At 41.4% G+C, this 121,896-nt stretch overlaps 2 protein-coding genes across 10 annotated transcripts; one reads left to right on the top strand and one right to left on the bottom strand.

The window, feature by feature from the left end:
* The first annotated feature begins 19,462 nt into the window (after positions 1–19,462).
* Sirt1 (sirtuin 1) lies at positions 19,463–42,017 on the top strand. The gene is made up of 9 exons (XM_052744831.1): positions 19,463–19,920; positions 21,489–21,605; positions 23,034–23,275; positions 27,319–27,471; positions 34,128–34,275; positions 34,788–34,867; positions 36,130–36,316; positions 37,749–38,303; positions 40,040–42,017. Exons 1-9 carry the CDS (start codon positions 19,494–19,496, stop codon positions 40,366–40,368), a joined length of 2,238 nt encoding a protein of 745 aa, XP_052600791.1. The 5' UTR covers positions 19,463–19,493; the 3' UTR covers positions 40,369–42,017.
* A 929-nt stretch (positions 42,018–42,946) lies between these two features.
* Herc4 (HECT and RLD domain containing E3 ubiquitin protein ligase 4) lies at positions 42,947–120,883 on the bottom strand. Of its 9 annotated transcripts, XM_052744824.1 has the most exons (26): positions 120,490–120,883; positions 118,608–118,638; positions 117,882–118,185; positions 101,829–101,988; positions 96,009–96,085; positions 92,767–92,988; positions 91,378–91,469; positions 86,913–87,043; positions 81,276–81,436; positions 79,772–79,848; positions 79,473–79,597; positions 77,981–78,040; positions 77,440–77,551; positions 76,755–76,944; positions 75,228–75,400; positions 63,859–63,978; positions 58,468–58,491; positions 56,429–56,527; positions 54,772–54,939; positions 54,014–54,157; positions 51,574–51,740; positions 51,295–51,361; positions 46,670–46,752; positions 45,777–45,960; positions 44,962–45,064; positions 42,947–44,054 (listed from the first exon to the last, which is right to left on the bottom strand). In XM_052744824.1, the coding sequence occupies exons 3-26, from the start codon at positions 118,105–118,107 to the stop codon at positions 43,846–43,848; spliced, it is 3,174 nt and encodes a 1,057-aa protein (XP_052600784.1). In that variant the 5' UTR covers positions 118,108–118,185; positions 118,608–118,638; positions 120,490–120,883; the 3' UTR covers positions 42,947–43,845. The 9 variants fall into 9 exon arrangements, 7 of the variants coding, with proteins under 7 accessions (XP_052600784.1, XP_052600785.1, XP_052600787.1 ...); XM_052744825.1 differs by lacking the exon at positions 58,468–58,491; XM_052744827.1 differs by lacking the exons at positions 118,608–118,638; positions 120,490–120,883 and adding an exon at positions 113,995–114,124 and having other exon boundaries at positions 117,882–117,995.
* Positions 120,884–121,896: the final 1,013 nt, after the last annotated feature.

The raw sequence follows: 121,896 nt of genomic DNA on the forward strand, positions 1-121,896 counted from the left end.
TACATCAGCTCCTCTATATAGCTTTTTGGGGGATCTCCTCAGTGACTTCTACATTGGATGCTCCTAAATACATTCCCATCATCATCCACTGAATCAACTTTTAAGTAGGTTTATCACCAACTCTTTCTCTCTCTCTCTCTCTCTTTTTTTTTTTACAACTTTTTAAAATAGTTTATTTTTATGTGCATTGGTGTTTTGCCTGCATGTTTGTCTGTGCGAGGGTGGCAGCTGTTAGAGTTACAGACAGTTGTGAGCTGTTTGGTTGATGGGAATTGAGTCCAGGACCTCTGGAAGAGCAGTCAGGGTTTTTGTTGTTGTTGTTTTTGGGGTTTTGTTGTTGTTGTTGTTGGGTTTTGTGTGTGTGTGTGTGTGTGTGTGTGTGTGTGTGGTTTTTCGAGAGAGGGTTTCTCTGTGTAGTTTTGGTGCCTGTCCAGAATCTCACGCTGTAGACCAGGCTGGCCTTGAACTCATAGATACCTGCCTGACTCTGCCTCCCAAGTGCTAGAATTAAAGGTATACACCACCACAAGCCTGGCCAGTCAGTTCTCTTAACCACTGAGCCATCTCTCCAGCCCTAGTGTTCTTCTCTTAACTTCTAGGTTATCTTGCTAGCCCTGAATGTAAAGTTACTAAGAGCAGGGTGTGATGGCACATGCCAGTAATTGGGAGGCAGAGTGAGGCAGATCTCTGAGGCCAACCTAGTCTACCCAGGGCTACATAGTGGGAACCTGTCTTAAGGTTTCTAGTGTTGTGAAGAGACACCATGACCACGGCAACTCTTATAAAGAAAAACATGTAATTGGGGTGCCTCGCTTACAGTTCAGAGGCTGCGTCCATTATCATCATGGTGGGACATGGCAACGTGCAGGCAGACATGGCGCTGAAGAAGGAGCTGAGAGTCCTACATCTTGCAGGCAACAGGAAGTGGTCTGCACATCACACTGAGGGAAGCTTGAGCATCTATCAGACTTCAAAGCCCGCCTCCATGGTCATGTAACACAATTCCTCCAACAAGGGCATGCTACTCCAATAAAGCCACATCTGCTATCGTGCCGCTCCCTTAGGGAGACATTTTCTTTCAAACTACCACAGACCCTATCTCAAAAAAATAAAATAAAAAAGAAAGGAAAGAAAAGCTTATAAGAGCCAGGCAGTGGTGGCACACACCTTTAATCCCAGCACTTGGGAGGCAGAGGTAGGCAGATCTCTGAGTTTGAGGCCAGCCTGATCTACAGAGTGAGTTCCAGGACAGCCAGAGCTACACAGAGAAACCCTGTCTTTAGAAAGAAAGAAAGAAAGAAAGAAAGAAAGAAAGAAAGAAAGAAAGAAAGAAAGAAAGAAAGAAAGAAAGAAAGAAAGAAAGAAAGAAAGGAGGAAAGAAAGAAAGAAGGAAAGAAAGAAAGGAAGAAAGAAAGGAAGAGAGAAAGAAAGAAAAAGAAAAGCTTATATAAGAACCACAGGTTTCACTGGGCAGTGGTGGCCCATGCCTTTAATCCCAGGAATCAGGAGGCAGAGGCAGATAGATCTCTGAGTTGGAGGCCAGCTTGGTCTATAGAATGAGCTCAGGACAGCCAGGGATGCACGGAAAAACCCTGTCTCAAAACCTGCCCCTCCCACCCCAAATGAAAAAGAACCACGGGTTTCCTAGCCGGCTGGGCGGGCTGTTCAGTTACAGGCAGGTCTATTGTGTCATCCCGCTTCCCCCAGGATCAGGGTGTTTGGCCCTCCCTGCTGAGGAGCTGGGGTTAGATTGCAGGTTGCTTCCTGCTCTTCTACATCTCTATGCCATTCAGCTTTCCTGTCACCACCTTCATGAGTCCCGGATAACTCTTCCTCCCTTTCTCTGCTCAAAATAGAGTTTCTCTGCTGCCTCCCTGGCTCCCTACTCACAGAAGACTGGAAATTTCCACTCTGCCATCTTGCCCTAGAAGTCACCTGTGCAGAGGCCAGAGGACAACGGCGTGGAATCAGTCATCACCTTCCACCTTTGCATGGGCTCTGGCTAGTGAACTCAGGTCATCTGGCTTTTGTGGAGGTGACTTGACCCTCTGAGAAATCTTGCCAGTCCCGAAGCCTATTATTTTTAATGGATCCATATTAGATTCCCAGCACCTGACACGCACATACCTAAATAGACATACATGCAAATACCAAATATATATATACATATGTATATATCAACTGAAGGAGCCGAGGATGTAGCTCTGTGATTAGAGCATCTACTGAGCATGCAGAAGACCCTGGCTTTGATCCTTAGACTGAAGACCATGAACACCTATAATCCTAGCACTTGGGAGGTATAGGCAGGAAGACAGTAGTAGTTAGGGTCATCCTTGGCTATAAAGTAAGTTAGAGGCCAGCATTCAGGGAAACAGAGGCAGGCAGATCTCTGTGAGTTCCAGGCCAGCATAGTCTACGGAGTGAGTTCCAGGATAGCCAGGCCTACATAGAGAGAGGCCCTGTCTTGCAAAGGGAGGGGGATGCCGGGCGGTGGTGGCGCACGCCTTTAATCCCAGCACTCGGGAGGCAGAGCCAAGTGGATCTCTGTGAGTTTGAGGCCAGCCTGGACTACAAAGTGAGTTCCAAGAAAGGCACAAAGCTACACAGAGAAACCCTGTCTCGAAAAAACCAAAAAGAAAAAAAAGAAAAGGGAGGCGGGGAGCTGAGGAGATGGCTCAGCTGGTAAGGTACTTTTCATACAAACGTGAGAACAGAAATTTGATGCCCGGAATCCAGGTAAAAAGTTGGGCATGCCAGGCACGGTGGCACATGCATTTAAGCCCAGCCAGGGTTACACAGGGAGACCATGCTAAAAAACAAACAAGTGAACACGGTGGCATGTACACGGAATCCCAGGGCTGGGGAGGCCGAGAGAGGCAGACCCACAGGGCTCCCAAGCTAATCACTGGCATATTGACAAGCCCCAGGTCAGTGAGGAATCTTGTCTCAAGAAATACCTGAGGTTAGCTTCTGCCCTCTGCACACACTGGAGCACACATGGCTCACACACATGTGCCCCTGTATGCACAAACATGTACACACACAAAGTACACATTTTCAAACTTTTTTTTTTTAACTTATGCGTCTGGATGTTTTGCCTGAATGTAAGTACATGTGCCACGTGTGCCCATTGACCTCAAAAGCCGGGAAAGGACATCAGACCCCCTGGAACTGGAGTTACAGGTGGTTGTGAGCCACCATATAGGTGCTGGGAACTGAACCTGGGTCCTCAGCAAGGGCAACAAGTGCTCTAACCACTGACCCATTTCTCCAGCCCTCAATGAATAAAAAAATATTAAAGAACTGGGCTAGGGCTGAAGTTCAGTGACAAAGAATGCTTGGTCATTAGGAAGTGTCCCCTACTTGAGAGGGATTGGGGGTGTGGCCTTGTTGGAGGAAGACTGTCACTCCGGGTGGACTTCGAGGTCTCAGAATCCCAAGCCAGACCCAGAGCATCTCCCTGCTGCCTGAAGATCAAGATGCAGAACTTTTAGCCCCTTCTCTGCATGCACGCCACCATGCTTCTTACCATGATAGTAATGGACTAAACCTCTGAACTGTAAGCTAGCCCCAGCTAAAAGTTTTCCTTTATAGGAGTTGCCATGGTCCACGTGAGATTTCAAAGCCCACCCCCACAGTGACACACTTCCTCCAACAAGACCACGCCCACTCTAACTAGGCCACACCTCCTCACAGTGCCACTCCCTTTGGGGGTCATTTTCTTTCAAACCACCACAGCTAGATTTACTTACGTTAATCCCACCAGTCCAGGACAAGACCACTACCACAGTTTAAAGCCAAATTTGAAGCAAGCTTTCATTAAATACTGACTAGGTGGATGGGCTCTGGCCACGCCCATGCCCAGGTTCCTGGGAAACGGCACCATTTGCATCCGCTAAGGTCCTTCCTATCAGGTCCAATCACGGGCAAGCATACATCCCAACGTATTTGCTGCCTGTGAACCTCCTGCCCACGTGTGATCAAGCCCATCAGATGAGTCAAACAGACTTGTTTAGGGGTGTGAAAACATGTGGCTTGTTGTCTCCCATAAACAATAGCCTCCAGCATTTCAGGAACTGTCTGTCCTTGCGCAAGGGGCTTGAAGATCAGAGGCATTTTTGTTTCATGGATTGTTGCTGTTCTGGCTCTACCAACCCGGGTACCCTGGGGGCAGGGGATGAGAAGACCCAGAGTCAACGACACAGACTCTGGGGGTCGCCAGCAAGCTTGTTTATTAAACAAAGGATTGAGGCATTTATGTGTGGGCTGTTTGGCAGACTTAGCTTCAATGGCTATTGTGGTGTTTCTTGATTTGGCCCTGGGTCTTACATCGGCATTTGTCACCTTGGGGGTCCAGTTTCAGATTCCTTTGAGTCAAGGTGCTACTGCAAATGTCACAGCTTTTTTTTTTTTTTTTTTTACTTGAGGCTTAGCCCATTCATCGGGCGTATGAGCCTTATCTGCCTCAATGGATCTCTAAGACACAGTAAATAAACTTAACATGTAACTTTAAAAAAAAAAAGAGTTGCCATGGTCATGGTGTCTCTTCACAGCAATAGAACACTGAGACAATAATAATAATAGTCTAATGTCCAAGTTTTCAATTTGTGAAACCATTACCCCACCTGTGAAGTCCTGAACCTTAAGAACACATTTGTTTTTGAGACAAGGTCCCCCATAGTCCAGCTGGCCTCCAACTTACTAGAGGTGGAAGATGAACTTTGGTCCTTCTGCCTGTGCTTCCTAAGTGCTGGGATTATAGGTGTTCTCAAGAACCTCCAGTTTCTCTGGGTAGCCCTGGCTGTCCTGGAACTCACTCTGTAGCCCAGGCTGGCCTCGAACTCACAAACATCCACCTACCTCTGCCTCCTGAGTGCTGGGATTAAAGGTGTATGCCAGAGGCAGGTGGATCTCTGTGAGTTTGAGGCCAGCCTGGGCTACAGAGTGAGTTCCAGGAAAGGCACAAAGCTATACAGAGAAACCCTGTCTCAAAAAACCAAGAAGAAGAAGAAGAAGAAGAAGAAGAAGAAGAAGAAGAAGAAGAAGAAGAAGAAGAAGAAGAAGAAGGTGTATGCCACCAGTAGGCAATAACAGGAAATAGAGAGAATGACTGTAGTCAGACTTTCCTTTGGGCCACCAGCTTATAAAGAACAACACGGAGACTTCTTATTAATTATGAAAGCTTTGCTTACAGCTTATGCTTGTTTCTAACTAGTTCTTATAACTTAACCCATTTCTATTCATTTACATGCTGCCAAGTAGCTCATGGCTTTTAACTCTCCTCCTTCATTTTATCTTCCCTCTTTGTCCAACTGACGACTCTACCTTTCTTCCCAGAGTTCTCCATCCAGAAGTCCTGCCTACTTTCTGCCTAGCTATTTCAGGAGGAGAGGCTAAAATCTTTTTAGACTATGGATTAGCCTATAGAAAAATGTCTGCTGTAAATCAAACAGTGAAGGGGAAGATGAATAGGAATCTCACTTAAACAACTTAAGTAAAACATAGTTCTCTGAACAGATGAAGATAGGTCTCTTCTGTATCCCAGAATCTAATCAATATTTATAATTCAGCTATCATTTGGCTTAAAAGGGCTTATTAGGAAATGTTATCATTTATACTGTTTTCTACAGAGAAAATATTTTACTGTTTAAAATAACCCTGGACTTTTAAATTATACCGTTTTTATGTTCAAAGAAAAAAATAAAGTGCCATGCCTCTGTATACTGAGCCTACCCAAGAGAGCACTTTCTCAGGCCCTATGTGGAAATATATACGCCATGCTGGACACCATTTATAGTCAGCAGGACTTCCCTTTGGGCCACCAGCTCACAAAGAGGAATATAGAGACTTATTAATTATGAAATCTCAGCCTATAGCTTAGGCTTGTTTCTAACTAGTTCTTATAACTTAACCCATTTCTATTCATCTACGTGCTGCCACATGGTTTGTGGCTTTTACCTCTCCTCGTTCATGTCTTCTTCCCTCTGTCTCCATCTAATGATTCCACCTTTCTTCTTCCCAGAGCTCTCTCTGTCCAGAAGTCCTGCCTACACTTTCTGCCTAGCTATTGGCGATTTAGCTGTTTATTAAACCAATCATAATGGCATATCTTCACACAGTGTAAAGGAATATTCCACAAGTGACCACCACTCCAACCGAAGTGTCTGGACCAGGCAAACTTTACTGTTGACCAAGATGATGTGCTCGTGAGAGGCAACATAGACAGAGGAAGTACCTTTGGTTTTTATTCTAACTCAGGTGGTGACTGTGTCTTTCCCCCACTGGTTGGGGTCCCATCTCACAGTCTTCATTCAATCTGCTCGTCGGAAAAGAATTAGTCACAAGAAATAAGGAAGCAGGGAGGGGGAAGGGGTCATTGTCCCAAGGAGAAAAGGTAGAAGGAAAGCTGGCTTGTGGTTTGGTGCTTTATAAAGGGTGTGCTCATGTTTAATAAACGAGTTCCTGCTTGACACAGCTCCCCACTGCGTCTGATTGTCTCCGGGTACCGGGAGGCTGGGTGGTGGGACAGTGGCGCATTACCCCTCCTCAGTCAAGGTCTGCTGCGGGTGATGGGTCTAATTCTTTGGTGGGGTCAGAGGAACCCCACAAATGGTAATGGTGGTACCACCGCTTCTTTTATTCACAGGTATCTTAATGTGTTTGTTGTCTGTGAAGGGAAGTCTGGAGAAAGCTAAGAAAGATTTAATAAGAAAATTCAAAATCAACACAATAACATATAGGATCCAGATTCTCTGTGTATTTCCCATCTTACTTGGCTTTTTTCCTTTTACTCTGCCTTTAAAGACTTTATTTTATAAACTATTCATTTTTTCCCTATGACTATACCCTTTTCCTTTCCTTAAACCTATGCACCTTTTTAAACACACTGTAACCTGCTTAGAGTTTTTTCTGTCTGGACCTCTCTTATTGCGTATCTTCAGCCTTTTTGACTACACAAGCAAACCTTAGACTGTTAATCTTCACCTGCATTTTCAAAGAGCAGCTCTCAGCTGGCTCTGCCCACTTCTTGGGTCATGAAAGCCAAGCATGAAACTCAAGGCCAGTCAGAGGTGTCTCTGACCAGAAACTGCATTCAACCTTCCTAGAGCTCCTGAGTGCCAGTGCTTGCACTGTGGCAGGCGTTGCAGGTGTTTTAACTTAGTTTTTTTGTTCCTACTTAACATACTAGCTGCTTAAGGTCTCAGTGACCAGCAGAAACTGTCCGGCCGAAACTCTTGAAGGAGATGTATCCCTTTTTTTGTTGTGTGGTACAGCTTTCTCAGGCCCTACATGGAAATATACCCCATGTTGGGCATCAAAATATTGTTTGTTTTTGCTCTTTTTTGGGGGGCCTGATACCCAGCTCCCAAATAAATGACACATGGAGGCTTATTCTCATTTATAAATGCCCGGCCTTAGCTTGGTTTAGTTTTTAGCCAGTTTTTTTTTTTTTTTTTTTTTTTTTGGTTTTTCGAGACAGGGTTTCTCTGTGTAGCTTTGCGCCTTTCCTGGGACTCACTTGGTGGCCCAGGCTGGCCTCGAACTCACAGAGATCTGCCTGGCTCTGCCTCCCGAGTGCTGGGATTAAAGGCGTGCGCCACCACCGCCTAGCTCAGTTTTCTTTAATTAAACTTATCCCATATATCTTTTGCCTCTGGGTTTTTCCTGTTCTCTTACTTCTGTAAATCTTACTCTTACTCTGTGTTTTGCTGTCTACCTGGGTGGCTGGCCCCTGGAGTCCTCCTCTGTCTCTGGTTCCTCCTTCTCTTTCCCAGATTTCTCCTCCTATATATTCTTTCTGCCTGCCAGCCCCGCCTATCTTTTCTCCTGCCTTGCTATTGGCCATTCAGCTTTTTATTAAACCATCAGGTGTTTTACACAGGCACAGTAACATAGCTTCACAGAGTTAAACAAATGCAACATAAACAAAAGTAACACACCTTAAAATAATATTCTACAGCAAATTTCTTTTAAAGCATGTGTGGGTTCAATATAGCAGCGGGAACATGTTTTATTAAGTCATATGAAAAACATTTATTCCCTCACTACAAACCATCTGTATTAGTTTTCTGTTTTGCTTAGCAAATTACCTGGAACATAATGGCTCAAAAAAAAAAAAAAAAAAAAAAAGAAAAAAGAAAAAAGAAAAAAAAAAGACATGGCCTGGAGGTGGTGGCGCATGCCTTTAATCTTACCACTCAGGAGGCAGAGGTGGATCTCTGAGTTTCAGGTCAGCCTGGACTATATAGCAAGTTCTAGGACAGCCAGGGCTATAGGTAGAAACCTTGTCTCACACATCCCCATCCCAAATAGACATCAAACTGCCAAGGCTTTATCCCAGGAAAATAAGGAAGAGTGCCAGGGGAAATATTTCCAGGGTTAAATGGGACTTGGAGAAACGGAGCTTGTGAGCTGGGGTGGGGCTTGTGTGCAGGGATGGAGGGAATCTAGAGGCTAGCATTGACCTTGACAGTCATATGGCAACACAGTCATATGTTAAGTTATATGCTAAGTCATATGTTAAGTTCCTCTCACCAGAGATAAGGAGAATGACTACCTTTTTTAGCAAGTAGGAACTTTCTTCAAGTCCCTGAGAGAATGGTGGCTTTGGAATTTGTTGGGGAAACAGACACTATCCATTGCAGATGAATCTCTATGAGTTGAAGGCCAGCCTGGTCTACAGAGCAAGTTCCGGGCTGGCCTGTGCTACACAGTGAGACTATGTCTGAAAAAAAACAAAAACCAACCAACCAACCAAAATAAACTAACAAACAAATAAATAAATAAATTCCACCACGTCCTGGAACTCACTCTGTAGACCAAGTTGGCCTCGAACTCACAGAGATCTGCCTGCTTCTGCCTCCTGAGTGCTGGGATTAAAGGCAAGTGCCACCAGTATTAGTTTTCTGTTTTGCTTAGCAAATTACCAGCTGACCAATGCAATTTATAGAAGGAAGGGCTTACTGGGGGCTTTCGGCTCCACAGGGATAAAGTCCGTCACCATCACAGCAAGGATTTATGGCAGCAAACGCCAGGCATGACAGGCAAGAAAAGCTGCGAACTCACCTCTCAAGCCTCAAGCAGGAAATAGATACTTCAAGTAGCAGTCTTTTGTAACCCCAAAGCCTGCCTCCATGATGTACTTCCTCCAGCAAGACCACACCTCCTAAGCCTCCCCAAACAACATCCAACCGGGGACCGTGCATATGTAGGGTATCTCAGTTAAACCATCACACTTCCTGTGCAGTTTCTGTGTTCTGTTCTGCTCCAAAGACCCACTTTTGCCTACTAGGTCCCACAACCTCCCAAAACAGCACCGACTGCTGAGGACCAGGCGTTCAACACATACGCCATAGGGACATCTCACATTTGAGCTATAGAGTGATAGCGGAGGATATGGGTACCAGGGGCAGGAGCTTTCCCAGACATAGCTGAATTCTGATTAACTCTGTTTCATCTTGTTTCCTTTGTGAGAGAGAACCCTGGGGCCTCCTGAACGTTCAACAAGCCTGCCATGGAGCTGTACCTCAAGTCAATTCCAGTATATGTATTTAATATCTTTAGAGATTTTTTTAAAATTTATGTGTATATATGCATCTTCGTGAATTTATATGCATCATTGTGTGCAAGTGCCGCTAGAGGCCAGAGGGCACTGGATTCCCTGGAGCTGGACTTATGGGCATTAGTGAGCCACCTGACTTAGGTGCTGGGAACAGAAATCAGACCTCTGGGGCTAAAGAGATGGCTCAGCGGTTAAGAGCACTGGCTGCTCTTCCAGAGGACCTGAGTTCAATTTCCGGTACCCACATGGTGGCTTACAACCATCTGTAGTGGGATCTGATGCCCTCTTCTGGCCTGCACACATAGCTACAGAGAGAACTTATACATTAAAAAAAGAAAGAGAGAAATCAGACCTCTGGAAGAGCAGCAAGTCACCTCTCCTGCCCCTTTATGTGGCTGTTTAAAAAATAAATAAAGAGCCGGGCAATGGTGGCACACAACTTTAATCCCAGCACTCGGGAGGCAGAGGCAGGCGGATCTCTGTGAGTTTGAGGCCAGCCTGGTCTACAAAGCGAGTTCCAGGAAAGGTGCAAAGCTACACAGAGAAACCCTGTCTCGAAAAAATAAAAAAATAAAAAGAAAAAAAAGAAAAGAAAGGAAGGAAAGAAAGAAAGAAAGAAAGAAAGAAAGAAAGAAAGAAAGAAAGAAAGAAAGAAAGATGGCAGAGACAGGGTGGCCCATGCCTTTAAGCCCAGCACTCAAAAGATGAGGCAGATGGGTCTCTGTGAGTTCCAGATCTCTTTGAGTTCTAGGCCAGCTAGGCATACGTAGTGAAACTCTGTCTCAAAAGGAAAAAGAGGAGGAGGAGGAGGAGGAGGAGGAGGAGGAGGAGGAGGAGGAGGAGAGGGAGAAAAATGAAAATTACACAGGTAAATCTACGCACGGAGGCACACACCTACAGTCTCAGCACTTAGAAGGGTGAGAGGGGAGACTGAAGAGCCAGCTTGGGTTGCTTCTGGAAACCTCAACACAAAGCAAACAACTGAATTGAATTTCACCATTGTATGCCCTGAGAGAACTGAAAATCTGGAACTCCCAAATTCTTGAGAAAAACATGCTCAAGGTACTCCGTATGATACACTCCAAGGTGCTCAACATTCCCCACACTTTCCTAACGAGGTGCCTCTAGCAGAAGAAAATAGAGTAAAATCTGTAATTAGTAGTTTGTAGGTCTAAGTAAACATCTCACAAAATTAGACCCCGAATGACTCTGGTGACACATCTTTCTGAAAGTCAGGTAGTTTCCACGCTTTTGCCTTCTGTAAACCACAGGAGAAACTAATCAATGTCTCAGCAATTAGATCATTAAATGATGTTTGTGCTGGGCACAGGCGTATACACCTGAAAGCCCAGCTCTCAGATTTGAGCCTGGACTACATAACGAATTCCATGCCAATGCAGTGAGATCTGGGGGGAGGAGAGGAAGAGAGATTATTGAAAACGGAAAATTAGGTGATTTTTTTTTTTCAGCACAAACGAGACAGAACTTGAAAGAATTTGGTATTATACTAAAACTCCTTGAATGTATGTCCATTTATATATGTATATGTGTATAAATATCTAACTGATATGGAAATCATCAAAACAATAATATTCATTTACAGATACTTAAACTATTTGGATCTCTCTCTCTCTCTCTCTTTTTTTCTTTTTTTATAGTCCTACTGGCGGGCACATGCTAGGCAAGTACTTTGCTACAGAGCTGCATCTCCAACCGTCTCCAAGAATTTTCAGACTGAAGTGTGGGATGGTGTATCCACTCAGGAAGCTGCGACAGAAGGATTTCTTGAGCCCACAAGTAGAAGACTGTCTTAAAAAATGGGGGTGGGAGCTGGGCGGTGTTGGTGCATGCCTTTAGTCCCAGCACTCGGGAGGCAGAGCCAGGCAGATCTCTGTGAGTTCGAGGCCAGCCTGGGCTACCAAGTGAGTTGCAGAAAAAGGCGCAAAGCTACACAGAGAAACCCTGTCTCAAAAAACAAAAAAAAAAAAAAATGGGGGTGGGATAGGGTGGGGGTGGGAGCTGGAAAGACGGCTCAGCAGTGAAGAGCAGTTGCTGATCTTCCAGAGGACATGCGACAGTCTATAGGTGCTCACAATGGCCTGTAACGACTGCTCCAGGTGGTGTGACACCCACTACTGGCCTCCACGGTCACCTGCACACCAACCAAACAAAAACAAACATCATTTGTCTCAGCTCGTCTGTTATAACAAAAGGCCATCAACTGGGCACTCAGACTTTGGGGACTGGACATCTGAGACTATTGGCACCTGGAAGTCCTTGGACTCCCAATGCAGACCAAGCTGGCCTCGAACTCACAGAGTGCTTAGATTAAAGGAGGGCATCATACTGGAATCCCTTCTCATAGGGACACTGATTCCGTCCCTGAAGACACCACCTTCATGACCTACCCATCTTCATAACCATTTCCCAAAGGCTTACATCTCAGTGCTATCATTTTGGGTGTTAGGTTTTCAACATACCCCAAAATCATTCTGTCCTTGATATCATTAAAGAGGTGGATCTACTAAGTTAAAGGCTAACAGGGAATGGTTTGTGAAGTTATAGTGGGGGGCGAGGGATGTATCTCAGTGACAGTGTGTTTCTTTTTCTTTTTCTCCCCCACCCTTGGTTGTTCTTGTTTGTTTGTTTGCTTGCTTGCTTTTTTGGGACAGCATTTCTCTGTGTAGTTTTGGTGCCTGTCCTGGAACTCGCTCTGTAGCCCAGACTGGCCTCGAACTCACAGAGATCAGCTTGCCTCTGCTTCCCAGGTGCTGGGACTAAAGGTGTGCGCCACCACCGCCCGGATTCCCCTTTGGTTTTTTTGAGACAGGGTTTCTTTGAATAGCTCTCACCGCCCTGGAACTAGCTCTGTAGATCAGGATTGCCTCGAAATCCCAGAGATCGGCCTGCCTCTGGAATTAAAGGTGTGCTCCACTACTGCCAGGTAGTGTGTTTTCTTAAACTTCACAATACTCTTAGTTTAATACCCAGCATTGGAAAACAACCACCACCACCACCACCACCGCAACAACAATGGGCCGTCAAGCAGTCAACACAAACACAATACACACAGCTACAATACCTTTTTCATTTTCTTTCTGTGGTGGGGCTCAAACCCAGGGCATACTAAGTCATCTTGTAGTAGGAAATGTAGTCGAGTCTTCGTACCCAGGGTAAACATTAGCATGAAATGGTAACGCCCAGGCCCAGTACCAGGGCTATGAGTTGGCCCACCCCAACATCACTCCATCTACGAACTACATGAAGGGGCTGGTCTTGCAGATCCAAATCTGTAAGATCTTCATGACTCAAGGCAACAACAGGAGTCCCAGTATTGATAGTGTAGCAGAAGCCAGAGCCCTTGAGCCAGACCAATGACTCATTGCAATGCACACTCACAGGTAAAGACGTATGAACTAAAGAGTATACTGTGTGACTCACTATGACATACTACAGCTTCCATGACAAAATTTTTTTCCTTTTAAATTTTATTATATTTTGTGGGGGAGGATGCAAGGGCAGAGGGTGGATTCGATGGGATGGGGAGATGAATGGGATCAGGGTGCATGATGTGAAACCCACAAAGAGTCAATAAAAAGTTGAGAGAGAGAGAGAGAGAGAGAGAGAGAGAGAGAGAGAGAGAGAGAGAGAGAGAGAGAGAAAGAGTTGTGTTCTGGAAGTACTTATACCTTGAAGAAGTCACTGTCGGGGCTGGAGAGATAGCTCAATGGTTAGGACCTGGGTTCAATTCCCAGGACCCCCATGGCAGCTCACAACTGTTTGTAGTTCCAGTACCAGGGGATCTGACACCCTCACACAGACATGAGGGCAAAACACCAAATGCACATAAAATAAAAATAAACAAATCATTTAAAAAATTTAAAAAAAGAGATCATTGTAGAAAACACTAACGATTTTCTGTGATTTATAGAGTTGTTTTTCTGAAGGAGTTTCCCAGCCTTTGCATGACTTGAGTCACAAGACGGTCCTGGCAAGCCCGGAACACCTTGTGTTATTGGGCACCGCAAACAGTACACCGTAAGGACTAAAATTGCAGGGGTGTGACGTTTTCCTTCATGAAACATATAGATTTGTGTCAGGGGCTTTGGTATGAAGAACTTGCTTTACCCAAAAAACAATTTTTGTGTAATAAACAATAAATACACTTCTGCATGGCTGTTTGGGGTTCAGGGCATTAGCGACCTTTCCTCCCTGTTGCCCCAGAGCCTCATCCCAGAATAACCCTCTTTCTTTGATTGGTCAGAGTGATTCAGAATACCAACACAACCGACCACTACAACCCTCAGTCATCACCTACACCCACTGCCTCTTCTGTTCTGCCTCCTGCTCCTTCTGCCTCCCCCTCCTCCTCCACCTCAAGACAGAGTCTCACGTTGCTCAGTCCGACCTTAAAATTGCTACTTAGACAAGTGTCTCACCCGGGGTTTCTATTGCTGGGATAAAACACCATGGCTGTAAACAAGTGGGTAAGGAAAGGGTTATTTCAGCTTCCAACTCTCAGGTCACACTCCATCGCCGAGGGGCTTCAGCATGGGAACTCGAGGCAGGAACCTGAAGGCAGGAACTGATGCAGAGGCCATGGCGGGGTATTGATTAATGGCTTACCCCATAGCTTGTTCAGCCTGCTTTCTTATAGTACCCAGGACCAGGGATGGATGGCACCGCCGTCCACAGTGAGCTGTGCCTTCCCACATCAATCAGCAATCAAGAAAATGCAAAATGTACCACAGACTTGTTGACCAGGCAATCTAGCGGGGACATTTTCTCTATTGAGGTTCCCTGGTCCAAAAATGACTCTAGTTTGTGTCAAGTTGACATAAACCTAGCCAGCATAACAAGGTTGATTTGCAACTTCTGATCTTCCTGCTTCCACTGCCCGAGCGCCCGGACACGCACCACCACATCTGGCTTATGCAGTGCTAGGATTGAACTCAGAGCTTTGTGATACCATGCAAGCTCTCTGCCAACTACGTCACATTCCCAGTCCCTTGATCTTGTTAGCACATGGCTAACTTCTAGAAAGCTGGATGTAAGAAATAGTGCCACTTCCATGGTTAGCTCATAAAAAACCTTCAACATGCCGGCTGGTGGTGGCACACGCCTTGAATACCAGCACTTGGGAGGCAGACACAGGAGGAGGATCTCTGTGACTTTCGAGGCCAACCTGGTCTATAGAGCGGGATCCAGGGCAGACAAGGGTACACAAAGAAACCCTGTCTTGAAAAAATAAAATAAATACAATAAAACAAACCAACTCCCCTTCAACATGTGCACAGATAGCTCACCCAGTGCTACCACATCTCCTGCCCCTGTGCTGTGTGCCTCAGCGATCTTCCTTTATGAGAAGTTAAGAGCTTTTGGGTTGGAAAAATGGGTTTGGCAATGTGAAACAGTTTAGAGTGTACTAACGCTAAGAATAACTACAACTGTGAGGCCAGTTCTGGGGGAGAGCTGCAGCTATGAATGTGAACTTGTGAGCTTGAAGGACCAGAGAATGACAACATTCGGGTAAATGTTTTCCAAGTATTGGGAGAACAAAAATATAGCTGGGAGGTTTTTTTTTTCTTCTTTTCTTTTCTGCCTTTCCTTGTTTGTTGTCATTGTTATAACTCAAAGTCACTATGTAGGAGAGGATGATGGTGACTAACTCCTGGTCTTTCCATCTCCACCTCCCGAGTGCTGGGACTATAGGCTGGACCATCACACTTGCCGTACGCAGTGATGGGGATTGAACCTGAGTCTAACTGATGCGCATTCCCAGATTCTGTTATTAAGTAGTGTGTGTGTGTGTGTGTGTGTGTGTGTGTGTGTGTGTGTGTGTGCGCGCGCGCGCGCACTGGAGTACCATGGTGTGATTGTGGAAATTGAAAGACAACTTGCAGGAGTCAGTTCTCTTCCCACTGTGTAGGTCCCAGAGATCTGGCTACCATGAGACTCTTCCCCACGGATCCATCTCACTGGCCCCATTTTTGTTATTTTGTTATATACAGGGTCTCGCTAAGTAGTCCTGGATGACCTAGGGCTATGTAAACAAGGTTGACTTCAAACTCATGGAGATCCACCTGCTTCTGCCTCCCTAGTGCTGGGATTAAAGGCATGTGCCACCATGCTGGGCTTAAAGATTATTGCTATTTATTTGTGTTTTTGAGACAGGGACTCACTATGCTGCTCTGGCTGCCTTGGAACTTGCTATGTTGTTGTAGAATATTATTTTAAGGTGTGTTATTTTTGTTTATGTTGCATTTGTTTAATTCTACGAAGCTGTGTTACTGTGCCTGTCTAAAACACCTGATGGTCTAATAAAGAACTGAACGGCCAACAGCGAAGCAGGAGAAAGGATAGGCGAGGCTGGCAGGCAGAGAGAATATATAGGAGAAATCTGGGAGGAAAAGAAGTAGCCAGAGAAGGAGGAGGACTTCAGAGGCCTGTAGCTAGAGTTTTCCTGCCTGGCCCATAGTCAGGACAAATCTCTATCACCCGCCAGTCCCACAGCCACTCAGACCCGACCAAGTAAACACAGAGACTTATATTGGTTACAAACTGTATGGCCGTGGCAGGCTTCTTGCTAACTGTTCTTACAGCTTAAATTAATCCATTTCCATTAATCTATACCTTGCCACATGGCTCGTGGCTTACCGGCATCTTCACATGCGGCTTGTCATCATGGCGGCTGGCAGTGTCTCTCTGCCTCAGCCTTCCACTTCCCAGCTCTATTCTCCTCCTTGTCCCGCCTATACTTCCTGCCTGGCCACGGGCCAATCAGTGTTTTATTTATTGACCAATCAGCAACACATTTGACATACAGACCATCCCACAGCAGAGGCCAGCTACCCAGCCACCCAGCCATCCAGCTACACAGCAAGCCACGGAAAGCTGGCAAGAAATAAGCCAAGCTAAGGCTGGGCAATCATAATTAAGACTAAGCCTCCATGTGTGATTTATTTGGGAGCTTGGTGGTGGGCCCCCCAAAAAGAGAAAAAACCCCAACGACACTACCTAAACTGGGCTGGCCTCAAATTCCCATTCTGCCTCTGCCTCCTGAGTGCTAAGGTTAAAAGCGTGCGCCACCACAACCATCTTGGGCCTAAAGATTTTTATTTTTGTGTGTGTGTGCGTGCATGAGGGCAGTGCCTGTGGAGGTCAGTGCTACCTGGAGCTGGAGTTACAGGTGTTTGTGAGCCACCTGAAATGGGTGCTGGGAACCAAACTCAGAACCTCCCAAAGAGCAGAGCATGTGCCTAACCATTGAGCTATACCACCAGCTCCCAGGCTTACTTTTTTAATTTTAAAGATTTTTATTTGCATTGTTTTGCCTGCATTCATTATTTCTGTGGGAGGGTGCCAGGTCCCCTGTCAAATGACATTCCAGATAGTTGTGAGCTGCCATGTGGATGCTGGGAATTGAACCCAGCTCCTCTGGAAGAGCAGTCAGTCCTCTTAACCACTGAGCCGTATCTTTGGCCCCTTAATTTTTTTTTTTTTTTTTTTTTTTTTTTTTTTTTTTTTTTTTTGGTTTTTCGAGACAGGGTTTCTCTGTGTAGCTTTGCGCCTTTCCTGGAACTCACTTGGTAGCCCAGGCTGGCCTCGAACTCACAGCGATCCGCCTGGCTCTGCCTCCCGAGTGCTGGGATTAAAGGCGTGCGCCACCACCGCCCGGCGGCCCCTTAATTTTTAGTTAATATTTTTTCATAGTCTTTAAGACAGGGTCTATATAGCCCTGGCTAGCCTGAATTCCATATGTAGGCCAGGCTGGCCTAGATTCTCCGGCCTCTGCCCCCAGTGATGGGACTAAAGGTGTGTGCCACATCTGGCTATTGTTTTATTTTGGAGACAGGGTGGGCTGAAATTCACTGCATAGTGAAAACACCTTAAATTCCTGCTCCTCTTGTCTCTAACTCCCGAATTTTTGGATTGGGGGATTACATACCAGTCTCTCTGTAACTGAGCCAAGTGTAATCGAGTTGTAATGACTCAAGTGGATCGAAGGGCCCAGAATTTCAGGGTAACTGGAGAGTGAAGGAACTTAGAGTTGGGAAAGAACTAATAATTAAACATTTTCTTTTATTTAAAGATGTATTTATATGCTAGGCGGTGGTGGCACATACTTTTAATCCCAGCACTTGGGAGGCAGAGGCGGGCGGATCTCTGTGAGTTCGAGGGTAGCCTGGTCTACAGAGCAAGTTCCAGGACAGCCAGGGCTACACAGAGAAACCCTGTCTCCAAAAACAAAGATGTCTTTTTATGTGTCTGGGTGTTTCTACTGCATGCATGTCTGGGTTTAGCGAAAGAGGGTGTCAGATCCGCAGGGGTGACTCTCCCTGTGCGTGGTGAGAGTCAAACCCAGGGCCTCTGCAAGAACAAGTCCTCTTAAGCCCCGAGCCCCTTCTCCAATTCTAGAACTAAGATTGTTTCGTTTTGGAGCCTGTCCTGTATCTCGATCTGTAGACCAGGCTGGCCTTGAACTCACAGATCTGCCTGCCTCTGCCTCCCAAGTGTTGGGATTAAGGGCGTATGCCACCACGCCCGGCTAGAACTAAGATTTTTAAAGTTTGTATGGGTCATCACTTTACACCTATCTAGCTGATTTCTCATAACACTGCAAAAAAAAACCACTGCCCGTTGTTTTAAAATTTCATTTTGAGACAAGGCTTTACGTTTTCCAGGCCTGTTTTGAACTTCCTATGTAGCTGAAGATGACCTCCTGTTCACCTCTCCCCAGAGCTCCATGCACGTTAGGCAAGTGTGACTTCACAACTGAGCTGCAGCCTCAGTCCTGGTCTCGCCATTTTAGAGATGCTTGGAAATTGGGTTAGAAGACTTCAGGTGAGCGCACGCCTTTAGTCCCAGCACTCGGGAGGCAGAGCCAGGCACATCTCTGTGAGTTCGAGGCCAGCCTGGTCTACAGAGTGAGTTCCAGGACAGGCTCCAAAGCTACACAGAGAAAACCTTGTCTCTCAAAACCAAACAGTAACAAAAAAGTGGGTTTAGAAAAGGCTCGATCAATATGCTGAAGTCACAAGAGCCGGGCCCAACATTTGACTCCCACACTGAGTGGCTAAGAACCAAGTGCTCCTCTCGCTTCAGTCCTCCCTCTCTCTGCCCTCCTGAGCCAAGAGCTGAATTTTACAAAAGCGAGGTCCAGGGGACTGAGGCTGAACACTTTTGGGGGCCAGCGAGCAGCTAGGCCCAGGTCCTTCCCGGCTTTGGGATGTGACATTCCATTGCACAGGACAAGGGAGGTGCGGGAGAAAGCGCCATGTCCAGAGGGGATCACAGGGGGGGGAAACTGAGGCAGAGCTGTCACAAAGCGCTTGGCAGGTGGGTGGGTGCGGGGGTGGGGTGGGGGGGGAGCTCTTCTCAGCCCGGGTCAGGTGGGGACTCCTTTCTGCCTTCTCGGGCTTTTGAACACCTCCCTCCTGAGGTCAAAGCCGGGCGGAGGCGGAGGAGGAGGAGGCGGCGGCGGCGGCGGCAGGCCAGGTGCTCGCGGGAGGCCCAGGTGGGAACTCGCGGCGCAATCGCAAACTTGAGCGGCCGCGGCGATCCCCGGGCCAGCGGGCGAGCGGGAGGCCGAGGGAGAGAGATCGAGAGATCGAGAGAGAGAGAGAGGCCGCCGAGGGGGAGGCCGGGCCGCCTTGGGTGGGGCCGGGGAGGGCCGAGGCCGCGGGCGGCGCCCGGACACGTGACCCGGCGTGTTGTGGTCCGGCCCGCGTGGGTGGCGGGAGCGGCGCGGGGGCGGGGGCGGGGCCGGGGCCGGGCGGGGCGGGGCCGGGGGCGGGGCCGGGCGGACGGCCGAGGGCCGGGTCACGTGACGGGGTTTAAATCTCCCGCAGCCGAGCCGCGGGGGCGCCAGTGCCGCGCGTCGAGCGGAGCAGAGGAGGCGAGGGCGGAGGGCCAGAGAGGCAGTTGGAAGATGGCGGACGAGGCGGCGCTCGCCCTTCAGGCCGGCGGCTCCCCTTCCGCGGCGGCGGCGGCGGCGGCGGCGGCCATGGAGGCCGCGGCGGCGCAGCCCGCCGAGGAGCCGCTCCGTAAGAGGCCGCGCCGAGACGGGCCTGGCCTCGGGCACAGCCCCGGCGAGCCGAGCTCCGCGGCGGTGGCCGCGGGGTGTGAGGCGCCGAGCGCCGCGGCCCCGGCGGCGCTGTGGCGGGAGGCGGTCGGGGCGGCGGCGGCGGCGGGCGCGGAGCGGGAGGCCCCGGCGACCGCCGCGGCCGGGGACGGAGACAATGGGTCGGGCCTGCGGCGGGAGCCGAGGGCTGCCGACGACTTCGACGACGACGACGAGGGCGAGGAGGACGACGAGGCGGCGGCGGCGGCCGCGGCAGCCGCGATCGGCTACCGAGGTGAGTCGCGCGCCGGGGCCGCGGCCGCGCAGTCGCGTCCCCTCCGCGTCCCCCGCCTGGGACCCGGTCCCGGGCTGGCCGGGGGGCCCCCCGAGGGCTCCGAGGGCTCGGCGGTGACGGCGGAGGCGGAGGCGGCGCGGCTCGGCCCTGGCTCGGCCCTGGCTCGGCCGCGCGCCGCCGAGCTCGCCGGCCCTGCAGCGGAGCCGGCCGCGCGCGGACTCGCCGCTCGCCTGGGCCGCTTTTGCGCTGCGCGCAGCCGCCGGGGCCGCTGGCGCTCGCTCGCAGTCGGCGTTGGAGAAGTTTTTTTTGTTTTTTGTTTTTTTTTCCCCCCCCTCCCTCGTATTCTTTTTGACTTACCCCAAAGCGCCCGTATTAAAGTTGTATTTGCCTCGCAGCACACTTTGGACTGACACCCCCCCCCACCCCCCCCACCCCCGTGGATCGACCTGCGATTGCGTTTGCAATCTGACACCTGTGTGGTGGTTTTTTTTTTTTTTTGGTGTTTCTTTCTTTCTTTTTTTTTTTTTTTTTTTTTGACCGATGTCTTTTTTTGAAGTTAGGAATTCTAATAGACCAAAGGCTGTTTCGTGAGGCATGGTCTGAAAAATGTAAGGAAATGACTGTTCCTGAAAACATGACTTTTCTGAGGTTGCATTTAGCGCCTAGGTATATCGGAGTGGTAATTTTACTGTGCTTTTTCTTCTGAAAGTATGTGCTTATAACATTTTTTTAGTTTCTTACATATCTAGTTCTGAAACAAACCGGCTGTGTTTGCCATATTGACACTAAAGGTGCTGTATATGTAATAATGGCATCTGAACTGCTTTTGTCCAGAATTTATCGGAGTCTGTCAGTATTTGTGGACCATTTAATGGGGCATTGGCCATGTATTTAGAAAAGAAAAAAAATGGCTTTATAGGGACTGGAATAGTAAATAGCCCTTGATTTCAGCTATTAAAGGGAGACAAACGTATTATAAAATATATTTTACTTTTTAAAATTTTTTTTGAGGCCGGGTTTCTCTGTGTAACAGCCCTAGCTATCCTGGATCTCGCACTGTAGCCCAGGCTGGCCTCAAACTCACTAAGGTCCACCTGCCTCTGCCTCCCAAGTGCTGGGATTTTAAAGGCATGTACCACCACTGCCTGGTTTGAGGTAACTTCTATTTGATGCATTTCATGAAGGTGTAGTGTTTTTTTTTGTTTTTTTGTTTTTTTTTTTTTTAGTACTAGATGTGGAACCCTGATCCTATTTGAAGGCATGCTTCCCCCTGAGTTACACAGATTTTTTTTTTTTTTTTTTTAGATAGGGTCCCACTTTAGCTCAGGCTGGTCTGGCTTTCACTATTTTATAGAGGTCAGGCTGCTCTGAACTTGTGCGCCTCCCACATGCTGGCATCACAGATGTACGTTCCTGTGCCTTTTCTGGTTTTCCTTTTTGTCTCTCACCTGAGTCTCCCCATGTGGTCCATCCACACTGGCCTCCGAGTACCAGTGCGTTCTTTCAGGTGTGTACCCCGGATCCAGATGTAGGTTGTTTGAGCCACAGCCTCTTGTTTCCTCTCACAGACAACCTCCTGTTCACTGATGAGATCATCACTAATGGCTTTCACTCCTGTGAAAGTGACGAAGAGGACAGGACTTCCCACGCAAGCTCTAGCGACTGGACTCCACGGCCCAGGATAGGTACGCCTCAGACCAATGCCCTTTTCTCTCCTCCTCTTCCAAACAAGGTGCTTTGTAGCCCAGGCTAGCTAAGTTGTTGTGCAGTCTGTTGCACCAGCCTCTGGAGCATGCCATAACCAGTGCTATCTTTCTCTTTACACCTTTCTTCCTCCTTTCTCCTTCCCGACTTTTCCTTTTTCTTGACTCCTTTGACAGGTCCATGTATCCCAAGCTGGCTTTAAACTCATGGAGTCTAGGATGTAAGGATGATGTCGAACTTCTGATCTTCCTGCCTTTGCCAGCAGCCCAGGTGCTGGGATTTTAGGTGTGCTACACCATTTCCCTTTGTCTGGTGCTGAGGATGGTCCTCATCGCTGTCCTTTTTCTTTTATACCAGCTTTTTGTCTTTTGCTCTGTATGTGCCAGTATGTTTTAAAAATCGTCTGCTTGCTTGTTGAGACAGGACCACTTGTAGCCTAGACGGGGTTGAACTCACTGTGTAGCCCCCATTGACCTTGAATTTCCGATTGTCTTGTGTGAAATGCTGGGGATTACAGTTAGTTCCAGCTGTTTTTGTACCAACTTTAAATTCTGTCACCTTTACCGTTTAGATCTAGTTCCTCAGGTATTGGTAAGATTTTTTTTTTTTTTTCTTGGCCTCCTGCATGCTGATTTCTGAGTTGTTTTCTTCGTCTTCCACCCATTTGACCCTTAAAATACAGTCAAAATACTTAGATCTGCCAGGCAGTGGTGGCACATACCCTTAATCCCAGCATTAGGGAGTCAGAGGCATGCAAATCTGAGTGAGCTCGAAGCTAGCCTGGTCTACATAGCAGTTCCAGGTCAGCCAGGGCTACAAAGAGAAATGCTGTCTTGAAAAACAAACCTTAGACCTAAGCATGACACACACACACACACACACACACACACACACCACACACACACCCCACACCCCCGCCCCCAAGCTCTTGCTCAGTCAGATCTATACCTTTAAATTGCACTTTTTCCCCCCAGGCTTTTGGAGACAGATTCTCTGTAGCCCTGGCTGTCCTGGAACTCACTCAGACCAGGCTGGCTTTCTAACTCACAGAGATCACCTGCCTTTGCCTCTACCTCCTGGCTCTAAATTGTATTTTTTTTTTTTTTTTTTTTTTGGTTTTTTGAGACAGGTTTTCTCTGTGTAGCTTTGTGCCTGTCCTGGAACTCACTTGGTAGCCCAGGCTGGCCTCGACCTCACAGAGATCCGCCTGGCTCTGCCTCCCGAGTGCTGGGATTAAAGGCGTGCGCCACCACCACCCGGCTAAATTGTATTTTCTTTACATAAAAATTTTATATGTTGCTGACTTATTTACTTGACAAAATAAATGAGGTTTTAATTAGAAGTGGAATAAATAAATGAGGTTTTAATTAGAAGTGGAATTGATCTGAGTCTCTCTTCCCTTCTTGTAGGTCCATATACTTTCGTTCAGCAGCATCTCATGATTGGCACCGATCCTCGAACGATCCTTAAAGATTTACTACCAGAAACGATCCCTCCACCTGAGCTGGATGACATGACACTGTGGCAGATTGTTATTAACATCCTTTCAGAACCGCCAAAACGGAAAAAGAGGAAAGACATTAACACAGTTGAAGATGCTGTGAAGTTACTACAAGAGTGCAAGAAGATAGTCGTGTTAACTGGAGCCGGGGTATGTAAGGTGCAGGAGGACAGTGGAGAGAGGCCGAGTGTGTGTGTGACTCCTTGGCCAGTTAACTTTTTCTGCTCTAATTGTAGCCTTCGTTCATGATATAGGTGTTTAGAAACTGCCAAAACCTGAGGTGCAACAGCAGTTGCTAAATTAGTTCAGTGTTTTGAAAAGTCTGACAGCTTTAAATGTTTGTCTGTTTGTAGCACAATTGGTAAGTGGAATTATGGCTTTTTTCTTTTTAAAGATCTTATTCGTGTGTGTATGAGGTTTTGCTTGCATGCATGTATGTGTACCATGTGTGCCTGGTGCCAGCAGAGGCCAGAATTGGGTATTGGGTTATAATTGGAGTTCTAGTCAGTTGTGGGCCCCCATGTGACTGCTAGCAACCAAATGTAGCCTCTCTTCAAGGAGCAGCAAGTAATTCAGTTTTTGATTTGATGTACAGGGTGTTTTACCTGCATGTATGTTTTTTGTTCTCTTGTGTGACGTGCCTAAGGAGTCCAGAAGGCATCAGATCCCTTGAAATTGGAGTGACAATGGTTGTGAGCCTCCAGGTCCTCTCTAAGAGCATCAAGCTATCTCTCTCCAGCTCCTGGAGTTTTAACACATTGTATCTTGGCTCCCAAAGGAGATTTAGAGAAATTGGATTCTTTTGCAAGACTTTAGTGGAGACAGATTCCGTTTTCATGGAGAAAGCAGAAACTTAATTCATGGTTAAAATAGGTAGTATTGGGAAGGTAACATTCTTCCCTTTTCTTCATTTTAACTTGGTAAGATTGTAGACTTGGCCTAAGACCAAGGCATATTCTGTGTTGTGTAGTATGTTAGGCATTATGTTAGCAGCAAGAAACACATCTGAGCAAAGTGAAAAGGTATTATATGATCATTAAGAATTCCAGTTCTGGGAGGCAGAGGGAGGTGAGCATGCCAAAGCATGTCACTGTGCACTAGCCCTCAACCCCAGAATAGAATTAGTTTTGTGTATAGGTATGATTTAGGCAAAGGTTGGGTTTTTTTGTTTTTTCTGTTTGAGACAGGGTTTCATTGTGTAACAGCCTTGACTATCCTGGATCAGCTTTGTAGACCAGGCTGGCCTCAGATTCACCTGCCTCCCCCTCCCAAGTGCTGGGGTTACAGGCCTCCACCCCCTGTTTGTGTTTTTTAAAAACAAAACACATGGTTTGTCTTGTGTTTGGGTGTGTGGCAACAAGTATGCTATGGCACCTGTGGGAGTCAGTACAGCTTGAGTTCTCTCCTTCCTCAGGCTTGGTCAGAAGCACCTCAACTGGCTGAGCCATTCTGCAGGCTCCCAGGTTTATTTTTGAGATAGGGTCTTATAGCTCTGGCTGGCCTAGAACTTTCCAGGGATCATTCCAAGTGCTGGGATTGTTAAAGCATGTACTAAAGTACTAGCATGCCTGACTGATGGTTTTGGTTTTTTTGAGATGGTCCCTGTAGCTAGAATGGTCTCAGCCTTGCAGCAATTCTTCTCTTCCAGGCGAGTGTTGGGATTAGGGTGTGGTCCAGAGACAGTTTTTTTTCACTGTAAAGCTGGAGCAAAATGACACTTGTTGATTCTCCTATTTGTACTGCCAGGGTTTATCTGAGGAAAAGTATTGTGTCTAAAACCTTATATACCTTTTATTCATTTAGAAACAGTATCTTGTTGTGTAGCTCTGGCTGAACTAGAACTTTCCTTTGTAGAACAGGCTGTCCTCAAACTTTCAGATATTTAAGATTAAAGGCAGGTGCCACTACATATGGTTATTTAAGAAAAAGTTTGTGTAGCTGGGTAGTGGTGATGCAGGCCTTTAATCCCAGCACTCAGGAGGCAAAGGCAGGCGGATCTCTGAGTTCGAGGCCAGCCTGATATCCAAAGTGAGTTCCAGAACAGCCAGGGCTGTTGCACAGAGAAACCCTGTCTTAAAAAACAAAACCATCCCAGCACTCGGGAGGCAGAGCCAGGCGGATCTCTGTGAGTTCGAGGCCAGCCTGGACTACCAAGTGAGTTCCAGGAAAGGCGCAAAGCTACACAGAGAAACCCTGTCTCGAAAAACCAAAAAAAAAAAAAAAAAAAAACAAAAACAAAACCAACAACAGCAAGAAAAAATTGTGTGTGTGTACACAGATGAGGGTGTCCGAGGACAACTGGCAAGCATTCTTTCCTTCCGTGTGGTTCCTGTATCAAACAAGTCATCCAGCTTGGTAATCTTTAGCTGCAGAGCCATCTCCCTGGCCCTTTATTGATTATTTGTGCTGCTGGGGATTTGAACATGGGCACACACACACAACTGACTGGTCCTTAGCACTGTTTTATTTCTATTGAGATAGGTTGTCACTGTGTTGCACAGGGTGGCTACCTGAACTCAAGTGATCCTGCCCGGTTAGTTTAGCTCTGACTGTAGATTTGTACCACTGTTCTGGGTTTTGTTTGTCTTTTAAAAAATGTAGCAGCTTTGCTTTGGGGCCACCAACCAGCTCCCAAATCATGACCAGGAGACTTTATTAGGTAAGAATGTTTGGCCTTTGCTTAGGCTCATCCCACTGGCTCTTACAACTTACTTTAATCTGTTTCTCTTCATCTACATTTGACTCAGGGCTTTTTACCTTTCTGTATGTCCTATAGTCATAGTTTCCTCTGTGTCTGGCTGCCTGGGTGGCTGGCCCCGCGTGTCTCCCTCTCTTCATTCCTTGTTCTCTTTCTACTAAGCCTGCATTCCTCCTCCTAGTTATTCTCTCTGCCCACCAGCCCCACCTGTCCTTCTGTCTAGCTATTGGCCATCTAGCTTATTATTATATTAGCCCAATCATGGGCCTTAGGCAGGCAAGGTAAAACAGCAACATATCTTTGCATAATTAACAAATGCAGCATAAACAAATGTTACATAGTTAAATAATATTCCATAACAAAAAATCACATCCTTAGCTGGGTATTGTGATGCATGCCTTTGATCCCAGCATTTACCTGTCAAGGCCTTCCCTGACCTCTCTCTGCGCTGGGGTGTAGAGACAGATCCCTGGAGCTCAGTGGTTAGCCAGCCTAACCACGTGGTGAGCTTCAGGCTCAGCAAGACACTATTTAAAAAAATGAGAAGAAGCTTGGTGGCCCATGCTTTAATGCTAACACTGTGGAGGCAGAGGCAGGTGTATCTCTGAGTTCAGGTCAGCCAGGGATACATAGTGAGACTCCGTTAAAAGACAAAAAAAAAAAAAAAACGAAGAACCTATAAATAAATGTTATATTCTTGGACTGGAGAGATGGTTCAGAACTGAGCTCTTGCTGGTGCTGCTAGGCAGGGGGCCCAGGTTCAGTTCCCAGCACCCATATGACACTTCACAACGGCATGATCTGATTCCTTCTGACTTCAGGACACCAGGTGCACAGATATACATGTAGGTTCCCCTACATACATAGAAAACAAAAATAGTAAAACTTAATAGCTTTTGGAAAAAACATTACTTTCTTATGGTACGTGTTAGGCAGCTGTTGTACTACTGAATAACCAGGACCCACACCCCCTTTATTGAGAACAGTTTCTCTGTTGTGATTGTCCTTAGCTAGTCTTGGAAATCTAAGCCTAAACAGCCCCTCAGTCTCAGCCTCCTAAATATCTGAGACTACAGTCATCAACCTGTGTGCCCAGCTTACAGTATAGTATTGAAGTTTCAGAACTCCAGTGTTCTTAAGGTAGTAAAAGCTAGCCATATGAGAACAGTTTCTTCAGGAATGATTAACTGGTAGAAAGTCTTATCTATTTTTGGTTTAAAGTAAAAATGGAATTGATTTACTGAAACCAATTGTATTAGCTTTAATTTGTTTAAATGCTTAAAGGTTTTTAAGATTAGCCCAACTTAGCACCACTGAAAACAATATGTGGCAGATGAATTACTCTCATTAGTTTACCTGTTTCATCTGTATTTAAAATTAGAGGGGTTGTATTGCTGTCCCCCAAACTCAGTTTGTCTTTTGAGTTCTTACCACCAAATTGTATATACTAGAGGTAGACAGTTGAATGTTGTGAATTATGTCTTGTATATTTCAGGTTTCTGTTTCCTGTGGGATACCTGACTTCAGATCACGAGATGGTATTTATGCTCGCCTTGCTGTGGATTTCCCAGATCTACCAGATCCTCAAGCCATGTTTGATATTGAGTATTTTAGAAAAGATCCAAGACCATTCTTCAAGTTTGCAAAGGTATCACAGGTTTTTGTTTGTCTTTCATGAAAAAGTGTTGTTGTCATGTATAGGTAGGTGTCTTAAGTTGGCATTCATCACCTAGTGAATTGGATGCTACGTGTGGTAGGCAGAACTTCTGTTTTAGGACTGATGGAAAATAATGTACTTTTGGTTTTTTGCCTGTGTTTGTCTTCTCTCCTGTGGAGGTTTGTAGATGACATAAAAAATGACTTCTGTGACTCAGAAAAAAAAAATTTACTGTTTCTGAGTAATAAGTATATAAGCATATCTTTTGTAGTGGACAAGTTTTAACATGTGCGTCTATCTGAAAAATGGTTTTTAATTACCAAAGATTGAAGTTACTTTTTATTTTTATTTTATGCGCATTGGTGTTTTGCCATGGGTGTCCTGTCCCCTGGAACTGGAGTTACAGACAGTTGTGAGCTGCCATATGGGTGCTGGGAATTGAACCCGGGTCCTCTGGAAGACCAATCAGTGTTCTTAACCATTCAGCCATCTCTCCAGCCCAAGGTTACATTTTTTTGTGAACAGATGACCCTTGTAGCATCTTCTAGTCTTTGTAGTTCATAGGTCAGTCAGCAGTTGCATGTGGCTATTGAATATTTGAAGTGTATTGACATAAGTGAAGGGCATACTTACTGGATTTTAAAGATTTTGCTAAAGAAAAATGATACTCTACTAATTGCATTTAGAAATATTTGTTTGGTAATATGTTTAGGAGCCAGGCATAGTGGTGTATTCCTGCAATCCCAGGATTCAAGAGGCAGACACACGACTCTTGACTTCATGATCAGCCAGGGCTACATTGTGAGACTCAGCTTCAAAAACAAAGCAGTAACAAAATTGTTTATTAGGCATTGGAAATTTTCATTTTCACGTGAACTAGAAAATTGAAAGTTGTACACCTGGCTCCATGTATCGCTGTGCAGCTCTGCTGTAGAGTATAGAGTTCATATATTGTCCCAAAGTTTTAGTCACTAGAAAATTTTTGATTTTTCTTCAATTTAAAATTTTTATTTATATGTATGTATTTTTTGAGACAGTCTGATGTAGGCCAGGCTGGTCTTGAACTTTGCACAGCCATGGACAGCTTTTGAGCCTCCTGATCTCTGGTCTCCACCTATCACCATTCCTCCTCCTTGTTAGTTCATTGTTATGGAACTTGTAATGAATTTGAAAGGCTCTTCTGTATTAAAGAGACATTTTAGAGACTGGAAAAATTAAACAGGATCTTAGAAATTTCCTTTCAGGAGGGATGGAGCGGTGAGTGGTGGTGCACATGCCAGAGTGCGCCTGTGGAGGTGACAAGACAAGGTAGTTTAGGGACCTCGCAGACACACACATGGGAGATTTACAGAACTGTGAGATGACAAAGATTTCTTGATGGATGCAGGACACTGATGTTTTATGACTTCAGTAAGTAGATACAGGCTTAGAAAGGTCAGCAGGTAACTATAAGTTACTTTCATGTCTTATACAAGCATAGCTGGTTAGTGTATCTATGTTAATATCCCCAAGATTTTTCTTTCCTGTAAATTCTATGTTGTGAGTGGGGAAACTGCATTGCCAGAAGTAGTCATTTTTCCACTATCTTACCAGGGTTGTCAAGTGCAGATACATATCTAAAATTAAGAGTTCCATAATTTTTAAAATTACATTTACTTATTTTGTGTGTCTGTGTATGGGCAAACATTATTTTGCTCTTCAGGGGTTTTATAAAGGCTGGAATTCCAGTAACCCTGGCACGAAATGCTCTCAAATAATGTGTAACAAGCCAGCTGTATATGTTCCTGATCCCAGGGTTCAGGAGGTGGAGGCAGGAGGATCTCAAGAGTTAAAAGGCCAGTCTCTGCTAAACACTTGAGTTCCAGGCCAGCCTGGGTTACAGTGGTAGAGCTTATTTGAGCATAAGGCCCTGGATTCAGGCCCCAGCAATGGACACACATGCTAAAATGTGGTTTTGTTCTTAGATTTTAATTGGGTTTATGGGGCGGGTGGGGAGCCTAAAAATTAACCTTCATAGAAAGACAGAAATGGGGGAATCAAAGAGCCCTCAGCTTATGGATGACATTCTGTGCATAGACCTTAACAGCTTTGCCAGAAAACTCATTTCATATCATTCAACAAACATGGCTGGGAAGGAAATCTGGGTGAAAAAGACCTCTAACAACAAAGACTGGAGAGATGAGCCAATGCAATGAGTGCACACTACTTGCAAAGGTCAGAGGTCAGTTTCCAGCATCTATATCTCTACAACTGCCAGCTGTCACCAGTCCCAGTCCAAGCCTGTACTGCTGGCCCTCCGGCCTCCACCTCCATGGCACCTGCACTTGCCCACACCCCCCACCCCAGACATAATATAATGAGAAGTTTTTATATAGGGGCTGGAGAGATGGTTCAGCAGTTAAGAGCACTTGTTCTTGCACAGAGGACCTGGGCTTGGTTCCTACCACCCATGTGGTGGCTCACAACCATCCATAACTCCAATTCTCCAAGGGGGTCCAATGTCCTTTTCTGACATCCTTGCGGACCAGGCAAGCATGTGGTACATGTTCATATTACCTTCAGGCAAAACACTCATACATACAAAATTTCTTTTTTTTTTTTTTTTTTTTTTTTTTGTTTTGTTTTGTTTTGTTTTTTTGTTTTTCGAGACAGGGTTTCTCTGTGTACTTTGCGCCTTTCCTGGAACTCACTTGGTAGCCCAGGCTGGCCTCGAACTCACAGAGATCCGCCTGGCTCTGCCTCTCAAGTGCTGGGATTAAAGGCATGCGCCACCACCGCCCGGCTCAAAATTTCTTTTTTAATATTAAAAAAAGGATTAGGTATGGTAGTACAGGTCTTTATCTCAATACTCTAGATAGAGTGAGATGCAGGTGGATCTCTGGGTTCCAGATCAGCTAGAGTTACATAATGAGACCCTTTCTTTGTTTTTGTTTTTGTTTTTGGAGACAGGGTTTCTCTGTGTAGCTTTGTGCCTTTCCTGGAGCTCGCTCTGTAGACCAGGCTGGCCTCTAACTCACAGAGATCTGCCTGGCTCTGCCTCCCGAGTGCTGGGATTAAAGGCGTGCGCCACCACCGCCCGGCGAGACCCTTATTGAGCCTTATACATGTATAGCACGTGAAGAATGTATAATGCTCTACACCATTACAAGGTGAAATGCAAGTGTCTGGGTTTTGCCTGTACATGCTCAAGTTCAGTAGGGATTAATTTTTTAGCTTCACTAACTGGAATACTTTGATTCGATTAGATAGATTGGCATACTATCAGAAAAATTTTCTGATGTGATATAATATATAATTCCAAGTATGGCTGACTGTGAGTTAATGAATTTATTTAAATGGACATATAAGTGCATATGCTGCTGTATATACATTATGGAATGGCTATAGCAAATTAGTAACATCCATTACTTCACATACTCATTTCTACACTTATATTCAGACATTTCAGGTGCACAGTGTTATTAATTGTAATCTATGTTGTATAATAGATCATCTAAATATCATTCTCCGTCAGATTCTGTCTGCTCACCAGCTTCTTCCCTTCTTACCCATCCCATTAACTTAAGAGTTAATTGTTAATGACTGGGAGTTGCCACGCTGTTTTCATAACACATGAATACTATAAAATTCTACTGTACTGTCCCTAAGTCAGTTCAGTAACAGCCAAGTCCACTTAAATAGACCATCTCTGACTACTTTTGCTATATGAGACCATATGGCAAAATGTATAGTCCATAAAGACTAATATTTACTTATTATGACCTTGTATAGTAAATGAAATGTGTTTTGTTAAAGTTAAATATCCTCCAAGAGGTAGCTGACAAAAAGTTTTGATCAGTAGAGTAGAAATTAACTCTACTGGAGTTTTGTGAATGAAATGAGTGTGAGGAGAGTTCTTCCTGGAATTTTTGTTCCTGTTCCTGTTTTCCCTTTATGGGCATGTATGTGATGTTTATGCAGTGTCCAGGGTATGAGTATGCATGTCATAGGTGGTGGCCAGAAGTTGACTTTGGGTGTCTTTCTCCATTACTCTCTCCATATTATGTATGAAAGCAAGTTCTCCTGTAGACTCTTCATTGGGGTCCCTGTTTCTGCTTCCTGCGTGCAGGAATTACAGCGCTGGTCCTCAAGGTTACAGTGCAAATGCTCACCCACTGACCCACCTCTCCAGCCCTTCACTTTTTTGTGTGTGGTGCTAGGGAGTGAGTACTTGGCCTCCCACATGCTGGGCAAGAGCTGCCCTGCAGTTGGTGCCAGCCTTCATTCTTCATAGAGTGGAGAATTGATTTAGGTTGTTTCTTACCAAACTAAACTGGCTTTCTCTGGTCTACAGACTCTAAAATTGGGTGAAGCTTTTAGTTTTTTAGGGGCTGCAATAATACCCTGTCTTTTAGGATCTTTGTTTATACTGCTAGAAACTTAGAGGCAGAAAGCAGCTAGCACCACTGGAGGGGAAGCCATTTACATGGAAGCTCTCCTGAGTGTTAGCTTGTTTTTCCCAGACAGGGTTTCTCTCTGTAGCCCTGGCTGCCCTGGAAGATTTGTAGACCAGGCTGGCTTCAATTTAGAGATCATCTTGTCTCTGCCTCCTGAGTGTTGGGATTAAAGGTGTGCACAGTCAGTCCCCTGCAGAGTGTTAACTTTTAAAAATACGTATTTTAAACTTAATCTCAGTAGCATGGCCCAACACTCATGATTGGTTTTTTTCCCTTGAAACTGGGTTCCTTTGTGTAATAGCTTTGGCTGTCCTGGAACTTGCTTCGTAGACCAGGTTGGTGCCTGCCTCTGCCTCCCAAATGCTGGGATTAAAGGTATGTGCCAGCATGCCTAGCTTGAATGGTTTCCTTTCCTTTTTTTTTGGTTTTTCAAGACAAGGTTTCTCTGTGTAACAGCCCTGACTGTCCTGGAACACACTCTGTAGAATAGGATGGCCTTGGATTTATAGAGTTCTGATAGCCTCTGCCTCCTGAGTGCTGGGATTAAAGGCTTGCACCTTACAACCTGCCACTGGTTTCTCAAAAGGCTTCAGGATGTTCAGACTTGAGGCTACCTGTCTTTTTAAGATTTGGAAGTTCTGATTTATAGTTCGTTAGAATTCTATAATTTCTAGCGATCCCTTAGTTTGAAAACTCTGTGTGCTGGGATTACAGGATGTGCCATTCAGTTCAGCCTTTAAGTGTTTACAGTATACATTAGAATGGAAAGCAAAAATCTTGGATTTTTGTGTAATGGACCACCACATTCATGACTTTCTATAGAACTAGTTTATTGCTGGGTATGGTGGCACTCGCCTTTAATTCCAGCACTGAGGAGGCAGAGGCAGGTGGATCTTTTGAGTTGAAGGCCAGCCTGGTCTACATACAGAGTGAGTTCCAGGAGAGCCAGGGTTATGTAGCCACAGACCCTGTCTCCTCCCCCATCCCCCCCAAAAAAAGCTTATTAGATTTTATGTAGCAGTTACTGAGTGGAAATTCTAAACTTGTGAGTTACTAAATAGGTTAAAAGTCAAGTCCTCTAATCCTACAGAAGCCTCAGCCCTGTTTACAGTTGCTGTGTGTTCTTGCCATGTGTTCATGCAGACAGAACCATCCATATGTGCACACAATTTCAGTTTTTTGCATAAAACCAAAAAGATTACTCCCTGGTGACTAATTATTATTATTATTTTTTTTATGTATGTCATGGACTATTTTTGAGGTCAGTGCATGAGAGCCCTCTCATTGTCTCAGTGGCTGAACATTGCACTGTATGGATGTACATTACTATACAACCAGTCTCCCTATTAATGGACATATGGTTGTATTTCTTTTTTGCTAACATTGTGATGGGTTAGAGAAGGCCTATATTGTAAGGAAGTAGAAAGTACAGCTACTTTAAAGAAAAAAGGAGAAACTTCCTTTGCCATAGTCACTTACTAAATGAAATTGAATAAAAACACTGTCAAAAGTTGGGAGGACCAAAATTGATACTTTTTCTCTGATCTTTTTGCCATGTGTATATCTGAATTCTTTGTTTTTAAAGAAGAAACAGCATTGAAGCATTATTTGGGGGGAAAAACACACACACAAAATCCAGCAACTCAGCATTCATGAGCAGCTCTGTTCTATCCCAGTATGCCTGTGCAGTGGAAGGAAAGCAATTGTGGTAAGGAATTAATAAAACTTCAGCTTTAAACTCCAGCAGGTTGATATTTATGAATGATGAATCAAAAAGAAAGTTTTCAATAATACATTGACAGCCTTTTTTTAGTTGTGAAGTCACCATACCTTTGATATCTGTAATCAGTGTAAAGTTCCCCCTTTTTTCCTTAAAGAAAAAAAATCTGAATTTACAACCAACAAAATTTTGATGTACCTAAGGTATGTATTTCTTCTGACTTACATTAAACATCCATTAAGATGTGTTTATGGGTCACCTTATCTTGTTCAAGGGGCCAAGTTCACAAATTGCTGAGTTTTCATATAGTAACAAGCCTTTTTCTAGGTGTGCCACCCATCTATATGCTTTAAAATGCTCATGGATTTTGTTTATTAAAGTATATACATGGGGGTTACCATTAGGACATTTTTTGACTGAACATAAGCAGCATTTCTGTTATGCTTATTTCATGAGTCAATGTAAACCTTTCTGCCTTTTGCATTATATAGGAAATATATCCCGGACAGTTCCAGCCATCTCTGTGTCACAGATTCATAGCTTTGTCAGATAAGGAAGGAAAACTGCTTCGAAACTATACTCAAAATATAGACACCTTGGAGCAGGTTGCAGGAATCCAAAGGATCATCCAGTGTCATGGTTAGTAAATGTCAACAGTAGTTTTCTGTAGTGTGCTTAGTTTAATAGAAACATCAGGCTTGGAAAGAAGCTGCTATCTAGTGTCGTGATTAAGCATTATTTGATAATCTTGAGTGCACATAACTGAAACACACAAAAAAAGCAGAAATAAGGCCTTAGATGTGGTGGTGTATGCCTAGTGATAGGAAGTTCAAGGCTATCTTTGACTATACAAGACACAACTGTGCTAAGGTTGGAACCTTCCAATTGTAGAGTTTTAGCCCTTGCAAAGTTATTTATTGCAATAGCTTTAGAGGATATGGAATATATACATGCATGCATACACACACACACACACACACACACACATACACATACATACACATGCGCGCGCACACACCACACACACACATTCTTAATATATAAACTATATATCACATAGATTATATTCCTTGTAAGACTTACTCAGGTTGAAGTCTTTATGGTGTAAACCACAAATATTTCAATAAAGTAGGTGTATTTTGTTGTTTTAGGTTCCTTTGCAACAGCATCTTGCCTGATTTGCAAATACAAAGTTGATTGTGAAGCTGTTAGAGGAGACATTTTTAATCAGGTAATTGAATTCATCTGCTCATTGTAGGAACTGTGTGAACTTGATGTTTGCTGCGTCTTCCTTCATCATTTCCCCTTCAAAGTATGTGTTAACACAGAAAGAATGCTGGACTTCCTGATAAATTAGTCTCTGTAAGGTGAAGAGTCCTTAAGAAAAAAAAGTGTTGGGCCAAGTAGTGGTGGCACGCACCTTTACTTTAGTCCCAGCACTCAGGAGGCAGAGGCAAGTCTGGCCTACAGAGCGAGGTTACAGGACGATAACACAGAAACCCTGTCTCCAAAAAAAAGTTGGGATGTTGCTAGAATGCCTGCTTAACATTTAGAGTCCTGGGTCTGCTCTCCAGCACCAGTAAATCTAGTGTTTGGGCACATGGCTGTAATCCCAGCACTTTGGAGTCTGGAGACTTAAGAAGCTGAAGGTCATGCTCAGCTACAAGCAAGCTTGGGTTAGCCCAGGTTACATAGGTCCCTTCACCAACAAATCTAAGTCGTCTTTAGTTTACATCTCCTAAGTACCTCCTTACTAAGTCTAAAGTAGGGGCCTGGTCACAGTTCCACCATGATCCTTCCCTCTCAGCTTTGATCAGAATTTGGAGCCTTTTTTACATTAGTTGTGTAAGATTTCAAACATTTTCAAAATGATAGGGAAGTATTTTACTATAGGAAAATATAGCAACACACATCCAGAAATATGTCCCGCACAATCATGTATAATCAGGAAAAAGAATATATTGAAATGGAGTTATTTTCACAAACACTTTTTTTTTTTTTTTTGGTTTTTCGAGACAGGGTTTCTCTGTGTAGCTTTGCGCCTCTCCTGGAACTCACTTGGTACCCCAGGCTGGCCTCGAACTCACAGAGATCCGCCTGGCTCTGCCTCCCGAGTGCTGGGATTAAAGGCGTGCGCCACCACCGCCCGGCCACAAACACTTTTAAAAGGTCAAGTTTGCATTTTTTTCCTGTGCTCATTTTTGCATATTTAGTATTTTCTGTGCACATGTGTGCATGGGGGAATGACAGTACATGTGTGAAGGCAGAGGATAAGGAGATCAGGGTGTTGGAGGTCAGTCCTCAGTCCACCCTATGGACTCTGGGAGTTGAAATTGGTTGTCAGGCTTGGCAGGAATTGTCTTCACCTGCTGAGCTGTGGTCACCCGGCTCCACAGTAGACACTGTCAAGTTTACTTGTGCTCAGCTTTTATGTCTCCTGGGAATGTTGACTGCTTCTAACTTGGGCTCCCTTCGCTTTCCCATTTTGTGCAGGTAGTTCCTCGTTGTCCTAGGTGCCCGGCTGATGAGCCACTTGCTATCATGAAGCCGGAGATTGTCTTCTTTGGTGAAAATTTACCAGAACAATTTCATAGAGCCATGAAGTATGACAAAGATGAAGTTGACCTCCTCATTGTTATTGGGTCTTCTCTGAAAGTAAGACCAGTAGCACTAATTCCAAGTAAGTTGATAGGTTAGGGGGCAGTTCTGCGTGCCATGTGTTGTGGGTCTGTGTATGAGGCAATTTTATTATTTATATTTAGCTCACATGTATGTATGTGCACCATGTGTCCCTGTTGGATCTCCTGGAACTGGGGTTACAGATGGTTGTGAGCTATCATGTGGGTACTGAGAATCGAACCCCAGGTTCTTTACAGTAAGTGTTCTTAACCACCAAGCCATAAGCTTTACTTTTTAGGTGGTCTTCATAAAGTGACATTTTGATATGGGAGGGGGGCTGTGAAGACAGAAGTAATATCAAATTTTAAGTTCTATAATAAAATCAAAACTGACTCATACTTTTTAATGGCGTGTATTTAAAGTTGCAGAGGGTTTGCTTCAATTAATTCCATGTATAGTCTCTTTATTTGTGTGGGGGGTATTTTGCCTACATGGATGTCTGTTGCCTACTTTGGCCAGACAAGCCTGTCAGACCCACTAGACCAGTGGTTCTCAACCTTCCTAATACCGCCACACTTCAATACAGTTCATGTTGAGATCACCAACCATATGCTACGTCCTAACTAATTTTGCTACTGTTACATTTGTAATGTAAATACCTGTTTTCTGATGGTCTTAGATGACCTCTGTGAAAGGGTCCTTTATCCCCCAGACAGGTCATAAACCAGGCTTAGAACCATTGTTCTAGAATATGGAGTTCATTGTACAGTAATCCCTCATGTGTGATCAGATATATAGCCTATTATAGGTGTTATTATCTGGTTGTGTATGATAGAAGTGTGTGTGCATGAACGTGCAAACCAGAGAAATGAATCAGCAGTGAAGAAGGCTATTTTGGCGGGGGTGGAGGGGGCTTGTTTAAGACAGTGTTTCTCTGTGTAATAGCCCTGGCTGTCCTGGAACTCACTTTGTAGACCAGGTTGGCCTTGAACTCAGAGATCCACCTGCCTTTGCCTTCCAGAGTGCTGGGAGTGAAGGTGTGCAGCTAAATCCCCAACCCAAGAACATTTATTTCTGTTATATTGGATGTGTCCTTTTGTTAGAGGATAAGAGACATCTTAGCCTTCCAAATACCTCTAGCTATATATATGTTAAGCTAATTCAAAGAAATGTTATTTTAAAGTTGTAAGCTTTCTGAGCTGGAGTTCTCTGAGGCTGGGACAGGATTGCCATGAGTTTTAAGGCCAGTGGGAGAAAAGTAAATTATTTGTCATTGATAGGAAATTGATTTTGAAAATGTAAAATGTTTATAGATTTGTATGCCCTCCTGTGTGTGTGTGTGAATGAGTGTGAGACAGGGTCTCACTGGGGTTCTGGCTGCTTCCCTTGAGCTCTCCCTGGTGCTGGGATTAAAGGGGTGGGCATATACATTTGTTTTGGTTATAACTGCTTTCTTTCTCTTTTTCTAACTCCCTTTTCCATTCTGTTTTTAGGTTCCATACCCCATGAAGTGCCTCAAATATTAATAAATAGGGAACCATTGCCTCATCTGCATTTTGATGTAGAGCTTCTTGGAGACTGTGATGTCATAATTAATGAGTTGTGTCATAGGTTAGGTGGTGAATATGCCAAACTTTGTTGTAACCCTGTAAAGCTTTCAGAAATTACTGAAAAACCTCCACGAACACAAAAGGAATTGGTTCATTTATCAGAATTGCCACCAACACCTCTTCATATTTCAGAAGACTCAAGTTCACCTGAAAGAACTGTACCCCAAGATTCTTCTGTGATTTCTACGCTTGTAGACCAAGCAACAAAGAACAAAGTTGATGCTTTAGAAGTATCTGAATCAAAAGGTGGTGTGGAAGAGAAATCACAAGAAGTACAGACTTGTAGGAATGTGGAGGGCATTAATGTGGAAAATCCAGATTTCAAGGCTGTTGGTTCCAGTACTGGAGAGAAAAACGAAAGAACTTCGGTTGTGGAAGCAGTGAGAAAGTGTTGGCCCAACAGACTTGCAAAGGAGCAAATTAGTAAGCGTCTTGATGGTAAGGAATGCTGTTCGTTGAACCACTTTCAAAGTCTTGTGTTCCAAGTAAGATGACACCCAATGTCAGATTTGGGCTTACACACACATACCATGAAAACCTGAATAATTGTTTTGACATTAGTTGACCAGGGTAGTGTTGTGTTTGTGTGTTGTTGAGTTAGAGAAAGGTGATATTTTTTGCAGGCAGTTCTGTGATAAAACCCAGGGCTTCAGATGGCCAGGCAAGATCTACCAACTGAGTTATAAATTCAGCTCCAAGAGTGGGTTTTAAATTACGTTACTGTGCTGTTTTAAGTGGTAGGCATGACTTAATAAATGACTGAGATTTTATTTTTTTTAACTGTGGGTCAGCTTACACACATAATCATGTTCTAGGTGAGAAAACTCAGGATTGAAGGCCTTATATATGAAGGAAGAGGTACTGCCAGATAAAATTCTAGGTCTGCCTTGAGGATGTACCCTCTTCTAGAAGCTGCCTTGTTTCACATCTTACTGGACATCTGCTTTATCCTATCAACTGTTAACATAGGTGGAATAGTTTACTTTTTGAAAGATACTATATAATAGGTAAATCCAAACTTAAGTTATGGCACAACCTCTACAATACTTTGTAGAAACTAATTTTGGTCTTTTTAGATCAGGCCTCACACTTGAAGAGCAAGCTGGCCTTTATTAGTTTTTTTTCGAGACAGGGTTTCTCTGTGTAGTTTTGGCACCTTTCCTTGGAACTCACTTTGTAGCCCAGGCTGGCCTCGAACTCAGAGATCCGCCTGACGCTACCCCCCCCCCCCCCCCCCAATTAAAGGTGCACGCCACCACCGCCCAGCTGCAAGCTGGTATTTAAATGTATGCAGCCTTGATCCTTGGTAAGCATCCAGACAACAGCAGGGCACTGTAATATAAAATCCGTTTTCCATGCCCTATAGAAATAAAACATCACCAGACATTTTATATGTAGCTTTCCTGCCCTGATAGCTGGGATTAAAGGTGATGCTCGGCTTTGAAATTAAAAAAATTTAGTTTCTGAAGAACGTAGCACAGATCCTTCCCTTTTAGGTGCTAGAATTGTGGCCATGAGCCATCACAGAGCAATTATATAATTATTAATGGTTAACTTCCTGCTTCCATCTCCCCAGTGCTAGGATTAAGAAATATGTGCCACTTGGCTTATGTAATGCTGTGTATGAATTCAAATTCTAGTGAGCGGAATAAATCTTTGACCTTTGGCAGTATACTGAATTCTGGAGGCACTATCTACTTCTGTCTGTATAATTGTAAAAACAGGCGATAAAATCTTTTAATACTTGTGAAGCAGACTACTACTTTGTTTTGAACTAAACACGCTCCACAAAATACCCTGATAATAGAGCCCAACATTTGTTTGGGAATTATAGTAGAGGTGATTTAGTTATGCAACATACCTCCTCAGGCCCCTGTACACACACACATACACACACACACACACACAGTGGGAGACTTAGCTCTTAGCTCTGTGAATTGTACTTGCCTGTATCAACTAACGTGTAAGCCTACAATACATATCTTTGTAAGTCTCAGTGTTCAGGAGGTAGAACGAAGATAACGAGTTCAAGGCAGAGCTGGGTCAAACAGGTAATAATACAACAAAACCACAAACTAGAAAGTTTGTGAGCCTTCCAGGGTGTACCCACTGGACACTTCTAGAATGCTTCTCCTGCCAAACTAAAGGTAACATTTCTTACTGCTATATTTCAGGTAATCAGTACCTTTTTGTACCACCAAATCGTTACATATTCCATGGTGCGGAGGTGTACTCAGACTCTGAAGACGATGTCTTATCCTCTAGTTCCTGTGGCAGTAACAGTGACAGTGGCACATGCCCGAGTCCAAGTTTAGGAGAACCCATGGAAGATGAAAGTGAGATTGAAGAGTTCTATAATGGCTTGGAAGATGATAATGATAGACCTGAAGGTGCTGGAGGATCTGGATTTGGAGCCGATGGAGGGGATCAAGAGGGAGTTAATGAAGCTACAGCCATGAGACAGGAGGTGACAGATGTAAACTGTCCATCAGACAAATTATAACATTATTACAGTTGTCCAGGTACAGGAATTGCTCCACCAGCATTGGGAACTTCAGCATGTCAAAATGAATGTTTACTTGTGAACTTGAACAAGGAAATCAGAAAGATGTAATATTTATAGACTGGAAAATAATTGTCATAATTTTTAAAGTTCCATTATTTCTGTACTTGTACATTCAACACTAACTTTTTTTAAGGGTACTAGGTATCTTTAATCAGTTGTTAGTTGACTTCAGTTTCCTTTAAAGGTTCATTTGTATGATACATCCCTATGTATATATAATTTTGTTTTTGCCTATTTTCAACATTTTAAAGTTTTCAAAAAGCCATTGGAATGTTAATGTAAAGGGAACAGCTTATCTAGACCAAAGAATGGTATTTCACACTTTTGTTTGTAACATTGAATAGTTTGAAATCCTCAAATTCTGTTCGGCTGAACTTTTTACTTTTAGCAGTTACCTTTGAAAACACTGGGATTTTCAAAAACTTGTGGCAGCTAACTTTTTAAAATCACAGATGACTTATGTGAGAAGGAAATCAGCATGTGTGGGGAGCACTCAAAACTTGGTGCTCAGAGTTTGAAGCATATTTAGTGCTTAAGATGGCTTTTGTACCTGCTGCAGATGTAATGTCAAAACAAGCCCCTGAGACTAACCTGATAAGTGATTTGAAAATGTTTCACTTGCTCTAGAAACAATAGTGCCTGTCTATAGGTCCCCTTAGGTTGAACAATAGCGAATATTTAAACTATCACTGTGGTAGAGCCTGTGTAGATCTTCACCACAAGTATTAAACTGCCAAGATGTGAACATGCAAAGCCTTTCTGAATCTAATAATGGTACTTAGATTGGGGAGAGTGTAATATTTTGAACTGCTGTTTTTCCACTAATGAGGAAAGCAACAAGTCTCTTAATTATAAGTTCCAAAGTAATAAACTGTAACTCACCCAGAAAGTACATTGTTTCCTGCTGAGAGGATTTGGTGTAATGTATCCCAAAGTGTTAGCCTTGTATTATGGAGACAAATACAAATCAGATAGTCAATGAAACTAGTTCTTATTTATTTAAAAGCTTAGCTTGCCTTAAAACTAGGGATCAGTTTTCTGAACTGCAGAAGCTTTTAGCCTTTCAAACAGTTCACACCTCAAACTGCAGTCAGTACTTATTTTACAGATGACTTTGGAACATTATCCCCAAACTTAAATACTCATGTTTGGTTTATTTATTACCAAAAAAAAAGAAAAAAAGAAAAAGAAAAAAAGTTTTGAAATATAGCTGTTCTTTATACGTAAAATACCCAGCTAGGACCATTACTGCCAGAGGAGAAAACTAATTAAGTAGCTCATTTCCTTACCTAAAAAAGCTCTCTCAATCTGAATTTGGCTTAACTAAAGAATGCCGTATATTTAGTTTTCCATTTGCATGATGTGTTTGTGCTATAGACAATATTTTAAATTGAAAAATTTGTTTTAAATTATTTTTACAGTGAAGACTGTTTTCAGCTCTTTTTATATTGTAAATAGACTTTTATGTAATCCGGCATATGTTTTGTAGACTGTTTAATGACTGGATTATCTTCCTCCAACTTTTGAAATACAGTGTTTTATACTTGTATCTTGTTTTAAAGTCTTATATTAAAACTGTCATTTGACTTTTTTTTTTTTCCTTCCTGTTAACTTACCAGCCCAATAAGGCTTACTCTTGTCAACACTGGTTGTAGCAGATGGTTCTTAGGGGACATAAACCTGGCTCTCAGATTTGCTACTACCTGTGTTAAGACAGGGTGGTGGTGGTGGTGTCTGAGCAGAATGCCTTCCACCTCTGTTACCAACTTACTGTTAAGAGTGGGTTTCAAGCTGGCCATCCAGATGAGCTGGAGCGTGGGATGATAGCCCTAGAAGGGCTCTGTGTGGACCAAATGATGACAGAGCTAAAGTGGAGAAATGGTTTAATGGCTGGAAGGAAATTTGGAAAGGCTGTCAAATGACCCCAGAAACAGCCAGAGCCTCACCTTGTAGTAACAAGATTCAAGGCATAGAGACAAAGATGTAAGCAAGAAATGAACTCTGCCAGGTGTGGTGGGCATGCCTGAAACAATAGGGTCACTGCATGTTTGAGGGCTGCTGAGACCACAGGAGGTGAGCATGCCAGCATGCTGGCCTTCAATGGAACTTAGCAAACTTCAAAGGGAAATGTCATCGTTACAGGGAAGAGTGAAGACACTAAGGATCCATCTAATTTTTTTTTTTTTTTTTTTTGGAGTTGAGGATCGAGCCCAGGGCCTTGTGCTTGCTAGGCAAGCACTCTACCACTGAGGTAAATCCCCAACCCCTCCATCTAAACATTTTTAAGGAGGGATTCCCATTTAATGAATAGCTTGAACAGCCTCAACAACTGAATAGTGTTGACCGCAAAATGTGATGGATTTGTAACTTACAGGAGACTGTTCATCAGTAGCTTGTGACTCCACAGCCTGCTTCTAGCCTGGAGAGTGGGGGGTTCCCTGCATCCATATGGTGCACATAAAAAGACACACAAACTCCTTAAGTTTGAATCTGATGAGAACTGGAAGTTGAAATATTAAGCTATTAAAGTCTTTATTTAAGCTTTTAAAGGCATTTTTTAAATTTAAAAAATAAATATTTGCATTGTAGCTAGCAGAGTTACATGCATTGCATCAACTCAGTTTCACAACTTACTAACAGAGATAACTAAACAGCACCATTAAGACTTTCTAAAGCACTGAGAATAAATACTTGAGTATCTGTAGTTTTGAAGCTGTAACTTTGTGATTGGTTCTCTGTGGCCACTGGCTCTGGTTTTTGGCAACTTTTACTGTCAACACATTTTGACAACCCCACCAGCCAGCATATCCCAGGACTCAGAGGGATGAGCTACAAGTTAATACTTGAAATTTAGGTCTGCAGTGACATATAATGTAGCAAAAAGATTTGTTTCCACCATGCTTTTATAGAGTCAGACAATCATAATTTTTAACCCTTAAAATTCAGCTCAGTTCAATTACAACCATAGAAACTACTGGTATCTGAATGTTACTATTTTATTACAAAACTTTTATTTACAAAATGGAAAAATAAATGACTAAAGGCAGGCCATAGTTAAATGGTTGGTTTTTTTTTTTTTTTTTTTTTACCCAGTGATTGAAGAAACATTAAGCAACATGCACTCACACATCAGGTCATTTCTGAAATATGCAAACTCTTAAAATTCCTGTTAGTAAAACTTTAATGTATTCACAATACTTGTATGTTTATGAGGATGGGGACAATTCATGGTTATGTACAGTAAGTTTAGTATTAACAGTTGCTCAAGTTTTCTTTAATATTTGGCTTTCATCAATACAGTAGTGAACAATTTGCAAGTAAGAATTGCAAATGCTTCTCACTATGCTGAATTCACAAGAAAAAGACAAGTGGTTTGATACCTTTGCACTAAACAGAACAGTCAGAACTCCAAGGTTATATTAAACTGAAGCCTTCATTGTGATCAATAGCTTGAATCAGTTTACATCGTAGAGTTTCTTTTTCTGTATATTTTGGGAGATCTAAAAGATTAAAACACGTATGGGAAACCGGGAGATAGCTCTCACCACCTCCTGTTGACTGGATGACTAGTTTCAGACTCTTCATACCAAGAATGGGAATGCGATCACTACCTGTCAAAAATACTGCCAAGAAAAACGATTTAGACAACAGTCCAGTGACCACAGCCCAGCTTTGCATGAAAATCCACCCACCATATGACCCTAATTATTTTTACAGGAAGTACTCAATAGATACTTGGTGAATAATGTTGGAATTGACAAAAGCATTTAGAAATCCCTTTTGGAAAAGCCATTTAGGGAACTGGTTAAATTAGTGTTTTTGTTATTTTTGTGTGTGGAAATGAAAATTTTCAGAAGTTCTCTCCTGCCATATGGATTCCAGGTTCTGCTTTTTACTTTGAAACAGGATCTTGGTAACTGCCCAGACATCAACTCTATTTCCAGCAGACTTTGAACTTGAGATCTTATTCCAGTCTTTGGGGCCTTTGCAAAAGCAGTGCACATTTTTTTTTTTTTTTTTTTTTTTTTAGGTTTTTCGAGACAGGGTTTCTCTGTGCAGCTTTGTGCCTTTCCTGGATCTCGCTCATCTAGACCAGGCTGGCCTTGAACTCACAAAGATCCGCCTGCCTCTGCCTCCCAAGTGCTGGGATTAAAGGCGTGCGCCACCACCGCCCGGCGCAGTGCACATTCTTAAGTGGATAAATGGGGAGAGTTTCAAGAGAGGAATGCCCTAGAACATTTTTATGAATGGGAAGAAATAGGAAAAGACATCAAGCCATGCCCTGTAGCACAGGATCCAAGTTAGGTTCCCAGCACCCATGTGGTGGCTGTTCACAACCACCTGTAACAATAGCTCCGGGGGATCTGACATCCTCTTCTGGCCTCTGAGGACACGTGCATACATAACACACAGATACAACAATCTTTAAAAAAAATAGCAAAAACTAATTTTAAAAACTGAGCTAATATTTTACAATTTATAACGATTAGATTCTTGTCTCAGAATATGCAGCTGGTCGGAAATACTTACATAGAAATTGTTTCTTCTTTTCCAGTGGTAATTCATGAAACACTTCCCAAAAAATTTTGATCGTGGGATGTTCTGCCCAATACTCCCCTTTGTATTCGGTATTCTAAAAAGAACACAACCTTTTTTTAGCAATAAGGAATATATATTAAACTAGTAAAGTGGCTCCCGTAAAACCTATCATGGTTGAAGAGTAGGAACTACTGTGATCCTGTATTTATAATCTGAAGCTACTAGTTCCCAGGAAAAGGGAAGAACAGATCTAAAATCGTCAGAAATGCTTGTGCAACACTATCAATAATGATTCAAACAGTGTGAAACGTTTATTAAAATACCAACATGGAATTTTAGACAAGTTTCTTTTACTATTTTCAGGGAGAGAAATCAAACATTTTGTACTATTTTTTTTTTTTTCTTTTTAAAATGAAAATACTGAGAGCAACAGTGACAATGTCCTGTGAAGGTTTCTGAGATGGCCCGTAACAGCCTCCTACAAGTCTTTTTTGTAGACCCTTCCCTACAGGGATGGGCCTGACCTTATCACACCAATTGAACACTAGATTTGCTAGGGAAACAGGGAACCCAAAGTCTTCATCGAGCACTGGGTGGAGGGCCATTCGGTTGGGGGCTCCTATAGCACTTTCCTGAGCACCCCACCAGTGCCATGGAACACTCAATGCACTGTGTGGGTAGGAGGGGCAGGGGTGTCTTCATAGCCACAGCAGTGAGCTGTACGAAGGGCAACAACAGCACACAGGCTAGATTTCCAACAACAAGCCATGTTCTACTCTGAAAGGTAAAGCTTGGTTTTTCCTTACCTTCTCCAGTTCTTTCCAGTCATAGTTTGTATTCCCAATAACCATAGCTTGTAATTCATTAGGCTGAAAAAGCAGAAGAACTTTTCCTCCACAGACCTTATGAAAGCCTGCATGGAAAGCATCAAATAAAGATGCCACTGATTTATTGAATATGTAATCCACATAGGCATCGACGAACTCTTGCCTAGAAATGAAACCAAGGCACAGATACACAGATTACACATACATTTATAGAGAACACCCAATACTGTCCAATTAAATTTTTGCTCCTTCACTTCTTGCTATTTTTCAACTAAAATTAGAAAAGTTAAGATTTCAAAGGGACACTATCATTAGGGAGAAAACTAAACCAAACCAAAACCACACCAAACCCAGGACAGTCATGGCTATGTAGAAAGAACCTATCTCAAAAAAAAAAAAAAAAAAAAAAAGGCATGATTATTCCCAGGCTATTTGTAGTGAGAGGGGAAAAACTGGCTATCAATAATTTCAAAATATATCCAAATCACTGAGAACTATTAAGAAGACTCCTGAAAGTGATTTCCCACCCTTTGGCTCATTAGTTGCCACCATTTCCTCTGTCATTTGTCTTTGTTCCTTCATTCATCATCTTTTTATTCCTTTACTTACAGCTTAAAGGGGATTTTAGGAGCAAAGGCATATTACTTTCCCATTAAACATTCAATTCTGTTTGTTTGCTTTCAGACTGTTTTGAGACATGGTCTCCTGGAGTCCTGGCTGGATCAGAGGCTGAGGTGCTGGGAATAAAGGCATTCACCACCACACACACCCTACAATACTGTCTTCTTCAAGTGGTGACAGGTTTCTAGGAACACTGGGAAATGCCCACTAACCCTTGCACTGAGGCCACTGAGGCCACGCAATGAACTCACCGATTCTGTCTGTTCACAGCTGTGTCTGCACCATTCAGAACCAGCTCTTTCACTTCTGTTGCACCGAAGTTTTCAACTGTGATCTGTTAATCAACAAACAATTTAAAAGGTCAATGTTAAAACCCAAAACCTGTAATACTCTTAAATGTAACATTCTTTTCTCTCATTAAACATACAAACTAGCAAATTTATGCTAAAAAGAGCCTACTTAAAACTAGGCTTAGGGGGCTGGGGAGATGGCTCAGAGGTTAAGAGCACTGACTGCTCTTCTAGAGGTCCTGAGTTCAATTCCCAGCACCCACATGGTGGCTCACAACCATCTGTAATGAGATCTGGTGCCCTCTTCCGATTACATAATAAATAAATCTTAAAAAAAAAAAACAAAAAAAAAACTAGGCTTTAGAGCCTCAACTAGGCCTCCCCCTTTTCTAGTCGCCTGACAGTCTACTGCAACCCCTGATACATTCCCATGTACTTGGGCAGCTGAATACAGGCAACCTGAGCATTTCTCCTGATCCAACAGGCAAACAACCACTTCAAAATGTAACCACATCGCAGGAAGTACTTCCTCAGGAGAGAGACTGAGAACCTGATCTCTGTCTGCATTTACACCAGCAGTACACCCTTCCACATGACAACAACTTTCCCATCTTCTCTGTCATGTTCACTTGACAGGGAGTTTTCAGTTACATATTCATTTGGTTTATAAGGTGATAGTATTTCAAAACCTTTTCTTTCTCCTACTAGTCCATTTTTTGTATCCACAGAGAGCTATGGGAATACATTCTTCTTGCTTTTAGTTCACTATCTTGTAAGGGATAAATACTTGTCAAAAGGATAAGAACACAATTTTACCACACCACATAGAAGTCATCTCAACAAAACTATACTATTCCATACACATACATCAACCCAACAAAAGGACAAGTAAGAAAGTAGATATAAAGTTCTGAAAGTGTATGGCAAGTGGCTCGAACAAAAGGGCAGAGTATATGAAAGAATATTGTATGATGTAATTATATAAACAGTGGAGTAACTGCAAAGTCAAACCATAGAAGCTACAGAAATGACTCAGTGGATAAAGTGCTTGCTTTGCAAAAATGATGAACTGAGCTGGATCCTCAGCACCACTGGGCAGATCAGGCCAGCCAGGCCAGCAAAGGCAGCGACCTCAAGCTACAGCCTCAAAAACTAAGAAGAAAATGAGGACGACATCCCAATGTCACCCTCCAGCCTCCACCTGCACCACATGGGCAAGCCAATCATTGTACACACACACATACAGCACACCACATACACATACAAATTAAAAACAATAAAATAAACTTCAGGAGGTGTTGAGATGGTTCAGCACCTGCTGCCAAATCTGGAACTTGAGTTCACCCCTAAGATCCATACACTGAAGGAGAGCTGATGTCCTATGCTGTCCTTTGAGCTCTACATGTTCAATGTATGAGTCTGTGCATGCCTGTGCATGCATCTGTACACACACCCACACCCACACACCCACACACACTTTTTAAAAAATAGAAATGATGTCTTTGATGTTCTCATAGCTTTTATTGTACAAGCCATAAAAGGAGCCGGAAGAAATGTTTGATTTACCAATATTCCTGAATATATAGGAATGTATGTATTGATAAATAAATTAGAACTTAAACTTCACAAATCTCAATATTTTAGTCAACTATAATACTAACAAAGAGTCAAGGAATCAGGCTGGAGAGATGGCTCAGTGGTTAGGAGCACTTGCTGCTCTTCAATTCCCAGCATTCACATGGCATCTCACAACTGTCTGTAACTCCAGTTCTAGGGGATCCAACACCCTCATACAGACATACATACAGGCAAAACACCAATGCACATACAATAAATGAATCATTAAAAAGTCAAGGAATCGGCCGGGCGGTGGTGGCGCACGCCTTTAATCCCAGCACTCGGGAGGCAGAGCCAGGCGGATCTCTGTGAGTTCGAGGCCAGCCTGGTCTCCAAAGCGAGTTCCAGGAAAGGCGCAAAGCTACACAGAGAAACCCTGTCTCGAAAAACCAAAAAAAAAAAAAAAAAAAAAAAGTCAAGGAATCTTAAATTGACACAAGTGAATCTACAGAAATTGGAAAGCATTCTAAGGTTCCCTCCCCATTCTTTCCTCCTCCTCCTCGTCCTCAACATTCGTCCTCCCACCCCACCCCAAAACAGAGTCTCAATGTATAGTTCTGGCTGTCCTGGAACTCAATATGTAGACCAGACTGGCTCTGAACTCAAAGAGATTCATATGCCTCTGGGGGTTAAAAGTATGTACCACAAGACCTGGCTACTATTTATTATTATTTTTAATGGTTAGTTTATTTTTTATTAACTTCCTCCCAGATTCACTCTTACCTATCATACTGCCCCTGATTTTTGTGAGTTTTTTTTTTTTTAAAGGAACCTATAATCTAATTCTGCCCACTGTTGTGTAACAGTTTCCTCTGAGATCAAAATATTTCATCCCTCAGGGGAAGAAGCATCTTGAGCAAGAAGGTAAACAACATCTGGGCAGTGGTGGTACAGCCTTTAACCCCAGCACTGGGCAGAGGCAAGTGGATCTCTGAGTTTGAGGCCAGCCTGATCTAGAACTGCCAGAGCTACAGACAAACACTGTCTCAAAAACAAAACAAACAAATAAAGAAGGTAAACAACTTAAAATAGCTTCAGGAAGTCCCTGAGACTAATCAGATTCACTAGGATCCTTCTGCCAAAGCAAGCAATAAAAGCTGAGAGAACCTCTCAGACAGAAGGAATCTGAGCTGCAGAGAAGACTTGAAAGCAGACCAGCTGCCTCAAGAAGCAGAAACCATCTGAACACTCTCCAAGTGCTGAGCTGCCTGCAGGCTGTGCAGTGGGCTCCAGGTTCCCAGCTCTGTGAGCTGTCAGCCATGCTGGGGTGGCCTTGGTGATACTGCTGTCACCACTGCTCCTGTAACTCGCTACCCATATTCCTGTAAGTAACCCTAACAAAACTCATCAGCTCACCAAGTTAGACTTTGGTGTATCGGTACAGCTTGCCAGGAAAAGTTGTCATACAGCACCCAAACATAAAGTACTCCCGTGTATGGGATCATCCACTATGGAGTATGGTGAACCTACCAAGAGTCATACCTGTAAAGAAATCTGACCTCCCTTCAAACAGAAGCCATCAAGTTAGGTGTGCAGGTCTGTGTGTGTGTGTGTGTGTGTGTGTGTGTGTGTGTGTGTGTGTGTGTGTGCGTGTGCGCGCGCGCGTGCGCGCGCGCCTGTAAGTGCGGGTGCCTGTGGAGGACAGAGGCATGGGCCCACGCAGCTAAGTTAACGGCAACTGTGAGTTTCCAAACGGAGTGCTGGAAACTGCTGCAAGAGCAGGAAGTGCTCCAGCCCCAGGAAGGTTTTTCTTATGAGAAAAAAATACACAATAATTTGACTTCAGCTTAAACATGTATCAAATTTCCTTACAAATACACCATTCACATCCCAATCCTGTAAGGACCTAAGACGTCTGACAGATGGCTCATTAGGAAAAGCTGCTTGCTGTGCAAACCTGAGAGCCTAGGTTCAATTCTTGGATCCATGGTCAAAGGACAGAACCGACAAAAGAGAGAGTCAAGGATGGACTCAATGAGAAGCAAACAGACATACTGGAGGAATCAATCTACTAAGTAGCTTAAGTTCACTAGTGATACTCTTTTGTTAATCTTTCCATCTCTAATCATTCCTGTATCTACAGGCTCAGAAATGAATAAGTCTCCTGAATTTAAGATCCCTTATCATTATAATTAGCAAAGTATATAATTACTGAAATCACACAGCTGGTGAATGACTGACATGCAATTAATTCAGTTTATCTGTATATTAAGGATTAAAACAATCTCACAGGATTGCTGTGTGATTGTCTGTATGTCAAATGCTCTGATTGGTCAATAAATAAAACACTGATTGGCCAGTGGCCAGGCAGGAAGTATAGGCGGGACTAACAGAGAGGAGAACTGAGAGAACAGGAAGGTGGGAGGAGACACTGCCAGCCTCCGCCATGACAAGCAGCACGTGAAGACGCCGGTAAGCCACGAGCCACGTGGCAAGGTATAGATTTATAGAAATGGATTAATTTAAGATGTAAGAACTAGATAGCTAGAAGCCTGAGCCATTAGGCCAAACAGTTTAAATAATATAAGTGTCTGTGTGTTTATTTTATAAGTGGGCTGTTGGACTACTGGGGTTTGGTGGAATGCGGAGAGAAAACTCTCCAGCTACACAGGATTGTTGAGAATAAAATGAAATAATGCATGCATTGTGGCTGGCACACAGCAAATGTTCAATAAATGTTAGCTGCAGGGTTAAGAATTCCATTTATGGGGCTAGAGAGATGGCTTAGTGGTTAAGAACACTGGCTGATCTTCCAGAGGACCTGGATTCAATTCCCAGAATCCACACAGCAGCTCAGAACCATGTGTAACTCCAATCCCAGGGCACCCTCTTCTGACCTCCATGGGCAGCAGGCATACATGATGTGCAGGTATACAAGCAAACTAAACACCCTTATACACACACATTGGAAAAGAGAAATCCTAAAACACAGGTGTTAAAAAAGGCCACCCGCTTTCTGTTCATCTTACTGTGAAATTCAGACAAAATGTTTCCTCTATGTCATCTTCTGGATAGTCCAGCAACTGCTGCATGCTTCTGCAAAAAAAAAAAAAAGTGCTTATTTAAAGTAAAACAGGTGATTTTAACAATTCTGCTTATGAATATGTCAGACTTTCCATTATTGAAACAGTGTTTACTTAAAATATGTTAACAGAACAACAAAACATGATTATTTCTAGAAAAAAAGCTTTCTCTGGACATTCCTCTCCTCTTAGCCCCAACCCACTCTAAGCTTTTTGAACACTAACCTCCCAACATCGGGCATCAACTCTTTCAGATCATCGAGGGATGGCTTCCGTTTCAGTAGTTTCTTATATAAAGCCAAAGGAAAATGGAGGTCCACAATAGTAAAGTTATAAATTGCCAATCCACAGATAACACCAATTAAATGGAACAAATCACTGTCTTCAAATGTCTAAAAATACAAAGAAGAAATAATAAAAGACATCTCTTCCAAGTTAAAAATCTTGATTTTTAGTACAAAAACACAATCTCTATAGTAGGAAAATTCTGACGACACAAAATTAACAAGAAAGCAGCTCATGGCCATCACTGGGTACATTTCCATTTGATACTGTTATTAAAAACTTGCTTAGGGGGCTGGAGAGATGACTCAGTGGTTAAGAGAATCGATTGGCTACTCTTCCAGAGGTTCTAAGTTAAATTCCTGACAACCATATGGTGGCTCACACCATCTGTAATGAGATCTGGTGCCCCCTCTTCTAGCATGCAGGCGTATGTGCAGACAGAACACTGTATACATAATTAAAAAAAAAAAAAAAAACCTGCTTATTAGCCAGCAGTGGTGGTTAATTCTAGCATTTCGGAGTCAGAGGCAGGTGGATCTCTAAATTCAAGGCCAGCCTGGTCTACAAAGAGAGAGCCAGGACAGTCAGGACTACAGACAGGCACATGGCTTCACATTTGACTTTTTTTCCAGAAACGTTAAGCATTTCCATGTCATTAAACATAAACCGTGGACTGCTAGGCTTGCCCTACTGTGGGTATGGCCCCAAGTCCGATCCCGAGCATGGGATGGAACAAGAGGATGATTGACAGACAACAAAAGCTAAACACTTAAAAATGTGTACATGTGTCTGTGTGTGCATGCCCATGTGTGGTGGCTGATGACAACCCCATGTGTCACCCTCAAGAAAGCTATCCACCTGCTCTGAGGAAAGGCTGGGGGTCAACAGCTAGCCTAGCCTGTCTGCCCCATGAGCTAGAGACCCTCCTGCCTCTGCCTTCCTACCTAGTGTTGGGGTCTCACACCACCATGCCTTGCTTTTGGTTAGTTGTCATTTTTTGAGACAGGGTCTGGCCTAGAACTGCAAGTCTAGATGTAGTCAAGCTGCCCTAAAACTCACCTCTCAACCACAGGGATTGCAGGTGTGAGTCACTATATCTGTTTTTGCCAAGCTTTTTTTAAAAATATTTATTTATACACCATTGGTTGTCTATCTAACATGGCTATACCCTAAAAATGAAATAAATGACTCAACAACTTAAAAAATTGTATTTTCACTTACATAATATTGGTGCCACCATTTGGCTATGTTTTTAAAGTCTAGAACATTTAGCGGAACTAGCAGAGTGCTCAGGGTGTGTGACAAGGCTCTAGGCAACACCTCAAAGCCGTCAGTAGACAAGATGAGACAATGTGGGGTGGCCTCAATAAAGATAACAACTGCAGCAAACTGAGAAACACAACATCAAACACTACACTGTAACCACTGGAGGGTGCTAGAGAACACTGGGTCTATTCAAGAACAGGTACTGAACAGACTGACCCCTTTCCTGGTAAACTAGACACTTATCACATAATGTAGGGGGGAATTCTCTATAAGCATCCAAGACAGTGTAATGATAGTGGCATTATTTTGTTACCTCTCAGGAATTATCCTAGGCACTGAACAATAATAACTGCTACCCTCACACAAGACAGCCAGCCTCCTGCAACGAAGTCTACACACACACACACACACACACACACACACACACACACACACACACACACACACACACACACAGCTGGTAAATACCTCAAGTCTTTGTTGGACACAGGGTACTTGTAACTAATCAACTCTGCCTTTGACACAAACGTGTCAAAAGCAGTCATAGCCAACAGGTGGCTTCCTATATGAAAATGTGAGGTGTGAAGATCTGCTTCACACACTACAATACTGGCCCTTAATCTAAATTGTAAGAGACATCAATAATCTCTAATGATAAATGAGTTCACCCTAGAAGAGAAGCTAATATAGTGATTACTATTCAATTATCAAACTGAAATACAGAGAAGGAAAATTCAGCTTTTTTTGCTTTTTTGAAGACAGGGTTTCTCTGAGTAGCCCTGGCTGTCCTGGAACTAGCTCTCTAAACCAGGCTGGCCTGGAACTCATAGAGATCCACCTGCCTCTGCCTCCCAAGTGCCGATAGGCATAAGCCACAACTGCTCATCAGCATTGTTTTTAAGCTGATTGTTCCTCAATTTATTTTCTTAATTTTAAATATATAAAAATAAGGGTTCTGTTTTGACAGTAAGTCTAAAAGTTCATAACTTCAAGTTGTAATAAAGCAAACCTCTGACCAAACTATATTAGGAATCTAGTCTTCCTGAGTGAATTTGATACACAGGGTATAGAAGCAAAGATATAAAGAAATAATTGTGGTAGATGGGCATTTTACCTTATCTGAAAACCAAATGAGCCTGGAATCTTCGTAATACCGAAACATGCCATATTTAGGATCCAATAATTCCCTCATGATGAGCAAGAAAAACTCTTTGCGTACACCTCCTGCATCAACAGCATCTTCTCCAACAAATATAACCTAAAACGGCAATGTGAACATTGAATGGACGGTAAAGAAATCAAAGTGCATTTCAGAGATCCTGGAACATGCTATTTATTGCTAATAAATCTTAGCAAAAAAAGAAAGAAAAAGAAAAAGGGGTTGGGGATTTAGCTCAGTGGTAAAGCGCTTGCCTAGTAAGCACAAGGCCCTGGGTTCGGTCCTCAGCTCCGGGGGAAGAAAAATAAATAAAAAATGAATAAATCTTAGCAATTTATACTTTCAAACATTAAATATATAATTTAATTTTTAACTTTCCTGAGGCTAAAGAACTGGCTCAGCAGTTGTTGCTCTTGCAGAAAACTCAGGTTGGTTTCCCAGCACCTACTTGGTTCACAACTATCTGTTAACTACAGTTTCATAGGATCTATCTAACTCTCTATTCTGACCTCTGCGGGTGTCAGGCCACACACGATGCACATACATGGAGGCAAAACATATAGAATCAAGTAAGTCTTGATTATTATATAATCAATTATATACTTAAAAAAAAAAACCCCACAAACACTTTCCAATATACACAAAAAGCCTAAAAGGACCTGAAACAGCTTTTAAATAGCAGCCCCAATGCATGTGAAGCGGCGCTCACTTACTTTGAGTGGCTTTTTGTAATCTATGTTCTTGGTTTTCCTGAGGACTTCCATTGCATCTCCTACAATATTCTCTCTGCGAACCACTAGAATTAAGCAGGGATTCACAGACTCAATCACCGGAAGAAAAAGAGAGGAGACATTCTGTCTGTGGGCCTGGTCAATAGCCATCTAGAAAACAAACAACAACAAAATCATCTTTGTTTTACTTTGAGATAGTTTCATTTAACCTAGGCTGGCCTTGAATTTGCTATGTAGTTGACTATGGAGGTTTGAGAGTATACGGTCCCCATAGGCTCATTCATGTATATGAATATTTAGTTCCCAGTGGCAGGCTATTCAGGAAGGATTAGAAGGGTGGCCTTGATGGAGGAGGTGTGTCACTAGGGGGTAGGCGTCCTGCCTACAGATTAGAATATAAAACTCTCAGCTACTGCTTCACTGTCTGCCTCCTGTCATACCGACTAACTCTAAAACTGTAAGCAAGTCCCCCAATTAAATAAGCTTTCCTTAATAAGTTGCCTTAGTCCTGGTGTCTCTTCATAGCAACAGAGCAGGATGGCCATGAACTCCTGCTTTGCTCCACTTTCCAAATGCTGGACTAGGGCTGGGATCACAGGTAAGTACAACCGTGCTCAGCTATTTTATTTTAGTTAGCATAAAGCTTCATTGTGATAGCCTCAATACACACACACTTTTTTTTTTGAGGCAGGGTCTCACTGTGTAGCTTTAGGTGGCCTGGAACTCACAGACATCGCCCTGCTTCTGCCTCCCAAGTGCTAGATTAAAGGCATGTGCCACTTTGCCCAGCCTCTTCCATGAACTAGTTTTTAAAATCTTCATTATGAATAAAAAAGCTCACTGTAAAAGGGAAACAGAAAGGAAAGGAGGCATTCTGAAGGCAGATCTCAGTGATTGAAGCCATTCTGGGCTAGCCAGTCAGGGCTGTGCAGTGAGATCCTGTCTCCCCAACCTCTCCCTGGCCCCCAAACACCAAAAAAGAAAAAACAACAATGACAAAAACTATGACCAACCTCAAAGAAATTTTTCTTTCCTTCCTTCCTTTTTTGAGACAGTCTCTCTATGTAGTCCTGGCTGTTCTGGACCTGGCTACACAGACCAGACTGGCCTCTGAATTCAGAGCTGGGATTAAGTGTGTGTGTCACCATGCCAGGCCACAGGCAATTTCAAACTCTCTTCCCATTAAAGTGATGAAGTGCTTCCAAGTCTGATATTATCTCGCCTTTCATTCCCTCCATCTTTTCTCAAATAACGTGAATAAAGGCTACATTATTCTATTTTTATTACAGTTCCTAATTAGGAGGTGGGGGAAGGTTTATTTTATCCTATAGCTTACAGTCCTTCATGAAGGGAAGCTGGGATAGAAGCTTGAGGTAGGAACCTGGAGCAGAACCTTAACAGAGCTCCTTTTGTAAAATAAGCAGATTTCACATTCCTGTGTGTTATAGCAGTCTTCACAGTTACACAAGGCACTACGCAAAGGACAGTCTACAATACTGTCCCCATCAATTACTACGTGTGCTTCTAATACTCTAAAAAATAAATAAATAAATAAACAAACAAACAAATAAATAAATAAATAAGCAGAGACAAGTTTTGGAAGCATCCTCAAATCAAATTAGCACTGTATAGTGTTTACCTGCATCTGTAAGACTGCATCTGTTTGTAACAGAGTAGTTTTTGCTTGGGCATCAAATACAAATGGATATGTACAAATTGTCACAGGGATATCTGCCAACTGGAAAGAAAGAAATGAACTTATTAGTTCAAGCTGGTTGTGGTGTGTGGGAGCTGTCAATTTTGGTAAAGATGATCATCATACTCTTTGTTCATTCACTAGTATGGTTAGAAATTATTAAAAAGGTCACACTCTCTCGCTCTCTGAGGTAGGGTTTCTCTGTATAGCCTGGGCTGTCTGGGAATTCACCCTGTAGACTAGGTTGGCCTCGAACTCACAGATCCATCTGCCTCTTCCTCCCAAGTGCTGGGATTAAAGGTGTGTGCCACCACGCTCGGCCTAAAAAATTATTTTGTATGGGTATGTATGAAGGCATACTGATGTCATTCATGGCATGCTTGTGAAGGTCAGATATGAGTTCTTTCCATTAGGTGGGTCCTATGGACTGATCCCAGGCTGTCATGTTTGGCAGTAGGTGCCTTTATTTGCTGAACCAATTGCTGAAACTTTTACAAAAATCACATTTTAAAATTGTTATTTTGTGCTTGTTTGTGCATGCATGCCATAATGTGTGTATGGAGGTCAGAGGACAACCTGCGATAGTTATTTCTCTCCTTCCACTATGTGGGTCCAATGGCAGGTATCTTTACCCCCTGAACCCATCTCCTGTTCCTGAGTCTTCATTTCTATACATCACTATGGATCTCTGTTAAGCTCAGTGGTTCTCAATCTTCCTAATGCTATGACCATTTAATACAGCTCCTCATGCTGTGGTGACCCCCAACCGTAAAAGTATTTTCATTGCTACTTCAGAACTGTCATTTCGATACCCTTGGAATTGTAACGTAAATACCTGCTAATTCTGATGGTCTTAGGCGACCCCCATGAGATGGTCATTCGACCCCCAAAGGGATCGCGACCTACAGGTTGAAAATTGCTGCTTTAGCTCCTACAGGGAAGTCTATGTGCTTGTAATATTTCAAATCCTAATCATGTTTTCAAGCTGTTTTCACCTCCCCTTCCCCAATACACACTCTTATGCTGGGATTGTGCATGGAGCCTTGTGCACTGAGCCGTCCCTGGTACCAGTCCTATCTTTCCATAGTTATGTGACACTCTTCTGAAGAAGTAAACAATAGTTTATAATTTAAGCTAACTAACTCTTCATTAGTTCGGGAAAACCACACCAAACAATGCCTAATGCAAAACATAACACATAACATAAAAGAAGTAACACAATACCCTCAGTTCTTAAAAGAAAGCTTAGGGCCATGCATTACTCAGGTCAAAGTACTAGAACTAGTACTTTAATTTACATAGTAAGGTAACACACAGGTAAGAATAATTTTTAAAAAAATAGGTAATTTTACTTCTCTAATACTTAACTCTATTAGGTAAGCATTTATAAAATTTTAAAATAAAATTGTATTTTGGAGAACAGACCACATTTTATATTGGAAGACAAGGAGAGTAAATCTTGTTAGAAGGTATCATATAGGTATAATGTTAAATAACATGACTTTTTTGTTGTTGCTGTTGTTTTTTCCTAAGATAGAGTCTCACTGAACTCACACTATGTAGACCAGGCGGGCCTCAAACTCAGATAAACTGCCTGCCTCTGCATCTCAAGTGCTGGGATTAAAGAAGCAAGCCATCATGCCCAGCAACAGCTTTTAATTTAGAAAACTTTTCTGAAATAATAATATGCAGAATAACTTCTATAGACCTTTTTTTTCCCTTGCTTTTTCGAGACAGGGTTTCTGGGTGCAATAGTCCTAGAACTTGATTTGTAGACCAGGTTGGCCTCAAACTCACAGAGATCTGCCTGCCTCTGCCTCTGCCTCTGCCTCTGCTTGGATTAAAGGCGTGTGCCACCACCGCCTGGCTTAGTTTTATATGCACATTAAAATACAAAAATCACACAAAAGACCAATTTGACTCTTTACAAAGGAAAAAACAGAACATGCTTCATGAAAGAGACTTTATTGCACCCAACTTACCTCAGTTAATCCATGGCTGACATCCTAAGACAGCAATGCAGAATGAGGAAAGAGCAATGTTAGTGTTCTAGTTCTAGTCAACAAGTAATTTATATATCGTTACAGCCGAACATTGATCTAATGAGGTAGGAAAGAAATCAACAAAAAAGTTCACCATTCCACAAGCACCTTTCTACCTCTGTATCTATAAATTTAAGATGTTTGAGTACTCTGTACCATGAAACTAGTAAGTCTAAACATAATGAGATCTGATTTCAGCAACTAAGTTTCCCCGCTTGCAGAATTTACATACTCTAGCAAACTAATTCTTAGCCTGATACTTCTTTATGGCTGTTTCTTTACCTGGAAAAGGGAAGAAATATTTCTCAGACTTGTCTGATCTCAATGAAGTAAAAATGCTTAGTACATTAAAATATTACATGGAAGCAAAATGAGAGATAAGCTGCCATAAATTGTTATGGGACAGACAACCAGAAAGATATAAGGTATCTTATGGTGGTTGTCTTTTTTCCCCTTAAAATTTCTTTCTGAAACACGGTTTCACTGTATAGCTCTGGCTGGAATGAAACTTCCTATATAAGCCAGGAAAGCCTCAAACTCAGAGATCGGCAAGCCTCCGGCTCCTGTATTAAAGTTAAGTATCATCATGCTCAGTCTGTGTCCTTACATTTTTTTGTTTATTGTTATGGACGTGTAAGAGAGAATGCAGGTGTGCCCATGGGGGTTAAGAGATTGCCTGTGTAAGCTGGTTCTCTTCCCAGCACTGTGGGTTCTTACGTTTGCATAGCAAGTGCTTTACCTAACTCTAAGCCATCTTGCTAGCTCTCAGTGTTTTTGAAAACAACATTAACTTAAAATAAAAAACACAACACAAAGATATAGGTTGCTAAATTGTATAAACACAGTATTTATGAAGGAAAAATAATGCAAGTTTACTTAAGAGGATAGAAAGAAATGTATACCTTTTTCCTTCCAAATCCAGGAATTAAACCCAGGGCTTTGCACATACTAAGTCAGTGCTTGAACAGTGAGCTACATCCACAGCCCACATCTGTACAAACTTTTTTACGAGGGGTCTCATGTATTTCATGCTGGCCTTGAACTCTTCTCTTCCTGCCTCCTGGGATTATAGATATATGCTACCATGTTGTTTTGTTTGGTATTGGGTACCAAACCAAGGGCTTCTAACAGATTAAACAAGCATTCTACCAACTGAGTTACGTGCTTTCTTACTGAGTGCTTGCACACATGCTCAGGGTTTACATGTCTAAGTACTAAAATCTTCAAAAATATGCTACTAAATCTGCACCTGGTGACTATTGTAATGAAGAATTAACTTTATCCAAACAGAAGGCATTTGCCCTGGGCTATTATGGGTCTTTGGAATGACAGCGATCTTTAGCTGCTGACAATGTAAATAATACAACTTACGATGCAGACTTCAGCCATCTGATAGTTCTGCCTTTAGGACATTCAGACATGGAGCTGGAGAGATGGCTCAGCAGTTAAGGGCACTTAAATACTCTTAACTCTCTAACAGAGGACAGGGGTTCAGTTCCCAGCACCCACATGGAGCCTCACAACTGTCTGTAACTTAGATCCTGGGGCTCTGATGGCCCCCTAATCTGACCTCTACAGGCACCCCCGCAGCGCGCGCACACACACACACACACACAGTACGTACATACATGCAGGCAAAATACTCATACATGCAAAATTAAAAAAAGTTGAACACAATGTGAGAACTGATGGACACCCAATAAAAACACTGGGCACGCCGGGCGGTGGTGGCGCACGCCTTTAATCCCAGCACTCGGGAGGCAGAGGCGGGCGGATCTCTGTGAGTTCGAGGCCAGCCTGGTCTACAAAGTGAGTCCCAGGAAAGGCGCAAAGCTACAGAGAAACCCTGCCTCGAAAAACCAAAAAAAAAAAAAAAAAAAAAAAACAACACTGGGCACAAGTCAGCCCCATTGCTTAGCAATCTTCTGAGCACTATCAAATAGCAATGCCAGTAACCATTTATGACTTTCCATGAGGAAAGAACAGGAGCTACTGATACCGCTCTTAAAGTCTTCCTGATGTGTCTTAACCTGACCAGTTTTAATTTGTATTCTTAGTCTGTAATAAACTGCACTTGGCTGTGTAGTAGTTCTTTGAGTTCTCTGAAAACTTAACAACAAATGATAAAACCAGAGAATGGAGTGGGACATACCCCCTCCCAACTTGGCAAATGGTTATAAGAAATAAAGACAGTCACATGTGTTTTTCCTCCGATTTTGTAGGTGGCTAAATTCTAACATGCTTTGATAATTGAGAAGAACTCCCTACCTGGGGAAGTTAAATATCAGTGTGTCCTCCCAATGCTGGTCTATCCTGATGTTACACCTGCCCATCTATCATACTAATGAGCATGCCAGGTTGCTAGATCAATCACTATCCATAAATTCCCTAGGACAAATTTAGACACACAGCACAATACTGTATGAACAAGATTTATAACTTACAAATATACAACATCAAAGAAAAAAAAACCCCACAAATCCCATCCCCTACCCCCAAAAAATCACTTAACTCAAATCTCTATGTATTTCAAACATGACAAATCCAACATGGACCTTTCTTTTCTTTTGAAATAGAACGAGGAAAGTGAACTTCTGATCATTTTCTGCCTCCAATTCCTGAGTGCTGGTATTATAAGTATGTCCTACCACACATAGATGATAACTTTAAGTTTTACTTTTTTTTTTTTTTTTTTGGTTTTTCGAGACAGGGTTTCTCTGTGTAGCTTTGCGCCTTTCCTGGGACTCACTTGGTAGTCCAGGCTGGCCTCGAACTCACAGAGATCCGCCTGGCTCTGCCTCCCGAGTGCTGGGATTAAAGGCGTGCGCCACCAAAGTTTTACTTTTAATGCATTTATTTGTGTGTGTGTGTGGGGGGGGTGCGTGCATGCCACAGCATACGTGTGAAGATCAGAGGGTAACTTGTAGGAGTCAGTTTCTTCCACTACATGGGTTCCAAGGAGACCAATCAGGTCATCAGACTTGGTGGCAAGCCCCTTTACCAGCTGAGCCACCTCACTGGCACAGGTCATAACTTTTCAAAAAGAAAAGGAGGAAGAAGGGGAAAGATGGCGCAACAGGTAAGAAGAGCTCTTCCAGAGAACTAGGTTCAATTCCAAGCATCCGCATGGTAGCTCACAACTCTAGTTCCTGAGGACCCAAACACCATCTTCTGACCTCAGTAGGTACTAGGTGCACAAGTGGAGCCCAGATATACATAGAAAGCAAAACACCCATACATATAATAAAAATATATTTTAAATTGCATTTTATTATTTTTAAACTGTGTGTGAGTGTCTGAGTGTGGGCACAGAAAAGGACATTAGATCCTCTGGAGCTGGAGTTATAGGTGGCTGGGACCTGAACTCAAGTACTCTGGAAGAGCAGCCAGTGCTCTAATTTGCTAAGCCATCTCTCCGGCCCCTTATCATAACTCTTGCTGGGTAACTGTACGTAAGCTGCAATGATGACACAGGCCTCTAATCCCAACACTAAGAAGCTGACGCATAACGTTTTTCCAAGGTTGAATCAGGCCTGGAGATAGCAAGAATTTGTCTTCAGAAAAACAACTACTCCCTTACCCTATAAACCAAACTGGCATTCATGTTTGTGATATATAAATACATGTATTTTTGCATATACGTAATTGTACTTCCACACGAATATACACATCATCACAAAACAGCACGAATATTTTTAGGATACTGTTTTTTGTTTGTTTGTTTGCTTTGTTTTTCGAGACAGGGTTTCTCCTAGCTGTCCTGGAACTTGCTTTGTAGACCAGGATGGCCTGCCTCTGCCTCCCGAGTGCTGGGATTAAAAGCGTGCGCCACCACTGCCCAGCTAGGATAGTCTTTAAAACTTTACTAATACTGTGTGAACGCAACTCAGTATTAAGACTAGCAATGAAACTGGGATCTTATTTTTTTTTTAAACTTTAGAGAGACGTCTTTAAAAGTTCTGTGTAGCCGGGCGGTGGTGGCGCACGCCTTTAATCCCAGCACTCGGGAGGCAGAGCCAGGCGGATCTCTGTGAGTTCGAGGCCAGCCTGGGCTACCAAGTGAGTTCCAGGAAAGGCGCAAAGCTACACAGAGAAACCCTGTCTCAAAAAACCAAAAAAAATCAAAAAAACCAAAAAAAAAAAAAAAAAAAAAAAAGTTCTGTGTAAATGCAAAAGTGTGATGAACTCTCTTTAAAACAAAGGAAGAGCCGGGCGGTGGTGGCGCACACCTTTAATCCCAGCACTCGGGAGGCAGAGGCAGGCAGATCTTTTTGAATTCAAGGCCAGCCTGGTCTACAAAGCTAGTTCCAGGAGAGGCGCAAAACTACACAGAGAAACCCTGTCTCAAAAAACAACAACAACAAAAGTTCAAAAAACAAAAACAAAAACAAAGGAAGAACTAGATATAGTGGCACGGCCTTTAATCCCAGAACTCTGGAGGCAGAGGGAGGTGATCTCTATTGAGTTCAAGGCCAGTTTGGTCTACATGGCAGGTTCCAGGCCAAGCAGGGCTGTTTCAAAGAAAAACAAACAAACAACAAAAAAAAGCGCCAGCTTCCTGCAATAATATCACAATCATTAAAAAATGGAGAGGTAAGAACTATACTATAGATCATAAAGAATGAGAAACAAAACAAACAAAAAAACCCTAAAAAATTTATAGTCCTCTATGACTTCATTCTTATCAGAAAATAATGAACAACAAAATAGCTCCTCAATGAGATTTAGTTTGATATCATCATGGTTTTGTACTAAGATTCGTCTGGATGACAAGACTACCAAACTTCATGCAAATATTGAAAGTCAGGAAGAGAGAGCCTATTAAGATGGTTTTACTTTTCCATCAGGCTGGCCCAGAACTCACTGCCTCAGCCAGTGGAGTACTGAGATGACAGGTATATGCCACTCTGTTTGGTTCTCATGGGACAGTAAGGATCTGGTTACTAAAGACCTTCAGTCACATGCAAAGAAGTTCATCTATATGTGGACAATATCAACAATCTGAAATAAAATTAAAACACAGACTCAGTGGTCCCAGGGCTCTCTCCTGCTCCTGAAGCAAACATCTCACAGTATTGCTAAAAGACCCGATATCTATTACTCTGAACATTAGCGAAGAAGTAGGTAACCTTATAGAAAATAAGAAGAGTGCAAAGTCCAAGCAACACCTGCATTTTCTCTAGAAAAATACAATCTTTACTGCTGGTTTGGTGTTGGGAAAATATCTGCATATATGCAATGCATTATTGTAAAAGAATGCACCACTTGGAATAAAAGCTATGAAAATACTTGTTTGGCACATAAGTTCCATCTCCCAGTGCAGAGACGTACCACTCCATAGGCTTGCTGTTGGACCCAGTTGATATAGTCATTCCTTATGTCTATCAGTTCTTGTACTTCATGTATATAAAATTTGTCATACTGTATAAGCTGTCCTGATTTCTCATTTACCTAAAAAAGAAAAAAGAAAGAAGTGTAATTAACATTAAATTTAGAAAGTACTTAAAGCAGAGAGTAAACAGCTCTTAAACTGAAAAAAAAGGCTTTGGAGATTTCTTTGCTAATTTTCTACGGAAAAAACAATTACTGAGTGCCTACTATATATGCAAAATCCTTATCAAGTGCTATGGGAGACAAAAAACCTTTATAGGATGTGATATCTACCTATATTCAGTACCCCAAGTCTAGAAATAAATACCTTTACAACTACAACACACTATAAAATGCAGAAATCAGAAACTCTATGGACTTCAAGTTGGCAAACAGGACCTGAACTGTAATAGCTAATGCCTGATAAATGGTATGCTATTTAATATCTGATTAAGCAAGCCTTTTAATTAGTCTTCTACTTTCAGCTTGTTTATGTGACTGTACACCACACATGTGGGGTACCTTTGAAGGCCAGAAGGAGTGGTCAGGTCCCCTGGAGCTGTAGTAAAATGCAATGGAGAGCAACCTGACATGGGTGCTGGGAACTGAACTCGGGTCCTTGAACAGAGCAGTGCGTGTGCTCGGGCAGTGAGCAATCTCTCCAGGGCCTGATTATGTAAGGTGGTATCTGAACAGGATGAAACAAACCAACCAACCAACCAACCAACCAAGGCTGCAGATTCACTGAAGAGATAAGCAAGTACACAAAAAAGTTAGTCCCTAGTGAAGAGCACCACCATAACCAATACTGGGACAGTGACAGGTCTTCTGCTGATATAGTGCAACAACTGAGTACGCGTACCTTTTTATCAGGCAAACTAACCCAAATCTAACCAAGTCTTAGATCTAACTTCTGGTTTGCAGACAAGACAAAGGGCAGACAAGCACCATATTAAGGACACAATCACAAAAAGCCCCACTGTGGAACTTCCACAACACTCACCACAGTTCTTGAAAAAGACAAGGAAAGAGAAATTATAGGGGGAAAAGGGGTAGGGGTTCTAAAGTGAAAAGGGGGGGGAGGTCTTGTACTAGGTCCTGTAAGATGGTTTGGGGGGGTAAAGGAGCCTGCTGCTATGCCAGACAACCTGATTTGGTTTTCTGGAACCCATGTGGTGGAAGCAGAGAACCAATTCTTGGAATTTGTCTTCTGACCACTCCATAGTAGCTGGGCAACACAGACACACACACAAAGACACAGAAACAGACACACACACACACAAACACACAGTTTTTTTTTAAGAATCCAGAGACGTTCTAGTGGTAGGTACAGAAGCTTACAAAGTCATCCTCCTGATGGTAACAATGGCAAATTCTTGACTATAGATAATATGTTTTCTTTCCCTAATAAAAGAATTAAACTAAAAGTCAGTCAGAGAGGTACAAACACAAACTTCTAATGTCTCCTATAAGAGAATTATCATAACTAATAAGTTGCCAAAGTTATGGAGTAAAAGTTTAACAGTTAAAATTTTCAGCTTAATTTCTCTACCAAGAAAGCTTTGAAAATGAAACATTTAAACTGTATACAATTAAAAATATGAAATATTGAGGACTATTTTTAAAGATTTACTTTATTACTTTATGTGTATGAGTATTTTGCCTACATGTATGTCTGGACCATGTGCACGCCTGTTGCCGGTGGACATCCAGAAGAGGGTGTTGAATTTCCTGGAACTGAGTTACAAATTGTTGTGAGCCACCATGTGGGAGCTGGAAATTGAACCAGGTTCTCTTCAAGATCAACAAGTGCTTTTAACTATTAAGCCAGCTCTCTAGCTGCCTAGGGGTATTTTTAAAAGGATGTATAAGACCCAGAAAAATCACGAGGCAGACTATGATCACAGACTGCAAAGGAAAATACCAAGACTTGACAAACATGTAAACAACAAAATCTAATTGGATTCTGTTTTAAAGAAACAGTGATTTAAAGAATATCCTGCTGTAACTGAGGCAACCTAAATATGCCTGGACACTGTGGGATTATAATGAATTTCCTTAAGAAAATAATGATATTGCTGTTCTGTAGACAATGACTTGTTATCTCGCTCGGAACTGGAATATAAAAAGTGATATATGCATGGGGTGACAGAGATGGCTCAGTGGTTAAGGTCATTTGCTGCTCCTGCAGAGGGACCTGGGTTCTGCTCCCAGCACCCACATGGAGTCTAACAACCATCTGTAACTCCAGCTCCAGGAGATCTAAATGCCCTCTTCTGACCTCAAAGGGCACCATGCATGCATGCATATATCTAGGTACATGGTACACAGACATACATGCAGAGAACACACCCATATACATAAAATAAAAATTAAAAAGAAAGAGTGATATGTAGTATAGTCACAAATGTTTCATTGAAATGTACAGATACTAACCGATAAAGAACAAACAGTATAGGTTAACAACCGATAAATCTAAGCTGGGGAATATAGGTATTCATTGTATTTGTCTTACAATGTTTCAGTATGTATGAAAATAGTTAAAATAAAAACGGAAGAGGGAAGAGGCCAAGCATATAGCACAGTGGTAGAGGCCCGCTTAGCATACAGGAGGTTCTGGGTTCAGTAACATACTTATTACATTACAGACACACATACACATTCATAAGGAAGACAAAATTCAGAAGTGTAAAGATTTAAAAAAAAAAAAAAAAAGGCTGGGTGGCAGTGGTGCACACCTTTACTCCTAGCAGTTCAAGGCCAGTCTGTTCTACAGAGCGAGTTCCAGGACAGCCAGGACACGAGAAACCATCTCAGAAAAAATAAACAAACAAAAAACTACAACAAAAAGTCTGAGAAAGGAGAGACTAGACTTGTAGGCAAAGGAGCGTGCGTTAAATAAAGGAGACAAAATTCATATATCCTGGCTCTAACAAGAAAGACACATGAAACAAAACTGGACAAAAGACACAGCTCAGAGAAAGCTGGGTTAAATTGTCTAGGGAAGCCAACCTAAGTGGAAACTGCCCACTCGGAGATCAGACTAAATGCTCATCACTGTTGGAGAAAGTCTCGACTGTTTTATTAAGGAACTGACAAGAACTGACTGATGAGGAAATAATTTGGAGCTAACAAGTGTGAACTTTTGAAAATTATTCTGTTGGCTCAGTAAGATACAGAAGAATGAGGGGCTCGTGGTAGGAAATGAAGCAGAGTACCGATGAGATTTGAATTTCCCAATAAGACGACATGCAGAGACCACGACAGCTGAATGGACGAAGTCAATTTTTTCCCACAATACTTCAGATCTGGTGAACAACAAAAATGTCAGTAATAACACCTCTAAGTCAGAAGACATCCTTGCATGGCAGGAAGTGGGAGCTGGGGAGGAGGAGGAGGTCTTTGTAAATTCAAGCGTAAGGAGAAGGGACCAGGTGCAAAGGGGTATGATTACAGTACTCAGGAGGTAGAGGCAGGAGGACCAGATGTTTAAAGCTAGCCTAGTGTCTTAAATCTCTAGTGAGGGGAAGCCAATATGAGATACTTAAGACCATGTCAAAAAAAAAAAAAAAAAAAAAAAAAAGAGAGCAGTGGAAAGACTGTGATATAATTGAGAATTGTTTTCTTTAAAGAAAAATGCTACAGCAGTGGTAATAGTTAATTCCACATATATACTAAACAAAACTACCTTCCTAAGGGAAACAACAGAAGTAACTCTGTTAATGGCTCCTCTTTCAGCACAGTGAGTAAATCTACATTAAAAGCTTTTCTTGAGCAGAGCATGGTACCTTCAATCCCAGCATTCACTACACTGAAGTAGGCAGATCTCGAGGAGTGTGCCAGGTCAGCCCGGGACACGGAGTGAGACCCAGTCTCCAAACACAGTAAGACATCCCAACCAATAACCCTGTTCTTGGGGAGGCCGGACGGCTTGCCCGGTGAGGGCTCTTGCCTCCAAGCCTGCCTGCTAAGAGTGTGACCCTTGGATCTACAAGGAGAGGAAAGAACTGACTCCTGCAAGCTGTCCTCAGATCTTCACGTGTGTGCTGCGGGTCATGTACACAAACTAAAGAAATGGGACAGAAATCATTTAACTGGTATGGCATGGTGGACAGAAATCATTTAACTGGTATGGCCTCCTAACCCCAACAAGAAGAATGTCCATGAGTTCAACCCTGGTCAGAATAGTAAGTTCTGGGCCAGCCAGGGCTGCAGTAGGACCATGTCACAAAACAAAAGCCAATGTATCAATAAAATAAACAGCTATTTTCCTAATAAACTTGAACTTCTAAGAAAGCAAAGGAGGGACGAAATCATCAGAGGTATAAATCTAACTGGACAATTCTGGTATTTTAATATCAATTTAATAAAACATCAACCACAAACCTCCAGAAAGAAGAAATGAACCGATGAGAAGTAAAAGGTACACAGATAAGCATACAGTTCAGATTGCAACGAGACTTTAACACAAACCATCTCTATCTGCTGCACCTTTAGAGGGATGTGCAGTAATGAACAGACAGCTACTGTTCATTTTTAGTTGTTAATTTTCACGGATTCCAAACTTTTGCTTTAAAGGGAAATTAGAACAAACACTGCATGCATATCAGTTCTACAAAGAACAAGATCAGAACCTATTTTTTTCAATTGTTTTTTGTTTTTGTTTTTTTCAAGACAGGGTTTCTCTGTGTTGTTTTGGTGCCTGTCTGGATCTTGCTCTGTAGCCCAGGCTGACCTCAAACTCAGAGATCCACTGGCTCTGCCTCCCGAGTGCTGGGATTGCGCCACCACCGCCATCTTTAGACTTCATACTACTTGTGTACATTACTTCATTCACTATCTTTACAAAACAGTACTGCTTTTATTTTTAAAGTTATGGTTTTTTTGTTGTTGTTTTTTTTTTTTTTTTTTTTTTTTTTTTTTCGTTTTTCGAGACAGAGTTTCTCTGTGTAGCTTTGCGCCTTTCCTGGGACTCGCTTGGTAGCCCAGGCTGGCCTCGAACTCACAGAGATCCACCTGGCTCTGCCTCCCGAGTGCTGGGATTAAAGGCGTGCGCCACCACCGCCCGGCTAAAGTTATGTTTTTAATCCCTTTATTTTACTGACTGAAAAAAACATTTTTTTGGAGTGAGGCGGAGGGAGACAGTGCCTGACTACTGGTTTCCTTGAAACTAGCTATGCAGACCAGGCTGGCCTCAAACTCTAGAGATCTGCCCTTTCTGTTTCTGGAAGACTGGGACTGAAGGTGTGCAATACCAGGCCTCGCCATTTTTCCAATGTTCTCATTTGAGCTGTTAATACAGAAGACTTACTTATTAATGAAGATGCAAAGTGTGAAATACTGCCTAGTCTTTTAATAGAAGCTGTGTGTCCTGCCCTACAGTCTTTAATAGTAATATCATTAGCTGCACTCTTTACTAAAAAAACACACACAGTATCATACGTGCGCGCGCGCGCACACACACACAAATTCACAACAGCTTTTCCTCAGATACTCATATTTGTAAGTATAAATACAAACTACAAAAATAATAAGATCTGTGCATATAACATAACCCAGGATGGCCTTCAACTCACAATCTTCTTGCCTCAACACCCCAAGTACAGCTATGCCACTGGCCAGGCTCATAAAGCATTTTCTCCTCTTTCCTTCCTTTTTTGCTTTTGGTTTGTTTGAGACAGGTCTAGCTATGTAGACCAGGCTGGCTTTGAACTCACAGAGATTCACCAGCCTCTGCCTCCAATGCTGGGATTAAAGGTGTGCACACCCACACCCAGCTAACATCATACTTTAATATTTTTCAGTCTAGATTTAATGACTCTTGTTGAAAGTAATTCAGATCTGATTATTCTTTAAAATACGCATATCTGTAGAATGTAAATACTTTTTAAACACTAAAGAATAAATCATAGTTTCCTCCCTCTCCCCAAACAGTGTTTACAATCTGACTATTTTTTAACTAGGAGATATATCAGTTCTGGAGAGATGGCTCAGCAAGTAAAAGTGCACGCTGCTCTTCCAGAGAACACAAGTTTGGTTCCCAGACCCATCTGACTGCTCACAAAGAGCTGGAACTCAAGGTCCAGGAATTCCAATGCTCCCTTCTGGCCTGCATGGGCACTGCACTAAGGTGCACACAGTCACACTTTTTTTTTTTTAAGGTATGCACATATATCTAGAGAATTAACACGTCAAAATAATAAAAATTTAAAATCAGTGAAATGTTGACTTGGGGGGAATTACGACTAGTAGTTAATTCAAACATAATGATTTGATAACTAAAGAGAAAAATAGGTACTATAGCATTTAAAATGAACTGAGCTGGAGAGATGGCTCCAGCAGTTAGGTGCATTTGTTGCTCTTACAGAAGAGCAGGGTTGGGTTCCCAGCTCCCCACATGGTGGCCACAGTCCTCTGTAGTTCCAATTCCAAGGGATCCAATACTATCTTCTGACCACTGTAGACACTGGGCACATATGTGGGGCAAACATACATATATACATATACACAGATATACAGGTAATACTTATACATATAAAACAATAAAATTAACAAATCCATAAAAAGTGTAAATAAAGAAATTGGGTATTGAAGATTAATCCAAGGGTTTTGTATGTTTTGGTTTTTTGAGACAGAATCTACACAGCCTTGGCTGTTCTGGAACTAAGTAGACCACACTGGCCTCAGAGACAGACCTGCCTTTGCCTCCCAAGGGCTGAAATTAAAGGTGTGCTCATCACCATGCCTGTCTGAAAATTATCCAGAAGACATGCATACAAATTTACAAACAAAATATACACACATACACCCACCTTTCTGTATAGTGTGCATACTTACAAGCTAGCTTACAAAGCTACCTTTTCTTTAAGAAGTCTTTAATCCAGCTGGGTGTGGTGGCTCATGCCTTTAATCCCAGCACTTGGGAGATAAGAGACAGGCAGATCTCTGAGTTTGAGGCCAGTCTGGTCTACAAAGCAAGTTTCAGAACAGCGAGGGCTGTTACATAAATAAACTGTCTCGAAAAGCCAAAAAAAAAAAAAAAAAGTATTTAATTCTTTATTTAGTACATTTTTCCTTATCTAGAACTTATGCTATATCATAAATATTCATTTATTTGTACATAGATAACTTTCTAGATTGTCAGAGCCAAGGTGAAATTACATGATTTCCTATCACTAAATCCCTAACATCTAGTATAACAAGCATACAGTAGGCACTCAATAAATATTTGCAAAGGAAAAACAGAAATCACATGTAAGTTAAAAAAAAAATTCGTATATAATTTTTACTAAAAATGTTCAAAATAAAATCAAAATTCTGTTCACAATCCTTTTACTTTACACTATAATTTAGTACACTGATTAAGGAGTGACTATGCTGAATAAATGTATGTTCTATCCACTCAGTTTGAAGGTTCCGTGCCCCCACCCCAAATATTTGAAAACCGGTACTATATAGACCAACTAAGATAGACATACCAAGTAAGCCTTTTCTTTGGGCACACTAGTATTGCTGCCATGTACTGTGCAAGAACTCAAAACCAACCCAATGACTACCCAATAAACTTCTTTATCTCATTACAGCTCCATCCCTGACAGCAGGTACCAAAGGTATTTTCCTCAGGATGCCATTTAGAGCAGTGGAGATTTCTTCGTTACAAACTTTCCAAAGGACATGACATACGGGAGGAACAAGCACATCCTGAAACAGACAGTGAACAGAAACGACGTTTCCTTCCTCCTAGTCCTGCTCCTAGGTTAGGGTGAAGAGCAGACTGAGGAAACTCCCCGAACTCTCAGTCACTGAGCAGAGAAGGAATACATAATAGCTGTAAGACACAGTGTCTTTATGTTTTTTAATTTATATGTGTATTGGTGTGCTTTCAAGTATGTAACAACTTCAACTGAGAACCTAGCTTCTGTCTAACCCAACAAATCAAAGGTAGTGTTTTCTTCCCATCCAAATGGTGTGATACTCAAGTCTCTGCCTTCAGAATGCACAACAATTTAAAAATTATGTACCTTAGGGCCAGCAAGACAGCTTAGCAGGTAATGGCACTTGCCACCAAGCCTGACACCCAGTGTTCAACACCTGGGGCCAACATGGTGGAGAGAACTGACTCCTACAAGTTGTCCTCTGATTCCCTCATGTACACCAGGGTACATGCTTGACGGCACACATTCAACACAAACATACTAAAGTAAATATTTAAGTTACATAATTTAAATAATACATTAATCTTAAACTATCAGGGCTGATATTTTATTGGTAATTGTTCATTTGCATATGATAAAGAGAAAGACTTTGTTCAAAATCACACTGATAGGAAATAGCAAAAAAGAGATCAATGTGTGTTCTATTGATTTCCAGTCCAGGAACAGTGCTGATGTGGACATAAAGGCATAGCTCAGTGATAAGAGTAAGGCCTAGCACGACTAAAGAAGCCCTGAGCTCAATCTTTAGTACTGCACATACATATACATACATAAAAAAACACACAAAGCAGCCTAAACACAAGATAGTATACATAACATACTCTCTAGAGTTTGAATCGTGATTTCTAAAGGCATAATAAAAGTAAAACCTGCTCTAAGCATGTGTGTGTGTACACAAGTACTGATGCCCTAGAGGCTTAGGGTGTTAGAATGAATCCCTTGTACCTGGAGCTGCAAGAGGTTGTGAGCCCCTGCTTTGTGGGTTCTCTAGAAGAGCAGTATGTGCTTAATTGTTAAGCCATTTTTCCAGCCCCTAAGTACATGTTAACATACTCATTAATGTAGAAGGAAAACACCAAGGGTTTAAGAAGCAGATCTGAACTTCTTTCAATTCTGCGATTTACTAAACATTAATACTGAGCTGTTTTTCAATTTCTTTGGTTTTTTGAGACAGGATTTCTCTGTGAAGCCTTGGCTGTTTTGGAACGCTCTCTGTAGACCCCGCCTCAAAATCAGAGATTCACCTGCCTCTGCCTCCCAAGTAGGAATGTGCCACCACCACCTGGTAGGTTTGTTTGTTTGTTTCTTCAGTGTCTTAATTTATAAAAAGGGAAGAGATACCAACTATACAAGTCTATTTCTTAAAAATCTTTTAAAAAATGAATATATACACAATGCTCATAGTTATTACCCACAGAGGCTTCTAATGCTGGATACTGCTGACAAACAAGACATGTTAAGACTCGACTGCCATCCCAACCTTGAACTAGTAAGAAGGTGGACCCTAGTATTTGGCATGGCTCCTTCAAAATGGTCTCTGGAGCCAAGCTCGGTAGGCAATACTAAAATCCCAGCATCCAGGAAGCTGAGGTAGGAAGACCATGAATTTTAAGGGCAGCTGGGGCTATACCACAAGATCTAATCCCAAAACCTGAGAGTTAGACTGCAGCTCAGGGAAAGGACCTGCCTGCCATGTGCAGCTCCATCTACAGACCCGCTAGACTGCAGCTCAGGGAAAGGACCTGCCTGCCATGTGCAGCTCCATCTACAGACCCGCTAGACTGCAGCTCAGGGAAAGGACCTGCCTGCCATGTGCAGCTCCATCTACAGACCCGGAGAGAAGGGAATTGGGGGGGGGGGGGGGGATTAAAAAAAAAAACCCACAAAATCTTTGAGGAACACACCACCCGATAGACCAAGTATTGCCTAATTCTAAAACTTTGATCTCAGTGAAGGCGAAGGCGTCTGAGCTTGAAAGCCCTAGCTGGGACTATAAAAGTTCCTCTTCCCACTCCCTTTCTTTGAGACAGAGATGCCCTCTGCAGTTCACAGTGGCCTGGAATTTTGGTGATCCTCTTGCTTCAGCTTTCAGACTCCTGGAATTACAGGCAGCCCCTTCTCTTGAGATAAAAGACAGGGCTAAGTATTCTTTAAGAGGAATTAAAAAAAAAAATAAGCAGACAATGGAGTCAAAAAGAGTAATCATGTAGAAATACGGTCCAGCTGAAGAATGATGGCTCATGAAATATTAGGGGAAAGTTCATCCGAGGAAAGAAAAACACAATTAATCACTTGAATCCTAAACAAAAAGTATATAGAAAGGTGGAGACCCATGCTATGATGTTACAAGATCTTCATAATTGCAGTACGCTGCACACTCAGGCCCTGATAGGCTGCAAGAAAGTCTTGTTGTGGGGAATGACATGTTTTCCTAGAAAAGAAATTGCTATCATCTCTTTAATTATAACAATGAGAACAGAAATTAACTGCCTAAGAATCTTGGACATACTAAATACAAAAGGAAAAAGAAAAGTTCAAGGAAGTTAAGAAGTTGAGAAAAACACCCAGGAGCTTCACTTTAAAAAAAGTAAAATACAGCACTCGGGAGGCAGAGCCAGGCGGATCTCTGTGAGTTCGAGGCCAGCCTGGACTACCAAGTGAGTTCCAGGAAAGGCGCAAAGCTACACAGAGAAACCCTGTCTCGAAAAACCAAAAAAAAAAAAAAAAAAAAAAAAAAAAAAAAAAATAAAAAAAGTAAAATAAATGATCCACAGGGTTTCTTTGATACAGAGAAAAAGGGCTTATCTCCTCTGTCCCCTTTATTGCTTACTTTAGTACTGAGCAAGAAGAGTCTGAAAGTGTAAAGAAGTTGTTATGGAAAAGAAACTATATTCATATGGAGTTTTCAGGCTATTATGGACTATGAACACATGCTTCTCCCTTAGGTCATGTCTCATCTAAGTAGCAACTCTAGAGTACCAAATGGCATAACAGAGATATACCTACCAACTGTCAGGGATGACTCAGGTCCATCTTTAATGAGACAGCTGAGCTCTATTTCTTCATGTACCTTTGCACTTCTACAGTGTAAAGTGTACTATTTCTTACACTGGGAAAAAGGGCAGGAAAGAACAATAGGCAAATTAATGAATTATATATGGTTTCATTTTCAAATTAGTCAATTGTTTCAAATGAAACATTCTACTTTGATTGAGGCCATTAGTACCTACACCAAAAGAATAGAACTTTAAATGTTCGTAATTACAAGGGCCCAGTCACTTGTATGTATATGATAACCACTTATAACTAAAAATAATGTATCATTAAATTAACACATTAGGTTCCTTACAAGAAAACATAAGAATTCTAATTCATTAATATGCTATTGTTCTGCCCAACTGTAGGCTATAGATGCCTAACAAAGTCAAGTTACAAATCCAAAGCTACAAAGTATAAATATATTACTTGTAAAGGAAATGAGAAACTATGAATAACTTTCAAATTTCTTTAATATGTATCTTTTATGCCATTCTAATATTAATGTTAAAATGAACATTATCAATCTGTTAGTAGGAATGGGGAAAGAGGAAAATAAAGGACTAATAATGGACATACCCTATGTAATATTTCTAAAACCTTTAATGCGGTATGAAGAAAACTGTTGAAAATTCTTCTTTCAGAAGGGGGAATGCCGATCTTGTAGAGTTTCAAAAGATGTACCACAACTTCCTTAAAAAGTTCTACTATCTTGAGGAATAGTGGAGGTTCAAGTATTGACCACCAGTTTTCTGTTATTAAAGGGTGAACATGCAAATAAAATGAATAAAAAAAATCAGAATTTAAAAAAACACACTAACTTTTCTTCTAGAGCAGTGGTTTAACCTTTTGAACATTTCCAGAAGATGAATACAGCAATGATTTATATAACATCTTTAGGGCTTACAGATCACTTTCCTCACTACCAATACAGAATAATGTTCTTAAAAATCTCTCAAAAGTAAAGTATGAAAGACCTACTGAATTCACATTCTTGGTACCCCTGTTATATTTAAATTCATAAATTATAATTAAAAAATCAACATAGCTAATATTAAAATCAATTATTAAAATGTTACAGAAATCAGAATTCTTTTTAAACAAAATACACTTTAGAATCGTATTGTTCAAATATTTAAAAATCTAAGTTTTATTATTCAACTTAATATATAAAACTGAAATACTGTGAAGCAACAACTTTACAAATCTAAGGAACTCTGGGAAATCAGAAACAGGAAACTTACTGTAAAGTTGTAACCTATACTGCCTTATTCATGTTATTATTTGTTATTTGTTATTATTATTTGTAGGTAGTTTCTACCTACAAACCCCACAATCGTAGGAAATGAAGCAAGAAGAATGTAAAACCTTCTAAGTGGGGGAAGCAGTACTTGGCTTGACTCTTCCATGCTGGTTCACTCCTTCAGACCCCAGCATTCCTCACTTACTGCTTTTTCTACTCACCCTCAGCATTTAAGTTCTTATAGTCATTTTATTACTTCGATATATTTCAGTTCCACATACCTAGCAAACACTCTTAGAAAGCAAAACACTGGATTATCCATAGCAAGCCAAGTATAAAGGCCAGGAGTTAGCGATGAATCCACATCGTTAGAAGAATTAATGTGAGCAAAGTTAGACCAAAGCCCAGAGAATAACAGAGGCTGAACTGTGAACTCAGGAATCTTGTGCATAAGCAGAGGTACAAAATTAAAACAAAGGAAATTAGCAAGGGAAAGAACTAAGAGGAAAATGGTTGATCTTGAGGCTCAAGGATGATTTAAAACCAATGTTGTTCAGTTTCAATGGCTCTTCCAGTTCTTTACCAGCAAGATCACTCAAGGCGATGGGGGAGAAAAATAGGGGTTTTTAATTGTTCTTGATACTATATCTCTGTTATATTGGATTAAAATTCTATATTTAACATGATTTGCCTTCAGCAACTCCAACAATTAGAATCAAATACCCAGGGGAAAAAGCCAACAAGAGAGAAAAATCTATTCCATCTAGAACAATGTCAAATAAGCAAGGCAACAAAACAAAAGAACTCATTAACATTCTCATTTAAAGAGAAAACACTCAGAAGAAAAATACTAAAATTCTTACCGAGGACTTTCAGTGGTGCTTTTTCTAGGTTCACAAGAGCTGTACCAAAGGGAATTGCTATTGTTGTGAAATTGTTGGAGTCACTCATCAGGGGACATTCAGGTAGAGTAAGATAAAACCTCAAGGCTTCAACATCAGGTAAGGAGCTAGTCAGTTTAGGGATAAGATTCTTTTCCAAACTAGCTGCCACCTATATTGTGACAAAAAGCAAAAGCTACTTCATTTAAAGTGAATGCACTTCACAGAGATGCACATACACATTACGCACATATAACAGAAGAGTAAAGAGAAAATCAAGCACTACAACACACGTGAGCTGATGACTGAACCAAAAAGACAACAACTGAAGCACGATGCAAACTACTGCCTAAGCACTGCTAGACATTTCAAAAAGCAAGGGTAATATCAATGTAAACTCTACCAGTGACCACTATAGCTATTAACAGACTTAACCAAACAGTAGTGTTAAGTATTTAAAGTCTGCTACAAACATCTGAGAAATTTAATGTATCTTTAACACCTAAATTACAAATGCTTTAAAATAAACCTTGAATTTATCATGAAGTATAATGTCAGTCTATGAAATACAAGATTAATTCGTTTACAGACATAAAAGATCTGTAAAACTAACACGTAAGAATCCAGCAGTTCACTAAAGTAACTACACAACCATGTGAGAACAAACCTGCTGAGATATCTGAGGATGGTCAGGCTGGATGAGTTTGTGGAATAAGAGTCGAGCAGCATTCATATCAACTCCTGAAAATCTGGTACCTGTTCTATAGTGATCATCATTGCTAAAAAAAGAAAGAAGGGAGCAAAGTCATTTTCTTCAGCGCTGTACCCGTTAGCTGTTCCTAGGCTGCAGTGAATTAACCCAAGCTGTGCTCACACAATGACTCTTAATAAACTCAATGGACATCACATTAACACCCAACGGTGGACATGAAATAGTTAGGGAACTTGTTGAGAAGCAGGGGTTCAAAGTGAGTAAGAAGGAGATAGAGGGCAACCAGAGGTTAGAACATCGAAGCACATTATATACATGTATGAAGCTGTCAAAGAATTAACTTTTAAAAACAGAAAAACTCTAACAATTAAAATGTTAGTGTTTTCATTTCTTTAATATAGATTCCTACAAATATATATTAATTACTCAATTCTTTAATATATCACTCAATTCAATACATTTCAAAGGTTCAGGCAATCAAGGAATTGCCACTTACCTAACAGCTAAAAAACTTCCATTCAGGCAACCAGATGAAGAAAATGTTCCATCTATCTCACTAAAAATAAAATAAATGAGACACATATAACTATTTGTCTTTTGTTTATAATAAAAATTTAAACGACAATTTAGACCTAGGTATGGTGACACATGGGTAGAATCTAATCATCTGGGAAGGTGAGGCAGGAAAATCTACAGCTTGAGGCCAACTGAGGCTATACAATTAAGACTGCCCTATTTAAAAGAGAGAGAGAGAGAGAGAGAGAGAGAGAGAGAGAGAGAGAGAGACCAGAAATGACTTAGTAATTGCTTGCTGTGTAAGTAAAAGGACTCAAGTTTGATACCCTAGGATTCTGTGTCTGGCAGTGTGTGTTTATAATATTAGAGCTGGGGAGGTAGAGGAAAGATTCCCTAAGGCCCACCAACCACCTAGTATCAGAGTGGACACAAGGGGATTCCAGAGCTGACTAAACAGTCAGCCTAAGATGGTGTCTCAAAAACTAAAACACTGAGTGATGGGAAGAACATTCAACAAAGACTCACGGCTTCCACACGTACATGGAAACAAGTGAATGCACATCTGCAGACATCCGTGCACACACCCACAAAAGATAAATTCAAGGAAACAAACTTTGATTCTACCTACCAACCTACTCAGGACAAGGTATCACTATGTAGCCTTGACTGGCGCTAGAATTTGCTATGCAGACCAGGTTGGCCCTGAACTGAGAGAATCACCTGCCTCGGACTCCCAAGTACTGGGATTAAAGGCATGTACCCCCCAAACCAGGTCCACTCTTCAAATCGTTTTTTTTTTTTTTTTTTTTTGGTTTTTCGAGACAGGGTTTCTCTGTGTAGCTTTGCGCCTTTCCTGGGACTCACTTGGTAGCCCAGGCTGGCCTCGAACTCACAGAGATCCGCCTGGCTCTGCCTCCCGAGTGCTGGGATTAAAGGCGTGCCGAGTGCTGGGATTAAAGGCGTGCGCCACCACCGCCCGGCCTTCAAATCGTTTTTATGTAAGTGGAAGAGAACTCACTTCTCCAAGTTCTCCACTGACTGCCACATGTGTACAACAGCATGTGTGCACCCATACACATATAAGCAAAATAAATAAATACTAATTAAAATAAAAACCAAGAGAGGATTAAGGAAACAAAGGAGCACAGCTTAAATGCAATCTGAAAACAGCTCTGTTCCACACTGTATCAATCAGTTTCACATGTATTTTTAAATGAGATCTTAAAAACCCACTACGGAAGCTGTAAGTACTTAAAACTTTTATATACAAATTATGCAGAGAATGGCAGGTCAATGAAATATTTAAATGAAAATTCTGGGGGTGGTGGTGGATGATAAGAGACGGGGAAATGAATGGAATCAAGATATATGATGCAAAAGACACACAGAATGAAAAAAAGAAAATGTTCCACAAATGATGCTCTACCACACAGGTTTGGGCTGTGTACTTATGAGTGAAATGTCTCGCATACTTGGCTATCTCCACAGGAAACCTTCCAGAAGGGTAGCTGAGCCATTTCTGAATCAGAGCTTCATTCACTGTCCAGATCTGCTTTGAAGGGTCAGGGCATCTGAAGTCATCTGCTGGGCCACAGCTCTACATTACAATCAAAGAGATCAGTCAGAGGAAGAGACGTCACAACACATGATAAAGAACTGATATTTTTGTTTGCTTATTTTTGTTAAAAACAGTAGAAAATTGGGAGGTATGTTTCTAAATTACTCCAACTTCTTTGACGCTAACTGATTATTTTTATGATTATATTAGTACCTGAGGACTAGTGTAATGTGAAAAGCTTTGATCGCCACCTGAGAAAATTCTTTTGACACAGAAATAGTCTTCAGAATCTACAATAAAAATAAAATGTAAAACATTAAATTCCAGAACATTAAATGTGAAACAAGACTTGTCTTGATCATCTAAATAGGCTTCTCATTCATTCTATGGACTCCATAACATGAAATGGCTTGAAATGCTCTGAATGACTTGGAATGAGATGGACCAACTGATGAACATGAAATGACCCCACAAGCCTAAGCACCATTTGGAAAATTCCTAAGATTTTCTTCTGACCTGTATCCATGCACAAAACTGTTTTCTAGTCTGTATCTAATATTTTGTTTTAAACAATAATATAAAATTGGAATAATTGTTACAAAAGTTACAAGAAAAAATTAAAGGGGGCACACTTGAAATCTCAGCATTTGGTAGACAAAACTATTGAATGTGAGACTAGCCTGGGATACATATCAAAACTACACCTCAAAATAAACAGCAAACAGAAATTCATTTTAAAAAAGAACATGGGAAAATTTAAATAATTTTGAGTAAATACTTCATAATGCATAACTATTTCCACTGACTGTCTATAGAACAGTGGTTTCTCAACCTGTGAGTCGCGACCCATTTGAGGGTCGAATGACCTTTTCATAGGAGTCACCTAAGACCATTAAAAAACACAGATATTTGCATTACATTCGTAACAGTAGCAAAAATTACAGTTATGAAGTAGCCACAAAAATAATTTTAAGTTTGGGGATCACCACAACATGAGGAACTGTATTAAAGGGTTACAGCATTAGTAAAATTGAAAACCATTGCTCTAGAAGGTGACAGAGTCATTTATCAATAAAAACTAAGCCAGGGGCTGGGGAGATGACTCAGTGTTTGAAAGTGCTACCTCTGCAAGTGTGACGACCAAGTTGTATGCCTGGAACCATTGTTGAAAAGAAACCCGGATGCAGCCAGACGTGGCCCATGCTTTTGATCCCAGCACTCAGCAAAGACAGGTGCATCTCTAAGTTTGAGGCCAGCCTGTCTACAGAGTGAGTTCCAGGGCAGCTTTTCTAATTAATAAGAAGTCTCTGTGTCGTTATTTGGGGGATGGCTGGTGGGACAGAAAAAGGCTCATGTGTTTTAGGTCTTGCCACAAGTCCAGGCTACACTAAATCCAATGTTCCTCCTATTGCCACCACATTTGTTAAAAAAAAAAAAAAAAAAAAGAAAGAAATTTGATGTTTTGTCTTGGAGTTTCTATAAACACAGAAGCCTTCATCACAGAAGACCAACATTTTATTTATTTATATTTTATGTATGAGTGTCTCCATATATAGCCATACACCAGAAGGCATCAGATCCTATTATAGATGGTTGTGAGCCACCATGTGGTTGCTGGATGCTCTTAACCCCCAAGCCATCTCTCTAGCCCCAGAAGACCAGCATTTTAATAAGAGCTTTAATACATGTAGCAGAGGTTAAATACATTAGCACTTACCAATATCTTGTGGACACTGCCCATTATAAGAAAACCAATTTCCTTTTACAGTGAAAGGACTTTTTCTGTTGCTTGTTGAACCAGTTCCCAACTGCCCATTACCACCAAGACCAAAGGAGTAAATTCGTCCTGAAGAAGGAACAAATGCAGAGGTATGCTGCCTAGAACAAAATGATAGAAAATCTCTGACTTAAGGTTAAATTCCAAACAACATACTTAGAAAAATAAAAATGAACCAACATAATCTTCTCTTAAAAAAATCAACTGGGCCTGGGAAGATGGCTCAGTAGGAGTGAGTGTCTGCTCTCTAAGCATGGGAAACAGATAAGAATGTCCACCACCATTTAAAGAGCTAGGGATGAACAGCTGTGTGTTTGTAAACACAGCATGTGGAGTAGGGCCATGCTGGTCCTGAGAGCTTACTGACCAGGCAGCTTTGCGGAAATGGCGAACTTCCAGCTCACCGACAGTCTCTATCTCAGGACATGGCAGCAGAGAGTGACAGAGACGGACACTCAATGCTCTATTCTGGCCTATGAAGATGCACCCCCCACACGATAAACATCACAAATCATCTTAACAAACACACAAGGAGCAACAATTAACAAGTAGGAATGGGGTTAAGACAGACCCTGGAATCAATCCCTAGCACTGAAAACAAACACACAGAAAATAAAACTAGAAATAAAAGAAAAAATATTTAATCTGATAAAGATTACCTACAAAAATAGCTGGGCATAGTGGTGCACGCCCTTTGATCCCAGCACTTGGGAGGCAGAGGCAGGTGGATCTTTGTTGAGTTCAAGGCCAGCCTGGCCTACAGAGCAAGTTCCAGGACAGGCTCCAAAGCTACACAGAGAAACCTTGTCTTGAAAAACAAAACAAAACAAAAAGAAAAAGATGCTTGCTATGTAAGCATGAGGACTTCAGTTCAGATCCCAAGAACCCATATAAAGGAGCCAGGTTTAGCAGTGTGTCTGTACACCTATAAACTTAGAGCTAGGGGTGCAGAGACACGAAAATGAAATGGGCCTTACTGGCAAGCCAATCAAGGCAACCGGGAAACTCCAGGTTCAGAGAAAAAGCCTGTCTCAAAAAGATAAAGAGAAGAGACCAAGGAAGGCATTTTCTGGCCTCCATGAAAGTGGATATCCACAAACACATAAAAAATTAAATATGTAAATAAATGGAGGGCTCACCTATGTTCAAGCACTGACTAAAAGATTTGATATTAGAGTATCAATGTTACCCTAAGCAAAGTAAAATTACACACAAATTCTATGTAATCTCTATAATAATCCAAGCAATGTATTTTTCAGAAAAACTAAAACTCATTAGGCATCTCAACAGATGTCAAACAGTAAATGTAATTTTTCGGAAAAGATTTTGTATTTTATGCATATGATTGTTTTGCTTGAATATATGTTTATGCACCAAGTGTATGCAGTGTCCAGAGAGGACAGAAGGGAGAATCCAATCCCCTAGAACTGGAGTTACAGTTAGTTAGCTGTGAACTGCCATGAGTGCTGAGAACTGAACCCAGGTCCTCCACAAGGCAGGTGCCCTTAACCACTGGGCATTCTCTCCGGCCCAGTTAATATGATCTTATGAAGAAAGGAAGTGGAACAGGTGCTGCATGCTTCTGCTCGAGGCCAGCCAGAACTACACAGCTAGACTGTCTAAAGAACAGAAAAACAAGGCTGGTCGGCTCACACTTCAGGACTTTAAAACATGATACATAGTGACAGCAGCTAAAACTCCATAGTGTTAGCACACAAATCAATAGAATAGACAGCCCAAAATTAAGTCCTACAGTGCAAGGCCAAATGTGTCTGAGCAAGCATTTAAAAAAAAATCATTCAGTGGGAGGCAGAGGAAGGTGGATGTCTGTGAGTTCGAGGCCAGCCTGGGCTACAGAGTGAGTTCCAGGGCAGGCACAAAGCTACACAGAGATACCCTGTCTCAAAAAACCAAAATCATTCAATATAGAAAGAAAAATCTGGGGCTGGAGAGATGGCTCAGAGGTTAAGAGCACTGACTGCTCTTCCAGAGGTCCTGAGTTCAATTCCCAGCAACCACATGGTGGCTCACAACCATCTGTAACGAGATCTGGTGCCCTCTTCTGGCCTGCAGTCATACATGCTGTATACATAATAAATAAATAAATCTTTAAAAAAAAAAAAAAAAAAAAAAAAAAAAAAAAGAAAAAATCTTGCCGGGCGGTGGTGGCGCACGCCTTTAATCCCAGCACTCGGGAGGCAGAGCCAGGCGGATCTCTGTGAGTTTGAGGCCAGCCCTGGGCTACCACGTGAGTCCCAGGAAAGGCGCAAAGCTACACAGAGAAACCCTGTCTCGAAAAGCCAAAAAAAAAGAAAGAAAAATCTTTTATATATAAATAATGCTGGGAAAACTGGTTATCTACATGCAGAAGAATAAAGCTGAACCTTTATTGACTTATTACAAGAACTGACATCAGGCTGGGAGGTGGTGATGTAGACACATAAAGACTGGAGCAGAAGACTGTTCCAAGTTCAAGGTAAGATTGAGCTATATAAAGCACATTGGATTTGGCAATATTTTTCTTTTTTTCTTTCTGGTTTTTTAAGACAGGGTTTCTCTGTGTAGTTTTGGAGCCTGTCTTAGAACTCACTCTGTAGACCAGGTTGGCCTTGAACTCACAGAGCTCCACCTGCATCTGCTTCCCAAGTGCTGGGATTAAAGGTGTGCATTACCACCTCCCGGGAAGATTTGGGCAATGTTTTTCTCAATTACACCACAGTCACAGGCAACAAAACAACAAAAACAGCGCCAGGCGGTGGTGGCGCACGCCTTTAATCCCAGCACTCGGGAGGCAGAGCCAGGCGGATCTCTGTGAGTTCGAGGCCAGCCTGGGCTACCAAGTGAGTTCCAGGAAAAGGCGCAAAGCTACACAGAGAAACCCTGTCTCGAAAAAACCAAAAAACAAAAAACAAAAACAAAACAGACTTCAAGAAATTTAAATTTGCCTGTGGTACCTAAAAGTACTATTTAGCCAGATGCAATGGCTCATGCCATTAATCACATCCAGCTATTATTAAGTTTGAGAGAACTGAAGACAATTTATGCCCGGGGCTTTGGGGCAACCCCCACCCCCACCGTGTGTGTGTGTGTGTGTGTGTGTGTGGTGTGTGGTGTGTGTGTGTGTGTAGGACAATCTCAGGTATCTATGTCTTTTGACACAAGGTCTCTCACTAGCCTGGAACTCATCAATTAGGCTAGAATGGCTGGTCAGCAAGCCCCAGGAATTCTTCTGTTTCTGTCTCATCAATGTCAGGCTTATAAGCATATGGCACCATGTCCAACATCTTATATGGGTTGTGGGGACTGAACTCAGGTCTTGTGCTAGTAAGGCAAGCACATTACTAAGAGATATTCCATCCCCCACCCCCCAGTCCAGGATGCCATTATTTCTCTCTTCTTTTCTTTTTATTTTTAAATCAATTTTTACTTGGTCTATGTGGGTGTTCTGCCTATAGGTATGTCTGTGCACCACATGCATGTACTGGTGTCCACAGAAGCCAGGAAAGGGTATTGGATCTGGACTCAGAGATGGCTAAGATACCATAATGGTGCCTGGAATAGAACTTGGGTCCTCTGGAAAAGCAGTCAGTGCCAGGATCCCATTTGTTAAAATAAATGTGTTTTATCTCCATGTGTATCTGGTACGTGTGCAGTGACCAAGGAAGCCAGAAAAGATTCCTTAAAACTGTAGTTACAGTTATGAATTGCCGTGTGAGTGCTGGGATTCAAACCCAGGTCCTCTGTAAGAGCAGAAGTGATCTTACCCACTGAGCAGTATCTCTAGCCTTCCCAACTGACATGTTATGAGCAATTTTTTCAGACACCACCAGAATCACATTTTGCACTTAGAATTTTATTATAAGGTGAATTAAAGCTTGCTACTTATTTGAGAACATTTCTTGCAAAACTGCTTCAGAAAACACACTGCATTCCGGAGTCTTCCAAAAGCAACTACCTGATCAAAAGCCAAAACGTAAAATTGAGCCAAATGCCTGCCATGGCTTGTCTCAGTCAGCCTATAGATTATTTTCATCCGGATTTTGGTTTTAGAAGAATAGCTCAGCATTTAAAAAGACGGTATTCTCAAAAGCTGGTAATGAAATATTCCTTTGTGTTGGGAAGGTTCAGGAGGTAGAGGGTTTCAGAGGTAAGTCATGAGACAGTATAGAGGGCCCACTCTACCTGAGGATTTATGAATGGTTAACAATTACAAGGGGAGAGAATTTTCTTTAGCCACCCAGAATCAGTCCATGCTCCTGTGACCACCATACCCATGGTCCTTTAAGAAACTAAACTAAACTACACTTAGATGGGGGAATTGTTTCTTTATGCCCCAAGTATGGATGAATATGAGTGTGTTTATTCACATCTCTCCAGACAACACAAAATATTTACACAAGGGCAATCTATAAGATGCAAGAAAATATCTGCAGATTAGCTATCTGATAAAGAGATTACATCCAGAATATAGTAGTCAACAAAACAAAAATAGATTTCATAAAGATGCTGAGCTCACTAAGCAGTGGGGAAATATAAATCTAAACAAGATATGCCTATCAGGATGGCTGTCTGATAAAGGAGAACTAATCAGTGTTGGTGAATAATTAAAAAAGATTCCATTACAATGGAACATGAAGTAGTTTCGAAGAAACTGCAAACAGAATCACCATAAGACGGCTCTGTTATTTTGACTCCTCAGCAGCTAATTAGACATTCAGGAGAAATGTTTTACCTCATACTATTAGAACCCTAAGACAATTTATTACACAACCATTTAAAAAAAGCTAAATTTTGCTGGGCGGTGGTGGTATACACCTTTAATCCCAGCTCTTGGGAGGCAGAGGCAAGCCTGGTGTTCAGAGTAAGTTCCAGGCCAGTCAGAGCTACACAGACAGAAACCCTGTCTTGAAACAAAGGGGGGGAAAATGTGAAATTTTTCTTGGGGTGGGGACAGGGGAGCAGGTTGTTTTGTTTGAAACAGGGACTCCTTATGTAGCCTCCCATGCTAGAATTACATGCATGCCATGCTTACCAGCTCACTAATCAGTCCAGAGACCAAAATTCTCTCTTCTTTGTAGCATGAGTCTTAACAGGTCTTATTAATAAAAATAAACCTGAGCCAGGTATTGGGGTGAATGCCAGAAGATCAGAGAAGCAGAACAAGCCACAGCCACTTCACCTTGCCAATTCCTCAGCTGATCCTGTTTCCTCAGACTGGAAACTTCTGAGTCCTCATCCAAACAGATCTCAGCTGAACTGCTGCTCAAAAGCCTGAAAGCTTAATCGACCCTAGTTTCTGGTTTTCATGACTTATATACCTTTCTGCTTCCTGCCATCACTTCCTGGGGTTAAAGGCATGAGTCACCATGCCTGGCTGTTTCCAGTGTGACACTGAACTCACAGAGATCCAGAGGGATCTCTGCCTTTGGAATGTTAGGATTAAAGGTGTGTTGCCACCATTTTCTGGCCTCTATGTCTATCTAGTGGCTGTTCTGTTCTCTGACCCCAGATAAGTTTATTAGGGTGCACAATATTTTGGGGAACACAGTATCACCATACTTCTTTACCACAGCTTACCTTCCACAAGCAATCTGAGTAACAATGCTTCCCATAAGTTCAAAAACTTTCCTTGGGTTTATTTCATGACTGGTAGAATTATGACCCAACTGGCCATACCCTCCGGCTCCAAAGGTAAACACTCCACCTTCCTGGAAAACAACAAACAACTAACTTATGAGGAAGCTTAACGAAAGAAAATAAACTAATGTTCAGAAATGAGTTGACCTTTAATATGGACTCAGTGTTTTCTTTCCTGTCTTTGAAATTGAACAGATGATGGCTGACTCAAGAAGTTAAATTGTCTGAAAACTAAGGCAATTTGATTATGATAGTTGGGACTAACCTCACCACTCAGTGCATGTGAGGCAACACTCTATCACTCAGGCTACATCTTCATACCTTTTTTACTTAAAACATCTTAAAATTTTATTATTGGAGTCGGGCGGTGGTGGCGCACGCCTTTAATCCCAGCACTCGGGAGGCAGAGTCAGGTGGATCTTTGTGAGTTCGAGGCGAAAGGCGCAAAGCTACACAAAGAAACCCTGTCTCGAAAAACCAAAAAAAATAATAATAATAATAATAAAAAATTTTATTATTGGTATGGGTGTGCATGCTGCACCCCTGTGAACACACGGACTCAAAGGACAGCTCTATGGAGTTGGTTCTCTCCTTCCACCTTTCCTTGAGTTCTGGTGAATCAACTCAGGTTTCCAGGAGTGCCTGCAAAGCACCTTTATCTGCTGAGCTATCACACCAGTCTCTCCCTTTTGCTTTGAAATAGAATCTCACTGAGACATTAAGGTTGGCCCTGAACTTATGGCCTCCTGCTTCAGCATCTCAAGTAGTTGTGACTATGGGTTGAAGCACCAGGCAGGCTTCCACAGATTTTTTAAGTACTAAATGATGTTTATATTATGATAAAAACAATGTTAAGTGTTCTTTACAGAAGGAATTACTGCTGGGCATGGTGTTACACAAGTGCAGTCTCAGCACTTGAGAAGACAAGGTTAAAAGGCTGTCCAAGAGTTTGACGACATGAGACACCTAACCCCCAAATAACACCTACTACTAAACCACCCAGAGAGCCAGGACATGCTGGGCTGCGCTGCTTTTGCTTTCTTTTTTAATTCAAAGGACACATTTCTAACGTTTCACAAAAACTTTAAAATGCTACTATCTTTAGTTAGAAAGCTAATTATGTCTTGAACATAAATGCTCGACCTAAATTGAATGTGATGTTCTCTCATCAGGAAGTTGGGGGCAAAAAGATAATGAGTTTAAGGCCAGCCCAAGCTATGCAGAGAAAGAAATTCTGTCAAAAACAAACATGAAGAGTACATGTAAGCAGAATGCACAGATACGATTTTAAGCATACACAGTTGCTATGAGAGATCATCTTTAATTTTTTGTTATTAATACTCATGAGTCAATTAGAGGCTATGCTTTTTTTTTTTTTTTTTTTTTTAAATTGGTTTTTTGAGACAGGATTCCTCTGTGTAGTCTTGGCTGTCCTGGAACTTGCTCTGTAGACCAGGCTGGCCTGGAACTCAGAGATCCAACTGTCTCTGTCTCCTAAGTGCTGGGATTAAAGACATGTGCCACCACCGGCCAGCTGAGGCTATGTATTTTATAAGAGATATAACACACAACAACCTAACACAACCACAGTATTTTTCAATTTGACACTTTTCTTCATAACTGTAGTTATGTGTACATAATTTTACATCCTGCTTTCAACATCTAACAGCATAATTTTTTATATAAGGACATGCTTTAAGAAACTTTCCAGGGCTGGAGAGATGGCTCAAAGGTTAAACACTGCTTGCTCTTCCAGAGGTCCTGAGTTCAATACCCAGCAACCACATGGTGGCTCACAACCATCTGTAATGAGACCTGGTGCCCTCTTCTGGCCTGCAGGGATACGTGTAGACAGAACACTGCATACATAAAGAAGGAAGGAAGGAGGGAGGGAGGGAGGGAGGGAGGGAAAGAAAGGAAGGAAGGAAGGAAGGAAGGAAGGAAGGAAGGAAGGAAGGAAGGAAGGAAAGAAAGGAAGGAAGGAAGGAAGGAAGAAAGGAAGAAAGGAAGAAAGAAAAAGAAAGAAACTTTCCACATCAAATCCAGAGTAGGAGGGAGGCTGGGAACACAGCTTAGTTGGTAGAGTGCTTGCCTACCATGCGCTGCTTTGGCTTCCATCTCTGAACACTGTACATGTGGGTGTGATGGTACACATCTGTGATTCTAGCACTCAGAAGGTAGAAGCAGGAGGATCAGAAATTTGAAGTCATCCTCAGCTACTTTTGGAATTCAAAGGAAACCTGTAACCCCAGTACCAGGGAGCCTGAGACTGAACACAAAGTTGAAGACAGTCTCAGCTATATTAAGATTTTGTCTAAGCCTGGCGGTGGGGATGCACGCCTTTAATCCCAGCACTTGGAAGGCAGAGGCAGGCATACCTCCTCTGTAAGTTTGAGGCCAGCCTGATCTACTACATAGTGAGTTCCAGAATAGCCAGGGTCACACAGAGAAACCCTGTCTCGAAAAAAACAAAAACAAAAAACAAAAAAACACAAACACAAACCAAATAAAGATTTTTGTCTAAAAAAATATAACTAAAAATGTCATTTTGAGCGAAGGAAAAAGGAAAAAACAGTGCCGAATTTTCCCTCCTTTTGTGGTCTTATGCAATTCAGCACATACTCTGCACCTGAGCTCTATTTCCCAATCTAATACAATTTTAATTTAATTTTGATGTGTGAGTGTTTTACCTGCATGTACAATAAGTGCACCATGTGAGTGCAGTGCACCACAGAGGCAATATGGAGCCATCTGACCCCCTGAAACTGAAATTACAGATGGTTGTGAGTTGCCATGTAGGTGCAGGGAACCAAACCTTGGTCCTCTGGGGAAGAGGCAAATGCTCTTAAACTGCTAAACCATCTCTTCAGCCCCCAATTTTTCAAAGTATGACTAGAAATTAATTTCTTCCAAATATGGTAGCGTATGCCTTTGACCCCAACACTCAGAGGGGAGAGGTGGGCAAAAAGAATTCTGTGAATCTGAGGCCACTGATTTACATGAATTCTTAGCCCAGCCAGGGCTACACAGTGAGACTCTTGAAAATAAGTAAATAAATAAGGAAGTTATTATCTTTTACCAATTACACAAGACAAATAATAATAACGAAGCCAGTTGGTGAGGAAGACGTAGGCTTATCTCTGTGAGTTTGAGGCAGCCTGATCTACAGAGTAAATTCCAGGACAGCCGTAGCTACACAGAAACCCTCTCTCAAAACAAAACAAAACTAAATGGGGAGGGGGGCGGTGTTTTAGAAGCAACAACAAAAAACAGAAACCATGCAGTCAAAGACAGCCTTCAATTTCTGAACTTCCTGCCTCCCTCTATTCCCCACCACCCCACTCAACTGGTACTTCGGCTAGAACCCATGACCTCCTGTATGTCAGGCAAGCACTCTACTAACTAACTACATCCCTAGCCCTTCTGAAACATCAATTTCTAATTTGGCCAAAGAACAATAATCTTTAAATTAATGTGAATGAACACAACAGTATTTTTTACAGTAAAGATTAGCAGTATTTTGTTCTGTTTGTGTATTATTGAAGATCAAATTGAGGTCCCTACGTAACTGTTTATTGAGCCACACCCATTGTCTTCACACCATGTGTTCACTTGACATCTAGTCACCACAGAAACACCCCAGAAAATGGAAGATAAATGTTAAAGCAACTGACAAGACTATACTGAAAACACACACACTGTAATTGCCAGCATAATACTCAGCCTATAGATAACAGAAATTCAGCTGCTTATTTTTACTTATTATAAAATATTTATAAACCAAATGGAAGTTTCATGCAAATTAGGTAGAATGATAAAGTACAATGGGATTGATACACAGCACTGCAAGCCCAATGAACCAAAATGAAGTCATTTCATTCAAAATTTTTAATAATCCCAGCTACTCAGGAGGCTAACAGGATTAAAAACCCAAGGTCTTCCTGAGCGATTTGGCAAGCTCCTATCTCACCATAAAAAAAGAGCTGGAGATGTGGCTCAGTGGTAGACACGTGACCTAGTATACACAAGGTCTTGGGTTTTAAATTCTAGTATCAACACACAGACAAACAAACACCCCTCCAAAGAGTGCCAGGCACGGTACTGAGTGACTGCAGCCGCAGCACTCGGGACACTCAGAAAGGGGAGTATCTACAGCTGAAGGTGAGTTTCGACGACATAACCACTTAAACCTTGCTGCAATTGCATGTGACAGCATATCAAAACACACACTTCATAACCCTAAACAAAACTGAACATTAAGACAAGTTATTTTCAAGAATTTAGGTCTGTTTTAAGACAAACTATTTCTGAAACACAAACACTGCTCAAGTTTAATAGAAATATCATGAAAGCATTCACTATGAGAAAATTACTGTGAATAATAAAAAGTTTTATAATACAATACCTTGGTTAATGCAGCAGTATGATCTTCTCCGCAACAAATATAAACTATTTTCTGAGATCTTAGTGACTTTAGTAAATTAGGAACATACCTATCTGAAAATTCCAATAAAAGATGTTAATGATATTTTTTAAACTAAAATTCTTCTAAAATGTGCTTCCTCTACAGATTTCCAAACTCAGCAGACATAATACTAATTTTGACTATCAATCAAAGACTTTGTAAGAAAAAAGTTTATAAAATTGGGTTTCCAGGGCTACCAATCTCTACTCCTATGATAAAGAAGGATTCAAAGATGAGAATTCAATCACCCTATGCCAATGTGCATAGGCCTGAGCAATCCAGTTCAGTGTTTCAGATTTCCTACATGTGTATCATCATTATTTATTCTGTAATGGCTATGCTCAGATCCTACACAATAGCCTGTCATACTTTCTGCTTTTTGTGGCAAAACATGAACATATTTTTTATGCAGAACAAAAATTATCTAATTCTGTGAGGGTATTATTTACTTATCATTATAAGTTGTTATTGGCTAAAAACTCACTTTGGCCATCTCAGTCTTTAAAAGTATGTTGAACTTTACAAACTGTGATTTGAATGCCAAATATTAGTATTCAAAATACTGGCAGATAAAAGATCGTAACTTTAAAAAATAGTCATTTTTTAAAATTCAAAATGTTTATTTTCAAGAGTATCATCAATATAAAAAGAAGTTCAACCAAAAATTAATCTAATAACCCCAGATCATATAAATCCAACTTGAAACACATCGACTGAATGTATCATGTTACTTTCCTAGAGTACTGCATGCATGTTCTACCAGAAAGCTATATGCACAGTTTCTTCACTAATTAATTTTATAGCTTCTTCCCATTAATGGTGGCCAATACTGGAACAACACTGGCTACCAACTTAAAGTAGTATTTGTAAACACCCAATAATGAAGACTTAGACAGCATAAACTTTTTCTTTTCTTTCAGTACTGGGGATTAAAACCCTAGCCTCCTGTGTGATAGGCAAGCATTCTACCATGGAGCTATCTATAACCTCAGTCCAAATGATTGAAAGAATATTTTTCTTTCTTGAGGGGGAAAAGGTGCTGGGGATTGAACCCAGGGGCCTTGTGCATACTAGGCAAGAGCTTTTCCACTGAGCTATATCTCCAGCCTCAATAAACTTTCCAATTTATTATATGCTAATTTTTAGCCTTCCCATGCATGATCTTCTCAAAACATTATCACATTAAAATTTTAAATTAACATCCTCAGCTCCACCTCTATTGGTCCTAGGAAGATTTGGGTATACATTTCTCCAATACTCTAAGAATCACTCATTCATCACAGATAATGATCTTTTAAAAAACATACTTGAACTATAATGAGAACCTACCATTTTCATCATTAAGACCTAGCTGACCAAATTTGTTACGTCCCCATCCAAAGATAGCCCCAGAAAGGGTGAGGACAAAACTATGGGCTCCTCCTGCTGCAACTTGCATGAACGGAATTCCAAGTAAAGACTTGATCAGCTGTGGTGAAGTTTGCTTTTTACAGTCAATGCCTAGACCCAGTTGGCCATATTTATTCTGTCCCCAACAAAAAACTTCACTTGCTGTAAGACAAAAATCATAAAATTATTTTACACACATACAATATCATTGCAGATCAACTACTCTTTTGAGACATCCTCTCATTAAATGAAATCACATGCTTCCTAACAATGAAGTTTGTTTCTTTACATGAAAACATACTACTACCTAGAAGAACACTCCTTATGAGTATACCTTAAGTTTCAGCAAACACTAGTAAATACTGATGCAAACTAAGGACAAACTCAGTTCCTTATGCTCCACAACAAAGGACCGTCTCTTTCTAACAGTCCTCACCTTTCACTCTTATTCTCTAACTTCTCCAAGTACTCTTCTAACTCAAGGCTTCAGTTATCAACTAACATATACAAATGTAAACAGGAAGAAACACCTTGTAACCCACTGCTTATCTGACACGCACATATGGATGTTTCAAAACCACTTCTAATTCAGTACACCCACATTGAATATGGCTTCTGCCCTGTTTCCAATTCCCATACTTCTCTTCCCACTGTTGCCCTTCATCAGCGGTCACATACCCAGGGATGTCTTGTCCCTTCTCAGACATCGCCAAATCTAAATCTACCAAGTATTACCAAGTTACATACAGTTTTCTTTCTAGTAAATAGACCTATTTTTAGCATCCTTCCTCATTCGCTTCATCATTTTCTCTGCTTGTCACTTGATTGATCTGCCAGACCATTTCACAACTTCAGGCATTTTTTATTAAAACAACTAGCAATAATCTAGTAAGCAATATGAGTAAATTTAAAAGTTCATACTACAAAATAACATGCATTTCAAAGTAAGCTCCTAGACTGGGGAGACGGCTCTGCTGGTAACCCGGAAAGGAGTTCAATAGGCCCCCAGAAACCATGTGGGAGGAGGGGAAGCCAGGTCTGGTGGCATGCTTTTGCAATCTCCAGCACTGGGGAAGAAGAGGCAGTGATGGCTCTCAGCTCTCTCCTAACTCATTTGGTAAGCACCAAACTAGTGACAACCTGTCTCAAAAAGAAACCCCAAAAACCAAAAAAGAAAAGAAAAGAAAGAAGGGGACAAAGGGGGATATGGCACCAGAGGTATAACTCCCAAAGCTGTTCTTTGGATCCAAACCTATGCACACATGATTAAATAAATAACTTTGAAGTTAGCTTCCCTCCAACTTTTAAAATATTAGGTCCCTGACTCTTCTTCAAACATGTACATATATATGCATAAAGAAACTTCAGACAGGTGTGGTGGCTAATGTCTATAATCCCAGTACTTGAGAGGCTAAAACAGATTGTGCCTAGTTTAAGGGCAGCCTGGGCTACAGAGTAAGACTGTGCCTCAAAAACAAAATTTATTAAAAAAAAAAAAAAAAAAACAACAACAACAACAAACAAATGAACACCACACAGGGTAGATCTGAGGGGAGAAATCTAGTGCATTCTCATGCTCTTAGGACAATCATTTCCTCACTCACTGTACTCCAGCCACACTCCTCTGCACTCATGTGCTATGTTCTCACTGTCCGAATCACCTCCTAACTCTTTGTTTAGCTCACCTCTAGTCTTCATTCTTGGAGAGTCCAGATAAATCTCATCCTCATGAAATGTTCTGTAAACTGTAAACCCTTTCACAGCATCTAATTACCCTGTAACTTGTGGGATCCTATGAGGTCTAGTAGTGTAGCTGATCACGCACTGTATACTGTACACTTGAGTGCGTACAGTTCACACTAAATGCTCAGAAAGCTTGTTACCCGACTATGATACTACCTAAAGCTAAATGCAAAAAAGAAAAACCAGCTCCAGAAGTAAAACTTCGTTTGTTTTTTTCTGAGACAGGGTTTCTTTGTGTGTTTCTTTCTTTCCTTGAACTAGGGTCTGTAGACCAGACTGGCCTCAAACTTGGAAAACTGTCTTAATGTATAAGTTTTTACTAAATTAAAACCTAATATTTTGTTCACAGTAGACCCCATTAGGCATTTACTAAAACAGTAAGTAACAGAGGTACTGGCACTTATTTTTTTGAGATAGCCTAAGCTGAACTGCAACTTTTAGAAATCTTCCTGCTTCACCTCCCAAAATGCTGGGATCATTATAGATATGTACCACCATGCTGGGCTGAATTTATCACTGAATTTTTATTCGTGTGTAAGTCTCTGTGCGTGTGCACACCCACAGAGTCCAAAAGGTATTAGATCCTCTAGAGCTGGAGTTACAGAGTTGCCTGAAATGGGTGCTGGGACCTGAACTCAGGTCCTCTGGAAGAGCCATTTCTCCTGTTCAAGTTTGTCTTTTTAAGTGATAACACAAAAACTAGAGGAGATTCTCTAATTCATTTTCCAATCCTCAGCTGGCATATGAATAAGTTAAACCAGAAAGAAGAATGCAAACAAAACTAATAGGTATTTATCCTCCTCTGTGCTTAATTACTAAAAAAACTTAGATATAAAATTTAATGAGATGGGGGAAGGCAAGCTTCCTCTGCTTTGAAGTAATAGCTTTTAAATATTTAGTAATTAAGACATACAACCCAATATGGGGCCTATATAGTAAACAAAAATTATGTAATGAACAAAAATACCCAGTGAAAACCATAATAAAGATGTTAAGGTATTTGGAGATAAATGAAAACACTAGTGTCAGGAAGTGGTGGCGTACTCCTTTAACCCCGGCACCTAGGAGGCAGAGATAGGCAAATCTCTGAGTTGGAGGCCAGCTTGGTCTGTCTACATAGTGAGACCCCATCTTAAACAAACAAATGAAAAACTAGTAAGAAAACCTTAGAGAATCACATGGAGAAGTGTCATGTCCATGAGCAAAAAACTTAACACTGTAGAGATTACTCTGAAACTGATTTATAAACAACACAACCTCAATCAATATTTTAGCAGTTCTGTATGGATGGAAACTAATAGCTGATTTAAAATACATATAGAAATGAAAAGGAATGCAGAATCAGGACAAATCTTGTAGAAAGAAGAAAGCTAGAGGCCTTTTTGTTCAAAGCACGGAGCAATCATCTTTAGGAAGAAAACAAAAGGCCAGTTGCTTACCTTTAGAAAGTGCAAGTGAATGATAGTAACCACATGCAACCTGTACTATTTGGATATCCGAAAGACTTTTAATATTTCTAGAAAAGAAGGAGAGCAGAATCAATTCCCTGTGTGTAACAAGTGGATCTTGTATGCTACTTAGGTGCTAGTCACTGGCCACTTACTAGGTGCGAAATTGTCTTTTCAGGATGCACTATCTTTTTCAGTCAGGCTAATTATCAAAACTTCAGGCTAAAACCAGTAATCAGAATATAAGCGTTTAAAAAAAGTAAAAGACGGGCTGAGAAAACACCTTAAAGACAAAACAGGGGTTTGTGGATTTAGCGCAGTGGTAGAGCACTTGCCCAGCAAGTGCAAGGCCCTGGGTTAGGTCCTCAGCTGGAAGGGAGGGGCACATGGGGGGGGGGGGGGACAGGGACAGGACGCAAAACCAAAAAAACAAATAAACCAGAAAGACAGAACAGAAGCGAAGTGCACCATGCTTCAAGATGCTCTTATCATTTAAACATTTTCTTCCATTATCCAATACTTTTCTTAATCTTTACAGTGTGAAACTTGGCAGTTTATTTGGAATACTAATTATTCTAAAACTGGTGTTCTCATGACGCGGAACTGTGGACCCTATTTTCTCCCCCTAGTGTACCCTTCTCAATTTACACCCCACAGCAGTGGCATCTGTGTCTCAACTAGGGAAATTTAGTCCATTCACATTTATGATAATCAATGATGCATCTTATTTTTTGCTCTCTTGTATTCTGTCTTCACACTTCCAAATTAATTTAACTGCAATACATTGTACTTCCCTTTTGCCTGATAACCTTCTACTACTTTTCTGAATGAATGTGTTCAAGAAAAAGGGAAAAAGGAAGTTTTCTTATTTGTCTTTTTCTGATATTGCCACCAGACCTGATTCTGCCAACTCAAAGTCAGGAGCAACTTCTGAACAGAGTTTTGATACTTATGATTTTCAGGAGGCAGCTTTAGTGAATCAAATTGTGAGCAGGAAAAAAGTGAGTCACTCTAACTCCATATTGTATTTAAAATGCTTTTATTTAGTAGATATGTTCTTTTTTAATTAATTTTTTTTTAATGTGCACTGGTGTTTTGCCTGCATGTATGTCTGTGTGAGAGTGTTGGATCTTCTGGAACTGGAGTTATAGACAGTTGTGAGCTGCCATGTGGGTGCAGGGAATTGAACCTGGGTCTTCTGGAAGAGCCACAAGTGCTCTTAACCACTGAGCCATCTCTCTAGCCCCCTGGATATATGTTCTAAACTACAGAACCTGAGAGCTGTGCTGCTTCAAAACAGCAGGTTCCAATGTACCTTCAGTTTTTAAAATCATGACAGAATGCCATAGCAAAATAAATACAAAGGAGCTAGAAACAAAAATACATGCATGTGTACAATTGTGCTGAAGTTAGTATTTCCTGTTACTGCTTATGGATACCACCCACATCACACATTGATCTTTTCACCATATTAAATTACTCATCAGGAAAAAAGCCTTTTCCAGTTATTAATCTGCAAGTTCAAGTAAAATATTTCAAAATGCTACATTCTCACAGAACACTACGTTTTCCTGTCCTCCTGTCCAATTAAAAATGAGCAACTAAAGCCAGGCATGTGGTGGCACACGCCTTTCAGATAGAGGCAGGGGGATGTCTGTAAATTCAAGGTCAGCCTGGTCTACAGAGCGAGTTCCAGGACAGCCAAGACTACACAGAAAAACTGGGGGGGGGGGGGGGGGGGGGGGGACACGACACAACACGACTGAGCTAGCCCTGGTGGAAATCTCTGGAAAAAGAAAGCAGATCCGAGTTCCAGGTCACTTTCATCTACATAGTTGCAGGACAGCCAGGGCTATATAAACAAAAGAGTAACTGAGTGAATTACAAAATCCAAAAGCAAATACCTGCTACTTCTTTTTTGACTTGTTTGAGACAGACTCACTTTGGAGCCCAAGCTAGCCTGCAAATGACAATTCCTCTGGTTCAGCCTCTTTACTGCTGGGACTGAAGGTGTGGATCACCACAACCAGATCATATAGGCTGCTTCTAAGAAACTCAATTTACCTCTAAGGACACAAACACAAGAAGAAGCAATGGAATAAGGTACTCCACGCAAACAGAACTATAAGAAAACAGTAGCAATACTCCTGTCAGATAAAATGGACTTAAACAGGGCTGGAGAGATGGCTCAGAGGTTAAGAGCACTGGCTGCTCTTTCAGAGGTCCTGAGTTCAATTCCCAGCAACCACATGGTGGCTCTCTTCTGTGTGTAAAGGTGTACATGCAGATAGAGCACTCATATACATTAAATAAATAAATAAATCTTTAAAAAAAGAGCATTATGTAATGCTAAAGAGGTCAAGTCAACAAACAATAATTCTCAATATAAGGTATAGAATATTAGCGCATCCACATATGGAAAATACTCTTGGTATTCTAGACCTAAGGTAGACGTCAACTCCAACACAGTAACAGAGAGAGGACTTTAATGCCCCTCTTTCCGTAGTTGACAAAGTGGACAAAGAATCAGCAGTCAAAAGATCAAATGGGCTTCAAACCAACTACAGAACCTGCTATACAACAGCACATGAAACATTCTCCAGGGCAGGTCTTAACAGGCCACTAAACAAATCTCAGTAACATTTCCGCCCTTTTTACTTTGTCTGATACAAAGTCTCACTTATTCTGAGCTGTCCTCAAACTTGTTATGAAGCCAAGGATGCCCTTCTGAGCCCTCGGCCGCCACCCCGGTGTGGGGATTATAAGAGTGTGCCCATCACATCTGGGCTGCATTGTTGCTATCAACAAGTAATCTCTATCAAATGAGATTTGATTCCATCCCTAGCCCCTCAATAAAAATGTAAAGAACAGAATCTTACTGAGTGTCTTTCTCAGTCACAATATAATAAAACTGGCAGTTAGTAAGTAAGTAACAAGAAACAACTGGAGACTACACAGTAACACAGAACTGAAACAGCTTAGCTTTAAATAGCCAAATGGATCACAGAGGAAAAACTTCTTGAAAAAAGGGGAAATGAAGACACCATATAGCCAACCTATGGGCTACAGCAAAAGCGGGTACTGAGAAGTTTTCAGCAATCAGCACCTCCATTATAAGACAGAAAATCTCAACACTCATTCTTATCCCAAAGATAAAGAAGAGCAAAAACAAGTCAGGCAGTGGTGGTACACACCTTTAGTCCCCACACTTGGGAGGCAGAGTCAGGTGGATCTCTGAGTTAGAGGCCAGCCTGTACACAGTGAGTCACAAGAGAGGAACCCTGTCTCAAAAGACCCAAGGAGGGGGAAAAAAAGCAAACCAAAAGGTATCCAACATTAATAGATGGAAAGAAAAATAAAGACCACAGCAGAAATAAAGAAACAGAATCTTTTTTTAATGTATAAAAAAGTTCTTCGGCAGATGAAAACTGGCATCCCCCTGACCAGACTGAAAAAGCAGTCATGGGCTTGCTTTCTTATCATGTAGATGGTTCAGTCCCAGAGCACTTACTGCCGAGTCTGACAAGCTGAGTTCAATTACTGGAACCCACATGATGGAAAACCAACTACTTTCTGCAAGTTGCTTTCTGATTTCCACATATTCAAACTGTTGCACATGTACACCCACATATGAACATACATGCAAAATAAACAAATGCTAAAGTCATTTTAAATAATCTCAGAGACAAAAGGGGAGACATTATAACTGATACAGAAATAGAGGATCACTAGAGATTATTGCCAACAAACTCCATAACCTAGAAGAAACAGACCAATTCCTGAACATAAGCATTTACAAAACTGAACCATGAAGAAACAAAAAACTCAACAGACCAGCAACAAGGAGTAAGACAGACTCAGTACCAATGTGTCCATCAAAGAAAGCACAGGACCTGAGGATGGCTCAAGCCTAATAACATCTAAAGAACTGATACTGGCCGGGCAGTGGTGGTGGTGCACACCTTTAATCCCAGCACTCAGGAGGCGGATTGAGGCCAGACTGGTCTATAGAGTGAGTTCCAGGACAGGCACCAAAGCTACACAAAGAAACCCTATCTCAAAAAACCAAAAAAAAAAAAAAAAAAAAAAAACCAAAACAAAACAAAACAAACAAAAAAAACACAGAACTGATACTGATTCTCACATTATTTCAAAAAACTCAAGAGAAATGAATTCATCTACTCTGATAATAGTAACAAATAAGGACACAACATAAACGACTAGAGGCTGAAGAAATATGTATAAAAGGAGCATATCTCTACATAATAAAGATGTTATAGAAAAAGCCAACAACTAGGGGGCTGGAGAGATGACTCAGTGATTAAGAGCACTTGCTGCTCTTGCAAAAGATCCATATTTATTTTTTTCAGCACCCACATGTGTCAGCCCACATGTTGCTCTCGTTCAGTGGCTCTCAACCTATGGGTCGCAACCCCTATGGGGGTCGAGTGGCCCTTCACAGGGATTGTATATCAGATACCTTGCATATCGAACATATACATTATGATTCATAACAGCAAAATTACAGTTAAGAAGTAGCAATGAAATAATTTTAAGGTTGGGGGTCACCACGTCATAAGAAACTGTATTAAAGGGTTGCAGCATTAGGAAGGTTGAGAACCACTGCTCTAGTTCCATAAGATCTGATGCCCTCTTTTGCCTCTCGGGGCACTCACGTGGTACATACACATGCAGGCAAAACATTCATACACATAAAAAAAGAAAATCTTAACAAAAAAAGCAGGAAGTTAATAACATACTAGATAAAAGCTAAATGCTCTCTCCAAGATCTAAAACAAGAGCTGGGAATGGTGGTGTGTATCTTAAGTCCCAGTATTGGGTGGGTGAGTGGGGTGGGGGTGGGGGCATCCGTTTCTAATGGATGTCTACAATAAATTAAACAAACAAAAATCAACAAAGCCTCAAAAAAAAGGTCAGAGAAACATGCAACCAATAGATATTTTTGTTTGTTTGTTTTTGAGACAGGGCTTCTCTATGTAGCCCTGGCTGTCCTGGAACTTGCTGTGTGCAACTCAGAGATCTGTCTGCCTCTACCTGAGTGCTGGGATTAAAGGTGTGTGCCACCATGCCCAGCAACCAATCAGTATTAAATCAATATTTCAATAGCTGGGACACTTGACAGAGTGGAACCAATAGCTTAAATCAGTCTATCCCATCTAGAAGAAAACAATTCCTACTTTTCTTTTTCTTTTTTTTCAAGACAGGCTTTTCTTTTTTTTTTTTTTTTTTTTTTTTTGGTTTTTCGAGACAGGGTTTCTCTGTGTAGCTTTGCGCCTTTCCTGGAACTCACTTGGTAGCCCAGGCTGGCCTCGAACTCACAGAGATCCGCCTGGCTCTGCCTCCCGAGTGCTGGGATTAAAGGCGTGCGCCACCACCGCCCAGCTGACAGGCTTTTCTATGTGTAGCCTTGGCTGTCCTGGAACTTACTAAAAAGATCAGGCTGGTCTCCACTCCAACTCACAGAGATCCACCTGTCTCTGCTTCCCAAGAGCTGGGATTAAAAGCCATGTGCTACCATACCTGCCATCCTACTTCTTTTCTTTACAAACAGAAATTTTATACATTATGGAAAAAATATTAGTTATATAAAAAAATAGTCAACCAAATACCTCAACGCAAATCAATAACAAGAACCAACTTAGTAAATTCTTAAAAGATTCAAAGGGGAGAAATAATTAGGCAACAATACTTACATGCTCAGTAAGCAGAGTGCTCACCATAAGCAAAATCATTTAGACAAACAAATTTATTATAAAAGCTTAAGGACCTCTTTGTGGTCACCTTTGTTACCTGGGTACTCTGATACATTCCTCTGATCCTAGTAGGCCAAGTTGTCCATCAGAGTCAAGACCCCAAGCAAACATCTGGCCCTTGTCATTAAGTGCTACTGTATGAGCTTCTCCACATGAAACAGCTACGATATTTTGGGCATCCAGGGCAACAACCTGCTCTAACAGAACAGAAGTCAAGAAGAGAAACATTACATTCTAATCTTGAGTTGAAATAAGAATAAATACATTCAATTCTCATTGTCTATCAAAAGCAAGGAGATGCTTAAACATAAAATACAACCAGTTGTTTTGAAAAGAATTAACAAATATGCTCCATATATAATTCTCATTGTGGTAACACCATAAGGTATAAGTGACCTGAACATCTTCGAGAAATTCAGGGCTCATCAAGATAATCTCAGAAGACAATACTCTATTCAAAACCGCCAATAAAAAAGAAACCAATTAACAATAACCTGGGCTATTACTGGAACTTTAGCAGTGTAATTGTAATTCAGACTTACTTTATCATACAGACACTACAGTGTAGTATTCTTAATGAAATAATCTCAACTGGCAATTTATTTACAGATCTTTGTTGTTGTTAAGTTTGAGACAGAATCTCACTATTGCAGCCCAGGATGGCCTGAACTAGGAATCCTCCTGCCTCTGCTGCCCAACTGTTGGGATTACTACAGGCATGCACCGTCACTCCAGGCTCAGATTTTAAAATATAAAATCTATTGGATATGCTGAATGGAGAAGTAAAAGGTAGTATGTCCACTATAAATAGTAGGTTTTATTTTATGGACTCCTACTTTAGCATCAACAGCTATAAACCCCCTCATGTGGTTAAAATATGCTCAAGTTTTAAATCAAAAGTAGCCAGCCAGTGACACCTGAAGTTTCCCTTAAGATAGGCTGTGCTGGGGCTGCAGAGAAAGCTCAGTGGGTAAGAGCACTTCCTGCTCTTACAGAGGACCTGGATTCAATTCCCAGCATCCACACAGTGGCTTGCAAACACCTGTAACTCCAGGTCCAGGGGATCTGATGCCCTGTTCTGATCTCCAAAGGTATACATGGAAGGTATACAAAGGTATACAAAAGCACATGGTATACATTTAAACATTCAGAGAAAAACTCATACACATAAATCTTTAAAAATAGATATACAATGTTTGTTAGTGTTTCACCAGTAAGTTTTTACATGCCATTTGAAATTAACTTTATAAGCTTAATAAGAATGCTACATTTATTATCTTCAACACAACAGAAACCTCATGATGAAAGCAATTAAAACTCTGTCAACTAGGGTTTCTTGGCATACTAATTTGTAAATAATGCTATTCAATAATGAAATTGACTACATTCAAAAAACTGACATTCCCACATATAAAGCAATTGATATTATATCTGGATTAAGATCTTGCTTTTCTTTAAGTAGGAGGCTAGTGCTAGATAACCTCCAGGAATCTATACAACTCCATTGGTATACTAAGCACTTACCTTAAAAGTATCCTGAGTTGATGTATACTTGAGGCATGTATACTTGGCCTTACTACGTAGATCAGGCCAGCTTAAGGCTGCAGCAATCCTGCCTCTGCCTCTGCCTCACAAGTACCAAGATTACAAGTGTGCACATCAGGCCAGCTTAAGGCTGCAGCAATCCTCCTGCCTGGGCCTCTGCCTCTGCCTGACAAGTACTAGGATTACAGGTGTGCACAACCATGCCCAGCAAGTTGATAACTCTTCAAGCTAGTGCCCAGTACACTGAAGTTTATTACACCAATCTCTCACTCTTTGCGTTATTCTGTACACGTTTTAATAAAATTATATTACAGAAACACATATACAACAAAAAAAACAAACAAAACAGGATATAACATGACCTTCCTCTAAAGGTCAAGAAAACCAAGAATCATTAGCCTACACAGTCTCACAAATCTTTTTTGTTTGTTTGTTTGTTTGTTTGTTGTTTTTGTTTTTTGGGGACAGGGTTTCTCTGTGTAGCTTTGGAGCCTGTCCTGAAACCTGCTTTGTAGACCAGGCTTGCCTCAAACTCAGGAAGATCCATCTGCCTCTGCTGGGATTACCACAGCCTGGCCACAAATCCCTGGCCACAAATCTAAATTACAAAGGGAATTGAAATCTGTTACCAATAACAGAAGCTCTCACACATAGTGGCGCACACCTTGAATCCCTTCAATCTCAACACTCAGGAGGCAGAGACAGGTAGATCTCTGTGAGTTCAAGGCCAGCCTGGTCTACAAAGCGAGTCCCAGGACAGGCTCCAAAGCTACACAGAGAAACCCTGTCTTGAAAAACTAAAAAAAAATTAATTAATTAATTAATTAATTAAAAATAGCAGAGGCTCCTCCAAATAAGTCAATATCTCACTAAAACAATCCCAAGGGAAGTAGCAAAAGAAAACAGTACAGGAATGAGTTAAGACTCCTTGGTTCTCCATTTAACCAATTTTGAGCACTTAAATTGCATTTCAATGGCTATGAAATCAAAGGCATCAAAATCTAATGTGTAATATAAATATCTAATGTAAAATATAAGACATTAGTAATAAAATATACATGTCTGTGCTCTAAGCACTAAAAATATAAAAATAAAAGTTTGAGAAAAAACAGTAGAAATAAGGATTGTGATTAAAGGTTAAACTAAAGATATGAAAAAGACACCATGTGAACAAGAGATGTATCTGGGTTTTGAAATACATTAGGAAGGATTCTAAAAGACAGTGATACTTAAGTCATAAGCTTAGGAAAGCAAAAGAGGATCCATGTATCCATTAGGAAAATTCAAACTACTAGAACAAAACAAAGATAAATCAAAAGTAAAAAGACTGATGGGGAAAACATTTATGCCTCAGAAGGAATAACTTTCCTAATTCATTCATTCATTCTTGAGGCAGGGTCTCACCATATAGCTTAGGTTAACTTTACACTCATAATCTTCCAACTTTAGTCTCCTGAGTACTGTGGGTACCACCAAGCCCATTCCAATTCTTAAAGATTTCTTAGGGAAAAGATCAGTAATTCACATGAAAACTTGAAAAGATCAGTAATTCACATGTGAACTTCATTCATAGAAAAACAAATAGCTTTTAATCATATCAGAGATGCTCAACTTCGAGAAGAAAAAAAAAGGCAAATTCAAACTGCACTTCAAGAGAAATATAACATTTTTCTACATGAACTAAGCTTCAACACAAATTTTATCTACTGTGCTGGGGATAGGTTATGCCAAGGAACGTCAGAGACTGCCAGTAAACTAACAAACCCGAGCATGCATGGCTATGCTTACATTAGATAAAACAGACCTCAAACCAAAACCTATTAGGAGACTAGGATTGTCATTATTTAATAATAAAGGGTCAATTACCACAGAATATAATGAATGTAAGTATTTACATTACACCAAAGCACCTAAATATAAAGCAAGAGCATTAAGGGACATAAGTAAGAAAACATACTCCAAAAGCAGTAGGGGACTTAATCCCCCCTTTTGGACCGAAAACTCACAAGGAAATACTGGACTGAACTGTAATCTAGACTAAATAGTCCTAATGTGTAATGCACATAAAATACTCTTGTTTAACCACAAGTCTTAGCAATTCAAAAAAGACAGAAATCTTATCCAGTATAATTTTTGACCATGAGCAGCATGAAACTAGAGATCATTAACAGGAAGCAATCTTGATAGATGGACAAATACGTCAGGCATGGTGCATGGCTTTAATCCCAGCACTCAGGAGGCAGAAACAGGCAGATCCCTTTGAGTTCTAGGACAGTCAGGGTTACACAGGAAGACTCTCCACAGGACCACACAATGGGAGGTGAAAAGTCATCTTCTGTAGTTGTCTCTGATCCCCACATGTAAACTACAGCCCATGTGTGCACTCAACTCCACCATACAATTTTTTAAGTCAAAATAAATAAAAATAAAATCAATAGCCAACTATAACTTCTGACATTTCCATGCTTCCCATGGGAGGAAGCGTCACTGTTTTCCTGTCCTAAGTCATCTTTAACATCTGAAGATAAAAGAATCCCGTCATCCATTGTGTCTTGTTCCAATACAGCATACCTCCAAGCATCAACATGTTTTGGTTTTCTAGTATTTTAGCATAGTTCTTGAATAAAAGTCACAACAAGGCCTTTAAAGACTAAAGGGAAAGAAGTACTTTTGTGCCTAGTACAACCAAGACACAAAACACTAACTGTTGAATAAATGCCTAAACTTCAGCTATAATGAATAGACAGACACTGGCCATCTTGAGACAAATATGTGAATACCATGGTTTCTAACAAGGCCATATAACAGGTATCAGGTAAATATGAAAAGAGCCTAATACCCAAATTATTATTAGTCAGACCTATTTATGTACCCCCCTCAACTCCAACATTAGCAGCTTTTTAAAAAAGCAATCATCTGAGTACTAACCACATGCCAGGCCATTGTTCTTAGCACTGCATGTGTTATCTCACTTAATCCTTACGCCCCTCCCCCCCAAACACACACACAACCCCGAAAGAGCTTACCATGATTATACTACTTTCATAGAACAGAACAGAACACTCAGATACACAGAGGATAAGCAATGTGCCCAAGACAATATACCTACAGGCAACAGACCAGGACTATATCTAAGTTCTTAAAAAAATGTATTTTGCCAGGCGGTGGTGCCAGACACCTTTAATCCCAGCACTCGGGAGGCAGAGGCAGGTGGATCTCTGTGAGTTCGAGGCCAGCCTGGTCTACAAAGTGAGTAGCGCAAAGCTACACAGAGAAACCCTGTCTTGAAAAACCCAAAAAAATAAAATAAAATAAATAAATAAATAAATAAATATATATATATATATATATATATATATATATATATATATATATATATATATATATATATATATATATATATATTGCAGGCTGGAGAGATGGCTCAGAGGTTAAGAGCACTGGCTGTTCTTTCTTTAAAAAAGGGGGAAGGGGGAGAGAGCTGAGCGTGGTGGTGCATGCCTTTGATCCCAGCACTCAAGAGACAGGTGATTCGAGGCCAGCTTGGTCTGCAAAGTGAGTTCCAGGACAGCCAGAGCTGTTACACAGAGAAGTCCTGTCTCAAAAAACTGATAGATTGATGGATGGATGGATGGATGGATGGATGGATGGATGGATGGAAAGATACAGGTAATATAGGTAGGTAGGTAAAGAGATAGACAGACAGACAGATAATAGATGTATTTGCATTGGTTTAGTGTCGAAAAAGATATAAAGTGAAGCCTATCACTCATGTCCTTCATCAACCTACTTATTCTCTGCCCACCTCTGAACCTACAGTAACTACTGTTATTACTTGTTTCAATACATCTCTAAGTCAATATAAATGGATTTACCTAACTTTCTACACTACATTCTTCTATATCTTATTTTTTTTTCCTCAGTATATTAGATGTCTTCCCATTCCGGTCCTCAATCACATAGCACTGCATTACATTACAATGGTTGGATAAATTATAATTTTGCCAGTTTCCAAAAGAAAGATTAAGGTTATTTCTAATTTCCATAAAAGGCTGTTGCAATACAAATGTAGCTATTGGGAAGCAGCCCAGAAACTGGACTTCTCAGATAAAAAGCACAGTACTGTCAATTCTTCATCTAGGTCATACACACTTTTTTACACTGACCATCAGTTATTACTCTTTTTATTGTTATTATAAAGGGCATCTTCTATTATTTCATTGAACTCATTTTCACTGTGTTGTGTGTGTGTGTGTTGGGGGCGGGGTAATGAATGAATGAATGAATGAATGAATGAATGAATACATATGCCACAGGTTGTGTAGGTACCTATGAAGACCAGAGAGGTCGCTGAGACTCCCAGGAGCTGGGGTTACTTTGGAAGAGCAACAAATGCTCTTAACCCCTGAGCCATCTCTCAAGTCCTATCCTGGCATTCTTATTTTTCTCACCCACAAAAACAAACAGGGCTGAACTGTGTCACAAACCTGTAATCCCATCACAGTTAATTCAAGGTCAATCTAGGCCAAACAGCAAGACCCTGTCTCAAACAATAAAAAAGGGATGAAAGCTGATTTTTTAAGACTTTTGGGTAATACAGAAAGGATTCAACAGTGCCTGACACATATGGTGGTTATTATCAGTCTTGAATTTTTAAATAATGGTTCATAAAGTTTCCCATATGTTTCCCCTTCCTATACACTGCCATACCAATTTCTAAATGTATGCTTTCTTCCTTATTTCTACTTGCAGGCTTACTCAACTGCTCACCCACATATACGTGTAAACATATGTTCATGCAAAGATAACCAATTAGCTTTTTACATGACTACTCTTCAAAAGGTAGGCCAGGCAGCAGTGGCACATGCCTTTAATCCCAGCAGCGGAGGCAGAAGGATCTCTGTGAGTTCAAGTCCAGCCTGGGCTACAGAGTGAGTTCCAGGACAGGCACCAAAGCTACACAGAGAAACCCTGTCTCGAAAAACCAAAAATAAATAAATAAATAAATAAATAAATAAATAAATAAATAAAATAAAAAAAAAACTATTTAAAAAGGTAATTATAGTTTCATGAGGTTCATTACTGTTAGGATGTAATGAATAGCAAACACTTGATCACAAAGTATGTATATAGTAATCTGTAAGTACCTGGGATCAATTCAGGGAAACAATCTGAGTTCTACACTCAACAAGACAGTCTCTGCGTTGTTTTCCAGTCAGGGTTTCTTTCTCTGTGTAGTCCTGGCAGTCCTGGAACTCACTCTGTAGACCAGGCTGGCCTCAAACTCAGAGATCTGCCTGCCTCTCCCACCCCAAGTGCTGGGATTAAAGGCTAAGGGCATGCACCACCACCACCCCCACCGAGCCAGGGTGAGTCTTAAAAAGAAATAAAACCACCAATTTCTACTAATGATTGTAAGCAAAGCAGCCAAATTCTCCTCGAGCTGTCTTCAGATGCTCCCAACTCTGTTGGTAAGGACCTCTTTTCATCTTCCTCTAATGCCTTCCCCCTTCTATTTGCATGTCACAAAACAGTGTTACATCAAAGGAACTCTTGCCCACTCCAACAACACACAGTTTATAATTATGATTACTTCAATACTAACAACCCAAAAAGAAGCATCAAGCCAAACACAGTAATTAACTTGATAGGGCTGCATTTGTTCAACAATAAGCAAATAAACCTATTAACAAAATTCAAATGATCAAGGTATCAGATGGTGTGGGAGCCCACAGAGGCTTCCAAGATCTTACTCAGGTCTGAGAATCTGAGCTTGCTTTACCCAGCAGGGCTGCATAAAGAGATGATTTGGTAACAGGGGTGGTTACCAGGTGTTTGGAAGGGTCTACACTTGGCTGTATGGTGTGCTTTGATCTAACAAGGGGGAGGTCTTTTGCTCCTTCCCTTGCCATGTTATAAGAATCTGGGTACTGACTCAGGCCCTTCTGAAGCTATCCTGTGTTCTTTTCTTCTCGTTGTCTAGGTCTCCTTCTATCTGATATTTTCTTATCCCTCTTTCCTCCTCCTAAGAACACTTCAAAAGGTGGGAGCAGGACTCCCACAAGATGGTACCTGAATGTGGTAGTTTGAAAGAAAATGGTCCCCAAAGGGAGTGGCACTATTAGGAGGTGTGGCCTTGGAGGAAGTATGTCACTGTGGAAGTGGGCTTTGGGGTCTCATCTATGCTCAAGCCACTCCCAGTGAGACAGAACACTTCCTGTTGCCTGTGAGTCGAGATGTAAGAACTCTCAGCTCCTTCTCTAGCGCCATGTCTACCTGCATGCTGCCTTGGTTCCCACCATGACAGTAACAGACTAAACCTCTGAACTGTAAGCAAATCACCACAATCAAATGTTTTCCTTTAGAAGAGTTGCAGTGGTCATGGTGTCTCTTCAAGGCAATAGACATTTTCATTTTATCACTTTATAAAAACAGATAAAACTATGCCTGTGGCTCAAACCTGTAATCTCAGAAATGGTAATCTGAGACAGGAGGGTAGCCATGAGTACCAGGCATCTCAAAACAAACGAACAAAAATAATAATAAAATAGAAAACAGATAGACAGTCATTTATGACACTTTAAATTTACAAGTTACTTTAAATTCACTAGGTACTTTTAACAGTTTCCAAAGGCTGACTCAACCACAAAATAATAGCTAAGTAATTAATTACTTAGTACACTGGAATAGTAGAAAAATTTACAACCTACCTAATACACCTAGGGGAAAGCAAAGCTGGAAATAAACACCTGATGCTTTTAGTCACGATTTTCTCCCATTTTTATTCCTTACTGCCCACTGAATTATATTACAGTCACAACAAAATTTACCTCACCAGAATCAGCTCTCTTCAAATAGAAGAGGTAACAGTCCTAATCATGCTGCATCCTCTATTTCCAATCAATGACTCCACCTAGGATCATAGCTGGCTCTTTATCATTACTGACATACAATTCACTTCCATCAAGTTAACAATGTCCATCTTTGGTCTGCCAAATCTCTCCTGATCTATCTGTTCCTTCGTTTAAAAGAACTATAACCACAGTTAAAATAATTACTTTCCCAATTCTCCTCTCTTCAATTCTTCCTTTATAAAAACTATTTGCCCACTAACCAAATTAAAATCAGAACATCTAAAAATTTTATAGATTTTAGCCGGGCGGTGGTGGCGCACGCCTTTGATCCCAGCACTCGGGAGGCAGAGCCAGGCGGATCTCTGTGAGTTCGAGGCCAGCCTGGGGTACCAAGTGAGTCCCAGGAGAGGCGCAAAGCTACACAGAGAAACCCTGTCTCGAAAAACCAAAAAAAAAAAAAAAAAATTTTATAGATTTTAAACACAGTTTAAACACAGTTGTCTATCATCTTACAAGTACGTATGCTCACAAGAATGTTGTCTGTAAATCAAAGTTCCAAAATACATTCACTTGACAAGCTTCTGATAGAACATAGTGAGCACTGTATGGGATTTATGTTCCCTATTTTCAGACAGTCCAACTAAATGGATTACCATTCCATTCCTAACAAGGCATTAAATCTTGTTGTTTTTAAGATTTACTAATTTATTATGTATACAGTGTTCTGCCTGCATGTACACCTTCATGCCAGAAGAGGGCACCAGATCTCTTTTATAGATGGCTCTGAGCCATTCTGTGGTTCCTGGGAATTGAACTCTGCATATCTGGAAGACCTCTGAGCCATCTCTCCAGCCCCAGGTCATGCTGTTTTACAAAGTTCTATTACCCATCTTTGTATTGGGGGATTTTCTGAGACAGGGTCTAACTGTGAAGTCTTAACTAGCACAGAATTTCCAAAACAGATCAGTCTGGACTCAGATTTGCAGCATTCCTCGTGAGTCCTAGGATTACAGATGTGAGCTACCAAGTTCACCTATTTTATACAATCATTCATCTGTAAACAACACTGCTGCATCTTTACGTGTACTCCTATGATTTGTGTCTTGTTTTATTTTCCTTACATGACTTTCAAACAATGTTCATTATATTGTACCCAGAAGTCTATCAAATGAATGTATTCTGGAACTTTCATGCACAGACAACATTCTCCTGAGCATATGCATTTGTAAAACTACAGCTGTGTTTAACATTTAAAAAATAAGTTAGCTGTCTGTTGTAGATATGTTAAAATTAAAGGTTCCAAGCCGGGCGGTGGTGGCGCAATGGCCTTTGATCCCAGCACTCGGGAGGCAGAGCCAGGCGGATCTCTGTGAGTTCGAGGCCAGCCTGGGCTACCAAGTGAGTTCCAGGAAAGGCGCAAAGCTACACAGAGAAACCCTGTCTCGAAAAACCAAAAACAAAAAAAAAAACCACAAAGAAAGGATTCAAATGAGAATACTTTTGTATGATGTCATTACACTTGATTTTTTACCTTCTTATAATTGCCAAATTTTCTACCAAGAATGTGTACTACTTTTGTAACCAGAAAAAAATATGAAAAACTAAAACTGTATTCAGAATTGTATGATAACAAAGGAAAAAAATCAATCTAAACTTGTGTATTTAAAGAAGCAAGGAGCCGGGGTACAGCATAGTGGTAGTGCTGGTCTAGTATATTATACATAAGACCCTGGGCTCTATCTCCAGCACTTCAAATAACAAAAAAGAAGCATTAGTTTTGAATAATATGTGGAAAACGTGTTACTAAAGAGTCTTAAAAATGCAAAAATAAATTACACCAAGCTAGAAAATAAGACAGAAGAGTAAGTCCAGGTAAATAAAATTTTGGAAGCACTAATGGTCAAGAAATTCCCCTTTATAACTAGAACAAACTGGTTTTGATTTTGTTGGTGATAGTGTATCTCTACATAACCCAGTCTGCCTTCCAATTCTTGATCCTTCTGCTGCAACCTCTCAGTGCTAAAATTAGAGGGAGGAACCACCACATCTAGCACATGTATCACCGCCTTGTTTTCTATGGACAAAGAATAAGTCCAGGGAAAGAGAAAGGAGAGAAAGAGGCTTGCATATGGCTCCTTTTACTACTTATTTTCCTACACCATCTCACCCTAATAAACCCTTGTAACAATGTTTAAGGACACCTTTTGTACCAAGAGTTTAAAAAAATCTCAACATTCAATAATACACTTTACAGTTTAGGAAAATGGAAGTCATTCTTATTTCTTCAAAACAATTTTAAAAATACATGGAATTAAAAAAAAAATACATGGAGCAGGGCGGTGGTGGCGCACGCCTTTAATCCCAGCACTTGGGAGGCAGAGCCAGGCGGATCTTTGTGAGTTCGAGGCCAGCCTGGTCTACAGAGTGAGATCCAGGAAAGGCACAAAGCTACACAGAAAAACCTTGTCTTGAAAAACCAAAAAAAAAAAAAAAAACATGGAATGTGAAAGAATCATGCTATATTTATATAGCATACTGAAAACAATGGAAACCTAAGAATACTTAAGAAGTCTCTAAGTATGCATAGGTGTGGGATGAGCTGGAGAGATGGCTCAGAGGTTAAGAGAACTGGCTGCTCTTCCCGAGATCCTGAGTTCAACTCCCAGCAACCACATGGTGGCTCACAACCATCTATAATGGGATCTGACGCCCTCTTCTGGCATGCAGGCATACATACAAAGCACTCATACCCAAAATAACAATAGTAATAATAATGTGTGGTGGTGCATACCTTTGGTTCCATCACTCAGGAGGCAGAAACAGGAAGATCTCTACTAAACAGGAGGACAGCCTAGTCTATATAGTAAATTCAGGCCAGCCAGAGTAACATAGTATGAGACCCTGTCTCAAAAAATACAAGAACAAAATCTCTGAGCAGATGATGCAAACTGACTAGGCTGCCATTTTACAATGTTAATCCTTGGTAACTGCCCAAATTATGAAACTGAAGTCTACCATGCACCCCCCCCCCTTTTTTTAGTGATAGAAGCAGTATTTTGGTTTTCATTTTCTATTTTTGAGGGAGGGTCTTGAAGCCCAGGAAAACCTCCAACTAAATGATCCTTCTGCCTCAACCTTCTAAACACAGTCATCAAAACAACCTTCTGAACAACACTCCTTTAAGCACAATAATATACCAAATACAAAGAAAATCCTGAAAGAAGCCAACTACATTTCTTTTGCGTGAGTTGTTTATATAACACAAGCAAACCAATGCATCCCAGGGACAGCCTTGATACAACATAAATTAAGTAATCTTGTTCTAATGCGAGCTAGCCATTCAATCAACCCTGTATGACAATTACTACAGACTTCTGATAGACCAGCACAGCAGTCAACACAATAAAGAAATATATGAGAATACAAAACAGACACAAGAAAAGAAAGCATTGTTTGTCTAACTATTCTTGGGCTGCGGCATCGGTGAGTGTCAGTGTTTGCTTCTCGTGCATGAGGCCCTGTGTTTGATCTAAAGTAAAACCAAAAAAACCTGTTCCTACCACACAGTGGTATAATGCAATCATCTTGGTAAATTACTGATTGATTTCAACAGGCCATCAAATCGAATGGCAAGGAAACAATCTGTGCATCAGCATCTGGCCTGCCTCAAACAGAAGCTATTACTGTAAATACCGCTAAACACAAGCACACGTTAGTGACTCCAGGAGGAGACTGGTAGGCTTAAGCTTTCAGACTCAGTTTACGGCTGCTCACCGGCCACCTGCTGTTTGACAAGTTACTTACCAGCTTGTGCTGCCATTTCTCCAAATTTATCCCCTAAGATGAGGATAATTCTTGCAATTTGTGTCACAAGCATTTTGAAAGGGACCATGAGTTATTGTGTAATGCTCTTGAAACTCCTCAGATGTGGGTCCTACACAAAGTAAAGTATTATTATACATCTCTCTAGCAGCATCTGTTTGCATTATGACTTCCCCACACCTGAAACTGTGATTCCTGGGCACTGACCCTTCTCACAGTGCTCAGAGTCAAGCCTCAAGTCCTGACCTAGGTCATTCTTTTTACAAGTCGTTTATCATCTACATCTTTCTCTTCCTTAGAAGGTATTACGAAAATTAAGACTTACAAAACCCAGTGAGCTTCAATCTTGTATGTTTTCATACAATAAGAAATATGTGGAACAATTTGGAATTTCTAATTTAGAAATAATTTACCATATTTATCTATTTCCTACACTATTTTTAAAAATCCAATTTTATATAAAAAGACATTTCATTTGTAGATTTATGTTTTATGAACAGAAAGAATAGGTCAGAAAGTGAGGACTCAAGAAAGGCAAGCAAGCAGCTACCGCTGTGACCACACTGCTTTCACCGGACTGACTAAGAAGAGACAGTGTTGTGAGGCTGAAATGAGATACTCCATGTGAAAGAACCTGGAAAACCACAGAAAGCTACCAAAATACTCCGTTTAACAGAATGATACCATCATTTACAATCCTGAAACGGCTTAGCATGGCTACTATATGAGACCAGTAAAAACAGATGTAGGAAACATACACTCAAAGTCAACAAGTTAAGACTGGGTATACTGTGAGTCAAGAAACCTGTTAGGAAGTTTACTTTTAACAAATTACTTTTAAATCTCATAAGTAAATCTAGAAATATACAAATAAAGCTAACAATTCATTTAAGTGGACAGATATACTGAATAAATATATTTATTTGTAAGCTAAGAATTAAGAAATTGAGGAATGGGGCTGGAGAGATGGCTCAGAGGTTAAAAGCACTGGCTGCTCTTCTAGAGATCCCGAGTTCAATTCCCAGCAACCACATGGTGGCTCACAACCATCTCTAGTGGGATCTGATGCCCTCTTCTGGCATAAAGGTGTATATGCAGATAGAGCACTCAAAATAAATAAATTTTAAAAAAGGAAAAAAAAAAGGTTTAAAAAAAATTGAGAAACTAGCTTTAAAAGGTATCTAGAAGTTTCTATAGTAGGGAAAAAAATACATGAAGGTGCAAGAGACATTCATTTTTTCTTGCACTAATTCAGAAAGAGCTAGTAGTGAGGTCATACCTACGTAAGAGAACACAGATGGATATGGACTTAACCTAATACTCTTGGTATAATAAATGTCAGAAAACGTTTTATATGATTCCAGATATATAAAATATCCAAAATGGAAAATTCTCCCCATAGGTCATATGTTCAAACTACTACACAGCAAGGCCAACCCCTAAATGTGACTCAAGTAACCTTAATGATGCTAAGTTCCATTTCTTCGTTATAATTGTTATGATTATAAAGCAGTCTATGTAAAAGAAATAATTCTTAGTTTTTCTCTACTTTCCTTGTGACTTAAGTAAAGTTCTGATAAAGGAATTGTGTATGACACAGACATGTAACCAGACTGCTCAATTACAAGACTTGAAAACCAATTAAATAAGACCTAACAATTATCTTTACACTCATATCTCAAATTCAACAATTTATAAAAGGGGCAGGGAAAGGGCACGTTTAAAACACTGACAACCATTCCAAAGAGAAATAATTTTAGTTAAAACATTATTAATTTACCACTCATGTACTTTAAACAAAAAAAAGAGGCTGAAAGCTGGAGTCCTTCCTATCGCAGCCACCACACCTCCTTTAATTTCCACATCTTTCTATCTCTATAGCCTAGTTACGCTTCAAAATGTCAGAGAACCAGGGCTTTCGCTTAGGCTCGGAGCTCCCCAACCCCGTTTATAAAAGCAATTCTAGCTCCAGACTTACTTTTTGGTTATTTGTGTGACTACTGACAGAATTTAACTTAAACTTTTATTTCTTTAATTCAATCCCACAATATCTTTCTCATTTAAATTCCCTAGGCTTTAAATATACAGCAGATAGAAGAATTTCAACTCTCTTTATTTACTTCATTACTTATGTCTGAACTTCCAACTCTAGCTCTTAATCTCTGGAAAGACAAAGCTCTTTTTTTCTTCCTTTTCTCTCGTCTATTTTATATGCCCTGGACATAAATGAGCTGATCTGAAAGTGGAAACACGTTCTTCAACTTTGTATTACTAAATAATGTTTCCAGGATGAATTAACAAGAAGACAGAGATGTCACAATACAACCATCACAAAGTCAACAACAAGACCGAACAGCAGCTGGCTGTCCCCAAACCTCATCTGTGCAGCTTGACATTCTACGCACTGATGTATGTGTTCACCCTTGTTCTGAACACCAAACAGTGTTTAGTAATATTAAACATTTCTAAACCTCAGTAAGTTACAGCAAGCGTACTGGCAATTCCTACATCTAGTAAGTAATCCCAATACTACAGAAACCTCAACTTGGGGCATTTCCACACTAAGCAAAATGTGCAGATAGTAAATTACCACCCACAACCACCTCAATGCCCAAGAGACTATGAAAATCTGGTAAGAGTCTGTAAAAGATGCTTTTGTGAAGTGTAATACAAGAAAACTATCATTTAGTTTGAGTTCTACAATAATTAGACCTACTTATTAAGGACTCGCTCTCATTCATTCAATAAAACCAAGTTACATATTATGCCTCAGGAGGTGGGATTAAGACCCTACCCACCCAGCCTGGTCTCCAAAGCGAGTTCCAGGAAAGGCGCAAAGCTACACAGAGAAACCCTGTCTCGAAAAACCAAAAAAAAAAAAAAAAGACCCTACCCACATATAAGACTTAAACCTCCAGGATCTTGCAAATTAGGAGTAAAGTGTAGCAAAGGTGCTGAGATGATATGAAAGATATTTCAATTTAATGCCTGAGTTTTTACACCCACATTGATCTCTCAAAAGCAGACTATAAAAAACACAAACAAAACCACCACTGTACAATAAGCTGATAGAGAAAAAGGACTGCCATAGGGAATACCCAAGTGTCACTGCTATGAAACTAAGCACAGCAGCAGTCTCACCTGAATCTACTACCTTAATGTAGTAGATTTTGGTTATCACAACTGAAAGCAAAGTACCTAACAAGACCATCTCAAATGTGTCACTACCAATTGAACACAACATCCAGGAAAACAGACATGAAATGTGACCAAATGCTTCCAATTCTCATTACCTGATAAATTAGTTTACATTTTGCTTATATTACTCTCCACAGTCAGACCACCTCACATTCACAAACCCTTTAAAAGCTAGCACTGACCACATGAAAGCAGAAAATAGGGGGTTGAACAATATTTCTAACTAAGCAAAACAAAAATTACATATCTAAAGTATAACGGGGAGAAATGGAAGAACTTGGATATGATTTAAACAAGTAAACAAAAGTAAGAAGCTTTTATCATACCCCCCATGTGTACAGGAAACATCCCAGAGCAAGTTAGGAATTCAAAATCTGTTCAAGGTGGCTGAACTTATTAAAGATTTTGATACCTTTATATTTTATACAAAATACACTGAAGGCTAATTTTTGTTGTTGCTATTTTCAACCACAATCAATTAGGGGTCATACTAGTAGTAATAATAATAAAAGAAAAAAGAACCACAAACCAAAAACTCAAGAATGTTTAACTCTTACTTTGATTTCAAAGCTTGATAAAGCCTGTAAGTTTAGGTTTACAGAGGTCATAAAAACCATCATTTCAAATGTAAAATGCTATCAATGACTAGAAATAGAGACCTTTTCACTTACCTGGTTTCTTTCTGGATTTTTCATGACCAAGCTGTCCCAGATCATTACATCCACACGTGTACACAGTTCCGTCATCAAGAACAAATACAGTATGTCTGAGTCCACAGCCAACATCTCGGACCTTTTTATTTACAAAAAAGTCACTTTTTCTGGGCTCTAGTACAATCTCTTCATCGATTCCACCCAAACCTAGTTGTCCATAGGATGCATTTCCCCAGCACAACATGCTTGTAAAGACTTTGGTCTTCCAGTTTCAATATAAAAGTCCCTTCTGAAACACTGGAAACTTGGAGGTACCCTATGTCTGAGGAGACAAACAAAGTTAATAGGATTTCAAAGAAATCGTGATGTGTAACTGCTCTTTCATCAAGTGTTAAGTGACAATCAGGATTGCAATTGTTACATATTTAAAACATGCCTCAGAGTTATCAGTCAGTTCCAAGAACCAATCAGTTCTTTCATTTTTTAAAGCATCATATACAAATGTTTAGGAAATAGCCATCACTTTCTACTACTCTTTGCAAAACTTAAAACCGTAACTGGCTTTGACTTACATAACTCAGTAATAAGTACTCTTATGAAATTCTTTTTTTCTTTAAATAAGTTTAGTGAGAACAGTAAATAAATCATGTGTCTAATGCCCAAACAAGCAAGAAGCCAGCCAACTGCAGAAACATAACCTTGAAATCTCCCTCAACTCACCCAGGTCAACAATCTGATACCTACCTCCACATCAACAGAAAACTGAAGTTCTTATCTGTAACAGAAATTAAACCAATAATGGAACTTAAAATTGTCACAATTTAGACTGGCCTTCTCATTACTTATACTAATAATAGGCTATATACAAAGTTAGAATTTATCAAGTCATAATTTTAAAACAATCAACTCCATTTTACAAGTCAAAATATTAGCACCAACCCCTCTCTACTAATTTAATTTTAAAACTAAATCGATTATAACACATAAAATATTCAGTTTAAATATCTAGATTCGCCGGGTGGTGGTGGTGGTGGTGGTGGCGGCGGCGGCGGCGGCGGCAGCAGCAACAACAACGGTGCACGCCTTTAATCCCACCACTCAGGAGACAGAGGCAGGTGGATCTCTGTGAGTTCGAGGCCAGCCTGGTCTACAGAGTGAGATCCAGGAAAGACGCAAAGCTACACAGAGAAACCCTGTCTCAAAAAAACATAAATAAATAAATAAATATCTAGACTCTTCCAATTCAAAATTTTTTATTATGAATTTTTTTTCCCCTTTTTTTCAAAGATTTATTTTATTTATTATGTATACAGTGTTCTGCCTGCATGTGTCTTTGCAGGCCAGAAGAGGTCACCAGATCTAATTGCAGGTGGTTGTGAGCCACCTTGTGGTTGCTGGGAATTGAACTCAGGACCTCTGGAAGAGCAGTCAGTGCTCTTAACCACTGAGCCATCTCTCCAGCCCTGAATGGTTCTTACAAGTAAAAAATAGTATTAATTTATGTATACCTCTAGGACAATTAATTACCTGAAGATGAAAAACAAATTGTAAACAATCCCAGAACTTTTTTCCCCCCCAAAATAGGAATGGGGTGGGGGTGGGGGTGGGGGTAAGGCATTGACAGTTTAATAGAGAAATCTATATAACTTCTTCTCTTGAAAGACATACCATGAGGGGCTGAGAGACCTCTCAGATGTTAAGGGCACTGGCTGTTCTTTTAAAGGATCCGGATTCAATTCCCAGCACCCACATCGCTGCCCGCTACTGTCTGTATGTAACTAGTCCCAGGGAATCCTACGCCCTCTTCTGGTCTCCACCAACACCAGGCACACACATGGTGCACAACACCTAAGCAAAACATCCATAAACATTATACAAAAAAAAAAAAAAGCGTGAGTCTTTCTCATCTAAACCTCCGCTGTTTTGTTATTAAATAGCACCCGTACTGGAAGTTAGTCTTCCTCCTTGCTGTCCAAAGTCACCTAAATTCCTTACACTGAATCTGAGATTTCAAAACATAATTTTCCTGCACTTACGTTTATTTAGAAAGTGCCGAAGCTATACCACTACACTCGCATAACCAGAAATTTGATGTCCTCCCTTTGGGGCAGCAAAACTCGAAAGTTCCAGAGAGTTCTGCACTGTCCTTCCGTATCTTTTTCGTACGGTTAGCGGAAGACAGAAACCTCTCTCCGATTTCAGCGCGCTTCGTTTGGGCACCCTTTTTTTTTTTGTTTTTGTTTTTTTCCTCCAGAAGTCAGAACGGGTCTTGGAAAGGCGTTCTCTCGCCAGCAACAGGTAGAAGGGGAAGCAGTTGAGTTTCCTCTGCCTGACCATGCACCGCGATCGGCTCACGCGGCCCGGGGAAGGGGAAGGGTCTGCAACACACCCAGCCTCGCGGGCCGACCAGCCAAACTCCCGCAGCTACCGGCGCGCCGCGCCCGCCGAGACCGTCCCAGAGGGCTCGGCCCCGGCGGCCTCGGCCCCGGGGAGGCCCTTCCCCACGAGAGAGGTGCAACATCCCGGCCCCGGCCAGCGCTGAGGAGGACGCCGGCGCCCTTCGCCAAGGCCCCAGCGGAGGCCACCTCCGTCACACTACCCCGAACCCACAGGGGCAACGACTCACCGGGTCCCTCAGGGCAGGGAGAGCCCCTAGGCGATGGAGGGCGGCCGCTCCCCGGGACCTCTGGACGGCTCTCCGGCTCCGAGATCTTCTTCTTCCTCTTCCAGCCGGCCGCGGCGATGACCACGACTCCGCCTTCGGAAGAATCCCAGGCGCCGCTCAGCTGGCTCTGCTGCCCGGCTCGCTCGCTCGCTCGCTCTCCTGTGAAACTTTCCCAGGTTCCTCAGAGGAAAAGCGGCCGCCAGCACTCTCCGGACCGAGAGACAGCCGTCAGCGACCCGGATGGAGCGGGAGGGGAAGGGCTGGTGGCGAGCAGGGCGGAGAGCACGAGGGGTGGAGAGAGCCGAGGGAGAGGCCGGCGACAAGGGAGAGGGGCGGTGGTTTCGCGGGGGATGGGGCGTGGGGGGGAGGGGAGGGGGGGGAAAAGGCAGCCAGCCGGAAGTGGCCGCCGCGCACGCGCGGCCCCGCCCACTTCCCCGTTCGCGCGCCTGCGCGGGAGTCTTCCCAGGGTTCTTCGGACCCAGGCGCCTGCGCAGTGTTTTGCTAGTCCCTGCTCCTAACAGACTAATGGAGAAATGAGAGCTAGAAGCTGTCAGTATACTTTTTCTTTTTCTTTTTTTTTCTTTTCTTTTTTTTTTTTTTTTTTTTTTTTGTCGGTGTGTTCACAAGGGCTCCGGCGTTCACAAGGGCTGCTTAATGGAATTTTCTTTTTGGTTTGCCTTCCTGCTTGTAGGTTCTTAGCCTTTTCATAAATTTTATTCTACCTTTCCTAAGGAGATTCTGAAGTAGCCGACGAAACAATCACAAATATGGTTAGAAAAGCAGATGTCTCAAGTGTAAACCCTTAAACTCACCTGAACCTAATCTAAACATGTGAGGTGGATTCATAGCAATGGAGCAATGGCTTAGCTTAATCTTTGTCCGGGTTCTTGGAACCGTGTTGCCTCACATTTTCAGCTAACTCATTGGAAGATAAGGTTAAAATTGCCTGGCCTCTTTCACTCAGAAAAAAAATAATAATAATAGAGCGTGTGGCTGCAGCTCCAGCTTCATGAAAACGAAATCCAGGTTTCCCAGGCCAATGTTAACATCATCTTGATACCAAATCTGTCTGTTGAGTCTCAAAAAAGAACCCAGTGCATGAATGGAGGGCAAATTGTTGGGGCAAGAAAAAAGATGTATTCAGTAAGACGCCAAGACCAAGAATGTGTAGTACCTTACTGACATTTTAACCTTCTTAACACAGGTTCCATGCCCACTTTATCCTTAGGAGGAAATGATTGAGGAAACCCGGTAGCTAACGATCTGTGGGACTGTGTCAATCTTGAAGAAGGAGGGAAAAAACAACAACATGGAAATCCTGTGCAAACCAACTGTGCCGCTAGCTTGTGGGGGAGGGGGGACGGAGCT

This window comes from Peromyscus californicus, unplaced genomic scaffold (assembly GCF_007827085.1).
Source record: "Peromyscus californicus insignis strain IS unplaced genomic scaffold, ASM782708v3 Scaffold_19__1_contigs__length_69161282, whole genome shotgun sequence".
NCBI lineage: Eukaryota > Metazoa > Chordata > Mammalia > Rodentia > Cricetidae > Peromyscus > Peromyscus californicus.

What these genes read in the sequence shown, in the direction of transcription:
- Herc4 (XM_052744824.1), bottom strand. Translation starts at nt 118,107, where the DNA reads ATGTTGTGCTGGGGAAATGCATCCTATGGACAACTAGGTTTGGGTGGA. An exon ending in CACATTACACTAGTCCTCAG is followed by an intron (nt 79,598 to 79,771) that starts GTACTAATATAA and finishes ATTGTAATGTAG; the next exon opens with AGCTGTGGCCCAGCAGATGA. An exon ending in TCATTTGGTTTTCAGATAAG is followed by an intron (nt 51,741 to 54,013) that starts GTAAAATGCCCA and finishes TTGTATTTTTAG; the next exon opens with ACATTTGAAGACAGTGATTT.
- Sirt1 (XM_052744831.1), top strand. Translation starts at nt 19,494, where the DNA reads ATGGCGGACGAGGCGGCGCTCGCCCTTCAGGCCGGCGGCTCCCCTTCC. An exon ending in AAGGATCATCCAGTGTCATG is followed by an intron (nt 34,276 to 34,787) that starts GTTAGTAAATGT and finishes TTGTTGTTTTAG; the next exon opens with GTTCCTTTGCAACAGCATCT. An exon ending in ACCAGTAGCACTAATTCCAA is followed by an intron (nt 36,317 to 37,748) that starts GTAAGTTGATAG and finishes TTCTGTTTTTAG; the next exon opens with GTTCCATACCCCATGAAGTG.